Source organism: Neolamprologus multifasciatus, chromosome 11, assembly GCF_963576455.1.
Source record: "Neolamprologus multifasciatus chromosome 11, fNeoMul1.2, whole genome shotgun sequence".
Classification (NCBI taxonomy): Eukaryota; Metazoa; Chordata; class Actinopteri; order Cichliformes; family Cichlidae; genus Neolamprologus; species Neolamprologus multifasciatus.
The window spans coordinates 30,593,033-30,737,211 of NC_140449.1; the positions used below are offsets into that span (position 1 = coordinate 30,593,033).

The window sequence follows — 144,179 nt, forward strand, 5'->3', positions numbered from 1 at the left end:
TAGGAACAAGGGCTCCCTTACTCCCAGGTCTAATTATTATTACGTCTTTCTTTTATTCTTTGAAACCGAAACCAAAATTCAACTTCACCAATGACTAAAAATTAGACACTCAACCTCTAATTTGAAACGATGACAAAGCAATGCTTTTCTCTTTTCCCGAAATTGCAAATATCAATTTTAACAATAAAATAATACTGAAAATAAAAACTGCAAACTTAATGATTTTAATTCAAAGCAAGTAAAATCACAACTATTCAACCCAGCTGGTAATTAATTCAAAAACAAAAACACTGTATTAAACTAATAAAAGATGAGATCAACCATGCCAAAATTCAGCTTAGGAATTAACTCAAAAAGAATCTCTAACAAGACTTGATAAGAAATTAATCAAACATAATAAGATTTGATTTATCAATAAACTTAACAGTAATTATTTCAGAATCAAACAAAACAAATATGAGAATGAATTGAGGAATTGATTCACTCAGTTAACAACACATTAAACAGATAAGAGTCAATCAAAGAAAATTATACAGCATAAACAGAATAGCAGTTAATTTAGAACTGTTAACATTTATCAGTCTGACAAAAATCAAATATAAGATCAAATGTAAAAGCAAAAGCTAACCCCAAGACTATCAACTTGTCACCAACTGATAATAAAAATTAATCTCAAGATCAACTGCAAGGATCAGAAACAAATACCGGTAATTCTATAGCTTTCAGCTGATTACAGACTAATAACAATATCAAATTAGACTGATCAATATTCAAAAACAGACATGAAAACAAATGCCAAACTTTATAGCTGTTTCCTGATGTCAGAAATCAATTTAAGGGAGAATCAGATTAGAAACCCAATTAGCAGTTAGCTCTATAGCTGTAAATTGATCACAACTGATAACAAAATCAATTATAATGATCAAAGTGCAGAGGCAAATATGAACAAATACCAGTTAATTCCATGGCTGTTTAATTATATCAGAAATCAACTCAAAGGAAACTCAGAATAGAAACCCAATTAGCAGTTAACTCTATAGCTATTAATTGATAACAACAAATTGCAAATCAGTAGAAGGATCAAAAATTCAAAAAATAAACATAAAACAAATACCAGTTAATTATTTTAGCTACTGACTGACGATAACACACAAAAAGTAAGAGTCAATTTAATATTTATCTTCAGAAACACCAAATTCTTCATCAAACAAAACCAAGTCAGACATTTCACATTTAACAATATCAGATAAAAACAAAACCGAAGGTCAATTTAGTATTTAACCCTTTAAGACCTACCATAGAACCAAGTCTGCCAGAGCTTATATTATATTTTTACATGCTGTAGTGCCATTTTTGGGAGAATTTCAAGTTGCTATACATCAATACAACTATTATAGCCCAGATTTTAATAATATGTATGCATTAAGTGCATAATAATTACAATCTAAAAAAAATCAAAAAAAAAAAAAGTGCGATAAACTACAAAAAAATTGAAAATCGTTTTTGTTTTTTTAACATATATTTCTAGTTAGAGAAATTTAAGAGGCTTATCCCTCAAAACTGTAAATACAAAAAAGTTGCACAAAATAGTTTCCCACCACAGGAAATTTATTTTGAGTGTCTTCATAGTTTTATTTTTGAAATACACCAATTTTTATATACTGCAGGAAAAACGAAAATAAATATTATACTGCAAATTTGCAAAAAAGCAACATATGCATCAAAATAAACTATTTCCAGCAGTGCAATATGAGTCCTAAGCATCCCAGAAACGACACAGAAAGTCATAAAGTCAAAGATAATTTTTAAAAACACCAGTATAGGCTCATGAGGCCCTGATAGTAAAAAAAAACCCCTACATTTCCGCGAAAATGACGTCACTTCCGGTTTCGGCCAGGAAATGGCGGACATGGATAATTCGCGCTGACAATTCCAAGTAGGAAGTGTTATGAACAGCTGATTGGCTTGGCAAAGCGTGTTTCTGGAATATTATGTTTTTGTTGCTGCAAGCGCTTTTTATGCAGTTTTTGCAAAGCTACATGTGGAAGGAAACTGTGACCTAGGACAAGCTGATGGCATAAGATGTAAGTACAACTCCTCCGGTTTCATATGCAAAAAAAATTATTGCGCTAGCTTACGTGTTTGCAGTGCTACCGGGATTTAAAAATAGTTATGCAAAACAGAGCGTGCCTGCTCTGACCGGTTTTAAAGGGTTAAGGTTTCAAAATCATTAAACTGTTTATCAAACCATTTAGCCTAATGAGACGAAAGTTAAACTTTCTGGAGATTTTTACTGTGCTATGCAAAAAACAACCACACAGCATTTCATAAAAAGAATATCACATCAACAAAAGTAGTAGTGTAATGCTTTGGGGCTGCTTTTCTGCTTTGGTAACTGGGTGACTTGTCATAGTTTAACATAAGAAAAAAATAACAATAATTTTTTTTCTAAAACATTAGAAAATCCTTCAGGAGAATGTCTGGTCATCAATTTCTGCCCTGAATCTTTAGCATACTTGAGTTATAAGGCTGAGCAATGATCCAAAGCACCCCAAATCTCTCTAAGTTTCACTATTCTCCTCGTTCTCTTGTTTCTTGGGTTGAATGTTCCATTGCAGCTTGAAATCAGTCAATCCTTGGCTTGTTAGCTTGGCTCTTAGCTGTGATAGAACAGAAAGATAAGTAGGTGGTTTCATCATTTTCTTGAAGTCAGTATATTTATCCATTGCTCTTTCAGTTTTTGTTTGTTTGTTTGCTTTTTTTCCAGAAACAAAAACAAGGATTTTACCTGCTGGAGGATCTGGGCGTTAGTTGCAGAGTCACTTAAGTCAACATCAGTCACAAACTTCAGCTTCACTGTCGTCCTCAACTTTGCAACTTAGAAGGAAACATGTTGTTATAAAATAACAGTAAGTTTTGACAAATTGAGAAACTGGAGTTAGGGTTAGTCAGGACAAGTTTTCTTTATGTGTGTGTTTGTTTGCTTTGTGTGTGTGTTATTGAACATTTACCTTGATGGCAAATGAAAACATATTTTATTGTACATATGTCGTCATCCCACACGTGGACGTTATTCTCCACCACACAATGCTGGTTACCCGGAGGGTTATTTGGGCTGTAACTTCGCCAGTTTTTAAAGGAGCTCTGACTCATGTCAGACCAGGTCCATGGCACTCGGTACAGACCGATCCAAATGTCATCACTGTTTGGTTTTAATGAATTGACCTCAGCGTTCTCCTCACTGTTTTCGATCACTGCCAAGTTCATGCTTAGTTTTATGCAGTGTTCTCGAGCAGAGGTCCAATTTTTTGTAGTAGAGATGTACATGTAGTTTTTCTTGTTTTGCTGTGTAACTGCAGCAGATAGAAAATGAACCAGTGAAGGGGAAACGCATGAAGCAAGTGTTTAAGCATCCATGGCAGATGATATATGTTCAATTTATTAGGGATATTAATCAGTTAGCATTGCAGTGAATGATTACAAGTTTTGGATAATCAATTTAATGTTTTCCAATAAGTTCAAACTTTTTGAGCTAAGGTTTTTCTTATATTTTATACAGCAAATCTTCAGTGATGCTTTCTGTCAAATCTGCCAGTGAAAAATGCAGGTGAAGTCAGTAGGTAAAATCCATGAATGAAAATATTTTCTTACCATTGTAGCAAGCAAAAGTTTTGATTTCACCACAGTTTTTATCGTACCACTTTCCTCCAAGACCCATTATCACACAGGTTTCTTTTGCGAGATAATAATCGGGTTCAGTAGAGTCCCAGTTGTGGTAATCAATTTTGCTCGTTTCACCAGTTATTGCCCATCTCCAGGAGTTGGTGTCATTGCCTAACGTATTCTTCCAGGATTTAGGGTCATCCTGCAGTCCAATCCATGCCCAGTCGTAGGAAAAAGATGAACTTAGCCTGCTTATATCATCCATGCTTTCAATGGTGGCCAGGTCAGTGTACTTCTCTCTGCAGTATTGTTGAGCATCGTTCCAGCTCATTGTTTTGTCAATGTAGTAGTACTTACGAGGAGGGAACTTTGAGCAGGAGCAGAGACTAAATCCTTAACAATGATAATAGATAGTATAAGTAGTATTAGATTCCTCACAGTACACACAAGAAAAGGGTAAAACAAACATTAAAGATTTTTTTTGCCCTTACAATTTTTTAACTACATTGACAGGCTACACAGGGTACCAGTCTACTAATATAAAAACTGCTAAAGGAGGGCAGTAATGTTGCAGTAATGACCAAATGTTATATGATCAATATTGAATTCAGTGTTTGTCATTATATTTGGGATTTAAGTATCTGCATACAGTTTTTGTGATAGAAAACATTTTTATTTTTAAAGATATCCCAACAGCGTATTTTACTTTGTTGCTGGGGTCATGAATGGGTCATAACTACTCGATGATCTGAAGACGAAACAATAATTCAAGTTTATTTCAACCATGGCATTTACCTTTTTAGTCAGAGCTTAGACACAATGTTAGACTTTAGCAACTCAGCGCTGAGTTGCTCCTGCAGACTTGATTTTGGTCTCTTTTATGGATTCCAGTTCAAATAACAATGGCCAACACTGTAACACTGTGAGGAATCTTGAAATCGTTTTTCACCAGTATATGTCCCTCTGTGTGCATATTAAACAAATATATTTGGCTGCTTTTTTGCATTTACACAATATCTCTTCACAACCTTCAGCTGATCCAAAATACTGAAGCAAGAGTGACAAGGACTCAAAAGAGAGACAATATTTTTTCCCATATTGGCTTAAGTGACTTGTAAGCTAAATTGAAAAGTGTGTTGTTGTTTTTTAGTAGCATGAAAGCACTCCAACAGGCCACTTTTCTTGGTAGGTAGTGCCATAATTTTAATCACATTTACTGGCAGTAAACCTTTAATGTAAGTTCCTCATAAAAGTAGGTTACTCGTACTCAACACTTGTTTGTGTGTGCTCTGCAGCTCTCCATTGAAACAGACACATGGAGCAGAGCAGTTGCTCATAAAAGAGAGACGTGAAGTTCTTGTCCCTGAAAATTTATGAGTGAGAGTTGAGGAAGTGTCTGCATGGGAGTAGTTCATGTTATGCACAGTGTCAAAGGTATAGCTTTAGAAGATCATTTGTAGGGGTTTATATAATGCCTGGAAAAGGAGTTTCAGTATCAAGTTATTGTTTCACCTCTTTGCACCTCCTCAAAGTTTTAATAAAATGAAACATATAATTCTTTCTGACACATTGTTTCCATAATTGAATATGTTTTAAATGGCTTCCTTTTCAACTTTACAATTCAAATCACACATTTCCATTATACAAATTTGGGATCTTACCAAAGAAGAGGAGAGTCAGTGTTGGGAAACAGCCCATTTCTGATTTCACTGTAAAGAGAAGGAAATAGGTATAAATAACACACCAACTTTAGAGCTTTTGCATTACTTTGCATTTGTTTCCAGTTTTCTCTGATTGACGTGTTGATCAGTTAAAGAATGACATAACATGCTTTTGAGAATGAGAATAAGGTCAGAAAATAATGACTTTAAAAGTTTACTTTGGGGATATGTAAAAAAAAGAAGATTACTATTGTTGATAAATAAATATATATTCTTAGTGCTTATTTGCTGATTATATATTCTTTTATGTATTTTAATAAGAGAGGGCCAGCTCTGAGTGTAAACTAGGTCGCAGGCTGACAGGAAACTGCATGCTTTTGCAGAGCACAGAAGGTGCAGAGAGAAAGGGAAACTGAGCAGATTGTTTTGATCGAAACTATATGTGACGTAGCAGAACTATATATGCACATGTAGCTATAATGCTTTCAGAACTGTGGGTGCATGAGAGCGCCTAAAAGCTCTCCATTTCCGGAAATGTAAAATAAAGATAATTTTTTGAGTTTTGACCACCCTTAAGGTGCGATCTAATATGAGGCGGACAGGAGACCGGTCTAAAAAGATTTAAAGGTAAGCAAAGGTAAAAACAAGCCTGTTCAAAGAAAATGAATGAATAAATGGATGGATAAATTATCTGTTCGCCGAATGGAAGATCTCAACCGTTAAATTGGCTCAGGAGTGGTGAAATTAAAGTAAATTATAAAATCTGGTAAGTAGATTTCGGGTGACATGTCCATGGTAATTTTGGGTAAGTTGTGATAAATTAAATTAAAGTCTGGGGATATTTGATGAAAGCTTATTGTTGTTAATGCTGGGGTGAAGTTCAAAGTTGTTGTGACGTGTGTTTTGAAAATATACGACACTAGATACTTAAATTGTAAGAAATAAATGTATAGAAATTACAGTAAAAATTGTTCTAACAGTCTAATTGCCCAGATAAATTATTTGTTTACTTATTTTACTGTAGACACAAGAGAAAGAAACAGATTTTTTATACTACATTGTGAAAAAACAGGAACTTTTCTGTCATTTAATTGTTTATCTATTACTTCATCACTTTGTTTCACATTGTTTAAAAATGTCAATTGGGCCAGATTGGAGTTTTTATTGGGTGGCTTCTGGCCCCCAAGCCTTATGTTTGCCATGTCCGCCTTAGCATCACTGGCAGGTTTGTTAGGTTTTGCAGCCATTTCAACCATTATATCTGCCACACTCATTGTCTCCACAAAGAGCAAGATCATTCTGAATTATGTAACTTTTTACTAGTTTTAATGTTGTGACTGATCAGTGTATGTTCGTATTGAATGAGTTGTTTTTTCAATAAAATGACGGAAAATAGTGAAAATCTGAAAAAAGTTAGAATTCCCAAATAATGTCTACAAACCAGTACACACCCAAGATTTATTCACTTTACAGCTGTTATCTTTGTATTTTTAGGAGTTGATCTTTCATTTTCTTTTTCTGTGTTTATTTTTAGTCAATATTAAACTAAAAAGAGACAAACACTGTTCATTTATTGACATATAATATATGCAATAGAATGAATACATATTGTTCCATCTGTAATTTCTATGTAAAGAGACAATAAAAAAACATTAACAATAACAAAATCTAAATGTATTGTAACACTCAAATGGTGAAAATATAAAGATATACTTACAAGTCTGTTGAATATTGTTTTAAGGTTGAGATCTGAATGCTCCACATATGAATGCAGACGATGAATTGGCCACCCTTCAGTCAGTCAGTCAGTCAGTCTTCGACCTTATTTTCATATGTATATTTTCATATTTACACTGGCTGCCTGTCCGTCAGAGGATAAACTTTAAAGTTCTGATGCTGGTCTATAAAGCTCTGAATGGTTTAGGACCAAAATACATCAGTGACCTCCTGACCCAGTATGAACATTCCAGATCCCTCAGGTCATCTGGATCTGGTTTTTTATCAGTTCCCAGAGTCAGAACCAGACACGGAGAAGCGGCATTCAGCTTTTATGCTCCATATATCTGGAACAAACTCACAGAAAGCCTCAGATCAGCTGAAACACTCAGTTTATTTAAATCCAGGTTGAAGACTCACTTATTCTCAGCTGCATTTAAATAAAACACCAAATCCACACTTAAGCTTAAATTTCAAAACTTACATTTTAACTACTGATTTTATCTACTGTTCTGATTTTATCTGTTTTGATTTTATATACTGTTTTGTTTGTTTGTTTGTTTGTTTGTTTGCTTGTTTTAATCAATTTAAATCATGCTTTTTATTTGTCTTTGTTTCTAATGTCTCTGTAAAGCACTTTGAATCACCTTGTTGTTGAATTGTGCTATACAAATAAACTTGCCTTGCCTTATGTAAATCATAAGGAAAATTCTCTAGAGGTGGTAACACACATCCAATAAGTCACTGTGACATACTTAAATAAATAATAAATATTTTTTTATTTATATAGCACCTTTCAAGACAGAATCACAAAGTGCTGCACATAAGATTACAAGTCATAAAAAGATTTAAAAAGAGAAAATAAAACAGGCAAAAAATGTAACCAAAAGCAGTTGAAAAGTGAGTTTTGAGTTGTTTTTTAAAAACAGCTACTGAGTCCACAGTTCTTAATGTTTGGGGGAGAGCGTTCCACAGTCTCGGGGCCACAGTGGCAAAAGCTCTGTCACCCTTAGTCCTCCTCTTAGCATTTTTTAAAGCAAGTAAGCCCTGATCAGATGACCTCAAAGACCTGCTAGGGACATAGGGCTGTAGCAGATCAAAGATGTAGGCTGGTGCTGTAAGTCAAGACCAGGATCTTAAAATTGACTCTAAATTTAACAGGAAGCCAGTGTAACTGAGATAATAACGGTGTCACATGTGAGTACTTAGAGGATTTTGTCAAAAGCCTAGCTGCAGCGTTTTGCACAACCTGCAGACGATCCAGAGAACCTTTGCTTAGACACATAAAAAGTGAATTACAATAATCCAAGCGTGACGAAATAAATGCATGTATAGCAATCTCCAGTTTAGAGCGAGATAAAATCGGGCTTAGCTTAGCCACATTCCTTAAATGATAAAAACAAGACCGAACCAGAGATTTCACATGCCCATCCAATGTGAGACTAGAGTCAAAGGTGACACCTAAATTCCTGATACAGGATTTAAGATACACTGAAAGAGGACCAAGGGCTTTTACTATCTGTGATAAAAATCTATCAGGGGCGCATACGAGGACTTCGGTTTTCCCCTCGTTGAGTTGGAGGAAATTTGCAGCTGTCCAGTGTTTGATCAAATCTAAGCAATCATTCAGACTCTGAAGCTTAGATAAATCCTCGGGCATAAAAGAAACATACAACTGAAAATCATCAGCATAACAGTGATAAGAAATGTCCTCAAAAGAGCCCATTATATGCTGGAGGGGGAGAAGATATATTAAAAACAATAAAGGCCCCAAAACTGACCCTTGAGGGACACCATAAGTAAGGGAGGTAGAGGATGACCTAAAATCGGAGACTGCCACAGAAAAGGATCGGTGATGGAGATAAGAGGAGAACCACTCTAATGCAGTTCCAGACTTTGTTACCGCTGTCCTTTCATGATGGTTCCTCCTCTTCCTCCTTTTTCTTGAGTTTCTGCTGCCTGAGGTATTCACTGAGCACGTGGTGGGTTGGGGCCATCTTCCTGATGTATTTGTGGATGTTCGTTGCCACATCCTGGACTGTGGTACTGACACTAGTCCCCGGCCCCCTTCCTTCTGCTTAGCGTACAGCCTCAGGGTGCTGGACTTGGGGTGAAACCCTCCATGCATGGTAAGGAGCTTCCTTGTCTTGATGTCAGTGGCTTCTATTTCCTCCTTTGGCCAGTTTATAATCATAGCAGGGTACCTGATCATGGGCAGGGTATAGGTGTTGATAGCCCGGATCTTGTTCTTACTGTTCAGCTGACTCCTCAGGACTTGCCTGACCCTCTGCAGGTACTTGGTGGTTGCAGCTTTCCTAGCGGCCTCTTCATGGTTCCTATTTGCCGGTGTGATCCCCAGGTACTTGTAACTGTCCTCTATGTCTGCAATGATGCCTTCTGGTAGTTAGAACCCCTCAGTTCTGACTACCTTCGCTCTCTTTGTTATCATCCGAATTCTCCAATGCGAACAACATTCCGATGTCATTGCTGTATATCCTGGTGGTGTGGATCAGTGAATTGGTGTCTCGTTCACTCTTGGCATACAGCTTGATGTCATCCATGTACAGGAGGTGCCTAACAACTGCTCCTATTCTGTAGTCCGTATCCGTAGCCAGTCTTGGTAATGATGTAACTGAGGGTGTTCAGGCCGATGCAGAACAGCAGTGGGGAAAGAGCATCTCCTTGGTTGATCCTGCACTTGATGTTGACTTGTGCTCTCTAGTGTTGTCTGCCACATCCCCACTGAGTTCCTGATGAAGGCTCTTAGGGTCTTGTTGATCTTGTATCAACAGGACCCTCATTCCAGGATCCAGGTGTGGGGCATGGAGTCATAGGCCTTCTTGTAATTAATCCAGGCAGTGCACAGGTTGGTCAGCCTAGTCTTGCAGTCTCGGCTGACTGCTTGGTCCACCAGTAGCTGGTGTTTTGAGCCTCTGGTATTCTTGCCAATCCCTTTCTGTGCCCCACTCATGTATTGGCCCCTGTGCCTGTTCATCTTAGCCGCTATGATGCCTGACAGGAGCTTCCATGTGGTACTGAGGCAGGTAGTTGGATGGGGCCGGTCCTTTCTGGGGGTACTTGGGGATCACGACTGTCCAGCCTTCTGTTAGCCAGTTTGCACCCCAGATTTATTCACTTTACAGCTGTTATCTTTGTATTATTAGGAGTTTTAACCAAATGATCTTTCTTTTTCCTTTTTCAGTGTTTATTTTTGGTCAATATTAAACAAAAAAGAGACAAACACTGTTCATTTATTGACATATAATATATGCAATAGAATGAGTACATATTGTTCCATCTGTAATTTCTATGTAAAGAGACAATAAAAAAAAAACATTAACAATAACAAAATCTAAATGTATTGTAACACTCAAATGGTGAAAATATAAAGATATACTTACAAGTTTGTTGAATATTGTTTTACGGTTGAGATCTGAATTCTCCACATATGAATGCAGACGATGAATTGGCCACCCTTTTTGAATGGTCAGTCTTTGACCTTATTTTCATATGTAAATCATAAGACAAATTCTCTAGAGGTGGTAACACACATCCAATAAGTCACTGTGACATACTTGACTAGAAGACCAACAGTGATGCTGTGTAAAAGAAAGAGATGAGCAGACTCTACTTTCTGATGAAGCTCAGATCACTTTCTACACACAGCAAGATGTTAGAAAGCTTCAATCACTTCGCCGGTAGTTGGATGGGGCCGGTCCCTTCTGGGGGTCCTCAAGGATCAGGACTGCCTGGCCTTCTGTTGGCCAGAAGGTTCCACAGAGGCAAGCTCTGAGCACAAGATCCATAGAGGCTGGAGTGCATCACACCAGGCAAGATCCCATGTGCTGTGTAAAGATGCCCCTGAAACAATCCAGCACATAACAGCAGTGTGCAAGATGCTAGCAGGCAGGGCATACATGAAACGCCATAACTAAGCAACGTATGTTGTATGTACTTGTGCAAGTTTTTGGACCAGTACATACACTGTAGGCAAATGTGTGTTTATGTGCGCTTAACGTATAATGCAAACTTATAGATTACGATCCAGACACAAAAACATTTTTGTGTAGTTCATTTTGATGGGGTTGTAATTCCCATTACTGCCCCATGAAATCACCAGATTAATTACAGTTTTTAAAAAAAGATCCAAATGAGCAGAATCCCACAGAGCTGGAAACATCTGTTTCTTCTGTTGCAGATAGTGCTGATTTCTGTGGCTTCAAACATCTTAACTGATCTCACTTTAACCTCCAGCAGCTGTTAAAATCAAAACACTTACTGTGACATGACTGCTGAAAGGGATGTGGCCAGGCATTCAACTTGCTGCAAGGGTTGAAACCAAGGTAGGGATCACATAGGACACATTTCACACATTCTTGTACCTTTTACATTATAGTGGTACCCACAGAACTGTCATGCCTTGTGGTGTTTTCATCTCGCCAGCCTGCTTCACCTACTGAAAACATCATTTAACAACGTGTCAGGCAGTCTTAACTAAAATGAACTTTTGTTTTTTCCTCCTCCCCCACATTTGGATTGTGGGGGAGGAGGTACTTACAAACATCCAAGTAATATTCCTTTGTAGTTGCCTGGTGTTAAAACCTGCAATGCAGAGGCAGTGTTCTGCTCAATGTAATTTAAGGTTGTTTAACATTCCTTTTTTCTAACTTTAAACCTTAGTAAACAAAAATTATTAGATAAACAGCTAATTGCCTCCAACTCTCACAATGATAAAAGATTTTTGCAGACTACCCAAACACAAAATGCAGCAATTCTACTTCAACAATTCAAGCTTTTTTCAAGATCTATTGAGTCCAGAGTCCAACCTAATATTTCTGGCTTACAGTATTTCTGATGCATTAACTTAAACATACAGCAAATGTAAATGAAAAAGACAGAAAACCAAAGATGCCAGTCTCAGTTTCCTGAATGAATGTTGTGCGTATTCGTGCCTCTCAGTTGAGTCCTGGCAAAGTCTTCATAGCCTGTGTCCTGTTGTTGGGAAGGTTTACAGTAGTGGTGTTGACTTTAATAAATTACAAAATAACACAGGCAAAATAATAGAGAGTATTGAAATTACATATTGAAGTATTTGCATTATTTTGTGCAGGGGTTATAACATGAATGTCAGCTGATAATGCCTTCAATTTTTGAAGAAGTGCAAACAAGCTAAGTATAGCTCCATAACACTGGTGGCGAGGCCTGTGGAGGAGAATGATGCCTTTAGCTAAAGCTGTCACTCTGAGTGAAATTAAGGAACCTGATTATGTGATGGAGGGAATGCTACCAATATCAAATATGTAATGACATAAAGTCAATACACTGAGAGGTCGATTTAATGAGCTACCAACTCTCTGAACAATATCACAAACAAATGGAATGGAATAATTATTTGTACAAATTTTGTTTCTGAAAGTAGGGCTATAATGTAATGGATTACTTTTTTGATAGTAGTAATCTTGACGTGGAGTAAACAAAATTGTCTTTAAAAGTGATATTGCACAATGCTGCATGTGAATTTCTTTCTATGGTTGGAACAATCAATTTCTGACTAAGGCTGAGGACCTTTTTTTTTTGCTATTCTTTATATTATATCTAAGGTTTTGTTACTATTACAGTTATTTTTCAGTTATTTATTTATAGAGCTAGAGTTTTAAAAGTTATATTTAACTTTTATTTACCTTTTGTTGGAATTCCAATAGAAACTAATTAACATTAAACATGATAAAATTTGTACCTGCTGATGTAATGAACGGTAATAAAAACTATTATGGAAAACAAATGTGTTGCTGACACCTTCAAACTGTTTTTCAAAATCCCGACTGCTCCATGCTACAGAATGGATCAGTCATTGGGCAGTTAGTTTGCTTCCGGCTTGTGTTATGTTCAGTCTATTTTTACAAATCATTTCTCAGGGGGGGAAAAAACTAAACAGAAATGGTATGAAAAGAGTTTGTTTACAATTCTCTTTTCTACAACAATAAATATGGAACAATGGAAACATTTTAGGTATAGGTGTAAAATGTGTCATTTTACTAGAAATATAACAATGAATCTGTCAAGAGTCCTCCTCCTTTCAGCTGTGTTCTAATTCTCTTCAAAGGATGTATTGCTTATATATTTATCCACTGACAGAATGAGATGCTGGCATATTGAGCCCAGCGTGAATCAGCTTTCACCTTACTAAAGAGGTGTAAAGGGGATTCTGCCTAAAGCTTCAGTGAATAGATAGAGGAGGTGCTGCTCCAAATACTTGATCAATAAGACATCAATGAGAATTAGGTCTCTCTGGGCTTGTTGCAATGTAAAAGAGAACAAAAATAAACCAGGAATCATTTTGTCCTCCACAATGTAATTGCTGTTATTTACAATGATAACCTCTGAATTACTTTTGTGATCAATTCATTTGGTTAAGTTAAAAAAAATTGTTAGTAATGGTACAGGTACGAGTGATGGCTGTAAACTTCTAAAAAATGGAATATACAAAGGTCTTTCAGTGAAGTCACGGCTATTAATATCTGTGAGTCATACAACAGAGTTTTAACTCAAAGTTCAAAATCGATCATTCAACAGTTTTCATCTTTCCTCACCAGATTGTAGCTCTAAGTCTCGCCTACTGAAGAGATGCAGTAAATCATTTAACAGATCCATTGATTAGGTGCAAGTAACAAGCTAAAACTTCAGTATAATTGTGTGTATGTGTGTTTTATGTTTTAATTGCTATTTGTTAGAATCTTTACATTATTTTAACAAGTGTTAAATTTTCTATAACAGATGCAATGTAGACGTCTGTTTTAGAAAATGTTAGCAAATGTTATTTAAACAAGAGCAAATGGTATTTGAAGAGGCTATTTTCAGCCGTGGATTGTTACACATTTGTTGCCCCAGGGAAGTATTTACTGCAGCAAATATAGAACCTGAGTGCGAACATCCATCACAATAAAGGGAATCCATTGCTGTGATCTGTGACACAAAGGCTATATAACAGTTTAGATACAGGCAATATTAAATGAGTAAATTATGCATTTTGATCTTTTGAAATCACATGGTCTATTGAAATATAACATAAAAATATGTAATCCCTGAATGTACAAAACTGCCCAATAGGCAAACTATAAGATACTTTGGACCTGAAACTATCTGCCGGTGAGAGGAAGATGAATCCCCACTGATGGCTGCATCCATGACTTCCACTTAAAACATCCATTTACTCTGTTTGAAAGCAGTATTCTGAAAATGTATCCCTTCACAGTGATGCAGTAAATCAACCTCCTCTTGTTCTCTCTGCTGATGTACTCTCAGCAGTACAGTAAAAATTCTCATTCTACACTCCATAAAATAAAAAGCAAATTATTTTACAAGTAATAAGTTACTTTAATTTCGAGTAAAATTATGTGAACATACTCATTCTAGTCATTCTGAAACCAAACATTTGCAACCAAGAGATGAGATTAGAAAAAAAATCCTCCAGCACACCAGACTCATTACAACAATAATTGGAAATGCAAAAAAGCTCCATACTGGATTTTCCACAATCTGCAATGCTGCTTGATAAAATGTGTCGTTCATTTGGTTCATCTTAGCAGCCATAAAATGTACTGCAACACATGTCCACACTGTTGACATCTAAGATGATGACTTCTTTCACGCCTTCTGGCTATGTAGCCCATTTCAGGGTTTTTAGTCAGAGGTCATAGACACTTGGCTCCATCCTGAACTCCTCTCTGCTCATAAATTTCTGCTCTGAGCGAGCTCTCCACACTTCAAGTCAGATACTAGGCCTAGTTTGCAGTACGTGCTCTCGCTTCTTACAGTTTTTTGCAGAGTTGATTCCTCCTGCTTTGCACTCAGACAGTTTAATCAAATCAAGCACGTAAATTGATGGATCCTAAATGTATTACTGATCTTGTCATTTGAACTGCAAAAAAATAGAAAATTGTAAATGGAATGAAAATATGAGGTTGGAGAGACGGCGAAGAATGCAGCTCTTATTCTGCTCTCATGTGAATGAAGGTAGCGTCATGCCAGTTTGATAACATCGCAGCACTTGTTAGTGTAAGGATGTGTTCTGCTCACTGGGTCGAGGACGAATCACATCAGCAGTGGTCATGAAAACCTGAGATTGCCTGAATGCACCGGCGACTCCACCAACATCACCTCTGATGTGCTGATCACTGCTACAGTACCTGGAACAAACACACACCTGATCATCGTTAATATCGGTGCACAGTGCTGTATCTAAAACCTTTTGTTGCTTTTTGTTATTTTTTAAATCCACTTTTATTCAAATGAAGCATAAGATTTAGGAGCACACTTCTGAATTGTTGCCTTGAATTGTTTTTATTTACTACTCAGAAAGTCAGCAGCCATTAAATATTTTGATCCTGGTAAAATAAACATTTGGAAGCAATCCATCATGACCGCTATGGTACTGATTAATAGTATTCAGTCAACCTTTATTATAACCATTATAAATTAATTAATAATCTTAAATTAAACTAATGGAACTTTTAGTTAACTGATTACATTAATAACTGATACATAAAATAATTAAGTACTTCTTTACCTTGTTTAGCAAATAATAATTTTATGAATGTTAATATATTTAAAATGGACTCCATAGCTGATAAAATGACAGAATTACAGTAGCTTGCAAAGTATTCGGCCCCCTTGAACCACAAACATGAATCAATTTTATTGAAAGACCAACACAAAGTGGTGCACACGTGAGAAGTGGAACGAAAATCATACATGATTCCAAACATTTCTTACAAATAAATAACTGAAAAGTGGGGTGTGTGTAATTATTCAGCCCCCGGAGTCAATACTTTGTAGAACCACCTTTTGCTGCAATTACTGCTGCCAGTCTTTTAGGGTCTGTCTCTACCAGCTTTGCACATCTAGCCACTGAAATCCTTGCCCATTCTTCTTTGCAAAACAGCTCCAGCTCAGTCAGATTAGATGGACAGCGTTTGTGAACAGCAGTTTTCAGATCTTGCCACAGATTCTCGATTGGATTTAGACACCAGACAGGTCAGGGATAAAGTTATTGAGAAATTTAAAGCAGCCTTAGGCTACAAAAAGATTTCCCAAGCCTTGAACATCCCACGGAGCACTGTTCAAGTGACCATTCAGAAGTGGAAGGAGTATGGCACAACTGTAAACCTACCAAGACAAGGCCGTCAACCTAAACTCACAGCCCGAACAAGGCGAGCGCTGAGGAGGATTATATACAAAACAAGAGAAATTACTTTGTCTTGATTGTGTCCAAACGGTCGCTTTGGTCAAGGCTAGTTGACAGCAGCAACCTTGGAGAACAATGACGTCTCTGAGGCTAGAGTGTTAGTCCCATAAGTACATGGATAATAGAAATGTGTGTGCACTCCTCCACAGATGCACCACACAGGATAAGGGTTTGAGGGATGACTGCAAGGAGTTGTAAAACACAATAAAAGTAATGCACCATTAATGTTTTTTTTAAACAGTAAACGGTGTATGACTATTGATATAATTTTGGCTAGAAAGGCTAAATGTTTGGAAAAGATGTTTATTTTAATTTAGAGATTTGAAACTGTATCAATAGAAACATAAGCATAACCAAACCCTTTGATCTATGATCTATGAATTCATTTCTTTATTTATTTCACACATGGTTCAACAGTGTTTCTTTTCCTACATACAGAACCTCCTTCCCATTAATATAACACTGCACCCATGGGTGAAAAGGAGCAGGAATAATAATAATAATAATAATAATGAATTGTAGAGCAATGAAAAACACTGCAGTATTAGTCCCTATGACATTAAATAGACGTTTTATAGAAAATTAAGTTCTCTTTAACAAAAAACGTTTATTTAGTATTGCACACATGTTGTTTGTTTTATATAAATGCTGTATAAATAAATCGATGTGATTCATCAGTTACAATGTTATTTGTCTGTGTGGTTCCCTGTTTTTTCTCCCTTTCCCTCATTACATGGCAGATGGGAAGAGTGAACAAATGTGATTTGCTCCCTCTGAGCCAAGAATGTTCCAGTGACTCATCCTAAGTTAATAGTCTATAGTTCAGTGCTCTCCATGGGGACAGATAGAGATCCTACTACACAAACACTGGCATGAATTTGTAATTGTGGACACATGTAAACACCCCTTAAATTCATGCATGTACAGAGGCTCCAACATTTCATGGCTATGCTGTATTTCTGTATTTGCTCGGCGTGTAGTGGATTGCCGTGCCCTGCAGTCTCTACTGTCTGAGCCACAGACGGGCACGGGGTGATGGGCACAATAACCACAAATTTCTTAGATTTGTGTCATCTGATACCTGAAGAATCTTTTTGTTTTTGTTTCACTGGTGCTTTAAACCTATAAGCTTTGTTCACCCACAAATATTTTTCCACTGAAAAGATTTGCAAATTACACATGCATAGTTTGTCACAGCTGAACATCTGAAAGATGCTCTTGGCAAACACTGGTGCAAATACCATGACAACAGAAACAAAGATACAACCATGAAACAATGTGTCAGTGGTTATACAGTCTGAGTCCTACTATATTATTATCACCATCACTAATATTATCAGTATTTTACAAATACATTTGTATATGACATTTTAAAATGGCTAGTATTTGAAGCTTGATATTCCTAACTTATTTTTATATGTTTTCTACATTATGCTTAAATCTTCTGGATATATTTTAATTCCCATTCACCAAAGATCATCAAGAGATCATTGCTCACATATATAAATATGGTAAATAGACTGATTCTTACATAGTGCTGTTCTACTCTCTGAGTACTCAAATCACTTTTTATACAGCGTGCCTTATTCACCCATTCGCACAAGCACTTTCTCCTGCTCTAAAAATAAAATCCATCCATCCATCTCCAAAGAACTGATCAAGCATTTGTTAAGAAAGATAAAATTGTCATGGTCTGCAGTGGGTGGCTGGAATTTCCATAAGGCTCCTGAACCTACCTGGGATCCGCCCCTGGGCAGGGCCAACTCCTGCACACCTGGAGCTTATTGCAGGCAATCAAGCCAGAGGGATTTAAGCCACACGTTGATGTTTATTCACTGCCAATTCGTCATCAACACATGTTGGTAACAGGCCTTATACTTCAAATTCTTCCTGTGATTTATCTTGTTAACCAGACTCTCTTGTGCTGCAGTTTCTGTTTTCACCTTGGCTCACGCTCCACCTCCAGACTCAGGATACCAAGCAATCATTTTGAAAATCTCTCTGTGCCTCACCTGCCTGCCCTCCTGCCATCACACTCCATCTGAAGCCCCGGATCTCAGGTCAGCCTTTCCACGCCACTCAGCCCCCCCTGGATTCTCTCACCCCCCTCTCAACACTCCATGTCCCCCTAAAAAGTAAGAATTGCTACCCTTACAACTTGCCACTTCAGAGCTGCCTCCACTACCTCCCTAACTCCACTATCTTCTCTCTTCAGTGTGACTGTTCCCTGCTCAGCTCCACTCTGCATCTCAGGCCTCATTCCCTCGCCCTAGCCACGTTTCCCAGGCCACGCCTCGTCAAACTCCACGTCTTATTGTTTTTTGTCTTTGCTACGTTTTTTGCACTTACGCCTAATAAATTGTCACATCATCTGCTGTCTCTGCTCTGGGTTTCTGCACCTGAGTCCTGTTCAGTACAGGCCACTCGGCCCCGTGACAAAAATAGCCAGCGAGGAAGACAAAAATGTGGCATGTTTACATTTAAATTCGCCACATTGCTTTGATAGAAAGTATCTTCGGGGGGCAGGGATAGCTCAGTAGGTAGAGTGGTTGCCCCATGATCGGAAAGGTCGGCGGTTTGACTCCACTGAACAGCTACCCTGAGGTACCCCTGAGCAAGGTACCGTCCCTACACGCTGCTCCCCGGGCGCTGCATTGGTGGCTGCCCACTGCTTCACTGGGTGAATGGGTTAAATGCAGAGGAGTAATTTCCCTATGGGGACTAACACATACACATTATACATTATCTTATGTAAATATCAGATTGTATTAAGATTTTATCTCATATAAATGGTTGGAAGATCTTCAGCTGGAGTCATTTGCTGAACATTAAATCTGAAGAAATATTGCACTACAAGGCAGATTTTTTTTTTTTTAGATTTTTAGATTTAAAACTTAATGGATCTATTTGGACATGTTTCATTTGGTTATGCTTAAGTATTTGGATGTCTAATTGTTATAACAGAGGAGTTACATCTTCTCCAACATGTTCAAAACTGAAATTAGTTGTGCATCTCCCTTCCATAACTTCCTGTACACATGGACACACTTCCTCAAAATGACTGCTGCCTAGTGTTTACACATGAATGTTGCTCTACCTCGTAAAGCTCTTTGGCTTCTGCCTGGGGATGGATACATGGCAAATAAGCCCCAGCTGTCTGTGACCTAGCCAGCATCAATCTGACCAACTCCTCCGGGAAGAAAGACCAAGGGTCAGCCTGTGTAGATGCTCACGACTTATATAATGGTCCCTTTATGATTCTGTCTATCTTCCACATCCAGGCTGTTATTTATAGCACAAAGGAAGCGTGAAGTAGAACTGATATAGGCTTTGGACATTTGTTTGAGAAAGAGGTTTGAGTCATAGAACCTAAAATTGCTTTCATTGCAGTATTGTGTAGAACAAAGGGTGATTATAGTACTACTTTCTTCATCATTCAGTTAAATTTGGCTTTATAAAAACAAACAAAACAAAAAATGAATGGCTAAATGAATTAAACGTAACCAAAGAGATTTTTTTCCACCCCAGATCAGCTCCGATCCTGTCACTCAGGACAAGACGAAACTAACAGAAAGCTGAGTGTACTGTGTGTGTTTGTGTCTGCGTTTCACTCTATTTTTGGAGACAGAAGGGTGTCATTGATGCAGAGAGGCTAATTCAACCTGCCTCCATTGTGTCTGCCCCACATGTATATAATGATCTCATAACGATGCAGGTCTGTTGCTCCTGGAGCTCAGTGACATCTGAGGGCTATCTTTTGTGTCATCAGGATCCAGAATGTTCTGGAAAAAAAAATTCACAAATAATTAATTTTTTATAAAGAACTGAATTTGACTCGAGCTAAATTGGTGCCACTCTTTAAAATATTTAGGCTCTAAAAATAAAGTGGCTGTGCTGAATAATCTATATTTGGCATAATGGCAGTAGGCTACAGCTCAACTTGAATTATTTATATTATAAATATTTATTTTTTTACTGTTGCTAAAACAAGAATGCTAACACTATATTATGCACATATAAACATTTCCTGGAACAACAGTTCCAGGAGATGGGTTTTTGGGTCCCCAAAAACCCATCTCCATAGAGACTGTGTCTGCTTCCAAAAAGACAAAAAACAAACTAAAAACCAGCAACAAACAACTTAAACAATCACAAAGAAAGAACAATACAGTATCCACATCTGAACCAAAGAGTAAAACAGTGAAATGTGGATTATTAAATATTAGGTCTCTCTCCTCCAAGTCTCTGTTAGTACATGACTTAATAATTGATCAACAAATTGATTTACTCTGCCTTACAGAAACCTGGTTGCAGCAGGATGATTATGTTAGTTTAAATGAATCAACACCCCCGAGTCATTCTAACTACCAGAAATCTCGAAGCACAGGTCGAGGGGGTGGTGTGGCAGCAATTTTTCACACCAGTCTATTAATTAATGAAAGACCAAGACAGACTTTTAATTCATTTGAAAGCCTGATGCTTAGCATTGTCCACCCCAGCTGTGAAACTCAGAAACCAGTCTTACTTGTTATCATCTATCGTCCACCTGGGCCTTACACAGAGTTTCTGTCTGATTTCTCAGACTTTATATCTAATTTAGTTCTGAGCTCAGATAAAATAATTATTGTGGGTGATTTTAACATCCATGTAGATGCTAAAAATGACAGCCTCAACATGGCATTTAATCTGTTGTTAGACTCAATTGGTTTCTCTCAAAATGTAAAAGAACCCACCCACCACTTTAATCACACTCTAGATCTTGTTTTAACATATGGCATAGAAACTGAACATTTAACAGTGTTTCCTGAAAACCCTCTCCTGTCTGATCATTTCTTGATAACATTTACATTTACAATAATTGATTACGCAGCAGTGGAGAGTGGACTTTATCAAAGTAGATGTCTTTCTGAAAGCGCTGTAACTAAGTTTAAGAATATAATCCAGCCACTGTTATCATCGTCAATGCCCTGTACCAACACAGAGCAGAGCAGCTATCTGAACGCTACCCCAACAGAGGTCGATTATCTTGTTAATAATTTCACCTCCTCACTACGTACGACTCTGGATACTGTAGCTCCAGTGAAAACTAAGGTCTCTAATCAGAAGTACCTGACCCCGTGGTATAATTCTCAAACACGTACCCTAAAGCAGATGACTCGTAATCTGGAGAGGAAATGGCGTGTCACAAATTTAGAGGATCATCATTTAGCCTGGAGAAATAGTTTGTTGCTTTATAAGAAAGCCCTCCGCAAAGCCAGAACAGCTTACTACTCATCACTGATTGAAGAAAATAAGAACAACCCCAGGTTTCTCTTCAGCACTGTAGCCAGGCTGACAAAAAGTCAGAGCTCTGTTGAGCCAACCATCCCTTTAACGTTAACTAGTGATGACTTCATGAACTTCTTCACAAATAAAATTTTTATCATTAGAGAAAAAATTACCAATAATCATCCCACAGATCTAATATTATCTACAGCTACTCTTAGTTCCATTGATGTTAAGTTAGACTCTTTTTTTTTCCAATCGATCTTTCTGAGTTAACTTCAATAATTTCTTCCTCCAAACCATCAACGTGTCTTTTAGACCCCATTCCTACAAAACTGCTCAAAGAAGTCCTGCCATTGATTAATTCTTCGATCTTATATATGATCAACCTATCTCTAATAATCGGCTATGTACCACAGGCCTTCAAGGTGGCTGCAGTTAAACCTTTACTCAAAAAGCCATCTCTAGACCCAGCAGTCTTAGCTAATTATAGGCCAATCTCCAACCTTCCTTTCATATCAAAAATCCTTGAAAGAGTAGTTGTCAAACAGCTAACAGATCATCTGCAGAGGAATGGTTTATTTGAAGAGTTTCAGTCAGGTTTCAGAGTTCATCACAGCACAGAAACAGCTTTAGTGAAGGTTACAAATGATCTTCTTATGGCCTCTGACAGTGGACTCATCTCTGTGCTTGTCCTTCTTGACCTTAGTGCAGCATTCGATACTGTTGACCATAATATTCTATTAGAGCGATTAGAACATGCTGTAGGTATTACAGGTATTGCACTGCAGTGGTTTGTATCATATCTATCTAATAGACTCCAATTTGTGCATGTAAATGGAGAGTCCTCTTCACACACTGAGGTTAATTATGGAGTTCCACAGGGTAGGACCACAGGCTAGGACCAATTCTGTTTACATTATACATGCTTCCCCTAGGCAGCATCATTAGAAGACATAGCATACATTTTCACTGCTATGCAGATGACACCCAGCTCTATCTGTCCATGAAGCCAGATAACACACACCAATTAGTTAAACTGCAGGAATGTCTTAAAGACATAAAGACTTGGATGGCCACTAACTTTCTGCTTCTTAACTCAGATAAAACTGAGGTCATTGTACTCGGCGCTGAAAAGCTTAGAAATATGGTATCTAACCAGATTCTTACTCTGGATGGCATTACCTTGGCCTCCAGTAACACTGTGAGGAACCTTGGAGTCATTTTTGACCAGGATATGTCCTTCAACGCACATATTAAACAAATATGTAAGACTGCGTTCTTCCATTTGCGCAACATCTCTAAAATTAGAAATATCCTGTCTCAGAGTGACGCTGAAAAACTAGTTCATGCATTTATTACTTCCAGGCTAGACTACTGCAATTCATTATTATCAGGATGTCCAAAAAACTCACTGAAAAGCCTTCAGTTAATCCAAAATGCTGCAGCAAGAGTACTGACAGGGACTAGAAGGAGAGAGCATATTTCTCCTGTTTTGGCTTCCCTTCATTGGCTTCCTGTTAAATCCAGAATTGAATTCAAAATCCTGCTCCTCACATACAAGGTCTTAAATAATCAGGCCCCATCTTATCTTAATGACCTTGTAGTACCATATCACCCTATTAGAGCACTTCGCTCCCGCTCTGCAGGCCTACTTGTTGTTCCTAGAGTATTTAAAAGTAGAATGGGAGGGAGAGCCTTCAGTTTTCAGGCCCCTCTTCTGTGGAACCAGCTTCCAGTTTGGATTCAGGAGACAGACACTATCTCTACTTTTAAGATTAGGCTTAAAACCTTCCTTTTTGCTAAAGCATATAGTTAGGGCTGGACCAGGTGACCCTGAATCCTCCCTTAGTTATGCTGCAATAGATGTAGGCTGCCGGGGGATTCCCATGATGCATTGAGTTTTTCCTTTCCAGTCACCTTTCTCACTCACTATGTATTAACAGACCTCTCTGTATTGAATCGTATCTGTTATTAATCTCTGTCTCTCTTCCACAGCATGTCTTTATCCTGTCTTCCTTCTCTCACCCCAACCGGTTGCAGCAGATGGCCGCCCCTCCCTGAGCCTGGTTCTGCCGGAGGTTTCTTCCTGTTAAAAGGGAGTTTTTCCTTCCCACTGTCGCCAAAGTGCTTGCTCATAGGGGGTCATATGATTGTTGGGCTTTTCTCTGTATCTATGAAGCGCCTTGAGGCGACATTTGTTGTGATTTGGCGCTATATAAATAAAATTGAATTGAATTGAATTGAACAGTTGCAGTCTGTCACGTCCCTCCACTTCTTGATGATGCAAATATAATTCTGACAAGTCTGCACACATTCAACAAACCTGCCTACTTCCCTGCCTGGTTCATATAATCAAACATTATTAATCCAGTAGGTCATATTTAAAGCACATATACATTCATGCAGTGTATTAAATACAATAATTTTCCTCTCTCACACACAATACCTTGCAGTAGTCTGTTTTACATATTTATTTATTTAAAAAATATCTATTTTAGTTTGAACTACTTTGTAAAATATTTTACTTGGTTAGCCCAACTGGTGATGTTAGGGTAAACGAAACCACCTTCGTAGAGCAGGCCTCACTTGTATTTGTGTGTATTTGTGTTTGGATTCATTAATATTTTGCAGAATCAGTATGACTGGTTTGAGAACAGGCCTTTGTTCATAGATTTTTTTTCTTTTTAATGTTCTGTTTTGGTTCGGTCTCACACTTCCCACTCCCTATAGTCTAATTTGAAACTGCACTAAAAATTCTTTGATGAACCTGCCAAGCACCGCAGCAAACTTAGTAATCAGCTAGCTGGTAAACACAGCGGAACGTTTAGCATCTAAATAGCCAGACATTTCACTGAGGAGTTGTTGGATACCAAGCCGGAGGCTAAAGAACAGTAAGTACTGACATTTAAAAGCTTGTGTTTGCCTGATATGCAAAGAGGAAGCAGACGCAGCAATGTTGGCCAACATGTTCATCATTACAGCTTTACAAGCTGATAAGAGCAGTGTCTCCTTACAGCTCGCTGCTTAAAGTTTACTTTGTGTAAATAAACTTTAATAGTGACACTCATCTAATTATGTTTTTCCTATAATAGATTTCTTTGTTTTAGAATGAACTTAATTATACTCAAATTATACAGTAAAATCGGCCAGATCCTGGCTGCCCATCACTCTGAGAAGCAGATGTCTTGTAGTTAGTCACTGCTAGTCACATGTGAAGGACATGTCAATATTTCAACTGGCCCTGCCACTCTGACACAAATGTAAACGCCCACATGACCTACCCAGATAGCCTGGAGGCGCCACTGCCAATATCTGGGTCATTGTTCAGCAACCTTTTATGAAACTCAATTCATGCTGAGGCTTGTGGGTCGGATTAAATGCTGCTTCCAGTAGGTGGGAGGTTACATAAAAGGTTTCAATGTACAGGTTATCTAAAGGTGGGCTGGTAAGTGAATAGGATATATTAGGTTTGTTCCAAGAAGTGAAATGTTTATTACTCTCAAGTCTTTTTCTCTGCACAACATTGAGTGAAAAGCAGAACTGCAGGGCAAGAAGTGTTGCTGAGTCACCTTCATGTCTACTGCAGAAGTGTTTTGTTGTGAACATAGCACAAAACATTTCTGCTGCACACTTGTGTTTATGCGTTTGGGACTTATCTTTTAATCCAGGCCCCAAAATCAAAGTTGGATGACACCCTTCATCATCTGAAATATCATAAAAACGTCAGATCTTTATAACTACCACAATTTAAGCTATAGTGAAAAGCCAGCAGTCAGTTGAGCTCAGACTACAAAAGCGTTTAGTGTGGCTGAAAGGGTTAAATGTGACTCATTCTTACGATAGACATTTCCTGCATCAAACCAACACTGAAACTTGATTTCGGTTAAATTTGTGCCAATTTGTGTCATTCTGTGCCACTGGGGAGATTTCTTACATTTCATATGTTAGTGGTGTGGCTTTAACCCTCTGACTTCATTACTATTGACTGCTTCAACTGAGGCCAAATTGAGCTAATTTGTATGTGAGCACTCAGCATGCATCTCTTTGAATAGGAGTATCAGCTCAAATGTCTAAAATGTCAATGACTGTGTTTTGAATATTAATGAAGGATGAACACCCATCACCTCAGGAAGCTGTCCCTCTTTTTTAAATACAGCCACAAAAGGAAGCATTATTTTAATCTTAGAGATATGACTGTTTGAAAGCCAAAGCAGTTTATTCCCAGCGAGGCGAAACCTTTATTTTCTCAGGATAGTTTATCACTCTCAGGAAAATTCTCCTGTGTGCTGTTATAAGTTGGTATGACATCCTGTGATGCATCCAGTACACTATGTAGAAAAGTGGTAAAAATGGCTCACCAAATAGTTCCTAAGTGGCCAGGCAGGCAGGACTGATTGACCATGCAAGGTTTTCTGTGAATCTTCAAGATAGAAACTGCACCAGTGCTAACGGCAAAGTGTAAAACATCTACAGCTCCTCAAATGGCCACTTGACACTCCAAAAGCAAGTCAGTCCTAATAGACTCCCATGTTAAGGCATCTAGCTTGAGTAAAAATGAAGTTAAAATTTTTGTACAACTAGAAACAAAAGTATGTGGAGCCAATAGCTATTGGCTGTCAAGGCTTGAGTTACTGAACTGGACCTTCTAACTGTGTGGTGGCGTGTTGGTGACTTTTGGAGAGTTTCTTATATAACTGTTTCTGGATTACATCACTTTAAAAAAAAGTGATGTAATCCAGAAATCGAGAATTCGTGAATTTAAGGTAAAAATTTGCATTGCACTTTTTTAAGCTTTATTACCGCTTGGCAAGTAGTAAGTGAGTGTTTGCAGACAGGTTTTTGATACAGCAACGTCTTTGCAGACAATTTCAGCAACCTGCAGGAAATACTTGGCAATCGGTCAGGGATTACAGATTTTTCCCTAGCAACTAGTGATTATATCACATCCTGTTTGGCAGACAACTCTTGGGTTATTTGTTTATGACATCACATGAGTAACTTTTATAGGACCAGCAGTCTTTTTGTAAGTGCTTTCACCAACAGTTAAGCCTTCAGATAGATTGCTTTTTCTGAATACATTTTCAGACACAGATGCTGTTTGCTGTTTATAGCCAGAAACCAGGAGCCGATGTCATGGTGGTTACGACTTTTATACATATATGCAGCTTATACTGGTAACTCACCTGTCTACCTTATTTTAATGTTTAGCAGGGAGAGGTTCTTGCAGTCTGTGATTTCTTTGTTTCATCGATGCTCAGTGACAAATTGAGCTTTTACACCATCCTGGTTTAATCTCTGTAGGCTTTCTAATTCATATTTAAAGTTAGTCCCAGTGCTATTGTGACATATTCAGTTTTAATGATTGTTTTGTGTTCAGGCTGTGTGGGGAGAAGTGGGCTGCATTTGTATGTAGCCTTCCAGTAAATCTGACTGTGGTGGTGGTATGACAGGAAATCCTTGATTCACACAAATAGGAAGTTATTGAAACCACAAATATTGAAACCTATCAGCTAATGCAGAGCTTTAGTCAATACAAAGCATCCTCACATACTATGGCCTCTTCTGTTTAAGATAGGTCAGTGTGACATGGAGAGCCATGGTGATGGCATTCTCTGTGGATCTATAAGCTTTGTAGGCTTACGCCACACAGGGGTAGAGGAAGGGTGGATATGTTCTTTAATGCCAAGCACTTTGACATGATGGGTTTCTGAGCCACTAGTCAGTTAGACATCTGATGCTCCTAATGTACCTTATCTCATGTTGTTTTTGGTATTGTTGTTAATATTGTTGCTGTGCTTACTGTTGCAAATCAACATAACCTATACTGTTTTTTTCTATACATATATTAAAATTACACTGTGGTTGAAGCATCTCGTATCTCTCCATATATTTATAGATTAGCTACATTTAACAAGCTATTCTAAAAATCACAAATATTCTCATTATTGACTATACTCTTTTGATGGGTGCTGAAAACGAGCTTTCATATCTGTTTGATGTTATGTTTGTGTTTCCTCTGTGCAAAAACGGGAGAAGAGAATGGAAAACATTGCTCACAAAAAGCGTGCCGTCCTCCTCCACCACCTCCTCCACCTCCTGTGCATCATCTCTGTCATTTTCTATTTCCACTCTATTTGTCACCCTTTCTCATCTTTCATTCTCAACTTGTGCTTCACCCTTCACCCTCTCTCATGTCTCTGTCTTCATCTTTCTAGTTTTCCCACCTTTTTTCAGCCCTGGGGAGAACACGCTACAGGTTGCTGCACTTACTGCCTGCCGTTCGGAATGCTAATGTGGTCGGCTGATGCGTGACACAGTGACCAGAGTGAAGATAGCTTGAAAGGAGGAGAGAATTGGGGAGTAGTAGGGAGGGAAATGAGAAAGACAGAGCGAAAGCGAGAGAGCATAGGACCTCCGGGTTTTCAGCGGAGGGAGGGGAAGGTGAATAACAGAGCAGTAGAGGGGAGGGATGGAGGGATGTGACGTGAGCGAGCGGGAGTATGGAAACTGATCATTGCAGGCAGAGCAGCGCTGGATGATTTTACTCTCCCTCATCCTCTCTCTCTCTCTCTCTCACCACCCCACATCCCCTGTGATGCTGCTCTGACCAGACTCTGCCTCAGAGAAACACAAACACTAACCCATCAACATACTCATACACTGACAGGAAGCAGAGAGGGCTGCTGCTGCTCCTTCCTTCCTCTTTTTCTTACACAGATACACACTCTTCCACTACATCTAATAGCACAACACCCACCTTGCCTTGCAGCTAAGAGAAGATCAAGAGGAGGGCACGGCAGGAATGTGAGTGAGGATCTGCATCTGAAAACGCCTGTCCAAAAGGACTCCTCCCTCATCTGTCTTGGTGATTAACTCCAGATCTGCAGCAGGTGAGTGAGGCATGTTGAATTCTCATCTGAATCCCTGTGTTGCATGTCGCAGTGGCCACTGCCTACTGATTCTCTGTGTCAAAGCATTAGTGGTGTCTGAGCTAAGATCTTCTCCAAGTGGTGTGTAACACATGTTATCTCCTCACTGCACTACTAACGGACAATGAAGCTTATCTGATAACATTTGCAGAGCTGGGTTTTGTCCAGAGGATGCCAGCTGAGTGTTTTTGTGGGGATGCACTGCAGTCAGGCAACGCCGGAAAGGAGGATGATTACAGTGCAGTGCGAAGCAGGAACGTACTGCACACACCAGTACTATATTTGAGATTGTATCTCTGTGCTGGAATTAGACTCAGTGGAGCTCTGATATAAACAACAAGATTTCCCATAAGCTCCTTTTCTTTTTTTGCTGCCTGTGCAAAACATTAAGGAAGACAGTGCAGAGCGTTTCTAGTTTAAGCTCCAGAGGCAGATCAAAGTTTATGTGAGGGAGGCTGATTCCCACGCACGCAGCGTGTTAAGGCAGCAGGCTTCATATTGTGTTGCTTTATCTTGGCTACATAGTGTATATAATAATAAAGATGCTCAATTAAGTATATAGGCTTGATTTAGCCTATCACCTCTTCAGAGTAACTGTGGCACAAGCGGAACATTCATTCACATGCGTATTTACACACACACACACATGCTTCCATAATCTTAGATATGATTTCAAACTGAAGTACACAAATTCATGCCTCATACCAAGCACATTATTGTATATTAAATATACACAAGCGTACAAACACACACACGCAGTTATTCTCCACATGAATGAACACTTGTTGATCCAGATTGTCAGTTCCCAGTTATTGGGTCAAATGCTTCACAGGCAATGTGAAACACACGCGCATATACACACACCCACACAGATGCCTGAGTGACACCTACAGAAACATCCAACTGCATCCACATTCGTTCCACAAAAATAAAAGGGAAAGCAAGGTCGTGTGGATCTGAACAGCAGAGCTGTGATGTTGGCTGATGGTACGACTTCAGAGATGTGTTTGCATTGTGTGGCAATTCAGTATTTGCTTTAATTAAAGGGCAAAAATCAGCGAGGCATGTTATCCATTCTCTGATATGATATCTAATCCTTCTGAACCACGTTCTTAATACTCTCCTGTCAAACCTGAAATTAATGTTTGCACACCTTTGTTTTACATGTGATTGATGTTCTGTGTTTTGCTAAGTGCAGCACAATGCTTTACATCAGCCGCAGACTCTGACACCATTTGTTTGACATCATGCTTTAAAAGCTGTTATAATGCAGACAAAAGTACTGGTGAAGCACAAACATCGACGCCACTTAATTTACCTCCAGTGAAACCCTGGATGTTGGACTCTGCTCAAAAATGGAAGTACCTGCCTACAAAAACCCATTTAGCCTGAACTTGATCACGTTGTCTTCATAGCAACCGCTCAGGATGATGTTTTGAAGCAGCACCAAGGCGGATCTCTAATCGTTTAATGTCCAAATTAGGATTTTTTTAAAGAAATACAAGGATCCCTCCACTTGTTGCAGACATTTCGTGATGTAACCATTTAAGCAAAACAGATGAGCTGACTTTAGATTCAGGGCTTATTTTCTTTCCTGCAGTGCTGCACATGCATCACACCCATGGTCGAATTATGTATTTTTATAACTGGCTTTATTTTTGTACTCTCTTTATTGAAATGCATATTCCAAGTGCAAGGTCCAAAACCACCAAAGCAACGACAGGCAGGAATATACTGCAATATCCGAGTTGTAACATTATGTATAACACAAATATTACACTTCCTGGGTTGATAGTTTTTAATTTTCATAAATTTAAATTGTGAATACATGAGACTAGATATCACTTGTTTGTTTTTTAGTGTTGGGACTTGTTTCTATGAATAAAAAGATCAAATTTTTTAATGATAGTGTATTTTGTACCAACATGTCTTAAACTTTAAATTATTCATCCTGCTCTGGCTAACAAACACGAATCTCATTGCTTGAAACACCAAGATCTAGCAGAGGAAGAGGGACATTTTAGTTGAGATGGCAGCTGCAGAAGGAGGAATAGGCAGGAAGAAAAAAATGTGCTCTGATTATCAGAGGAAAATAATGTATCTATTTCTTTATTGCTTTAAAATGTGCCAGCTAATGTTTGCTTTCTCCAGCTAATTAGAAACTATATGTAATCCTATTGTGTCTCATTCAGCAACAAAGCTGTTGCGTCTTACCAGCTTTGCTTTTTGTACTGACATTATGTAAAGAAAAGATGTCTGTGGGGGTGAATCGGGCTGATTTTGATGTCTTGTTGTGTTCCAGTGTGAGACTCCCTGCTGTGTGTTGCTGCACGGGGAATGCACGGTGGATACAGAGACGTGGCCTGAACACAATGAGCAGCCAGGACAAATGGGTCACACTGACCCCAGCTGAATTCGCCTTGCTACAGGAATACACTCAGTGTGAGTAGAGGAGGTACTCTCAGTTTGCATCTGACTGTGTGAGCTGTGCTTTTTCTTCAGGGACAATAAGAGGTGACATTACACAGTCTGGTTGATATCTGTGTCCTTAAACTGCAGCCTAAAATGTAATATTGTATACAAAAGTTGGACTTGCAACTGGCATCTTCTAGTCTTACTGACCATTCAAAGTACTTTCGCAGCGCAAACCACTTTATCTGCCTTACATAAGTGGCCAATTTAGAGTCACCAATCAATCTAACATGCATGTATTTAGAATACCAGGAACAGGGAGAACTCAAAACTGCACACAGGATTGACCACAGCACAGGACTACAGCTTCAAGGTCTGAAAAGAGAAACCAGTGCCTTCAACCTGAAATCTTTCTAATGGCCAGCAGGAAGCTTGGTCATATGGAGTCTATAGGACAATGACTGTTTGTCATCCTCGATGACTCAGTAATTCTGATCTCAGTCATTAGTTTCATGTGTTAATAAATACAAAATGATTTTTGTAAATCCCAAAAACATGCAGAGCCCCTCTGTTTGTCAGTCAGATCAACCTTTTACTCACCACATCCAATTTCAACAGCAAAAATGCTCAGCCTTAATGTGTCACGACACGACAGTCTATGACCAGACCTCAGAACCATGGTAACCTCAGAAAATTTGCTTAGATTCTTCTGAAAGGATGAATTTTGTTTCATTATTTTTTTTCTTTTCATAATCACAGTCAGGTAGCTTGAGAGTCAATTATTACCAGAGATGGGCAGTAACGCGTTACTTGTAATCTGATTACTTTTTTCAAGTAACGAGTAAAGTAAGGGATTACTATTGCAAAAACGGTAATTGGATTACCGTTACTTTCCCGTAGGAACGCTGCGTTACTGCGTTACTAAAACTGTGATTTTTTGCAAGAATGTCTCATGACAGTGACGTAAGCAAGTGCGTTCGTGACAACAGCTGTGTGCAGATCAACAATGGATCATATATCGAGTGTGGGAGAGAGTATGAGCGTGCAGCGTTTAAAGCGTGGAAGTACTGACCTTACTTTGAGTTTGATTCCATAAAAAGTGACAAAAACATTAGTGTCCGTTGTGCGTGGGAAGAAAACTTCTTTTTACAGCGAAAAAAACCCCTAAACTTCCAAGCAAGCACCGAGTGCGCTACGACGTAATGGGATATTCACAGAGAAACTCGCGGATTCTTCCACTGACCGCTGCGGCACAGCTGCACCAGGGTAAACCTCCGCCTACTCTACTCCTGCTTTACAGGTGAAAATAGAGCAAAAGGACCGCTAGTCTGTGACTTTATTTATTTTCTGCTGTGTTTTACTTGCATCTATTTGAAAGAGTGAGTGTAAACACACAAAAAAAATTATTTTATGTGCTGGAATGTGCAGAAAATAGGTTTAAATATTAAACAAATTTCTTCCAGTCAGAGAATGTTGCATATAATAAAATTTTTGCTTGATGCATAAAGTTAAAAGATTAAAACTAATAAAACAAGTTTTAAAAAGGGACTTTTTTATTTGATTACATTTTGTATGATGGATTATGCAGAAAAAATAGAATTGGGCTGAAAGATCTATCGCTTTATTACCTATTCAGGTTGTAAATCGTGTTTTAAAAAAGTAACTAAGTAACTAAGTAATTAATTACTTAATATAAAATAAGAAATCAGTAAAGTAACGGGATTACTTTTTTGGGGGAGTAATCAGTAATTAGCTACTGACCATTTGACCTTAGAACTGAAGAAGCTTCTCGGATGAGAGGTGAAACGTCTTCAGGTAACTTAAAGAAGTCCAGACGCTTTTCTTTGCAAGCTCCTTTGACTAATTAGTTACTGATTACTTTTTTCAAGTAACTTGACCAACACTGATTATTACAAAGTATTTGTGATGATTTAACCTAAAGGTAGGAGACTGGAGCTTCAGTCTCTTGATCAAATGTTGGTAACTTGATATCTACTGTGTATTTTTTCCATGTTTTGTAGTAGAAATACACCAATATGCTTTCTTGGGAATGCTTAAAGCCAGTTTCATTGTCTGGTTTGTGTCTGGTTTATCTAGTTATTTGTCTAACCAGAGAGGGTTATGAGAATTAAACTAAGGGATAGGCAAAGGAGATGGACTTACGTGCAGTCTCACAAACACCGTGTCACCAAACAGTCATTATTATTCCCTCTCACCTTTTCTTCTGTTTTTCTTTAGCAAGAAGATTTGTTTACAGCATACTACTCCTTATTAATTTTTTGTGCTGAAGGTATAAAGTTTTGTCTACATTCTGAGTGCAGGATTTAAGGTGAAAATCTATTTGGTGACATCTTGATGAATTGTCACCAAATAGTTCAAAGACATGCAGCTTGTGGGGATAGGTTAATTGAAAAATCCAAATTGCCATTAGGTGTGAATGTGCGAGTGAATGTGAGTGCGAATGGTTGTCTGTCCCTGTGTGTTGGCCCTGCGACAGACTGGCGACCTGTCCAGGGTGTACCCCGCCTCTCGCCCTATGACAGCTGGGATAGGCTCCAGCGCCCCCCGCGACCCTGAAAAGGATAAGCGGAAGCAAATGGATGGATGGATGGATGGATCTTGATGAACTGTAGATCACCTACAGGTTTAAGTTATATACACAGATCCATCTTTTAAACTAGTTTGTGTTCAACTGTGTTTTCAGCCTACATTCGGACAGAAGTTAAATCAACAAGTTTCTTGATGTTCTGATCCAAACGATAAATAGTTGAAATGTTGAAGTCATGCACGGTGACTCCTCTGTGTGATACCGAGATCTACAGTTGCCATGAAAACACTTCTCTGTTCAGGTCAGCATGAAACATGGTTCTCTGTAGATACATCATGTATAATCAGAGGAGGATAGGAATATGAAAATGTTTCATTGTTTTGATTGAAGCTTAATGCTGACCTTGATCTTTGAGCAGATGAGTGAAAACATTTATTGTGAAGAAGCAGAAAACTGTAATTGACTTTTCATCAGCAGATTTTTTTTTAAAATAAAAGAGATACTTGGGATTAGATATGTAACTGAGCCGGTAAGTATACACGGACATTTCCTGTAATTTCTCATCCCAGCATTCTGGAGAATATTGTTCTCTTACTGGGATCTATACTAGGGATGCACCGATACCGATACTGGTATCAGGTATCGGGGCCGATACTGTAAAATGTGTGTGTACTCTTACTCGTAAAAGTTAACCGATACCATGAACCGATACTAACTTATTTCATTAATCAGAGGGTGGCTTGTCATTGTCTGTTGTAGTTTTGTAGATTGGCCATTAGGGAACCAATTATTATTTTATTTATTATTTATTTAATAATAATTCTTTTGTTTGTTTGTTTACAATATGGACACTCTGCAATAATTTAAAAGTTTATTTTATTCACAAACCTAATTTGTATTTATTTTATTCCAAACAGAAGTGTTTATTTATTATTCTGAAAGCTCGAGACAGTGCCAATAGTTCAGTGATATTTTGTTAAATTACAATGTGGAGACTCTGCAATAATTTAACAGAAGTGCTTATTTTTCACTTGAAATTTTTTTGTGGTCATTTTTATTAAGATTTTATTTTTTATCGACAGGGAATATAATAAAACCTGTCTTCCAATTAATTGTATTTGTGTGTGTGTGTGTGTGTGTGTGTGTGTGTGGTAGAAGTATCGTTTTTTGTACTCTGTATCGGCAAGTACTCAGATCCAAGTATCGGTATCGTATCGGTTTGAAAAAATTGGTATCGTTGCATCCCTAATCTATACAATAAGACTGGGCCTCATTCTGCACTTTATGCTTAGAAATGTTTTTCCTTACAGACAAAATAGATATGCATGCAAAATTACAGTTTCATGAAACACATGCACCTCCCAGTTTTGTTTTTACCACCATGTTTATCTTAGTGAACCAGAATCGCTTTAAATTGAAAAGCCTGCACTCTATATTTGGAATCAGCTGTTACTGCCACATTTCCTTTACCTCAGGGTGTATCATGGGGAGAGCACTGAAACTGAGAAAAGCCCAATCACTCACTAGGCCAGTTTTAGTTATGGGCAGGGTTAAGCTAATCCCACCCAAACCATCTTCCTGCACAGCCAATTAAAAGTTGAGAAAGTTGTTTTCAGCCAATTGAAAAAAAGCACAGAAAACACTTCTGATTGGAAAGACAGATTACAGCCCACATCCAAAGTCTCCTATTGCACAGCCTTTAAATGCAGTCAGTTAACGCACAGAGGTGCTCTTGTCCCTTAGTTAACCCACGCACTTTAACATAAGGGCAGATCATCACATCATGTTTTTTTTCTTTTTTTCTGCAGTTTGGAAAATGAGTATTTTGCTTCTGCTAAATCCATAGGAGACTTTTCCATTAGTGCTTCTTTGGCACTGAGACAGAGCCTACGACTGTGAGACTGCATTTACCTTTCCAGTAGATGTGTGTTGTGCATTTTATTCTTTTTATAAAATAATATTTTTACTTGTGTACTACCCTGGCAGTGAATGATTCATCATAACAACAAGAAAATGAAAATAAATAAATAAAACAATCCTGAGAGAGGAGAACCCACCAATTGAACAAGGACTCAAATCAGCATCTACAGGTTACATGTCAGCTGTTATAACATCAGGTCTTTGTGTTGCCCTCCTATTATTTATGACATGGCAGGCTGGAATTGAAAGCAAAGCTTAGACTGCAATAATAAGGCAATGAATGTTTTGTTTCCTGAGTGGTTGAGGCCTATAAAGATTTTTAAAAAAAAGAGAAGGAAACCTGTTCTTGAGGAATATTATATATAATACTATATCTTTTGTTGTTTAGAAATAAGGTTCTAATAATAATTTACTCTACATGCCTTTCATATTCAAGTAAATGTGTTTGTAATGAATTTAAGTCACTCTTAGTTAGTTTCTAATTGGCAACAGGTCGACATAGTTTTCCTTATATAAAAAGACAAGAATTTAATCTCTGCAACAACAGAAAATGGCTATCCTGTTTGCTAACAGGCTGAAACATTAAAGCTGTTAGGATAAACATATCCTAGACTGATCCCTCCACAAAAAAGGAAATAGATGACGTATTCTGCTCGAACTCTCTGCTACAAAAGCAAAACAAATATGTTTAAGTATCTCCTCAGTAACTCGTGTCACTGCTTTGTTTATTTAATTTCCTCCAATTCACACGTGAGTTTTGAGTTGAGGCAAGTTTTCACTTCGTCACTGGAAGTTCTTGGAAAGCTGGCAGGATTTCAGCATCACGCCTGCCGTAATCCTCCTCATAAATGGAAGCAAAACCCAGACGTTCCCGTGCACTACGCACAAACACATATTCTCTCCAGTAGCATCAAACCACCACGGTAACAACAACAGTGTGTCTGCTAATGTAAACTGCAGTGCAGTTAGATTCGCTGTGGTTAACATCAGTTGTTCTAATTATATAATCTCGACGTTGTAATTGCCCGCTCTAACTTGTCTTGCTGATGTAGAAAACTGAAGCTGCTGAAGCGTTTAATCTTCGTGGCGAGTTATGATTGATTCATTTGCAGCCCAACAGTTGGCTTCCCTGCTCACCAGGCTGCGCTCTGGATGCCTGGAGTTTATGTTACGCTCCAACATGTTGACACATTTCATCATTTGAAATGGTACCAGGAATGGAAAATATGATGATACCTGGCATGCTGACTGCAGGACGCCGTGCACCACCCACGCATAGTTTTGGACAGACGCTGGAGATACGAACACCAGTCGCAGTAAATCGTTTAAAGTGAGACAAATTATGGAACTAGCTGTGGAGAGGAATAGTTGTTACGTATTCAGTGTTTCTACAACCTAAGTGGTGTTTTTGTAGTGTCCTTGTGTAACGCCACAGTAGATGTTTCACATGTCAGTTATTTTCAGTCCCAAACAAGACATCTTTTAGTCATTTGAAACTATTTTTCATTTCATTTGCTCTTAGTTTGAATCTTAATAATTAATGCTTTCCATCTCTTGAGCTCTTGTTCCAGCTTCTCACTTGGTTTAAAACAACATTGTTCTTTATTCTGTGAAACGTTCCTCTTCTTTTTGGCACATAGTGCATTATGGTGGGTTTTTACGTGTTTTGCAAATATTTTGGGTTTTGAATCATTCAAAATAGAAGAAAGGGGAGAAGGGAAGAAGTATAATAAAAAAAGACACATAGTGGTCATAATGGGCAATTATCTACACATGTGTGGAGGCACATGCACGTGGATGTGTTTGTGTGGAAGACAATTTCTGGATAATTATGTTTCAATGAGCTTGGGGCCCTCTGCAGCTACAGGTTATTAAAATATCCCTTTATCTGAGCTATAACAATGGACATCACATCCCCTCGCCTTCCTTTTTAATCTCTACTTTTATCTCCCTCGTACTGCATCTCACCCTTCATTCTCATTAAAGTGAGGAGTTCACACTTTCATAACGATTTAATGGCCGTGTGCTGAGGCAGGCACCTAAAATCTGGCTCACAACAATTAAGCGCTTCTATCCATATAATAGATTTACTAATGCAAGTTATGTGGCAGCGAGCTGTTTAACAGAAGGGCAATTATTTACCAAAGAAGGTAAAAAAAAAAAAATCCTCAGAGTGTTTATGAGCCTCAAAAACATTACATTTCTGTTCTGTTGTTCCTCATTATTGTGTGGCACAGAATGGTTAAATCATTATCCTGATAGAGAAAACACACTGTAATTCAGCTGTGCCTGCTGAATGTAACAGGCAGTGGATACATAATCACTCTGCTCGGTAATGGTTTTGCGTAGTTGGTGTGCTCATAAAGATGGTCAATAATGATGACACACAGTCAGTTCAGTGTGGGTTGTTTATTTCTAGTCTGTATTGGTAAAATGCGTCCTGAGAAAATCAAAGATCCAAAGCTATTAGTGCAGGAGGTGACAAATTGCTGTCGAGAGGGGAAGAGAGCTCAAATGCAAATGCAAATAGAGACAGAATACCTGCTATTATTAGCAATAACACATAGATTTTTGGACATGTCTTTTCTTCAGAATTTGCAGTGTGGTAAATAAGGTCCAAGCTCTTGTATAGTAACTGGTGGCTCTACGGCAGACTACATCTATTTAAGGTCTGATTCTCTGAAATATGTTTTTTTTTTTTTCAGTTTTATACAGGTTTATTCTTATTTGCTTTATTTCCCTTCCTTAACTGCAAGGCTAACCTCTCAACAGATCAGATGATTATAAATCTGGGGCATGCTGTTCAGTTTCATAAACAGCAACATAACCTCAGCTTCCTGCTCGATTTACCTCATAGCAGGTTGGGATTTTAGTTCTAGAAACATTTCTTCAGCTCAAACGCACAAGCAGACAAACATATGTTCACCGGACACTTCAGTTATGCCCTGTTGGAACTGGATTGGAGACCATCTTACCTTGAGAACTGTTCTAATTATTCATGGTACAGATTCAACAAGGTGCTGGAAACATTCCTCAGACATTGGTGCATATCGGCATGATAACACCACACTACTGCTGCAAATCCTTGATGTAAATCTCCTGTTTCACCACACCCTGAGCTGCTCTAGTAGATTAAGATCTGCTGACAATGTAGTGAACTCACGGTCAGGTTCCAGAAACCAGATTTTCACTTTGCAACATAGAAATGGTCAGCGCCAATACTCAGGTGGCCTGTGATGTTAGTTGATGCTCCACTAGTACTAAGGGGCACAACGCGTTTTTACAGTATTATTACACAACCACATTATTACATCACTACCACCAGTAACCACTGGTACCATTCATGCTGTCTTGTTGTTTGCACCCAATTGTAACCCTCCCATTCCAGTGCTGCAACAGAAATCAAGACAAAAAGCTTTCATCCCTGTCTTCTGGTACCCAGTTTTGGAAACTTCAGCTTCATGTTTTTAGCTAACAGAAGTGGCACCCAGTGTGGTCCTCTGCTGCTGTGACCTGCTTCAGTTTTTTGATATGTTGTGCATCTAGAGATGGTCTTCTGCATTCCTTGGTTGTAACAAGTGGTTTTTTGAGTAAGGATTGCCTTGCTATAAGCTCGAAGCAGTCTGCTGATTCTCCTCTGACTTCTGACATCAACAAAGCATTTTTGCACAGAGGGCTGCTATTTACTGGATAATTTCTTCTTTTTGGGCTCTTTATTGTAAACTGTAGGGATGGTTGTGTTGAAAACTCCCAACAGATCAGCAGTTTCTAAAACACTCAGATCCACCACCTGATGCCAACGATCATGCTGTGCACAAAGTCCCTTAAATCATCTCTAGTCACCATTCTGATACTCAGTTTGAATTTCAGTAGGCCATCTTGACCAATGGCCAGTGCATATTTATCTGTTGGTGACGATGAAAAACAGTAATTAAACAGTAATTACTCATCAACATAAAAAATATCCCTCACAGGCCTTTTTCATTTGTATAAAGAGAGCAGAAAGATACCATACGTGAAGCACAAACTTAAACAAGCTTCTTAATGTAATTTGTAATGTGCACACACCAACTTATGCTTAGAGAGGAATGTGAGAAAATGAACTTCACTAACATTAGAACCTGGTATCTGTGGTGCAGCAAATTGATTCAGCAGTAGGGCTCATAAACTCTTTGTAGCATGCAGTAATTATCACAGCAAATCTCTGCCTGATGAAGTTATTTTTGTCCAGTGCTGAGTGCTTAAACAGAGAGTGAAAATAATGAGCCACTGTGGTGATTTCAGTCTGTGTTTTTTCAGTCACAGCAGTCTTCGGCATTTTGTCTCTTTCAGGGAAATGACAATAGTTATATCGTTTTTGTGTGGTTCAATTCAGATTTTTAACTTTACATAATGTTTACATTTAATATTCACCCATATCGGAAAGAGTTGTATTATCATGTAATACATGCTAGACCACAAGTGACTGTGACCACAGTAAAAGTGGGCACACCTTCAGCTGTGTGTGTACGACTGCTTTTAGAGAGATAACTAGAGCAGATATACTGGATTCATATTCACATTTACTACATTCACCCACCTTGTCCCCCAACTGTCTATGCTGAGTCTGACTGTCACACATTAGTCTGCACTGGATGTAACAATAGCTGCATGCAGTAGCAGTGGCACATCTGTCATAGAAATGCTGCAGGTTGAATTGTTAGTGGAATTAAAATTATCCAGCCGATAAAGAGCAACAGAAGGATGAAATCACAGCTGCAGCTGAGGTCCGAGCAACAAACGTCTGCATCTCAGCCAGTGGGTGTATAGAGATTGGTTATTAATAAGTAAAGAGCAGTAAATATTTGCTTAGTTTTTCCTTAACTTGAACGATACAGTAATTGGGCTGGTGACAAATACACCAGCTGTTCATATGGACTAGAAGGAATACAAAGGTTTTGGTATATTTAAATCCTGTACACTCTACCTCTAACAATAAAATTAGATCATACTGTATATAAAATATTCACACTAGCTGTTTCTAGCTGTTAATTTGCTACAACTATAAACGGAGTGTTCAGGATTTATTTTTCCATGTCACAACAAAATATAGCGCTTACATCATAAATGAGAATTTTTTTAAAAAATGCTAAAGATGTATCTACCAAAAAATAAATAAAAATGAAAATTATTTAGGGCTATTTTATTCTTCTGTCTGCCTTAGAAGTAGTACCTTATACAAGTTAAGTGTAGTATGTTTGTGTATTATTTTATTTGAAGTGAATAATTTTTCCCAGAACTCGTAATTTACCACATTTTTAACGTCTTAGGGGAATTAACCTGATGCATTTTCCTTTATCTAAGTACTAATTCACTTTGTAAGCAGCCTGCATATTTCATTAATGGTCCATCTCTTCCCTGCTGAAAATAGTTATTTGGTATTGTATTTGGTTTAGTATATTATTGTGACCTTTACATGTGTTCACAATTCTGTTTTATCTAGTTGTTATCCCCGGTTGGTGTTGTAGCACTCAGATGCGCAAACCACATTTCAACTCCTGCCCTGTATTTGAACTTGAGGCACTTTTACAAATGTCTGCCATGCCTGTTTACGTGTCCTGTTAAAGGCCATGGCTGGTTTGTAGTTGTACTAAATGTGGATGATATATTTTATGAAGCCCTGAATAATGGTTAATATAAAACATGATCTAAAAGATATTAAGTCAGGTTTCATTCATGGTCTGACCTTTACAGTTGGTAGAGCAGGATACATCTTCCCAGGTCTGACTCACATATGGAGGCGTGTCTCCCTGTAGGCATCAAAATGCTGCATCCAAGTTAAATCAGCAATACTGAGTGCATGACGTGCATGCCTCTATAGCACTTACAGGTGCATCCACACCTGCATGGGTACAGAAAAAATGACACCTACTGCAGATAGGGTAATTCCAAATTAAAAACCAGAAGATGCAAAGTACTTTGAACTATATAATATAACCGAATTATGTAGATATCAATCATATATAAAACATAACACAAATAAAGCATGTCTGAATGTTTTCTCATAGACTCAACCAAGAAGCTGAAGGATGTGCTGCAGGAGTTCCATGGAGATGGTGTGTTGGCTAAATACAATCCAGAAGAGGTATGTTCAGTTTATACTGGATTATATAACACATAGTTTATAGTCTATTGACTCAGGAAATGCCAACAGCAAGCATATATCACACTTCAGCATTTCTTTCTGAAAACATGAGTAAGTGATTTAGAGAGATTTTAAACATGCATACATTTTAAAGATAAAACAATAATCAAGAATGCATACTCAACTACTAATTGCTGCATCATAACAGTTCACAAATCTCTAATTCAATAACAGATAATCACAACTACATAACTGCATTTTCAAAATGTGTGTAAATATGTGATGTGCTTATTTTGTGCATTTTAAATGACATAAGCATGTGATACTTCCATGAATATGTCGCAATTCTTTCTTTCTTCAATGCTGCGGAGTGTAGAAGCAGGAAATTCTCAGCCAGGTATCTGCGGTCTCTTCCTCTTGATTTATTTTCATTTATTGTCTGTGTTTTTCTAGTTTCTCTAATCACTAAATAATTGAACTCTCTTAAGGATTGTAGAAACGTCTAGAGGCAATGCAGCCTATTGCAGGAAAATATTAAACCCTTAAAGTGTTTACCACAATCAGGTAATAACCATGTGCGTGAGAAAAATGACATTAAAAAAATAGGCTCACTGTTGTATCTGTCTGAACACAACTTGCAAATTGATACAGCTAGCAAAACACAACAAAACAAAAACAGTTGTCATCAAAGCTGCATAAAAAGGCATCTGTATGAAGGCCACACATAGTGCAGTAAATAAAAGAAGCTAAAACCCAGTCCAAACAACAATTCAGACATAGCTGAGTACAAAAATGTGCAACATTTTGCAAAATATTGAAAACATGATACTAAAAATCCTCGGCATTTCACTCAAACCTGAATTCAACAACTAGCGCTCTTATTTTTATTTTGTTTTAGGAGATTGACTTCCAGGGCTTTAAGGTCTTTATGCAAACATTCCTGGAGAGTGAACTCCCCGAAGAGTTCTGTCAACACCTTTTCATGTCGTTTAGCAACAAAGGACCCAAACCCAGTCCCTCATCTTCTGACAAACCTCGAGTCTCTGGTAAGTGTAGAAAAGAAATTCTTTCCCTAACATGCCCTCAGTTCATAAACACAGCATGTTGGTGTTTTATAGTCAGTGATGTGTATGAGAAAACATCCCCACTTGTGTTGCTAAGCTTCAGCCAATATGTCAGTTATTCTCGTCCTTCACGGCGCTTCTTTTGGGGATTGTTATTGTCATCGTAGAGAATGAATCACTTTACTCTTCCTTTGCTGTGTGAAAAAAAAAAAATGGCGCCATCACTGTTTCTGTTTTGTGCCATTGGACAATTTATTCAATTTAATGCCAAGTCCAGCCCGATGGCACTCAGTGTAAATTGTAGTGTAGAAGCTGCCAATTGTCTTGGCAATAGTTTTGTTTGTTTATAGTAATATACTAATGTCTCATTTGTGTGTGGTAATGACTAACTGTTATTAAAATAATACTTAACACTTCAGATCAGTCATCATTCAGACAGCATCTCCTGCACTGCCACTTGGCTTTGACACCTCCTTGACTGCCTACCAGCTCAGATAATTAATAATAAAGATCGTCTCGTGTCACTGAGTGCTAAAAAGCAACATGTGTTTTATCTTCAAGTGACCAGGCTCTCTAGCTCTCATTAGATAAGGTTTTTATGAAGTTTCATTGCCCACAGAGGAAGGAGGTGGGGTGGATGATTTGAATGTTTGAGACAATAAACTCAGAGTTGGGCAAAACAGTCCTGGTATTGTTTTTATTACACTTCTAATATTCGCTGCCTTTAATAAATCCTCAATAAAAATGTCAAAATACAAAATGTAATCTTAATTTATGGTTTTCATAAACTGAACAATAAACTTGTATAACCATAATGTTCAGTTTATTGTGGTAGATTTCTCCAGTGTGATATCATGACACACAAGGTGACTAAGCAGTGAGAACAGTGTGTATGTGAACTAGCTATTGACTATACTGCCAGAGCTCGAGTTGGCTAATCCCCTGCTTCAGCTTTACTTTATGTATAATAGGTCCAAAAGGAAAACTTAAGCAGATCACTCAAGGTTTAAAAATAAATAAAAGAAAATGGGGGAAAAAATATTTTCTCTTCCCATAATAAATAAAAAAGGTGTTTAAACATCAGTTTGTCTGCCTTATAAGAACAAATACATGAAACATATATAAACTTAATAGCAATGATAACAACAATATTAATAATGAACTGTGTGTGTGTATATATATATATATATATATATATATATATATATATATATATATATATATATATATATATATATATATATATTAGGGGTGCAACGTTACTTGTATCGATATTGAACCGTTTGATACAGTGCTTTCGGTTCAGTATGCATATGTATTAGGGGTGCAACGATACTCGTATCGATATTGAACCGTTCGATACAGTGCTTTCGGTTCGGTACGCATATGTATCGAACAATACAACATTTTTAATTTATTTTATCAACTTTCCTTCTGACGGTGCTGTCTGTGTTGAGCGCTCAGTGGATCTGCGCTCGACAGTGCAGCCTAGGCGGAGTAGTCGAACACAGATTCACTGAGCGCAGAACAAGCTAGCGAGACAGAAGTTAAGCTCGTTGCAACATGGCAAATTGAACCTCCCCCACCCTCATTCAGATGTGGCGTCTGGAACTATTTTGGTCTTCATGTGACGTATGACCCTGAAGGTAAGCAGTCATGGACTAAAGTAAAACAGTATGTCAGATGTGCCACGCAATGCTCAATTACATGAGTGGGAACTAGTGTGTTAGCGCAGTTAGCTCAGTTAGCTCGTTAATGTGTTGACGCTGTCCAGCCCCACACACGGGGCGATCCGCGGTAGCTCGTTAACGGAGATTTGCCGTGTTGTGGCGTTAACCTCATTTCAGATTAAGGCTGACAGCACTAGTGGGAACACAACGAATATGACTGCACATTTACCCGATAGCATCCTAGTGCAAAGACAAGTGGAAGCAGACAAAAACAACAAGCACGCATACAAACTTTACCGAGTCATTTAGACAGCCGTTAGCACATGATTCTCCTTATGGGGACCTGATATGTTTAATATGCTGCTGAGAATATAGCCCAGAAGAAGCGTATAGTGTAGCTTTTATTTTGGAAAGAGACATTTCTCTGTAATAAACTCTCTTTTCCAAAGATGAGTGATTCCTCAATCAGATACAGGGCTCGCAAAATCGCTAGCGATTTTTCCAGTCGGGCTGCCCTGCTCTGCTCGTCGGCCTATCGAAGGAAGGAAAAATATATGTCAATGCTTTTGCATTCTTTCGGAAATGTAGCTGGGTAATTATGTCATTGGCATCGGTGAGCCACTGTCAATATGTGACATATTGAAATCGCGTTTGAATTTGCGCTTGTTTTTTGCTTTCACTTTGCAATCGCGAGAACTGTGTATAGAGAGCGACAGCACTGATTGGTGAGTGATGATAATTTGCGCACCAATTCCTCTGCCATCGTCTTATCAATCGTTAGCTTACTATACAAACATGACAAGTGAAATCTCCCGCAGCTTAAACATGTGAGAGGTTGATCGCGCAGAGAATCGCTGAGCGTTACGTGAGTGTCTGTGTAAAAGCAGCAGGATATATATTTTAGTTCTGCTGAGCCAAATAAGACAGGTCAGGGTGAAGAAGTGACAGCCAAAGAAAAGCTTACCACAAAACGGAAAAGTTATGACAAATCAGACTATAAGGCAAAAAGAAAGTGCATCTTTATGGTTTCATGGACAAAAGAATTTCTGTGGCTGAAATATGACGAGCTAAATAACCAGGGCTGCACATAAGTGGTCCGCAGGTGCGCATTTGCTGTCAAAATAAAAAACAGGCACAAGATAAGAAGTTGCAACGCGTGTTTGCGTACATAAGATTTTCTGGAGGAGGACAGACATTTGTTTAGAACTCTTAAAGATGTCGAAGAAGCTCCTTTAAGCAATTACTTTGGTGTTCCTCCACCTCCAAAGAAATGTCAGAAGGAGTCTGAACCACAAAAGAAGCGCGTATTCTCGGAAAAGTGGTTGCAGGAGGTGAGCTGGCTTCAAACAAATGATGAACGCACAGAGAGGTGGTGCAGAATGTGCCGTGAAAATTTAATAAATGACAAATTAATAAAAAGGCATGAACATTTTTTTTGTATCGAAAAAATATCGAACCGTGACACCAAAGTATCGAACCGAACCGAACCGTAAATTTTGTGTATCGTTGCACCCCTAATATGTATGGAACAATACAAAATTTATTTGATCAACTTCTCTTCTGACGATGCTGTCTGTGTTGAGCGCTCAGTGGATCTGCGCTCGACAGTGCAGCCTAGGCGGAGTAGTCGAACACAGATTCACTGAGCACAGCGCAAGCTAGCGAGACAGAAGTTAAGCTCTCCTTGCAACGTGGCAAATTGAACCTCCCCCACCCTCATTCAGATCTGGCGTTTGGAACTATTTTGGTTTTCATGTGAAGCATGACCCTGAAGGTAAGCGTGTCATGGACTAAAGTAAAACAGTGTGTAGGATGTGCCAAGCAATGCTCAATTACATTGGTGGGAACTAGTGTGTTAGCGCAGTTAGCTCGTTAACGTGTTGGCCGTTCAGCCCCGTTAACGGAGAGTTGCCGTGTTGTGGCGTTAATGTCATTTTAACGAGATTAACGCTGACAGCACTAGTGGGAACACAACGAATATGACTGCACATTTACTCCGATAGCATCCTAGTGCAAAGACAAATGGAAGCAGACAAAAACAACAAGCACGCATGCTACAAACTTTACCGGAGTAATTTAGACAGCCGTTAGCACATGATTCTCCTTATGGGGACCTGATATGTTTAATATGCTGCTGAGAATATAGCCCAGAAGAAGGGTATAGTATAGCTTTTATTTTGGAAAGAGCCATTTCTCTGTAATAAACTCTCTTTTCCAAAGATGAGTGATTCCTCAATCAGATATATATATTTTTTATTATTTTTGTTGTTTCAGCAACATTAAATTTAAAAACTGTACTTTTGAGTTAAAATATATATTTATAATTTTAATAAATGACAAATTAAAAAGGCATGAACATTTTTTTTGTATCGAAAAAATATCAAACCGTGACACCAAAGTATCGAACCAAACCGTGAATTTTGTGTATCGTTGCACCCCTAATATATATATATATAGATAGATAGATGGATAGATAGATGTGTGTGTGTGTGTGTGTGTGTGTGTGTAAATGAGTAGATAAATAAATAAAAATAAATACAATAAAATAGATAAAGCTCAAACCAAGAGATTCAGTTAAAACATAACATAACATTTCCATATTGTGTGCATTCTTTCCTACTGGTGAAGCATTAACATCTGGTACCAAATATTCAGAATTTTTTTTTAATACATTCAACCATTTTTAAGATAAAGCTTCTTCTTTTCTTTTTACACGCAGTGAACAAATCTGTCATAAGCACTCTGTTTTTTGGAGGATACCTTTTCTGGCATAGTGCATAGATAGAAAATCATATCTAAGACGGTAGTTGTAAGTGTATATTGTTATTTAAGTGGAGAACTTTTTGGAATAATGGGTTGTCAAACATCAGCTTTGTTTTATGAAACAATACAGCTGCACCATCTGTGTGAAATGTCAGCTTCGGATAAAGTACAACTGGACCTCACTCTAAGTGCCCTAACAATAATTACAAAACAAACTCAGAAATGTCATGACTCCTAGCTTTGGGAAAGAGCTATTCACAAATTTCTGTTAAAACTATGTTAATAATGCGTAGCAAATGTTTGTGTAAGCTTGATTAAATGTAAAATGTTCATAACTAGGTTTCCCCCAAAAACATTGTATTGTTCCTAATTACTGTGAACTTAAATAACAATAACTAAAAATGATGTGTGTGGGCTTTAGTTGTTACATTTGATTTGAAGCACAGTTAAAATAATGGAATTGCCTCCCAGATTGAGACGTTTCTGCCATTGAACCACAGGAAAAAATTAGTTTATTATAGAAAGGTTATAAAAAAAATGTTCTCCAGTTACTAGTCTTATTCTGTGACTGGAAATTGAAAACTTTCCTTGTGGGGATTGAGGAGTACTGGAGTACATTTACAGTTTCTATAACTGCCATTCTATAAATTCATTTGTAGCCTTACATAGAGGCATTATTTTTTTTCTTGAAAGTAATACTTGGTTAGCTGGCAGTGCATTAGTAAGTAAATTAATAATCATAAAGAGTAAACATAATATCCTAATATAGTTTGAATACACAGCCTGGTAATTGGTTTGATTCAAAGGTTTAAAGAATCTTAACAGGTTACTGTATTTACTCATGTATTAAATGTAAGTTTAACTCAATCAGGATAAAAGCTGTCCACAGAACCAAAAAAACTTAACAAGAAAAAAAATAATAACAAGAAATATAGTTTACCTAAGGCCATTAACTTAGATTATTCATATCATGATCTTTTGTACATGCAGCGTTTGATCACATTGTTTGCCACAATTACGAGGCTGTGTGAAACTGGATCAGTGCAGCCTGTGCGAGTGTTTCCATTCGCCCTTATTGATCCAGCAAGCTAGCTATAAGCCCTCCCATCACCCTTTGTGTCCATCTAATGACACAGAATGAAGCAAGTGATACGTTTTAAAGAAGAAACTCAGACATTAATGAGAAACCAAACCCAAATTCCTGTTTTCAGGTCCAGTAAAATTAAAGCTTAGTCTACACAGTTCATTTGGTAGACGGTTGCCCTAATTTTCTCTTAAACAACAGAACTTCTCTATTTATGGTCACTTAAAAAACCCAGTATTCTCTTCAGTTCATTGTGTGTCATGACCTATGACATTTATCCACCCATGGGATGAATGTGAGGTCGTTATGGAATCATTATTGTTAAAGTTACCCAATCGTGCTACTGCTACTGCCGTCTGAGGAATTTTGCTAAGTATTAACTTTTAATGGCACTCATTTGTCATGATTGATTTTCCCTCTCAGTTAGGCCATTGTAACACTATTTAAACTGGTATCAATCAGAAATCAGTCAGTAAATTAAAAATGCAATAGAAAGACCCCTAAAAAATTGTTTTCAAATTGACATTAAGATTTTGTTTATTACTTTAAAGGCCCTTCATGGCCTGGGAGACAGTAGAATTGGAGAGACAGTAGAATTCATGTCTCAGCACAATCTGACATTTTGTCATTTTACTTCTTTAACTATTAGAATAGAATAGAACAGAATTCAACTTTATTGTCATTGCACATGCACAGGTACAGGGCAATGAAATGCAGTTTGCATCCATCCAGAAGTGCTTTAGTGATATAGATATATCACAATATATATTAGCAATAATATAGATATGTAAGTATATTACAGAAATGGGTCTATTATGGTCACTCCCGAGGCGTAACATGCCGACGTTTTGTCACGTCCCGGGGCGTTCCTGAGGAACGCAAAAGGAGACCTTCGGCGTTCTTATGGTACGCGGCGGGTTATGGCTGAAATCCAGTGCAATGACGCTCCCGCGGTAATAGACGTTCCAGCCCTGTATTCCAGCCCTAAACCTAACCTTATCCCTAGCCCTAACCATAACCTTTTTCCTGAGGTTAACCAGGACTTTAATGATGTTAAATAGCGTGTTTCTAAGTGATATGAAGAAAAAGAGCGAACATGTGTAGATTGAGTCCATATGGTTCTCATTTTTCCTCATTTTTCCGAGGTCGTCATTTAGGAACGTGGTGGGTAGCCGAAAACGTAATATGTTGACGATTTGTCACCTAGCGTAAAATGTTACGCTTTGGGAGTGAGAACGTGTTGGGTATGTTATAATGTACACGGTATGAAGTATGTTATGAATATTCTATAACTATAAGTATGTACAGGCTGTAGTGAGTACAAGCTATGAACAGGATATAAATATGAAAAACTATACAGAAATCTGAGATATACAGCTATACAGAAATGTGAACTATGCAAGTTATAAACAGTTGAAGAATTAAAAATTATCGTATGTACAGAATGATTATTTACACAGAGCTATACAGTAGTGCAGTTAAGATAAGTGAGATATGTGGATAATTTCTACAGAGGCTATATAAAGTGCTAGTGGTTGTGAGTCGTGGTTCAGTCCATGTTATTGACATGTTATTACATTTATTTTAGGTTATTAGGTTATTATTTTGTGCTGTTTTGACATTGCATTTGAGTCTTGCATGTCTTTATTGATGTGAAAATGGTTTCTAAGATTTAATCTTAGTGTTTACATTTTTTAGTTTTTTAATCTTTGATTTGATGTTGTGTGTTTTAATTTTGTAAAGCTGATTTTTATACATACTCCTACAGAGTAGAAGTACAGATGTTACTCACTCCTGTAGGCTTTATTTTGAGCTTCAGTTTTCCCATAACAAGAGAAACATTATTTATGTTTTCTGTTTGTTTTCTTTTATTTTATGTGAGCACAGTGAATTGATAATGTAGCTAACACTACTAAGTGTTTGCCTCTGCCCTACCCTCTCTGCTCACACTGCATTTTAACACTGACAAATTTCGAGTAAATCTGTTCTCATTTGCATATTTTTCTCTTTTTGTTGTCACACTGTGGTACAAACACGGAATATTGAATGAAACACAACCCATTAAGACTAATGTAAAACAGCTGCCCCTTTCAAAACATTTATAACCTGCTTCTCTGCACAGCTAAAATCCCAGTGTTACAGCTTAAAAACAACAACAAAGAAACAAACAAACAAAACAGCTGATTGGGTTTTTCTACATGTTGTACTTGTAATGTACGTGTTATGTACTATATTGTGACATTTACAGCATTTTCACTGAACAGCTTAGTTCTCCAATACTCACAAATGAGAGGCTGTCACAGTGGCATTAACCTTTATGTATATAACCACTATAGTCTCATCTTCAGTGGACCAGCTGACCTTTCAAAGGAGAGTGGGACCTTAAAAGGACAAAAGCTAAAACAGAGTAAACAGCAGAGTTGCAGTAATGTAGAGCATGAAAATATGTGTCAATTTGTTCATTTTATGCCAAATTATGAGGCTGTAAATAATAAGTATATTGATTTGGACCATTAAACACAATGTGATAGGGCTGAAGTATTGTCATCCCTAGACACCATACACATGCAGATTGTTCTGACTATATGACTGATATCAGACATCCAAACCCAGTAGCTTATTGGGCTAACATTATGTTTTGACCTTTCATGTGTTGGTCCTGCAGGACTAAAGCTGATCAAAGGCAACTCCACCCCTCTGAAGACCCCTACTCTGCCCAGGCCCCTAGATACAGTGCAGCTTAAGGACATTGTGTGTTACCTCTCCTTGCTAGAGGGTGGGCGTCCTGAGGACAAGCTTGAATGTGAGTATCATCCTATGTCACATGTCTGGGGCCTATGTTAATATGCAGTAAACATTAGCAATGCAGTAATGTGCAGATAGTGATTGTACTTGTCCTAACACTATGCAATATGCAATAAACACTGGGAACCTTGAATATACAAATAAAAAGATAACATGCAGATGCCAAACAACTGAGGTACCAGTAGGCCAAAGAAATGTCACTGGTTGTTAGAGCTCAGTGGGTGAAAAGCAGTTTTTCAGGCCAAATAAGGTCAAACTGAAGCCCAGTGAAAAAGACGAGAGGGAGCAAAGCAGTGACTCCTGGCAAAGCGATATCTCTTTGTCTGTGGATGCATAGTGTGTGCTTATTAGCAAAATAATAATAAACCACACATGCCTCATATGTACCAACCTTTCTGTTAAGAAACTGTGACTCTTTGGTCAAAAAATAACCAGTGTTAAGACACATCTCTGTGAACTGAATGAGATCTAGAAAAAGACTCGTAACAGTGTGAAGTGGTTCCTTCTGAATGTGCTTTTTAAGTGTGGGGACAACCTTAAAAAGAACCTTCAGTAAAGGTTTGAAAAATGTTGACCTTTGTTCTCAAGCTGTGATTGTGCTCTGAAAAGCTCTCGTCCTTGACTTGCCTATGGATGCTTAGCTCAGCCAGTTTTTCACATTTTCTTTTTCTGTTTGGGCTTCGATGAAAGATTTGTGGAATCCTTGATTCTAAAAATGTGTCAGTGGTAGACTTTTTTTAACGAATACCCAAAGAAGAATTTTTTTTTGATGTAATACATATCCTGTTGCAATAGTAAATGTTCATGTAGAGCCATTCATGTTTTGGTGAGGATTCAGTGCAGCTTTATTTTTTTAAATTTATTTTTGTATCCAGTAGGAGTTTGTCTGTATATAGTCCAATTTCTTTTAAACTACTTTAATTTGAGTGATAAAAACTCTTGGCATTCTCTTGTGAGCTTCATGAGGTAGTCAATTGAAATGGTTTTCCAACAAGATCTCAAATTTGGACTCATCAGACCAAAGCACAGATTTCCACTGGTCGAATGTCCATTCCTTGGGTTTCTTGGCCAAAACAAATCTCTTCAGTTTGTTGCATTTTCTTAGCAGTAGTTTAATAGCAGCTATTTGACAAAAGAGGCCTGATTCACGCAGTCTCCTTTGAACAATTGATGTAGAAACATGCCTGCTACAGGAACTCTGTCTTGCATTTACAGTGGCTTGCAAAAGTATTCGGCCCCCTTGAACTTTTCCACATTTGGTCACATTACAGCCACAAACATGAATCAATTTTATTGGAATTCCACGTGAAAGACCAATACAAAGTAGTGTACACGTGAGAAGTGGAACGAAAATCATACATGATTCCAAACATTTTTTTACAAATAAATAACTGAAAAGTGGGCTGTGCGTAATTATTCAGCCCCCTGAGTCAATACTTTGTAGAACCACCTTTTGCTGCAATTACAGCTGCCAGTCTTTTAGGGTATGTTTCTACCAGCTTTGCACATCTAGAGACTGAAATCCTTGCCCATTCTTCTTTGCAAAACAGCTCCAGCTCAGTCAGATTAGATGGACAGCGTTTGTGAACAGCAGTTTTCAGATCTTGCCACAGATTCTCAATTGGATTTAGATCTGGACTTTGACTGGGCCATTCTAACACATGGATATGTTTTGTTTTAAACCATCCCATTGTTGCCCTGGATTTATGTTTAGGGTCGTTGTCCTGCTGGAAGGTGAACCTCTGCTCCAGTCTCAAGTCTTTTGCAGACTCCAAGAGGTTTTCTTCCAAGATTGCCCTGTATTTGGCTCCATCCATCTTCCCATCAACTCTGACCAGCTTCCCTGTCCCTGCTGAAGAGAAGCACCCCCAGAGCACGATGCTGCCACCATCATATTTGACAGTGGAGATGGTGTGTTCAGAGTGATGTGCAGTGTTAGTTTTCCGCCACACTTAACGTTTTGCATTTTGGCCAAAAAGTTCCATTTTGGTCTCATCTGGCCAGAGCACCTTCTTCCACATGTTTGCTGTGTCCCCCACATGGCTTGTGGCAAACTGCAAACAGGACTTCTTATGGTTTTCTGTTAACAATGGCTTTCTTCTTGCCACTCTTCCATAAAGGCCAACTTTGTGCAGTGCACGACTAATAGTTGTCCTATGGACAGATTGCCCCACCTGAGCTGTAGATCTCTGCAGCTCGCCCACAGTCACCATGGGCCTCTTGGCTGCATTTCTGATCAGCGCTCTCCTTGTTCGGCCTGTGAGTTTAGGTGGACGGCCTAGTCTTGGTAGGTTTACAGTTGTGCCATACTCCTTCCATTTCTGAATGATGGCTTGAACAGTGCTCCGTGGGATGTTCAAGGCTTGGGAAATCTTTGTGTAGCCTAAGCCTGCTTTAAATTTCTCAATAACTTTATCCCTGACCTGTCTGGTGTGTTATTTGGACTTCATGGTGTTGTTGCTCACAATATTCTCTTAGACAACCTCTGAGGCCGTCACAGAGCAGCTGTACTTGTACTGACATTAGATTACACACAGGTGCACTCTATTTAGTCATTAGCACTCATCAGGCAACGTCTATGGGCAACTGACTGCACACAGACCAAAGGGGGCTGAATAATTACGCACACCCCACTTTGCAGTTATTTATTTGTAAAAAATGTTTGGAATCGTGTATGATTTTCGTTCCACTTCTCACGTGTACACCACTTTGTATTGGTCTTTCAAGTGGAATTCCAATAAAATTGATTCATGTTTGTGGCTGTAATGTGACAAAATGTGGGAAAGTTCAAGGGGGCCGAATACTTTTGCAAGCCACTGTATCTGGGCTCTAATCTGAGGTGCTGTTAACTTGCAATTTCTGGGGGTGGTGACTCGGATGAATTTATCCTCTGCAGCAGAGATGATTCTTGATCTTCCTTTCTGGGGGTGGTCCCCATGTGAGCCAGTTTCGTCTTAGCGCTTGATGGTTTTTACGACTCCACTTGGAGACACATTCAAATTTTTAGCAATTTTCCAGACTGACTGACCTTCAGCTCTTAAAGTAATGATGGACTGTCGTTTCTCTTTACTTAGCTGATTGGTTCTTGCCATAATATGAATTCTATCAGTTGTCAAATAGGGCTCTCAGCTGTGTACTAACCTGACTTCTGTACAACACAACTGATGTCAACAAAGCAAAGGGAGGCTACTTTGAGGAATCCAAAATATAAAACATATTTAGAGTTATTTATCAATTTTTTCTTTGCTACATAATTCCATATATCTTGCTTCATACATCTGATGTCTTCAGTATGTGTCTACAATGTATAAAGTAGTAAAAATAAAGAAAAAACATTAAATGAGAAGCTGTTTCTAAACTTTTTACTCTAATGTATATATAATCTACTAACAGAAACCCACCTGCTGTTCAAACTTTTTGTTTGGTTGGCCGATGACAAGAAAGTTGGGTCGGAAGAAGGAAGAAAGAAGCTAAAACTGGTTCTGTAAGAAATTGGATGGACCGACTCATCCAAAACTCCTTGATTATAGTCCAAGAATAAAATTATGGAATTGGAAATTAGCAGTTAGTTCCCTTTATTATAAATGATGCTCAACAATTAGTAAAATACTCAACTCAAACTCTGTTTTAATGTCTTGTTGCAGTCAAGTTTGCACCCAAACTGGGTGTGGGTCCCAATCAGCCAGAGTTTCGGGTGAGTTCATTGTGAAACCTGGCCCCACCTTATCATGCGAATTCCTGAGGTCAGATGGCCCAGGATGTGAGTGGGCGTTAAGGCGTCTGGGAAGGGATCTCAAAACTGGATTATAGATGGCAGAGAGTTGGTGTCGTAAACCACCGCCTCTGTTCAAAGATGGTCGCTCACAGTGGACATAGATGGCTTCTTTCACTCCTCTTTCAAACCTTCTGTTGTCTCTGTCCACTCTGAAAGAGTGTCCTTTATCCTTAAGATGCAGATGGACAGCTGAGTCCTGATTGGCTGATTGGGACCCACACCCAGTTTCACACCTTGGCTCAAGCGATTAGAGGATCATCAGGGGGTCCTTTTGTCCCTCTGTGGGGGGATACTCCCACTAGGTTTATATCTGGGACTCCCCACCATTTGACCTTAGAACTGAAGAAGCTTCTTGGATGAGAGGTGAAACGTCTTCAAGTAACTTAAAGAAGTCCAGACGCTTTTCTTTGCAAGCTCCTTTGACTACGATGACCTGGATGACTGAGAACCTTCACAGACATTTTGTACCTGCTGGTTTCTTTGTTTGGTTTGCTTTTTTTCTCAGCATTTTATCTGAGTGAGTCAGACTTTCCTGAGATGTTTTTGGTAATTAAGAAGTGCATTCAACCGAATTGTTTTTCTTATTGCATTATTCTTTACTTAAAACGAATTAAGGTAAAATGATTCCTCTTGCAGCCAGTCTTATCAGCCATTAACATTTGGGGTTTTCTAAACTCAAAGGTTCTAATCTGGCCACAGCCTAAATGCCTATTTTATTATAAATGTAAAAATCAATCGTTTTTTCTGCATCTCCACTTTCTGTCTTAATGCAGATCACCTTATTTTAAAGTGATCTTCTGAGCTCCCATAAAGCTTCACCAACAGGTGTTTGATACCTTATTTTGGCAGCCTATTGACACACCTCTTAATTGCAGTCATTGCATATATTATTCACAAAGTTTCCTCAATTGGACAGCAGACGTTTTTTTTTCTGTGTTGCTATAATGCTCATGCTTCTGCTAAATTATCGAGTAATGTTGCTCCCATTAAGCAAAGGGGATTATTAAATAATTCAGCAGATGGTACCTGTGACTGGGAACACATTATGGAATTAACTATGGGTGATGTGTCATTGCTGCACCCTGTCCCTGTAAACCGCTGTGGGCTTTCACATGTTATTTCGGTAGAGGATGGCTCCCTCTTCTGGACTGTTTGAAAATGCACAGCACAGATTTAAAGTGGTTCTTAGACACATATGTGCTGCTTTATTTACATCAGGATCATTAAAAATTAAAATAGCTTTAAAAAATACAGATTGCATGTAAACGTACAAATAAAAATGAGAAAGACAATAAAAATAAATTTAAAAATTCCCACTTTCAGGTATTTTTGCTACAGGCCATTAAAGACTTTATGAAAACACTTCTTATGATAACAAAATGATTAATTATTTCATATTTTTTTAAAATCTGAGAAATAACAAACTAAAAAGGTCAAAACTAACAAAAACTTACAATACAGTTTTTTCTTTTTATTGTTGATTTTTAAATGAAAGGTCGTTTATATCCTTAAATTATTTATGCCTAATATTTTTTTTCTGAAATAAAATGTGTAGTGAAGGGGTTTTTTTTGGTAACATTATTCCACTAATAAACAGGGGGCAGTAGTACACATATACAGCAATGCACCCACACTTTCTACTAAATGTGGATGCAAACTTAATCAAGTTGTGGCTTATTACAGCTGTTTCTGTGGGGGAAATTAATTTTGACAGTTTGTTAAAGGTGAGTAAGTTTTTTATTAATTAACTTTTTAAAAATTATTTATTTATTTTCAATGCAGACCTCCTGGGACACATATCAAGTTTCACTTTCAACTGTCACACTGCCGTTATTTATGTTTGATCCCTGTTTACAGTTTTAACTGGTCTCACCAAAGTCCATAAAATGTATTTCTCATTTTTCTTTTAGATGATAACAATGACCTGAATAGTAATCGGAAAACAGCTGGGTTTGAGTGGAGATACATTTGAACTTATTTGCAGTCACAATTATTTTAAAGATTTGTGTGTTTGAAAGAAATTTCTTTTCTTATTTCAGCCCATTTGTACTGCTGGTATCATGTCAACACCCTTTTCGCTCTCTTTACTGTTGGGTCCTCTTTGATCACTACAGTCACCCCCTTCTAACACCCTCAACCTCCACCCAACAGCAGACACCAGGATCAGCCACCACCATCACCTCTGTTTCCCTGGAAACTGGCAATTAGCTCCTCGTTAGTGGCCTGACAAGCTGCCATGTGACATCAACTCTTTAGTGATGATGTCAGTAGCCACGATGTGCTGCACCCAAGCCAGGCTGGAGGTGGGGCAGTGTTTTCTTTTTCTATTTATAGGCATTAGCCTGAAACAGTGTGCACAGCCATTTCCTGTTGATGTTGTTGTCACAGCTCAGCAGGACTTACAGTACTGTGCAAAACCCTCCATATCATTATATTTTGCAAGGAACATTAGAAATAGTTTTAGCGGGGAAAAAACTGCAAACACACAGAAATACATGGAAATACCATAATAAGGCAAAACCCGAGTTTGTGCAATTATAACTGGCTTGAAAATAGCCACCCTTGGCTTTGATGTTGGACAAGCTTTTAAGTAGTTCTTCAAACTTCTTGGAGGATATTACAAAAGTCTTTGGGTGATGCTGGCTTTTGTGCTGTTCCCTGTCAAGATGTTCCCCCACTGCTTCAATAAGCCACCAAAACACCAAAGACATCTAGCTAGTATTTTTCCTGGAAAATTAAAAGTAGAGAGGTGCTCTAAACTTTATATAACTCTGCAAGAGATGCACATATGCACATATGCTATGTGTAAGGTGTTTTTGCCTCAAGTTGTGAAACAAGTTTGCGGTTCCCACCTTTAGCTGGACGTTTTATTGCATATTTAGCAAAATACTGCACTTTGTTGCAGTTTGATGAAGCATTTTAGGTACTAAATCATCATTGAAGGTTTACATGCAGTTCTGACTCTGTTGCTATTGCAACAACATTGTGATATGACAGTTTTGCATCAGGTAAAAATTTCTAACAGGCAATATGATATACAGCAGGCCTAATTCCAACGTGAATCCTAATCTGCTGATACCTTTCTGTGTTCATAATTTCATTAATTTTGACAATATCCCCAACACCGCTGATTGAAATGCAGGCCCCAAACCATGACACAGCCTCCACCATGTTTTACACATGACTGTAGATATTCAAATTTGAATTCGTCCCTCCATTAGACCTGCTGCCACTAATTTTCAGTCCAGTTATATGAACAGATATATGAAGCAAGTTGTAATTTGACATACCCCAGACTTTTCTCACCATGTCCTTTCCTTCTCCCGGGTCCTGTGTCAGGTTTTCAGATACTGTTTATATGCTCATCTGCTGTAAATAGGATTTTAGGCCTGCTACTTTTCTGTCCTCAGTTTCCCTACGTTTTTTAAGGACACACTGCACATCGTCTCGAAATACGCATTCAACTCTTCGGGCACCTTGTTGGTGCAAAAACACTATTTTGCCTATCAGACTGTGCTATCTTTTAAACTTTTTAAATATTCAACTAAACAAATTGTAACAGTAGACAGGCTACTAGTAACAAAGTTGCTAAATTTTCTGTTATGTGCTCCCCTGGGGGAAGGGGGGGGGGGTCTTTTTATGCTTGAATGATCCACAGATCATGGTTCAACAAATAAAAGATTCCAATACATTCCCCTGTAAGATGCAAAGAACCAGACTGAAAATAAGAGAAAGACTAGCCAAAAAAATAAAGGTCAGAAATATTATTGGTCTAAAAAAGGCTTACTTTTTGACACAAAAATATAAAGAAGTGAGGAGCGATTCAAGATTTTGTCACAGCGCCATAAAATTACTAACGTTAAGAGATGATCAATCACATCTGTGATTTAGGAGCTGTCCGTTTCCATGGTGACACTTTTAAGTGGTAATTGGGGGACACTTAAAGTTGCAGCTTCAGAGGCTGATGAGACAGCTGCTGAGATAAAGACTTTGGTTTGCCTCTGTGTGCACTGACGTGATATTGGCACTGAAGAGAGTAGCCAAAGCTACAGTGGCACTAAATACTGACCTGAAACTTTGGAGAATCCATGATGTTACTACAATAAGCTGACATTTTCTTTTTGTCTCCATAGTCATGTTTCGACTCTACGACACCGATGGAAATGGCTCCTTGGACAGCTCGGTAAATATTTCCCTTTTGGAGTGTTTGTTTTGATTTACAAAATCAGGATCCTACCTCAGAATACTTTAGTTTTTAATGAGCAAAATGTTTTTGTTATTGGTTTTTTATGAGCTTTTATGGCATTGATAATATTATATATGCAAGATTATATAAGCTCAAGTTCCACTTGCCAATTACTATTCTTGACTGACAAATGGCTGACTGGCTACTGTGATTTACCCACATAAGCAGATGAGTTTATAGAGAAAACCCATATGAGAGAAACAGAAAAAATCCAGCAATTATATGGGGAGAAATGTCTTGTTGATGCCAGAGGTCAGTGGAGAATGGCCGGATTAGTTTGTTCTAATAGGAAGGCAGCACTAACTTGGCCAAGAACAGGAATCTGAGGCTGAAATTCACACGGGCTCATCAAAATTAGACCTATCTTCCCATGTGATGTCTGTGCTATGGATGTATGGTCGGAGGGGTCCTATTTCACTGCAGGTGTAAACTTTGCATGTGACAAATAAAAGTCTCCATCCATCTATCCATCCATCTATCCATCCATCCATCAAACCAAACACTGGGAAAATGTTACCTGGTTTCTTGAACATGTCAATGAGTTCACTGTACTTAAATGGCCTCCACAGTCACCAGATCCTATAGAACACCCTTGGAATGTGGTGGAATGGGAGATTCCTATCATGGATTTGCAGCAACTGTATGATACTATCATGTCAATATGCAGCAAAGTCTCTGAGGGATGTTTCCAGCCCCTTTGTTGGATTTATGACATGAAGAATAAAGTTAATTCTGGAAACAAAAAGTGGTCCAAACTAGTACTAACAAGGCATATCTGTCACAAAGTGGTCAGTGAGCATTTAAGCAATCCAGTGGCTTGTCCGATGACATAGATTTTCAGTTTTTCAGAGTTTCTGAGACTTTTTTTTTGTCAGGTAACAGATATCCAGCTCTGTTCACCACTTAGATAACTTTTTAAATAAAAAATTATAATATTTAACAGCTAAACTATCATCAGATGTTAGTCGATGGTTTAAAGGGTGGATTCATAATAATAGACTATATGATTTGCAAGCTGTCTTTTGTAAATGTAGGATAACGTTTTTTGCTGATTATCTTTCTAATATCTCTGTATTTTCTTCTTCAGTTCTTCTCCCTTGATCTTTTTTTCAAAATTTCACCAGTTAATCTCCATTTTTTAATAATTTCTGTCCATCAGTTTCTATTTCTCTGTATGTCTGTTTCTCCATCAACAAAATCATTTAAATAAATTAAGTAAATTAATGGATGAAATGGGAAGAGTAATGGAGAAAAACAAGGATGAGTAAAATCTGTGGCTTGGACATAGTTATGAATGAAAGAGCACTGCTCATTATCTGTGCAGAGTGTGTAGGAGGGAGTGGGGGTTTAAATTAAAGGGCTAAAAGGGAGATAGAGAAGGTGGAGTGGGTTTGGTAACGTATTCAATTATTAGTCATCTCTCACCCATTATTGGACGGCAGATAGAAAGCATAATAGAAAACAGAGGACTAATGAGAGGGCAGAGAGAATACAAATGTAGGCAGAGATAGCCATTCAGTGGGACCCAAATCATACTCAGAATTTAAGAGAAAATGAAAAAACAGTATGAACTCTTCATTTACACTCATACACTCTAGATTTTAAAGATATCCTAAGTGCATCATAGTGTTTCAGTGTGGTACTAGATAATAACATCACCCGCCTCTGCCCCCCAAAACCAACCATTGTAATTAAACCTTCAGCTTCAGAGTGCTTCCCACACTGCCTTTGTTTTTGCTGTGTGCAACTCTTCTCTGCGGAAGAATGACATTTCCAACCTGCTATTACGAGCTGTTCATCAGTCTATTCATGCCAAAGAAATTTAGTGACATTAACTTAAGGCTGCGACATACAGAAAGGTAAACACAGTGTTTTTGTGCCTATAATGACCGTCTGTGGTGTCGCCGCAGGAGTTAGAGCACATTGTCTCCCAGATGATGCATGTCGCAGAGTACCTGGAATGGGATGTGACTGAGCTGAAACCAGTAAGGAGTATATTCATACCCTATGTTGCTTGAGAAATAGAGTATGCATGAAAATATTGCTTACTAGCCTGAGACAATCATGTGTACTCAACTCAATATGGTTTTTTTTGTTGTTGTTGTTTTTACTGTAGATCCTTCAGGAAATGATGCAGGAGATTGACTACGATCACGATGGTACTGTATCACTGGAAGAGTGGATCCAGGGAGGGATGACCACCATCCCCCTGCTAGTCTTGCTGGGTCTGGAGACAGTGAGTCCACAGAGAGAGAGTCACATTTGGTGCTAATACTGAGAAGCCCAAAGCTTTCTTAGATGCACAGTGCTATGCTAGTACAGTACTATGCTAAAACTAAAATTCTCCAAGTCTGTAGACATTGGCTGCTTTTTCACTCATTTCTAGCCCAGACTTTGACTTGACCATTCTCAGAAGAACACTTTTTGTTTGATACACCAAGCTGTACAGTAAGGCACATAACTCAAGGGATGAAGCTAGGCACAGAACCAATTTAAAGTTGACTATTTAAGTTGTAAATGTAAAAACATAGCATAGTTTAATTCCCAAAGAGCTACAGCATTAGCTGGACTTTTCAGTTCACGCTTTTTCCACTAGGTGGAAGCATTTGACTACCTTTTAATAAAAACTTACCATGTATCCTTTTTTTATGAATGAATATTACTACAAAAGAGTAACAGAAAATCATGCCTTCTGTCCTTACTGAAGTTAGACTGCTTGACCTAGAATAATATACAAATAAAATCAAAATGCTTTGTCTTGATGAAATCCCTCAAAAGTTGATTCTGTTAATCTGAATTCAGTGTTCTCAGTGGGAGAAACGTTTCATCACTCATCCAAGTGACTGCTTCAGTCTCAGCTAACTGCATGTTTCCCAAATTTTATAAGCACTACAAATACATAATGACAGAATCTAGCACCATTTCCTAAGAATGAGCCATGGGGGTAGTTTCATGATCATTAATATGCAAATTGTCATCACCATTGATTTGTGGCCATGAGAACTGTTCACAGAGAGTTGGAGAATGGCTGCAATCAAAGCTGTAAGAGAGTGAACAGCATCCCAGCGGACTGGGAAGCAGAAGAACATCATATCAAAGAAGCCCTGAGTAAATGTGGTTATCCCAGCTGGGCATGGGAAGCTGGGAAGAGGCTTGGAGAACACTCCAGGCAATCCAGGAGAGAAGACGGAAAAATGCTGCCTAAGCAAAAACCATTGGCGATCCGTTATGCATCAGGAGTTTCGGAACAGCCGAGACACATTTTTTCAAAACAGTCTCAATGACTTTTAAAGACCAAAAAACTCCAAAGATTCAACCACCGCAAAGACCCAGTTTCCTACCTGAAACAGAGCGATATGGTGTACACGATGAAGTTCAAGAGGAAACCAAACACAGCGCAACATGGAAGAGCTACCCTGTCAGGCCACTCATTCAGTGATGAAGATGTGCACAGGGAGGAAGGCTGGTTTGAGCATGGAGTCAAGGAGGCCATTTATGTGAAAAGGAAACAACGGTGGCTGAACCGAGGAGGGGGCCTGAGATGGTGAAAGATGGACTCTTATCTCATCTCTTGATTGCAGCTGTTTCACAAATCAGCTGAGACTGAAGAAGTCACTTGGAGAAGTGATGTAATGTTTCTCCCACTGAAAACGCTGCATCCAGAAGAACAAAATCAACTACAAAGTGCTTTTGTACAGAATTCAACTTGCGATAAAAGGAACAAATTTAGTCAATCAGATGATTAACTGGTGATTGTCCAGCCTGAATATGAAGCCATGTGATACAGCAGTGGATTAGTGACTCGGTGACTGTTCCATCAGTTAATCGTTGCACCTGTTTCTGTTGCTGCAGAACGTAAAAGATGACGGGCAGCACGTGTGGAGACTGAAGCACTTCAATAAGCCAGCCTACTGTAACCTGTGTCTCAACATGCTAATTGGACTGGGGAAGCAGGGTCTCTGCTGCTCATGTGAGTAATTCAGTCAGTGTTACAGGTTTGACAGATGCACTTATCTGTTTAAAAAGATGAAATGTAACATTGTAAGATCTGTAAGATCTGCGTGGCCTTTCGTGCATGAAAGGTAGTGATAAGGATATTTACATAAAACAACAACATGTCTAATAATTTTGATTTAGTGCCACATGATTGTCTAAAACACAGGACAGGTGGAGATAAAGGAGAAGTAAACAGTTTAACGGAGACTTTTATTTTAAAAGGATAAGACCTGCATGTGTTTCAGCCTCCTACAGTGCACCCTATTAGTTATAAAAAGATGAACAAACGCATAACTCAAACCCTAGTGTGCATACTTTACAACAAAAGAGAAGTTCTTCTTTGTTCTTTTGCTCATTCAAAACAATGTTTTTGTGTTTTGTTGTTTTTTGCTCCAGTCTGCAAGTACACAGTCCACGAGCGCTGTGTGGCTCGCGCTCCGCTGTCTTGCATCAAAACCTATGTCAAGTCCAAGAAAAACACAGAGGTACGTCCAATTGGAGTGTTTACCAGTCGGCACGCTTGGATCAGCAGTGCTCCGTGGAGCTTAGGATAAGGGCTTCTCTTCCTCTCATGGAATTGCAACAACTCAATCTGCTACTAAGCATTTCTAATTACCAGGATAAACCTAGTTTAGAGACAGGGATGCAGACAGCACTGTTTGCTTTGCTTTCTCCTCCTCACTCTGTTTTTCCTTCTTGTTTCCTTCTTGTTCCTTCTTGCTTGTTTTTCCCTTCCTCCTTGCTTTCTTTAATTGTTGTGTCACTTGTGCTTTTGTATATATCTTGTTTTTCTGCACCACGGTTCTTTTCTCACTTTTTTCCCTCTCTGTGTGCGATCTCTCCTTTTCTCTGCAGGTAATGCATCATTTCTGGGTGGAAGGGAACTGCCCCACCAAGTGTGACAAGTGTCACAAAACCATTAAGTGTTACCAGGGTCTGACTGGGCTCCACTGTGTTTGGTGTCAAATCACGGTAAGCCGCCACCCGAGGAGAGGCAGCCACCTCCTTATTATATTCCCACTGCTTCTTGTTGTTTAGGGTTTCATTTTTGCACCTCTCCTACCTCACAAGTCATCCCACCAATTTACACTCCCAAAACACTTGTTTGCAGTTGCACGTTAATAGAAAATAAAATGGAGACAATGACACATGTAATGTAAATTAGTCTGGAGCATATACCTGAAATTGTACACTTAAAAATGCGCTCTTATTGACACGAGTTGGTTGTTAATAACGGTTGCCACCTCCTCCAGCTCCATAACAAGTGTGCCTCACATGTGAAACCTGAGTGTGACTGTGGACCCCTGAAGGATCACATCCTGCCCCCCAACTCAATCTGCCCCATCGTCCTGGTAAGACTTCACTTCTGATGGGTCAGCAGTCCCGAGGCTCGGTGAACCTGACCTCGTTTGGAACTTACCCGAGGATCCAATCATCAGCCTGTGTTCTCCCACTGAGCTCTGAAATGGCACCAAATTATTTTGTAGGAGTTTATTTCCAAAATTGTATGAGTGCGCTTCACGAGGAAGGACTCTTACTTACTCAATAAAAACTCCATTTAAACTTACGTGGGGAAAGTTTGCCAGAAAAGGTCAAAAGCCAACATAAAAAGTTACAGCATGAATTTATTATTAATAACCTCGTTGTTTTGTATCGTTGTTTGTAACTTTTTATTTGGTTATGGCAGATTTATAAGTTGCAATATGTAAAATAAGCTTTTCTTTCAGTGAAATTCTTCAACTAGCAACAGATTAAATGTGAACTTATAGGAAAACTACTCGGAAATTACAGATATATAATATTAAGATTGACAGTTTATATTCTGACTAAATGTTAGAGATTACTAAATCTGCAGTCTACACTAAGCTGTTCACGTCATTGTAGTCATAAAACGATAGCAGATCTCTAGAGACGACTTTACAGCAACAGATACGAGACACACAGTTCACTCCAATTCTGGCAGTAAACCATGTATTTACCTATGCACCATTCTATCCAATAATAATAATAATAATGTACTTTGGTGTCACAGTTCGATATTTTTTTCGATACAAAAAAATGTTCATGCCTTTTTAATTTGTCATTTATTAAAATTATAAATATATATTTTAACTCAACAGTACAGTTTTTAATTTAATGTTGCTGAAACAACAAAGTAATAATAAAAAATAAATCTGTCTGATCGAGAAATAACTCATCTTTGGAAAAGAGAGTTTATTACAGAGAAATGGCTCTTTCCAAAATAAAAGCTATACTATACGCTTCTTCTGGGCTATATTCTCAGCAGCATATTAAACATATCAGGTCCCCATAAGGAGAATCATGTGCTAACGGCTGTCTAAATGACTCGGGTAAAGTTTGTAGCATGCGTGCTTGTTGTTTTTGTCTGCTTCCACTTGTCTTTGGAAGGCGTCAACACGTTAACGAGCTAACTGCGCTAACGCACTAGTTCCCACCAATGCAATTGAGCATTGCGTGGCACATCCGACATACTGTTTTACTTTTGTCCATGACACGCTTACCTTCAGGGTCATGCTTCACATGAAAACCAAAATAGTCCCAAACGCCAGATCTGAATGAGGGTGGGGGAGGTTCAATTTCGGCTAGCATTGAGGCAGTTGCCATTTGCAATGAGCTTAACTTCTTGCTAGCTTGCGCTGCGCTCAGTGGATCTGCGCTCGACAGTGCAGCCTAGACGGAGTAGTCGAACGCAGATCCACTGAGCTCTCAACACAGACAGCATCGTCAGATGAGAAGTTGATAAAATAAATTTTAAAAATTTTAAATTTTGTATTGTTTGATACATATGCGTACCGAACCGAAAGCACTGTATCAATACGAGTATTGTTGCACCCCTAATATATATATATGTATATAATTGCAGAAAAAAAAACAATGCTCTTGTAATTGTGTGACCTTTGACCACAGGAAAGACAGTCTACACTGAGGAAGGACTCTCGGACAAGTCAGTCAGGCCGAGGAAAGATGCAGAGAGCCAATTCTGTCACAGTCGATGGCCAAGGACTGCAGGTTGTACTCGAGTCTGGCTTTTCTATTTATTTTTTCACATTTGACAGTTTTGTGCCTTAATATTTTTTATAGTTTTTATTTACTAATCACAATCCCATACTACAGTGAGTGCAGAATTCTTTGCTTTTTTTTGTATTTTATTTGTCTTTAGATATTTTATTGATAATAAGATTATGCTTCACAGTTTGAAAAGGCCCACAATGAGGAGAGGGGGTTTGAGAAATCCTTAATTTTCAGATTCATTAATTTATTTTTAAATTACAAAAGTTGAAAAATCCGTTAGTAGTTGTAAAAGATCTGTTTTAATCAAGTGAAAGCACAAGTCTTCACTTCACAAACAAGCGAACATACGACAGTCCGATTATTTGGGGTGCAGGTGCAGAATAAGTGGTTATATGACCTGAAACGTTTTGTGGATGCCAAGAAATAGGCTAATTTTGAAATAAATAAAAACAAAGAGTAACTCAGAGATAAACTGAAATACATGTTAAAAAGCTTGCTTGCTAAATTCTGCACAGTCAGATACAGTCGGATTATTTTAAGGTCCCATCCAGAAATCAAACCGTTTTTCATGAATACAGAGTTTTTAAAATGAAGCTCTGTACGATGGGACTCTGCAGGCCCTGCTGGTAATCAGTATCCCATGGCAGAGCCTTGTCCAGCCTGATGCTCTCTAATATCTGTCAGCCAGCATGTTGGCGATGGAAGCCTGCCGCCGTCTGTGGCGACTGCACGTCTACGCGTGGATGAGAGAGAAATATGATGAATCATATCCCAGGCACATCCATCTATGCTCCTCGCTGGCTAACCAGCGTAATAATCAAGATTATTATTTATAATTACAGGAAGTAATGGATCACTCTGAACTGGACAAGGAGCTCATTAATTCACCCTTGGCCTGCTGGGATAGCAGGCAGGGGGAGTTAAGTGCTTCATCTGTGTCAGGGAGAGCACTGGGCGAGTTGTTGCAGACTAACTGCAGGAAGGGTAATTCAAACAGGGGCCGCTGAGTCAGAGCTTGTTTATGTGGCGCTTTGTGAGATCGGCCTCTGACATCGCAGGCTCTGCCTGTCCACAGATTCACTACCACTCAGAGACACTGGAAAATCCGTTCTCACGTCACTCAAAGCAAACTGTCTGGCTAATTAGAAAGCAGTCGCAAATAAGTACTTGGTATCAGGTTGAGTACTGACTGACTGTAAGATAGAGGACGTCTTGTTTTTTTATGTCAGAGGTATTTACAGGGCTTTATGGGCTCTGAAGCCAGAAAAACAGCTTGCATTCAAAAGTTGAGTTTAATAGTCCCAAACTTTAAAAATAATATTTAAAAGTATTTAAGGATAATGTTGTTGTCAGCTTGACATTTTATTGGTGTCAACAAAACCCCCAAAATAAAACAAAACAAGACAAAAAATATCAAAAAGTGATGCTCAAACATCAAGCAGGATATGGCTTATTTGCAGTGTTGGTCAAGTTACTTGAAAAAAGTAATCGGTAACTAATTACTGATTACTTCCCCAAAAAAGTAATCCCGTTACTTTACTGATTACTTATTTTCAAAAGTAATTAATTACTTAGTTACTTTTTAAAAACACGATTTACAACCTGAATAGGTGATAAAGCAATAGATCTTTCAGCCCAATTCTACAATTTCTACATAATCCATCATACAAAATGTAATCAAATGGAAAAGTCTCTTTTTAAAACTTGTTTTATTAGTTTTAATCTTTTAACTTTATGCATCAAGCAAAAATTTATTATATGCAACATTCTCTGACTGGAAGAAATTTGTTTAATATTTAAATCTATTTTCTGCACATGTTTACACTCACTCTTTCAAATAGATGCAAGTAAAACACAGCAGAAAATAAATAACATCAAAGACTAGCGGTCCTTTGGCTCTATTTTCACCTGTAAAGCAGGAGTGGGGTAGGCGCTCTCGGTGCTTGCTTGGAAGTTTAGGGGTTTTTCTTCGCTGTAAAAAGAAGTTTTCTTCCCACGCACAACGGACACTAATGTTTTTATCACTTTTTATGGAATCAAACTCAAAGTAAGGTCAGTACTTCCACGCTTTAAACGCTGCTGATCTGCACACAGCTGTTGTCACAAACGTCACACTTGCTTAGGTCACTGTCATGAGACATTCTCGCAAAAAAAAGAAGCGGTTTAGTAACGCAGTAACGCAGCGTTCCTACGGGAAAGTAACGGTAATCTAATTACCGTTTTTGCAATAGTAATCCCTTACTTTACTCATTACTTGAAAAAAGTAATCGTAAAAGTAATAGTAAATATTTGTCTTTGTCTACATCAAAGACAAATAAGCCAATCTCTGCTTATTTGTCTTTGATGTAGAGGTCTGTTATTGTCCGAATGTTTAAAGAGAACATGAATTAGTTTCTGTAACGTAAGGTGACTTGTTTCCGTGAGTGATGTGTTTGTGACTTTAATTCACCAATCAGGAGTGGCACTGCCACACTTGTGTTTTGCGTAGTGTAACGACAATAAATACTTTCTATGTTATTCTATTTATTACTGCCAAAAACACAGATGCTGTAGTTCATTTTGAGGCAATCCTGATTAATTGTCCTGGACCTGGAGCTTCTAACCACTGTAGTTCACGTGTATTAATTACCTACAATGGTGGTGCAGTTGCCCACTGGTGGACAGTGAAGATACTGCAAGAAATTGTAATTAAAAATTTTGCAGTGGAATTTTACATTTTCATTCCAATTTCTACTTTAAAAAATGTGTAAAACAGAAAATTAGAACCTATGAAACAAACCTACTGAGATGTTATTCATCATTTTCTGACCAATTCTTGATCATCATCATTAGTGGGAAAGAATTCAAATGGAGCGGTTGTTATGAGGTCGTAGTAAAAGTATTAACAGAGATATTGTCTCATGAAGCAAAATGAGGAAAAGATATAAATGAACCAGGGGGAAAAATAATGAAGGACATCCTTTGTCATATGCTCATCTGCTGGTTGAATATCCAATGAAAGATCTGAGTGGGTCGGCGAAAAATTTCGCCTGCGGTGAAAAACGATATTTACTTGAATTATTTGAGTAAGAATGAATACATGATTTTTTTTGACAATAAAAAACCAAAACAAGGTTTCTTTGAAAAAATAAAGGTATCAGTTCCTCAAAAATCAAGGGACCTGTGATAGTGTATAATGTAGTTTCAGAGATACTGGCTAAAATCTCCATCACAGCTCTTCCTTTATAATTAGATATTATAATTAACCCAAGATTAAGTTTTTACTCGGGCGAAGAAACATGAAGCACACACAGACATTATCCCAGCCAGGTAACAGGAAAACTGCAGTATATAACGAATCAGATGACTGGCATGCCTTGAAAGTGCTGTATATACTTGGCAAAATTTCTGAGGGATATGGCTTGAAAGTGAATTCCTGTGAAGCATCCTGCAGTCTCCAAACACCAACAGTTTGTTTTGACATCTCCCATTCAGATCACAACAATAGAGGGCACTCATCCTCTGCTGGTGTTTGTCAATCCGAAGAGCGGGGGGAAGCAGGGAGAGAGGTAAGTACACAATCTGTCTCAACATGCTACATGAAGCCTCTAAAGCCCCGCTCCTCAGCCGCAGAGGGAAGGCAACAGCGTGGCCTCTGGCCGCCAAGTGCTTTAGGCTTGCTCAGTCAAATAAAAACAAAATAACATTTACCTAAAGCACTGGACGCCTCTGCCGTCAGCTCTCTTTTCTTTCTTTCTCACACACATACACACACACACTCTTGCTTCAGACAGCCTTCTCACTGTCATGTCACTGGCTGGTTCCCCTTCTTTAACCCAGGGCTAATTGGGTTATTACTGAAACATATTCATTCACTCCTTATTACTCCGGCCCTCATTTGTTTAAATTATGAGATCAAAATATGACTTCAGCCAGTTGATATAATGAAATTGAAATTAAAATGAATTAGTCTTTCTAATGGTTTCTCCTCAAGGGGACTTTGGGTATGTCCCACCCCACTGCCCAGTCCACTGCCTCGTTACATTGTGATTGGACCCTGGACTGCGTTTGCACTTAACAGGCTAAATTCCCTGAAGTGGAAACGAATGTGTGATATTTGAGAGCGACGTTTGCATTGCTGCTTAGTTTTTTCCGATGTTATTTTTTTTATTTATTTCTTCTGTAGGATTTACAGAAAGTTCCAGTATCTTCTGAACCCAAGACAAGTCTACAACCTGGCTAAAAATGGGCCCATGCCGGGGTACGTTGTTGACCAGATCATCTTTAGTGAAATCTCACACATCTGTAGTGTGAGATACCGTTTTAAAAATGTATTATTTCCACGAAAGAAGCTAAATGTCAATATAATATCTTTTTTCACAGGTTACTTTTTTTATGTTTAAAGCATCCAAATTTCACACTCATATGATGATTGGGGTTCCCTTTTTAAAGTGTTTCAGACACATAAATATGGCGAGAGGAAAAATTTGCAGACCTTTTATCAATCTAAGATCTAAACACTAAAAGCAGGTTGATATTTTCCAAAATGATTTGTGTTAAAAAAAAAAGATTATATTTAAAAATACTGCAGCTTATAACCACAGATAAGCACAGAAAGCACGTTAGCAGCCTTAACAGAAATGAAAAGGCTGTTTCAGTGTACTCATGAAAATCAAAGTATTGTTTTCTAATGTAATTAAAAAAGTGAACATGACTGCTCTTAGATTATTAAATCCCAAAACGACTGCCATGATATATCTAAAGAACTGAAAAAATAATAAATAGTAATAATAACGACTATAGTAAAAGGAAAAATAAAGATTCACAACTTCTTTATTGATACACTGTGCTCAGCATTAGTTTTATATTTTTTGTTTTATGTGTTAATTTTTCTTTATTAGCTTATAACTGGCAGCAGTATCTGTAGTAATTTACTTTGCATTAAAAAATTTGTCTTTTTATATAAATTATTGCGGAAAAATTGAAAGAACTGTTTATAAAAGGAGAAGCAAAGATAGGAAAAACACAAAATCTAAAAGCATCCCTTTGTTTGTTACCTCACTAATCAGATCAGCTAATGACCTTCTGTTTACACACCCAGTAGTGTTTTCGGTTGTTGCCCACATATAATAACCACCATCACATGCAAGAGAGGCCTGTAGCATTAAACCTCTCACTCGGCTCCCTCAGACAGAACAGACACAAATGAGGTGAGTTCACACATAACAAATCCTGGAGACGATAGCATCATGCTGACGAGCAGCGACTCCATATGCATAAGGCTGAACGCAGAGCTGGTGACACAAGTGACTGACGGATAGAGAGAGGTGAAACGCTCGCCATACCACATGTGATCGCGCATACAGACAAGCAGCTCACCGCAGGCTGGTGGTGTGGGCAGCTCCAGGTTTCCTATGGTTCACATTTGTGATTAAGAAAATGAATGGATGATTTACATGCACAACGCTCCTCCACTTTGCTGTTTGCGTCCAGCAGCGTTTAAACACACAGGAATGCCTCAGCGTCGTGCTGCCACGTTGTTTGGCTTTGATTAGATGTGAAAACAGAATCTTTGTGTCTTATAAAAAATAAATACACAGCAGCACTCACAGGGTAAAAAAAAAACCTCCACGAGGTTTTACTGGCACAGCTTTCACTGCGCCAACGCAACTCCCAAGTTTTACGGACTGACCTTGTGGCCACTGTTTGTTTCTCTGTTGATGTGCCTGAAACATCACCTGCCTCTCCTCTGCAGTCTGGGGTTGAATCCGTGGCTTCTTCCTAGAGTCGAGAACATTCCAGATGACCTTCTCCTACGCTAACCTTGTTAATATTTTGTCAAGTGTACTCACTGCAGCACACATTAGCAGGGTGAACGGTCACCGTCGGACACTGCAGGCCGAGGCAGCCGCACGCACTGCTGTCAATTAGCTGCCTCACTAATGCAATTACAGCAAATTAAGTGTTTGTTTCTTGGTATTTAAATATCCCCAAAGTTGCCTTTCATGTTTGCGGCCGTCTGTTTTGCGTCTAATATGGTTTGTGGTCCCAGTTGGAGAGTAATTGAGCGAATCATTTACCCGCCATACGAGGCTCGGAGGCTGGCTCATTCAGTTAGGGCTTTGTTATTGTGAAGGAACGGAAGAAGTTGGACTGAACACTGCCTGTCATGATCCAATTAGGCCTCGAACAGGCAGGCTAGCTCACTGAATGAATAATTATCAATGCGACATGTGTTATTTTGTGGGATTAGATGGGGGTTTGCAGTGAAGCAGTGTGCTGTTGCAGTAGGCTCAAAAATATGCTCATAATATGCACACCGTGTCTGTGTCATGTGAATTTTAAAACGCAAGAAAGACTGAAAAAAGAGACATTTTAGTGCACCTTAACTTTTAAAATCATTTTCAATTATTTTCAGGGAAAACTGAAGATAAAAGATATCTTCTGTAACCAGTGCAAGACATCTAAAAGTAAGACGTTTGTTACAGGTTGAATTTCTTCAGAGATGTTCCTGATTTCAGAGTGTTGGCCTGTGGAGGTGATGGCACTGTGGGCTGGATCCTGGACTTCATTGGTACAGAATATGCTACTTTTCAAATTTTGTTTTTTATTTTGTCACAACTTTGGTCCTCATGTTCATTCCAAAAAAAACAAAACAAAAAAAAACTGCAAGCCTTCTGAGGTGCTACAGTACATGTGCACATACTGCATTCAGTTACCTGTAAAGTAATAAACATAGTACTGTAGCACTTAAACACCCCATTTCCTTTTTTGGCAAAATTGCCTTTGTTTTTATTATTTTTCAAAGGCTGCAGCACTCTTGTTGTCCAGCCTGAAATGGTAAAGCGTAATAAATGGGTTGTATATGAACACTTTCATTACATCCAAGCCTGTGTATTCAGAGGTGGTAAAATGGGATGATTACGTGAGTTGGAAAACAACATATTAGTCATCATTTGAAGGGGATAAAAAACCCACCCGGCCTTCTCTGTTTGGTCTTGAAGATGTGTTACTTGTTTGGGCTCTCAAAAATTGCCTCAATTTTTTATCAATCAAAACAAAGAGAGGTAATAACTGTCAGGCAAAATGTGCCTCTTGAAATAGACTGTACAACTGGACATTCATGTTGACTTCTAGTATTACTAGTTGGGCTGGAAAAAGGGATTTGATGGTTTCTTTGCAAGTTCTTGCAGTGAGTTTGTTTTCTTGGTTTGGCCTTGTTTCACATCTTGTTGTGATATTTGTCCTGCTGCTCTAGATAAGGCCAACCTGGACAAGAACCCCCCTGTGTGTATACTTCCTCTTGGCACGGGCAACGACCTGGCAAGATGTCTGCGATGGGGAGGAGGTACTGACAGAAAACAGATACATAACAGTCAACAACATGGCCTCACATCCCTTTGCTGTAGTGAAAGGTAGAGGTATAAATGTCCCGCATTAGAAATCCAGTGTTAATATTGTTTGTAACGCTCTAATTATTCTGGAACATCAATGTGGCTAAAACTAATAATTACTTTATTTGGTGCTCTAACAATAATATGCAAATTAACTGATTAAATAGAGCAAACAGTGGAATGCCCAGAGTGATGTCTACATGTTTTGTACTTTCCAGGCAAATACATAAATATTCAATTATATAAAACAAAGAAAAAAAATGTTATTTATTTATTTTAAGAGACTGCTTTGAGTTATTGGGCAAGCACTTAGAGACATGCGGAAGGAAAAACTCCCTTTTAACAGGAAAAAAACCTCAAACAGAACCAGGCTCAGCCATCTGTCACGACCAGCTGAGGTGGATGTATTGGAGAATTGTACAGAGACCAATATCACCTAAATAAAGCACATTCAACAATAAATAAATAACCTTAGCCAAAGCTGCCCACACAGTGTGTTAGTCTGTTTAACTGCTCAGGAATTTATAGATTTGTATTCTATATTTCACAAGCATTAAAAAATGTTGTTTTGGCTGTTTTTATTCAAAGCCGCTACATCTCTAGAAATACTTATTTATATGGGGAGTTCACATTTGAAATGAATTTAGAAATTAAACTTTGAGACCAGAACTGGGTTTTTTTTTTTCCAACTAGGCTGTAGACATTTTTTTCTGCTGTAAGTGAGGCAATTTTTAACTCACTTTGGATCCAGCCTCAAAAGGAAATGCTGTTTTTGGCATTCATGAACTGACGTAATTTTTTCACAATAGGTCAAAATACCAAATAAAGAACAAACAAAAATGTCCAACACAATATAACCTAAGGACTTTATAATAACAAAATCATTTAGTATAAGTAACAAAATTGAGTAATACTGTAAGTAAATTGTCCAAATGCATGTATAAAAAAATATTTGGAAACTCATTTGTATTTTCGTGTATTTGCCCATGCACCTGTGTTTGCAAAGTGTCAGTCATGTGGCACGAGATATTCTAGACCCATTTTAACATCTCACTTGTCTCATCTTATTCTTCCTGAGGCTATGAGGGCGAAAGCCTCCTTAAGATCCTGCGGGACATTGAGAACAGTACAGAGGTGATGCTGGATCGCTGGAAGATTGATGTCACACCCACAGACAAGGAAGAGCGAGGGGACCCAGTGCCTTACAGCATTATAAACAACTACTTTTCCATTGGAGTGGTAAGTTGAGCACTGAGACAATAAGGTGCAAAGATACCTTTTGTTGGTATTTTATGTTATATGATTTTGATGTAATACCCTTTGTCAGATCTTCTCACTTTGAACAGTATTTAATAGTGTTTAGTGCTGAAGAAAAAAAACATGATGTCCACATTAAATACGTTTAGATGTAAATAGTCTTTGTATTTGATTTTATGTATAATTGTTTCTGCACACACACAAATGGCAGCTAATTGCATGTTGCTTAGCAATTGCATGATGCCTCTCACTACAAAAACACCTGCTTGTGAAGGGGATTGGGGTAAGTCTCACGTTCTAGGTGTCAGATGTGACTCTTGTGTTGAAACAAACAAAATAAACTGTTTAGCATCTGCATATTCTCAGGGATTTTGGTGTTATTTCTTCACACATTTTTAATAATCAAAATCAGCAACGTAAATATTTTGACTGTTTTTGATTGAAACAAAAAAAATCTATGAATAAGTGAACTTGCTAAGACTATAAAAACAAAGAACGATGTGTAAAAAAAAAAAAAGGCAATGTGCAAATTAAGATAAAATTAAAGATTTTATGGGTTTAAAAAGTACTTTAGCTTTAGCTGGAAAAAAACTACAAAAATTCAACCTTAGGCTCAATGTGTAAAGTGATGTGTTGAAATATAAATACTACTAATAATAAGATTACAATTTTAACTTATATAGATGCTGCATTCCCAGGTTGGGTGTAAAGGCTTTAACACGCTTATATCACAATGTAAGACATAATAATAAACAATAAAAACTACCACAATAAAGACTCTCAACGATGAACCAGTTGCAATAGAAATTTCCTTGTGGGGCTCGCATGCTGTCCACTAATCACAGGGTTGGTAGTTTGATCCTCACCTTTAGCAAGATACCGAACCTCAAGCTGTTTCTGCTGGGAGGTGTGTGTGAGCATGTGTAAACAGGTGAATGGGAAGCATTGAAAGTGTTGTGCTGAAATACTGTAAAAGCTCTCTGTAAGTGGAGACAATTTATCACTTGTGCACTGCTGAGAGAATGTGAATATGGCACCTTTTTACGCCTTACACAAGGTAGGTTCAGTCTTTGTAAGAAAGAGTCTCAGACAAAGAATGATACCAGTAGACAGGTTAACCTAGAAAAAAAAATAGAAATAGCTGCTAACGTGTGGACTCCTGTGCTTAAAGTTAATATTCCTCTCTCAATAATTCTTCTTTCTGACTGTTAGGGAAGGTTGAATACAGAAGGTAGAACAGCGAGTGGAGTACATGCAGTAACAGCCTAATCACTCAATTTATTTGTTGTGATCACATTGTGGTTAGGCCTTTATTGGGATGTGCTCAAACCTGTACCGTCTCTGATCGATAAACAGGGCCTGTTGTGTATTTGCATGAAGTTACGCATCCATTAGCACCTCCCCTGTCCATCAGCACCATAATGACACTGATTTCACGTAGCTCGTGTTAGCCATTACTGATAAATGTCAGGGGGAAATATGGTAATTGACATTTACAGGTGGTAGAGGAGGGAGTCGCTCGGGTTTGTCAGATTTGTAGAGACCATGGCAGGGACATAAGTGATGCATGGCCCTAGAAATGTTAGTTGAATAACACCTCCAGCCCTGGGCTCTTAATGACGATGTTTGAGGATATTAGAGGACGGGTCTTGTTAACATTGTGATAAAGGAGAACAATAGCTGTAATCTGTCTACAGTGATGAACATATGGTGATGTGTTCGGGGGGAAGTGGTAACAGTTTGAAATACATCCCAGAGCATTCATCCAAATGTGCAAATGCATTAATAGCCTAGCGTAAATGTCAGACACACAAGTTACTTCATCTGCTGCTTCATTTGGAGAACTTTCAAGTCAGATTTATTTGTGTAACATTTTCAGAAACAACAAGTAAGTGAACATTCAAAGATCAACTTCTGAAAAAGGCGATCACAAACAAGAAAATAAATGTATTGCTATCAAATTATATAATATCATTTATATATTAGCATTTTTCATCATTATGGTACATTTTTGTCTACTTGATTGTAATGGAGATTGTTGATGGTAAAAACAACATTCAGCCAAATGCAAATGGACCTTTTTAAAAAACACAGTATGTACAAAAGATTGTTGTTACTACTGTGAAGCCATCTTTTGTTTTGTGTCCCCTCATACTAGCTGCAACTGTGCACCATGATCTTTTTTCTTCAAAGTCAGAAGTGACTGTGTTTGAATGCGAGGGTACAGTACTAAGTCAACTAAAGTTAACACTTGCTATCTTTGTTAGCAAAGTGTATCAATACCCTATATGCATGCATCATGCAGACATAAGTAGCTGCTAATGTATCAGTAACACAATTTAGTAGCAGAATTCATGTAGCCAGGTGTCAACGCTGACCTGTTACCTAACAATGCATAACATTAACTCTTAATGCATTTTAAAAAGTGAGTTATACTGCACAAAAATTCACCCCCAAAGAGTTAAGATACAACAGTTTTTTCTTCTTTTTTCCCCAAACTGCCAGGCAGACATGTTTATTTCTTGCTTTGAATTTCGAAACTGATGTTTTTTGTGTCTTTTTGGTACCTAAAAGTGGTCATTCAAGAAATTTTTGATACTTCTGCACTGGCAAGACTGCGATTGTTTTAAAGGTACAACATATAGCTTTGAGCAGTCGTAGAGTTGGGTTTCATTCTTTTTCACTGAACATTTAACTTAAGTGATAGAGAAAACAGTGAAAATTGCAAAATAATTGCAATTGTGTGCAATAACTTTGTGATCTTGTTGCCTTTGAAATGGTTGCTTTGAAGGCAAGGACCAGGTCTGTTGCCACTCACAGCCAGTTGTCATCTTCAAAGCAACTTTGGTGTGTCAAACCAATAAAACAGAGTCACTCTACTATCAGTTTGACACTGAATGAGGGCAAGTTGGCAACTGCATCGAATGTGTTTATATAATCTGGTGACTAACAGTAATAAATTGGCAAAAATAACAAATGTATTGCAGACAATGATAGACTAGGTACAGGTTGGCAATTTAACTTCAGACTTTGGTGCTCTGCAACCTTGTTATTATATAGAACTATAACTAGAGTAAAACCATTTGATAACTAGTTGACTCAAGTCCCGTTTTGACTCACCAATTACTGGGAGTCAAGTTCCCTTCCAAATAATTGTGACCTGTGCAATCCAAAGTAGGGTCTCACACGCAACCTCTAGATCAGCAGTCCCCAACCTTTTTTGTGCCACGGACCGGTTTATGCCCGACAATATTTTCACGGACCGGCCTTTAAGGTGTTGCGGATAAATAAAACAAAATAAAACTAGTACCGGTACCAAAAAAACAGAAGATTTATTCATAACACACGTGAAAAGACCCAAGAAAACCAAGTTAACGATAAAAACGATAACAAAATAACGCTGAAAAACGATAAAAACCATGAAAACCATACATTTCACACCTGAGCCTCAACTCTCGCAGCCCGGTACCAAACATCTCACGGACCGGTACCGGTCCGAGGCCCGGGGGTTGGGGACCGCTGCTCTAGGTGTCCAGTTGGTCGCAGCAATTACTCGCAATTGATTGCCAAATGTGACAATGTTCAGTGTAGTCACCAGGTAACCATTGATTTTTCCTAGTTGCAAGGAGGCTGCATCCTGTTTTTACGCTTGTGTGACTGAAACATAAAGATGCATAATTTTGCTCAAAATGTGGTGGATTTTAATGTTAGTACGTGCAGTCAACCAAACATGCAGTACTCTAAAAAAAAACGTGAAGTTTTAATGCTTTAATAATTGCTTCTTGTTGAAGCAAACATTGAGAGAAAACGTCTTTGGCCTGACATCTTTGGTTCATAAACTCATTATAACCCCTATTGTCTTTGCTCTGTTGGTGGGATTAGTATACAGTGGGCGCGATGATGACAAATGAAGTTGTTTGTGGGGGATTAAGAAGACTTTGAGGTCTCTATGGATTTGAGTGTGATACAATATTTTGTTTGCATCAAATTTTTTGCTTTCCGTTGAATGAGAGAATTACATTAAAGATTATGCGACAAGTCAAGCTAATAATTACTTCAGAGATTATGCAGATGAAGAGTAGATTGTTTCTGTAATGACACTGTTGAAATCAAAAGATCAGCAATAGCAGCCAACTCGGACGATAACTGTCACTGGCAACATATTCTTGAAAGTCATTTCCATGAGTCCTTTTAAATTTGTATTCGTTTTAGGATCCATTTGGAGGATCCTAAAAGCAGAGTGGTTATGGCACATACCAGACAGATTTTGGCCATCATCTCTTTGTGCATTTCCTGTCTTTCTTTCTTTCTTTGTAATAAAGGCCAGAGGTGTTTAAACTTGGCTGACTGCTCTGATACTGGTCAGTCACCAATAATGCGTTATAGTAACCGAAGAACAAAAGAACAATACTTTATCTGATCTCATTCTTGTCCCACAGCACAGGTATTTCTTCTTCTAAAAAAAAAAAAAAAGAGGGCCCATCTTTTTCTCCTTTTCTTGAATTTTTCCGGCCTAACCTTCTGCCATGGCCCAGTTGGATTGAGAATTAATGACGCCATCCCTTTGGGAGGATGTGGAAGTGACGTGAAGTGTAATGATCTCAATCAGGGCCAGGGGTGAGAGACAGAACTAATCACTGAGCGCACTCCGCTACCATAATGCAGTCAGTCGCCCTAATGACCCTGGCACTCCTGTCAAAGCCATTACTCTCCACTGTAGTGAAAGGCACATCAAACCGCTGAAGCCCACTCATAATTGGACTAAACTTTGAGCTATGAGAGGACATTACACATGTCCTGTATTAATTTGGGTGCCAGATTTTTACATTGGTAATTATTTGAGGGCAGCTGGGGGTGATTGGGGGGGGGGGGGGGGGGTGAATGAGTGAGCTGACGGCGCATCAGACCTGTGAGGGGGTCAGTGCATAAGAATGTATCATACATGTATTCAAGGTTTGGCCCACTACTCCTGTCATATTGGTGTTTTATTGTGTTGTTTTTACACAAACAGTCAGGAAACTAGTCAAATGTATCCAGTTAGACAAACACAACAGCTTAACTAACTAACTAACATTTTTTTTCAACTCAATTTTGCAGAACAGCTAAAATTACACTCAACCAAGAAAGCTCTTTGTAACTTACAACAATTTTTAAAAGTTTTTAAAAAATCTGCTTAGATGAACATAATTAGATATTAATTAAACATTTGAAACCCATTGAAATGAAAATATATTTCTTGATAAGTCGTGTTTGGTGCAAAAAAGAAGCCTGAAACAATTTTGTCATTTTATACTACACACATTTTGAGCGTACCCTTGACCGAGATGTGGAGTGCATCCTGGTGTATTAGCATGGTGCATAGTGAATAATTTAAAAAAGAAAACAATGGGCAAGGAAGAAAAAAATAGCTGTTCACCTGCTGCTCACTTGTAATTTATTACAAGAATGGAAAGAAAATAGTTTTATATTCAGAATATTACAGTATTGTAATTCGCAAATTTCAATTTTATATTTTAGATTGGTCCAAATTGATTTTCACAAAATAATTTAGGAGGTAAAACAAAACATCAAAAGCACAAAGTGATTTTGTTTCAGAAGCTTTCCAGGTGGGGTTGTTTCTATTTGTTTTCTATTTTTATTTGTGTTTCTGAATGAAAAAAAATTAAATAAATTAAAGCTAATATAATAATATTTTTGTTTTTGTTTTGATAGAGGTTTTGCTTTTCTGTGTAAATTTGTATATGACTTTTTTCATGTTTTTATTAAACATTTGTACAGATAAAATTATATTTTGTTATATATACTATATGTGAATACTGTAAATGTTCTGTATTTTGGTTATAGGAGCATTAGAGTGTTTCTTTTTTAAGTTTTTTTAATTTAAAGCAAACAAACAGTACAGCAATGTAGAACGACAAAGTGCTTTATCCACTCTGGGTTGCTTGAAATCGCTGTTTACTGTTGCAAAGCCACAGCTCCACTTGTACAGATCTCAGATAATAGACCCAAACCAAAGGGGAGACAACCTCTCCTGGCTTTTGCTCTCTTGTTTGCAGCTATTGTCCTGTTTGTAAGAAAATCAAGTTACAATCTCTCAGATATATCCATCACCTCACCTTTCTTGCTCACGATGGAAGCGTGAGGCGAGTCTGCGGGGATCTTGAAGAAATCTTTTGGTCTTCTGCTTACAGCGTCTTGAAGAGACATCAAGAGAAACTCCATTGATTTTTTTCTTTTGGCTTCTTCTAAATTTCTGTACAGAGAGCTAGCAGGGGGTCCTCCCTGTAGGTGCTGTTTCAATAGTGCCACTCAAAATGGAGTGGGTCAAAACAGATTGCTTCAGCGGAGGGGGGCGAGGAACAAGCCCAGAAAGTTTACAGCAACTTTTCCCTCACTCTTTCTTGAGATGTCTTCAGAGCAAGATAAGTTTTCATCAGAGTTTTTCACAAAGGCCAGTACACGTTTTTCTGCTGACACGGACTTGGAAGTGTAAATTAAAGGAAATTTATGTTTTTCCTTCATTAGAGAGGTTTTGTGCCTACTTTACAACATATTTGAGTTCATATGTCATGTTCACCTGCTTACTGGTGTTCCGATTAAATACCCTGTTTAGCATTTTTGCACAAATGCTCTTCGATATTAAAATATCCAATATATTTCAACTCAAACTGCGGTGCTGTGCTCCAGTACATTTAAACAGTTAATGCCCAGGTTAATACAAAGAAGGTATACCACTGTGAAGGGAAATTTATTAGTAGGCAGTCTTTTTTTTTCCATTTTAAAAATGAGATTACAGGTAAACTAAAATGAAACACTTCATATACATTTAAATCGTTTATTTAAAAGTACCTTTGACTGCATTGTGATTTTATGAAAAATTGTGCAATATTCAAAATGTTATTGGTATTATGTGATTATAGGTATTTAGGTTTAGAAGTAGATTGGAGAAAATCTGAGCTGCAGAGAGACGAGTGGTGAGTGACATACAGAGAAAGAAAACAACTTGGTTGCTGAGGTTTCAGCAGCTTCCTGTAGGGTGGTTAGGAGCAGTATGTGTTTAATTAATTAGCCCGTATGGAAGCAGCATGTTTTCATCAGGGTCTCTGTCAACTTCATCCAAAGCTTAGCAACCTTCTGTGTACTACAGCTCCTGTAATCTTATAGCGATAAACACCATGGACGTCCAAGATGTGCCTGCAATGTTTGAGAAGTGTGGAGTAAATATCAGCTGACATGAATTTAAACTTTAACGTAATAAAATTTTGCATGCTATTAATTGTTGTAATGACACGAGTACAAAGGATTATTAGGGCCACATTAAAAAATATATTAAAGAGAAAAAACTTGAAATGTGGTGATTACAGTTGTTTTTTCAAGACTGTACCCTCTACAAAATGCCTTGTGTGGATGATTTAGTGAAACAAATTGATCTGCCGTTTTGTGATACAACATACATCCTCTTTATTGCACGAGGGTGTAACCACCAATAACCTCGCATCTGTCCATTACCAGTCATTTCATTTCGTACAAATCCACTCTTCCAACTTTGTGTGGTTTTTTCCATCTGACCATTTGCAGCTTTCTGCACCATCTTTTCAATGTCCTTACACTTTATCACCGCACTGTGTTTATGTGCTAAAAGGGAAATTGTTTCCTTCCTTCTTACTAAAACTGGCAGTTTGTCTTGAAAGAACAACTGTAAGCTCCACCTTTTGACTTTTTTCTCAAAATAGATTTTTGATTTTATTCTCAGAATTTTGACTTTAACCTAAAAATGCTAAATACATTTTTTTCTTAATGAGGTCCTAATACTTTGTCGTAGAGAAGAGCTTATTTATTAATTAATTAATAAAAGAGTTCCATACACTAAAGTGTCCAAAACTAGAGGTTGCAAGACTGTAATTCACTTATGATCTGTTGTTAAACTATTACACCAACTTGCTTCAATAAAACATACGATTTTATTGTGTCTTTCAGGATGCCTCAATCGCACATCGTTTCCATGTTATGAGAGAGAAGCACCCTGAGAAGTTTAACAGCAGGTATGTTTCTGTTTTGTTCTTTTGGGCCATTGGAGCTATTGCCATTGGGCGAGAGGCATTGCACATCTTGGACCAGTAAATGGCAGGGCTCACCCGGAGAGACAGCCAACCATTCCCCGTCACATCCACATCTATGGCTAAATTCAAATCACCAATCAACTTAACATGCAAAATCCTCAAAGAGGGGCCCTGCTTAAAATCAATATCTCTTAACATATTGATCAGTGGTTCCTCAGTTTTTCAGCTGGACCACTATTTTGTAGATGTACCCAAACAGGCATTGTTTGAAACGTCCTTTTGTTGCATTGTTTTTTTGAAAATATTGACTGTAGTTAATACATACAGTTTGTTTTGGACGTTACTATGAATGGTAGAGATCTATTGTCTGATTTGGGTTTACCCAGCACTCTCTTCACTAACTTGTCCATTCAATCCTAGCACTACGGAAGTTTCATGGCCTCACTGTGCTCCTCCTGTTTCACTATGTGCTCGATTGTCTGGTAATTTATTAAATAGAAATAGTTCTCTAGTCTTTCTAAAGGTCTTTAAAAGGTTTTTAGGGTTTTTGTTTTTAGGAGAGGGTTTTTTTGTTTGTTTGTTTGTTCATTTGTTTTGTTTTTGTTTGTTTGTTTTTTGGACATTGGCTGATTGTGTCTGACACCTTTTTTCTGCAAAATGAAAACTAGCATCCTCTGAAAGACAGCTTAACAAAGAAGCAATTTTTTAAATTGTATCTTTACACACTTTGCGGTCCTTGTTCCCATTTCTTAAGCTAAGATAAAACAGTTTGACATAATATTAGGCATAATTATTGCACCAATGGGGTGATTCTGAGAGAGTTACTACCTGAGAACTAAAGCATGGACATGCTGAGATATATATCTTGGCATGTGGTGTCCCCCAGCAGTGTCCTCAACTAGAAGGAAATGGAAATGGCAAATTTCAAGGGTAAAAACTATCCACGGTGCAGGAACAGTATCTGAAAGTCAGGACCACAGGACCTGAGATATACATCTATCCTTTCAATTGATCCACTTACTGTTGCATGACAGTAATCCCCAAAACACACAAAAAAGCATCATCAGTCATGGACTGGCCTCCCCAGAGCGCACACCATGTGGGGTCATCTTGACAAAATGGAATAAAAAGCAGCTGACATCCAAAGAAGACATTTGAATGTCCTTCAAGAAGCCTGGAAAATTGTTCCTGAAGGCTGCTTAAAGAAATTCCAAGAAAGTTTGTGTAAGAGAGTTCAGACAGTGAAGAATCAAGGTTTTCATACCAAATTGCTACACCCATTTCACATTTTCCTTTTAAATACCAAGAAAGGAAAGGTGACTTAAGACGTTTGCACAGTATTGTTGATCTGTAGCATTGTAATTTAGTGAAGGGAATCAAGGGAAAAATCTGTCTCGCCTATTTTTGGATGGTACACCATCATTTAATTAGTGCGGCAGTGATTGCAAAAGTACAGGGTTTGTGATTATCTAGTATCTTGTTTATTTCTTTCTTGGAATAAAAGCTATTATGTGACATTGCAAGGTTCAAATTTTTTCATCTACCACCCATGTCTAACAACAAACTCCTCCACCTTTATTCTTATATATGTTGTTACAAAAAAGAAGGACATTATGATAGATCATTTCTACCAACAAGCTCAACGTAATTAAATCTCAACTTCATAAAACATAAAAAGAAAATATCAGAGAAATCAAATCGTGCATTTTTCACAGTCTAAATAAACCTGCAGTGCATTTGCAGAACCTCTGTTTGACCCTTTTTATGACAGCACAACATCTTCTCAGCAGGATGAATGGACAGGCTACATGTTTAGCATTTGTGATTACCTTGAGGAGATGCGTTCACCTTTGGAGATGAAAAAATGTGGCATCTATGTTTCCATCAATATTTAACATCTCCAATACATCTCCACTAGCGCCAGGGAGTAATTGCAGGCCTAATTGAATTTGCTTGGCTAGTTTGACATCGTGGATCAGTCAGACTGATGACACACAGCCTCCTAATAATCCCATTTGTACTCATTATCATATTTTACTCTGGCCTTAGTACAACATTTAGCCAGCTATGCTTCTGCTGCACGAACATGCAGATAAGCCAGTGAAATGGTCCAAGCGGAAGTGAAGATGGGTTTCAAATAAACACGGGCCTGTTAGTCAATGCTGACAATGATTACGACAGATGTGGCACCATGTTGGAAAAGAGCCAGCAAGCAAGAAAGGACTATATCAACTCTGAATTTCCTCATTAAACAAAGAGGGTGTTATGTGGTCATCATCCACTCCAACATGGTGCCACATCCTTTGCAGATGCTGGTAAATTATTTTCCTGTTTATCACACTCCATCACATTGTGCGTCTACATTTTAGGCATACAGACTGCATCGCTGTTGTTTTACCCCATCTTAAGCCCTAGTGAAAAATGATTGAGATATTTTAAGAAAATTATTCTGTCTGTTATTTGAATTCAATTAATAATTCACACAGGGGAATGAGTTTAGGATCTCTCTATTACACACTATCCTTGCCAATTCAATAATGCATGATTATAGTTTTTCAAGGTAGCATAGATTTTGTTAGATTTGTCCAAAGGGCTTATGTCCATTGGAAGTATATTGCAACTTATCACTGAGTCATTTTCCTGCAGCTGGAAGCTCTTTTTCAGGAACTTCTATGACAACTGAAGCAAAGGGTTGCATGTCTTGAGGGGAAGATTTCATTCCACTGTTATTAAGTAGGCGTTGGTGCAAAGCGAGTTAAAGAAGACTGAGCAAGTACAATGTGTTTAACAGTATTCAAAAATCATGAAACTGATTTAATATATTAATTCACTTTAAGGTTTCACTTAAACATTTGTCACTATACAGAGATATGTAATGATACTTACAGTTTGCTTTAAAATAAAAAAGTAAAGTGAATATACCTTGTAAGCAATATTTCAATAAAAAGAAAATGGAAGCATTGTTACTACGAAATAAGTTTAGAAAGATCCAATTTTCTTTTTTTGTTGTTGTTGTTGGGTTTCATATAAAATATACACACAAGCTGCACATGATCTTTAGAGCTGAGACGATGCAACATATGGTTTTCATTTCTGTTATAACTGATTAACTCTTAACAGATGATGTTTAAATAAAATTGAAATATTCCTTTTTCGGTGTTTAATATGCATGCTACATTTTTTATAGTATAATTATAATTTTTGTGATTCTTAAATTAAAGGAGTTCTTAATTGTCACTAAAATAAGACAACAAATTAACAAGTTTCCCACATGTGGGACTAATAAAGGTTATCTTATCCTAAAAAAATGATTTATTGTCCTTTCTACCCATTTCATTTTAACCCCCTTGTTTTGCTTTAATTCTTCACAGCAAATATTCGACAAGGTGCTAGAAACCTTCTTAGAGATTTGGGTCCATATTGACATGAAAGTATCACATAGAAGCTGTACATTTGTTAGCTACACACCCTGTGAAGGTCCTCTATTGGACTACTATCTGGTGACTGTAGATCAGCGGTCCCCAACCTTTTTTGCGCCACGGACCGGTTTATGCCCGACAATATTTTCATGGACCGGCCTTTAAGGTGTCGCGGATAAATACAACAAAATAAAACTAGTACCGGTACCAAAAAAAAGAAAATTTATTCATAACACACGTGAAAAGACCAAGGAAAACCGAGTAAACGATAAAAACGATAACAAAATAACGCTGAAAACCGATAAAAACCCTGAAAACTATACATTTCACACCTGAGCCTCAACTCTCGCGGCCCGGTACCAAACGACTCACGGACCAGTACCGGTCCGAGGCCCGGGGATTGGGGACCGCTGCTGTAGAGGGCATTTGAGTTTAAACCAGTTTAAAATTATTTGAGCTTTGCTCTGACCTCTGATATCAGAAAGTGGTATTTTTACCCAGAGAACTATCACTCACTTCATAGTTTCTTCTTTCTGGACCATTCTCTGTAAACCCTAAACATGGTTGTGTGGGTAATTCCCAGTTGATCAGCAGTTAAATAAATGAAATAGTCAGACTAGCCCATCTGACATTGACATTTGAATCTTTTTTCTTTGCCGTTCTAATGCTTTGTTTAAGCTTCAGCAGGTTGTTTTGACCATGTCTACATACCTAAATCCTCTGAATTTATACCATGCTATTGGTTAATTAGATACTTCTGTTGATAAACAGATGGATGTACTTCTCTTTTGATATCACTTTAAGAATACAAGCAAAATCTGCAGTTTTATAAATCCCCGGTTAATAAACTTCAATGCAAACCTAAGAATGTCGTCTTAATACTAATATTTAAAATGTAGCCATTATTTATCTGTCATCCTTTTTGATGCTTTGCCTTTGCTGTAGATTTAGTTTCCAGGTCACGATATATAATAAAAAGTAACGTATGAGACATCAGTACAATGTGTGAAGAGAGAAATGTCAAAGCGTGACTGTTTTTATATGACAGCAGTAATAGGTGTTTTATGAACAAAAATCGATATATTTATGTCACCGCTGTGACCTTACAGAAACTACGTGTTTAACCAGCTTTAATTGCCAGAGAAATAACATAATTGATGAACAGCACTAATTATAAAATGAGGGGATTTTGTTGATGAAATGCTGGGGTCATATTCTCTCTCCTTCCATTTTTCTCATTCTTTCTATCTCTTGTATTTGCACCTTGGGGTGATTACCAGGGTGAAGGTGTGAAGATTTGACACTCGGCAGATAGATTCATTTACTGCCACTGCCGGACCTGGAGGTGATAATGAGGTCGAGGATTAAAAGCAGACAATCAGTCGGCCCGTGACGAGGGCCGCGCCACCTCCTCCCCCTCATGGCACTCCTCCTCGGCCGCCTTGTTAAAATATACTGGTCCCTTTCCCCCCCATTTTTTGCTGATCTCCCATGTAATTATACACTAATCTCTATCTCTGAGGGGAGAGATGGATGGTGAGAGAAACAAGGAAAGAGAGGTGGAGAAGCAGAGAGTTGAGAAATTAATAACTTTGATTTTTGTGGACAGTTTCATTCTTTTATGCTGTTAACTTTTTTCATGTTCTAACCAGTGCTCAGATTTGGCATAACCCTGGTACAGTTTACACTAATATCATTTTTTTACACAATGTAACTCATATGAAATAAAGTGACAGCAAATTGAGGCAAAATAACAGTCACAAGAAAGGTTTTTCTGTCTTCCCTTAAAAATGATTGGTAAAAATGTTCTGGCTTGATAGTTGTACATTTCCTAAACAATCATCTCAGCTTTTTTGTTTTCTTTGTTATCAATTTGTAATTATTTTTCCAGTGTTTAGCACATTTTACTTATAACAATACTTATTTGAATCTCCCTACAGCTTACAAATTCTTGTAGAAATTATCTACCCAAATTGATATAAGCTGCTCTAAGACTTAATTGCAATGTGTAACACCAGAAAAAACAGTGCACAATAGAACCCAGTGTAATCACATGCGGTGTGATAGTCTTGAACCATTGTTCTACCACAACTATATGAACAATGCACAGTGCTAAACAGAACAATGTATTTATTGTAGTCTTGTTTCAAGCCTCATTTTATATCGAATCCACACATTGTGGCTATAGCATGGTTACATCTAAGAAAAGATGGCCATATAAACTGTATGTAAACAATGGGCATGTTAAAGAGTCCCTGTATAAGATACTAAACGGGAATCAGAATGTCAGTTATCAAATAAACTTCTATATTAATGTACGTGTGGATGTTTGGATGAGGCTTGTTAAATAGAAGTGTTCTCAGTAAGCTCTTTTTCAGGAACTTGGATAAAAAGAGAATGGTTGGATGGATAAATGGCAGTTTGTTGTTCTCTAGCTTTCAGGTGTGTGTTAACTCAATGCTGCAGTCTTCCCAGGAGTAGGTATTTCATCAAAATTCAGCCCAGGGTTAGATCATGTAATGCTGAAAAAAAGACAGCTACGTCTCAGGCCCTCAGGCGGCGTGTTAAATGTTAAGGTTCATGACAGTACTATTAGAGAAAGGCTAATATGGCTAGGGAGAAAGCCTCTTCTCTATGAATAAAACTAACAAAAAAACATTGCAGTGCAGCTGCGACAAATGAGACCAAAGTAGAGCTTTCTGGTGATCATGCACAGTCCCACGTTTGCAGAAGATTTATCACAGCATATCGGCACAAACACTTCATGCTCATTGTCAGTTATTTGGGCTTGTTTTGCAACAACCTGCGCACTTGGCAGTCACCGAGTTGACCATGAACTCTTTAATATACCGAAGTATCCTAGAGCAGTGGTCCCCAACCCCCGGGCCTTGGACCGGTACCGGTCCGTGAGTCGTTTGGTACCGGGCCGCGAGGGTTGAGGCTCAGGTGTGAAATGTATAGTTTTCAAGGTTTTTATCGGTTTTCAGCGTTATTTTGTTATCATTTTTATCGTTTACTCGGTTTTCCTTGGTCTTTTCACGTGTGTTATGAATAAATTTTCTTTTTTTCGGTACCGGTACTAGTTTTATTTTGTTGTATTTATCCGCGACACCTTAAAGGCCGGTCCATGAAAATATTGTCGGGCATAAATCGGTCCGTGGTGCAAAAAAGGTTGGGGACCGCTGTCCTAGAGTCAGATTTTGAGATAATCTGTTCGAAAAACTAAAACCTGATGGAAATTGAGTCAGCAAATCTGTAACAGAATGGTTGAAAAGGAACAAGGTGTTGCAATGGTCCACTCAAGTCCAGATCTCAACCCAATTGAAATGCCATGGAGGGACTTTAAGGGAGCTGGAAATAAATAAATGCTGCAAACCTCGATGAACTGAAGCAATGTTGTAAAGAAGAATGGAAAAAAATACAGAAAGCAATTACTTCATGTTGTTGCTGCTAAAGGTAGTTCTTCACATTGCTGAATCATGGGGTGAAACCAAGATTGTTGTGAAAACGTTCTTATTCATATAACTGTTTGTTAAATATGATTTACTTTTTTTCCCATTGGCATCGCTTTTCACTAGAACAATGATAACATGATAAAAACAATGAAGTCTCTGTGCAGCATTTTCCACGTTAATCAGATGATTTTAGATCTGTGAGGGAAAACATCTGATTTGGGACCTTTCAGCGTGAAAACTGCTGTGGCTGCAATGTTTGTTTGTTCTGTGGCATCCGTCATGGCACCTTGATGTTCCGATGATATTTGCTCTGCTTACCCAGATCTATTTTCGGTCCTGAGACATCTAACACCGTCAGCACACTCCTCCAGAGCCTCTCTGCCCCTGTGTGCCCACAGGTTCTTGCTGTGCTGTGTAACCATCCTGAGTTAACCTTTCCTGAAGGCACAGGGAAGCCCAGGCATGAAGCACTCTTTAGCATAATGAGTATGTTCATCAAAGCACTTCGTTGTGCTGGATGGGGCTGCTGGATTCACCAACGCACACACACCAGACAGCCCGTGTTAATGTGTGTGTATGCATGTAGGTGTGTATGCGTTTCCTGCTGAGCTGGAAGCGGTGCCACAGGTGATGGCACTATTACACACACTCAATTACACACACACACAAGCATGGTGGACCTCAGCGGAGGCTGCCCTCATTTGAGGATGAAATCATTTCTGCGACCAAAGTGTCATCTATAATTAATGACCATTTGTGTGTAATTTAGAGGGATCTCACCTGTGGCCCTGTCCTCAGCTCAGTGGGAGCACAAACAGACCCACACGCAACAAAAAAGGTATAAACTGAAGTGAACGTGCAGGCAAAAATGTGCACATAGGTAGCAAGCTTTAGGGACGTAAAAAAATAAATAAACAATTAAGTGATGAAATTTTAACCTGTTCAAATTGATACTTATACATTAAACTAAATCACATGCCCACCTAACTGAAACAAACAGCTCCCTGCTGATGTGCTGCTGATGTGTAGACCGTAGATAAATGTGTTACTAAAGTGCCTGAAGTCATATAAATAATATAAAATCATTAATAACAGTATTGCTGTGTTAAGTTTATTTAAGGTGTATAAAAACCCTACAATGTATTTTATTTCATCTGTTAAATAGAGACATTTATTTACTCAACGATTTTTTTTTATTAATGCACAAAATAAAATATTTAACTCAACCTACGAACACAACATAACCCAAAGCACTACCGCTGTTAACTTTGCTCATCTAAGTAACGTTATCTCCATTTAATTAGGGTTTTACGGGTTGGAGCATGTAAACGTCTGGACAGAAAGTCAAAAAGATTCAGCATCCTCAACCGGCGGGAAAAATGCTAGTAGTACAAAATGGGCAGGTCCCGAGTTAAACTTTTCTCAACATTGAGGCAAGTGACTGAAGTGACTGCCAATAACCACAAACACCTGGACAAAAGTACTGGGCCACACCTGTGTGGGTGTTTTTAATACCGTTAGCCCAGGTGTATAGCATGACCTAGCCATGCAGACTGTCTTTACAAACATTTGTGACAGAATGGGCCATTCTAAAGAGTCCACTGAAGTTGAGTGTGCTATATTACTGCATGAAGCAAATCTGACAAATTTCTTCTTGATATTCTTCAATCAACTGTAAGTGGAAGCATTTGAAACCACCATGGCATACAGACCTTGAATGCTCTGCTGACTCTGCTGGCTTTACAATCAGCACAGCTGTACACCAGCAGCTATTTGGCTTGGATTTCCATGGCCCAACAGCTCCTGTATGTGTAATGTATAGGTGGCCAAATACTTTGGCTATATAGTATATAGGTTTCCTAAGCAACCAGTGCTCGTAAAGTCCACTCCAGCAGCCGGTAGTTACAAAGTGATGCATGATGAGCAATCACTTCCTGCATCACTTCCTGTGTGTACACATGAGTTTAATTTAACAATGAGAATTTTAAAGACATTGTGTTAGCGAGGCCTGTCTTTGGCACACAATTAATTTGCTTTTTTTATTAACTTGTTTGGTTTTTTGGATTCCAAGTGAAAATTTACATCTATATAACATCCATCCAGCTATCTAGCTATCTATCTATCTATCTATATATCTATATATCTAGCTAGCTAGCTAGCTAGCTATCTAGCTATTAGAGATATTTCTATATCTACATAGACTCAGGAGCGTATGTTAGCAAAATGACACCTATTGCTTCTTCTGCTTCAAGTGTAGTCAACAATTTCATTTAAAATAAGTTTATGTCAGTTATCAGTGAATGCTGACAATTGTAAAGTTAAGAACCACATCATGTGTACAGCTGCAACAACATAGCTTTATTGTTTCATATTCATGTGGCCACTGAAATGGTGAAGCGTGCAGTTCCGCTTGCGTAACTATTTTCTGTGTTAACCAAAGAGATTTAGGATGTCTGGCTTATCATTTCACTCACAGCAATGCAAGATTTTATACATCAGTTGTATCACTTGTTTTTTGTTAAGAAAAACACACACACACACCCTTGAATCCATTGCAGTACAGCAGAATACCTTTTTCAAGCTGCTTGCTACATCTCTGAAGGCAAGAAGATGCATGGGTCATTTCTCAAACTGCCATTCGGAGTTGGAGCACTCCAGGCAGTGTCATGTTAAACAAAACAGTGCATTGATGCAATGCACAAAGAGTTGGTTATGTCAATGTGATATTTATCACCTCTGATCAAGAAGAAATTAGTGTGAAAATAAGGTCGTAGATCATTGTGGGTTAGATTAAGTGTCAGAGGGGGGGGGCAAAAAAAAATCAATGACCATGAGCTTCATGTTCAGTGTGGCCAGTCAAAAGTGCATCTAAAGGTGCTGTGGCCTCAGGACAGCAACGCTACACTGAAGCTCATCACCTATGACATCCTTTATTTGTAACCAAGCGGCAGTTTTATAAACATTGTTCAGATTCAGGCTGTTTTGTTGCTTTCTCCTTTTTTTCCCCCTTTTAGCTTGTAATGTTTTTCTTAAGCTCTTTTCTTTTTTCCTCTTAGTCACACAGTTTGTATTTTCCCTCCCTCTTTCAGTTTGGTTTTGTGATTTGTCTGTGCAAATAAACCACACTTAAGTCACTCTGGAAACCTGAGCCACTGTTTTCTTTTGGCCTGCCAGCTGTACGTACTACAGCTGATCTGACATGTACACCGCTAAAGTTATTACTGCAGTGCACTTTGCATTGATACACTGCAGCTACAATCACAACAGAGGTGCTGCAGCTACTCGGAGAACTGCAAACCTGCTGCACATGTTATTATTGCTGATGTTTGGTGTTTTTTTTTTTCATCCTTAAAATGCAAATTGCTCTCACCAGCAATATAATTTACTCCAAAGATGCCTGCAAGGGTTCGACAGCATAACATCAGCCAACATTTAAGTAAATGGGTACTTTATGTTTGCTTTTATTACACTTAACATAGAGTGAGTCCTCCTAATCCTCCTTACAAGCATCGTCTTATTCAAACGGTCTCCCTACTCTGGTCTCTCTATTGAAGATGCTCCTCATAGTCAGTCTGTCAGATGAATCCAGCGTTTGGCATCGGGCAGCAGATAACAAATGACAGGACGATGTAGCCAATGAGATTCTCCTAATTATCTAATGACCAGGGACATGAGGTGATTTGTTGCCCCAATGAGCTTGTTAGGTTAAGTGGTGGGCATCGACAGGGCGGTCAGATGTTGTCTCTTGCTGTATCTCTTATTAGTGTGTTTTGCTTTCCTGCATTTGACTGTAGTTTTTCAGGGTCACTTGCTATGAAAACCAAGAAATATTTTCCCTTTCATCATACTCATGATACAATACTCTTGGGATGTGATCCATTACACATACGATATGTTCCAGAATGATCATCTATGGAAAATCCCAGTATTTGTGTAACTGAAGATGAAAAATTACCCCCGAATAGGACTCACGTGGTCTGCTTTCCAGCTATATTCTCTTATATAAGTTAATCAACTTTCAGTTACTTTAGGTTATGCAGCAGTACTTTTTGTTATGCTAATGTTATCATTTGTTTTTTCCATCTCCTGCTCACCTTATTTGCTTTTTTCAAACTGCCATAGAAGTCCATATCCATATCTCGTCATAGGCCATACCATACCAGAAGGAACATGAGATACTGTTTCCTCAACATTTTGCTCACGACGAAACTGTACAATAATAATGGATTGCATTTATATAGAGCTTTTCGGGGCCTTCAAAGCACTGTACAGGCTGCCATATCGCGCCATCGGCCCCTCTGGCCATCACCAGTAGGCGGTAGGTGAAGTGTCTTGACCAAGGACACAACGACCGAGACTGTCCGAGCCGGGGCTCAAACCGGCAACCTTCCAGTTACAAGACGAACTGCCAACTCTTTGAGCCACGATCGCCCCCCAATGCAGATTTCAGATTCTGTTCTTTTATACTACTACTAATTTTGCCCCTCCCCCTAAAAAAAATTATCCATTTTTTTATCTGTCAAAAATGAACCAAAGATATCATGTTTGTTTGTTTCCGCCTGTCTTACTGTGTGGGGTACAAGTTAGCTACAAGTAACTAATAGTTATGATAAGGAGTAGGATACAAAGCACTCTGAAAGCACTTTCTTAACCCTGAAACAATTAACACAATCACAGTGATTCATCAGATTTTACGCTGATCCCTCTGGAGCTAGAAACTTATTGTTACAACTTCTGTTTCATTACTTAGTGATTGTCCCCAGAAAGCAGATTTTGGTTTCTTGGTGCATCTTCTCATTACGATGTGTTCACATTGAATATTAACAAAGTTTGTTTATTTGGTTAGTTTTAAACTTTGAGTTTTTTTCCTTTACGTCACAATATTCATATTCAACACTTCTCTGTGTTACTATGTCACAACCAATCTGGTGAATTTAAATGAGGAGTGATGTGAGGAACAATGCTGTGTTTGACACAGCATAAGCAAAATGTAACAGTTGTATTTGTTATTGCACTTTGTTTTCTCACCGTTTTCGTCATGCCTCCATATGTTCTACATTTGCACATTTTGGAATAAGTGCAAGGTTCTATCTCCAAAAGTATACATTTATAGAAAATCTCCAGCTAAGTTTATGGCACTTTGACACAATCTGTGTCTGTTAACTCTGTCTTTTTGTCAGTGAATGCAGTTGTTGTCTTCAAAACTCTTAATTTGCATTACTTCTAAATATGCCTAAATATGCCTTCAGCTACATATCTCTCGCTCTCTCTCTCACTCATATATGTATTAGGGGTGCAACAATACACAAAATTTACGGTTCGGTTCGATACTTTGGTGTCACGATTCGATATTTTTTCGATACAAAAAAAATGTTCATGCCTTTTTAATCATTTATTAAAATTATAAATATATATATTTTAACTCAAAAGTACAGTTTTTAAACTTAATGTTGCTGAAACAACAAAATAAAAAAAATAAATCTATCTGATTGAGGAATCACTCATCTTTGGAAAAGAGAGTTTATTACAGAGAAATGGCTCTTTCCAAAATAAAAGCTATACTATACGCTTCTTCTGGGCTATATTCTCAGCAGCATATTAAACATATCAGGTCCCCATAAGGAGAATCATCTGCTAACGGCTGCACGCGTGCTTGTTGTTTTGTCTGCTTCCACTTGTCTTTGCACTAGGATGATGTCGAGTAAATGTGCAGTCATATTCGTTGTGTTCCCACTAGTGCTGTCAGCGTTAATCTCGTTAAAATGACATTAACGCCACAACACTGCAAATCTCCATTAACGAGCTACCGCGGATCGCCCCGTGTGTGGGGCTGGACGTCGTCAACACGTTAGTGAGCTAACTGCGCTAACACACTAGTTCCCACCAATGTAATTGAGCATTGCGTGGCACATCCGACATACTGTTTTACTTTTGTCCATGACGCGCTTACCTTCTGGGTCATGCTTCACATGAAACCCAAAATAGTTCCAAACGCCAGATCTGAATGAGGGTGGGGGAGGTTCAATTTGCCATGTTGCAAGGAGAGCTTAACTTCTGTCTCGCTAGTTTGCCCTGTGCTCAGTGAATTTGCGTTAGGATACTCCGCCTAGGCTGCACTGTTGAGCGCAGATCCACTGAGCGCTCAACACAGACAGCATCGTCAGAAGGAAAGTTGATAAAAGAAATTAAAAATTTTGTATTGTTCGATACATATGCGTACCGAACCGAAAGCACTGTATCAAACGGTTCAATATCGATACGAGTATCGTTGCACCCCTAATATATACATATATATATACATATATATATACATATATATATATATATATATATATATATATATATATATGTATATATATATACATATAACACAGCAAAACCAGTTTCAGTACAACAGCAGTAAGAATGGAAGGTCCAAAACATTGCATGTAGTGTATCTGGGTCCATTCTCTGCATTAACCACAAGATTTGATTACGCTTTTCAGAGTAGCCACCTTCATTTGTTTATTTGCAAATTTGCACAGGTTTTGTTTATGTGTTCTCCTGGGCTTTCCCTCTCATCCGCCCAGTTTACAGACTCATGATGACAATGTCGGTGTGGTGGTGGTGGAGGAGATGTAGGAATGTGTTATGTAAATTCTCCCAGCATGGCCCTGGTCGTCCTTATACCTCTTACCACCTTCCTCTGCTTTCTTCCCTCTGCTATTGACCATGTTGCACATTATAAATCAAGTGTACCTTGCTAGTACTCTAATGAAAGCTCATTTATAAAGTGGCTAAATGGTCCTGACAAAAGTCCTAATGAGGAAATCAATAATTCAGTGATTGTTGCTGTGCTTATACTAATACGTTCCTCTTGTAGTGCTTTGATCCCAGCTAGGAGAGTAACATTTGTTACTGTATTCAGTTCTGCTTGTCAGCATTGTTGTAGTTTTTTTTCCTTTCCTTGTATCTTTGAGATAAATGATGTCCCGTTAGAAACATCAAAAGCTGTCTCACGTGTTCTTCAATATCCAATAAACTTCTTTTTGATGAGGAAAGAGTGAAGAAATGTAAAAAATATTTTCACTTGAATTGTTAATATGAAACATTACTCTGGTATTTGCTTGGCACAAATCACCGTGATTAATGAGAGGTTTGATGTTTTTATTGAATTGCTTGCAATGACCATTTTTTCTCCACCATCTACTCCACTGAAGTACTTTTCACTGAAGTCGCCAGCAGGAGGTTTGGTTATTTGCCAAAAAAAAGGAGAAAGTTGAGAAGAAACATGTTGAGTAATTTACCTCATAGCATGGTGAAAAAAGTTAGTGTTGACTTATTGTAAAGCAGTAAACAGAGCTGAATGTAAAAAATCTATGACCTAATTCACTGTATTTGTTTCACAGTGTCATAACCTTACATTAGCAGTGCAGTGTTTTACTCCATCAACATTTCCCCATAAATACAGTCATTGTGAAGCTGATGACCTGATCTAACAAGTTTGGCTTAAAGTAAATAAGTTCAAAGATCCAGCCTCCTCTAATTGCATGAAACCGAGCTAGTGATCAGTAATAGTTCTTTCAAGTCTTGTTTAAAGCAAAGTTGATGAATTCTTCTTGTTCAGGGGTTTAAATTATTAAAGAAATAAAATAAATAATGCAGTATTCAAATTATCCTTGACATGCAGTTTTACTTTCACCTGTTTTACACAAAGATGCACATTTATTAATGAAAATCAAATTACAATTACAGTTTTATTTTATTTGTGTACCTGAGAGAAAATACAATGCAGTATAGCAGTGTTTGGACAGATGGTGACTCAACCCTGCAAGGTCATTGATCATCAGCCTTAGGGACTGGAGTGTACACTGTAGGAAGCCTGGGGAGCAGCACCCTAGTCCTCTGTTAATTGCCAGGGCAGGTAGATTACCCTCTCATGCCCCTCCCTGCTCCTTAATGTTGGGCACGGCCACCCGAAGTGCTCCCTCAGATGCCTCCTTAACTAGCTTTGAATTCAGTGATTAATGAAACACATTATACTTCTTTTGGATTAATGGCTGTGTGGTTTTAGCAAGCTGTAAATGGTAAAAGTACATTTCCTGTGTAGATTAAAAGATTCTTTTTCAAACATGATTCAAGCACAAACCCACCTTTATTGAGTGGTCTTCTATTTTTTTATATAATCCAGTATATAGGAGACTAAAGACAGAGAGCACAAGCTTCAGATTTTGATGTGGGGAAAGCACTCCTGTGTTTCCTTTTTTCTCGGTCCCTTTGCAGTTCCTGTTGTTTTGTTTTTTTCAGAACAAAGAATAAGCTGTGGTACTTTGAGTTCGGCACGTCGGAGACCTTTTCGGCCACGTGTAAGAAGCTCCACGACTTTCTGGAGGTTGAGGTAACTCAAACCATGTATTTTGTTTTTGGAGACTTTTCCAAGAAAAGAAGCAAAAGCAAAAGCATATATTTTGAAATTTGTTGCTTTGTAACTTATTCTTCTTTTGCTCAGCTCTTAGATACGAAGCAATCATGTATTCTTTATTATTAAGGGTATTTCACTAGCAGTCAGGTAAGAATATTGATGTCATTTAAGATATTCTCGTCTTCTGCTGCTCCATAAATAGCACTAATGTATACTAGTTTCAGATTCACCCAGACAAAGTGTGGATGTGTGAAGGCTATCTGTGCACCTCCCCACCCACTTCTCACATAACCTTAGTGTAACACACAGGTAATTAGCCCTACACGACCCTGCTGTGTGTGATATTGAGTGATAATGAAGATGGTGTCTATACAATTCATCTTCCCTCTTCTCAGAGCTATCCACACAGTGCAGAGGTCTTCATTAATTAGGGCTGAGTAGTGCTTACATTACTGAAGAAGGACAGGTAGGGAGATGATGAGACATCCTTGAGTGATAAAATGCACCATTTAGAGTAATATATAATACAATATTTCTGGGTTAACACAGAATAACTATGAGGACACTTGCCCCTTCATGCTGGGCTCTTTTAAGCATAATTAAAATGAGGGCAGGATGGGTCAAGCAGTTAGTACAAAGTGTACTTATGTTTTAAAGTTAAAACAACCAGGTGCTCTGGTGTTCTCCCATCTTTCTAAAATTCTGATTCCTAGATCTCTACTTAATAAGATTAAGTATATATTAGCTATGTGCCTAAATTAAACCAAAAAGTGGAGAGTAAGCAGAAACTAAAACTTGTCTTACCTTAAGAACACTTTAGAAATAAAGATTTGATTTTAGGTTATAAGAGTACTATTTGGACATCTGGGGTTAATTTTGTAATTGAGCTTATTTCAACTCTATTTTTCTAATAAAGTAGTTTTTATACTTTACTGAACAGTAACTGAAAACACAACTACACAAAGTGGACTTCCAGTTCTCTTTCAAAGATGACCTCCCTGTGCTTACTAATATTTTTAAGAGCCGTGTCACGTTATGGCACAACAGCAGTATTGACACTCTGGGGTGAGAACTGGTTAAGAATCAAAGGTTCGTCTCACTTAGACAAAGCAATATATTCTGGTTGGGGAAAAACACTGTTTAGGGTTCATCATCTTATAGACTATTTTAGTATCAAACTGTAGTACAAAGCTTGTGATGAAACGGCTTGTATCTGTCCTTCTCTTTCTGTGTTCTTTTAAAAGTGCGATGGTGTCACTCTGGACCTTAGCAGTATTTCCTTGGAAGGCATTGCCATTCTCAACATTCCCAGCATGCACGGTGGCTCCAACCTATGGGGTGAAAGCAAGAAGAGGAGGGGCAACCGCAAGGGAGGAAAGAAGGGTCAAGACAAAAGGACACCTGTGCTCGACCCCAAAGAACTCATGTTTGCGGTTCAAGGTAGCACCCGAATTTTACAGTTGTTTACATAAATGCTGAAGTCAGTGTGGTTAGAAAGCTTAATTACATTACGAATCTAAACTCACAGAGAAAATGTGTTATTGCTAAATAAAATGCTCCAATGACCTGTGTTATATTTGGCTATGTGGCTACAAAGCCATATTTAGCAACATAGCTTGAAGGAGCATGTTGTAGCGGCTACAACATGCTCAATAGGCTACAATGTAGCCTATTGATTTTTTGGTGAGTGGCCACTTTGGTGTAGTACATATTGCATTAACTGATGTGAAAGTTCAGGCTCTAGCTGCTGGGCTGGGGTCTGCATACGCTCAGCTTTAACATCACTCTGGGGGTTTTCATTAGCTTTGTGTTAGCATGTTTTCTGTGCACATGCTTCCAGAGTGCCAACGTAGTGTTAACAGAATAATGTGGCTGTGTCTGTCTGTGAGGCATATCGCATTTGCACTCAACCTTTCATTCAGTCAAAATAAAAGTAAGGTTCATATCCCTATTCCTCAAAAGCTGTAAACCAGCAGTCCCCAACCTTTTTTGCGTCACGGACTGGTTTATGCCCGACAATATTTTCACGGACCGGCCTTTAAGGTGTCGCGGATAAATACAACAAAATAAAACTAGTACCAGTACCGAAAAAAAGAAGATTTATTCATAACACACGTGAAAAGACCCAGGAAAACCAAGTTAACGATAAAAACGATAACAAAATAACGCTGAAAAATGATAAAAACCCTGAAAACTATACATTTCACACCTGAGCCTCAACTCTCGCGGCCCGGCACCAAACAACTCACGGACCGGTATCGGTACCAAACGTAAATCAGCTGACAGTTTTGGAGGGTTTTTTGTTGTCAACCTTGTGTCCAGATACATGAAGAAGATGTATGAAGTAACACGAGTAACAAAATAACTGACTGAAAAATGTAATGTGATTACTATAACACATTATTTTGGGAGCCGTTACGCCCACTATTTTTTCAATAGCTGAACATTTCTGGCTAAATCTGTCGGCATGTTGTAACGTAATTGGTGAGTCATCAACAGCAGTCACACCTCTGCATGCTACATACCACGGTTGGTTTGCTTTGTTAAACAATAATAGTGCAAGTTAAACAGCTTTGACAGTGTAGGAGGTTCTTCTCCCTGAAGCCCACATCAGACACTAACAGTCTGTGTCCTTGCTCCTATCAGACAGATCAAAGACTAAACTTTGGGCCAAACTTTTCCTGAGCACATTAATATTTCACTGATGACAAGGTGAATCACAGCCAGCAGGTTTTGTTTGCAAAGAAGAGGTACAATCATGTCACAGTTTGGAACTGTCACTTGTGTATTAATGGTCTGTGTGGGCACCAGTGGACAGGCTCTGTTAATAGGAGCTGACTGAGTGGGGTGTTGGGCATACCCCTGAATCCATTTACGTCAAAAACGAAGCCCATCAATGGGAATATATGAATGAACGAAACACAATGAGTCAGCTGCTCTGTGGTAACTGGTGAAATTGTGTGAGCTGCTTTAGGGAGTTAATAGCAAAGGGTAGAAAATATCCGGAAAGCAGAATGTTCTAGTACTGCAGTGAAAAATTACAGACAATATAATCTTTCTTTCAAATACATAGTAAGAACTATATATATATATATAAATATGGCTTAATATATCATCACTGCACAAGTGTTTTCAGTTATTGTAGTCCTGTTGAAAGGGAATACAATTTAGTTTTACTTTTTGTTAAGCTTTACTATCAATATGTCCCAATTTTATCCATGTTTACAACATAGCTTGAATGACAACGGGTTGCTAATCTGTTCTTTATTGAAATCATTTTATTACTAATCATTGCTGTTGAGGAGGAATTCTTTTGTAGACTCACAGCCGTGAATTCTGGATTTACTTGGCTTTTGTATTTTATTTCTATCATGTCTAACTGTGCCTGTTCAGGTGATGCACAGTATGTTTTTTAGGTTTCCTGCTGAGATGGTGTGTTTGTACCTGGGGATGAAGTGGATGTTACAATCAGTGTCTGGCTTTGAGACATGACGAGCCAGCAAGGATCTCCAGACATGGCTGCCAGTGATCCCTTATGAGACTTCCCTGGCCATAGCACAATTTCTGGAAAATAAAAAGCCCTCTGTGAAGCACACTATGGAGCATTCATTCTTTTTAGTTAGTGATTCAATTTTCTGTTTCCTTTGGTGCTGTTTTGCCTTTAAAGATGGTTAAAGGCGGCACATTTTAAATTGGACTCTTTTTCACAGTCACAGCATTTATTGTGCAAAATTAATCTGTTTTATGTTGTTTAAAAACTGAGAAAACAAGTGAGAGACAGAGAGGAAGTAGACAAGGAAACATAACGCAGTCCTACAATAAATAACTGATAAAAAAGTCATTCTCCAGCACATTAACATCACCTTTTTGATGCTTCGAGCTGAGCATTTTCATCAGTAGGCTTGCCCTGTAACATACTCTGCTGTGTCGTCTTGGATATCAAACATAACCATCATTTAGAAAAGAAATGAAGTGTTGTATTTAATAAGACTTCTAATTTGCAACCACGACCATAAAATGATCAAGGACATGTTCACCGATACAACCAGACTTCTTTTTTTGGACGACCCCCTGCTGACAGTTAGAAAAATCGAGGTTTAAGGATTTCAGTAGACTTCAGGTTAAACCAATGCAAAATCATAATAAAAAGGAACCATGTGGCACATGTGCACTGCGAGGGACACATTTGATCAATGCAAAGCCCAGCTTTGCTATGATGAACACTCCATTTATCCCTGAAAAAAAATCAATCACTTCTGTGTTTGTATTTTGAAAAAAAATAGAGGCCACAGTCTAAACCTGGAAAGGCACTTAGTGTGAGTGGGGAGTATTTCCCTTTGTTTATGTGTGTCCATACCCATTTGAGCCTGTGTATTGATGCGGGTGGGTGTGTTTGTGTTGTCCACCTGTACTGTATATCTTAGAATAGATGCCCTTGTGGAAGGTGCCCTCAAGGTGAGCAGCCAAACTTGTTAGATCAAGAGAACAGCGTATTTAGAGGTAAACACACAGGAGTGCATTAGCCCAGAGGGGGCAGAGGGTGACGCACAGGACTGTTGGCAGAGATCATTTTTTGTCAAGTTGTATGTGAAGTTGCATCTGTGTGTGGATGGGTGGGCTGGTGGGTGGCTAGGGGATGAAAAAAAAAAAAACCCTGACCTTTCGGGAGCTGTTAAATCGTCCCGCTGGTGACGCCAGGAGACAAGCCCCTCAGGTGGAAGGGAATGGCTGCAGAGTGAATTATTTAGAATAGGGCTTCATGTGTGGGTGGAGGGGTTGATGCTTGGGACTGATCCCCCGTGACAAGCCCCATGAAGCTTTCATTGGAGGATCGGCCTCCACATGCCCTCCCTCCTTGTTCCGCCATTCCTCTTTAGTTTTACTTTCAGCAGATCGGCTGCTGGTCCTGCTCTGCTCCGTCACTGTCTGTCTTTTATTCCTCTGCTCTCACCCTGTCGCTCCACATGTGTCAGTGCAGCCACTGGCCTGGACAGGTAGTTGTGTGACAGTGACAAGGACGTTGTTTCTAATCTCTCTCTCTGATGGGAAGATGTGGCTAAGATTAAAGTCGCAGTGTGCTGCTTTTTCATGTCCCATACGGACACTGGTTCATATCATTGTTTCATTCACTATCACTTGTAGTGTTTATCAGTTTGAAACCCTGATTTCTTGACCTACGTAAGAGACATTGATTTGAGATTAAATAAATAAGATGATTTGGTTTATATTTGGCCATAGACTGCTTATCATGACTTTTTATAATTTGGCCTCTTTCTAAACGGTTCAGTTTTTCTCCCAGTTTATCTCTGAGAACATGTTGGTTTTTTACTATATTTAGGCGAGTGTGCTTTGTATTGTAGATCCAGGTGAATCATTTGAACTTCCCATAAATGGAATAATTGAAGGTGATTCAAGAAGAAAAAATGGAAATTCACAAAAACAAAAACACTCGAGATAAAATATGATTTCAGTCCATTAAGACCCTTATTGAAGTCGTGTGTCCTCATTTCTTAGAAAGAGATGGAAATATGCCTAATTTTAAGTTTTGCCTGAAGGCCATTTCTCCTCCAAGACTAGTGCTGTTGTACTATTTTGCCATATTTCATGACATTTCATGGAGAAGTGGAACATGGACAGATTAGAAAAGATTCTGATCAGAATCAATTTCCTTACAATTCTGAGACAGAAGATAGCCTCTGTAGTTTCAATCATTTTTTTTTTATCATTTTGAAAACTATTTTTTTCAACTCTTAATTTGAAAGAACAATTTTTACCTGAAGGTTCATTTCAGGCTTTTGTAAAAATGAGACCGAATGCTCCTATCAGGAAATATAATACAATTTAATTCGTAAGGGTAAGAGTTTGTTGAGTTTTAAACAGTTTCATTATTCTGTTTAGTTGTGCTAATGCACATATTTTAATTTCTTTGGACTGTAGATCCAGGCAACGTATCAGCATCAGTGCAAATAAGTGTACACTGCAAGGCACTGGAGTGTAAGAAAGTCTGTAAACTCATTTTCAGAAAAGAAAAGAAACTTAAGTTACAGTATGTCAACTTGATACATAACTAACATTAATGATTTGTCACAACCTTAATATACTGCGTGAGCATCTTTACTTTTAAATTAAATATACTTGATATACTTTGGTGTAGCTGACTTTAGAGTAAGTAAACTTAGAAAATGTAATTTTGGAAACTTATTTGGACCTTTAAATAAAAGTATCCAATCCAATCCAATTTTATTTATAAAGCACTTTAAAATACCCAGCACAGGAACAAAGTGCTGTACAGAAAATAAGTTAAAACAATAGAATAACAGAAAACAGCAAAATAAATAAATAAAACACATAAAACATAAAATTAAAACAGCCCTATATTAAAACAAAAACAAGATAAAACAGCATCGAATCACCTAAAAACAACTAAAATAAAAAATAATAAGTATCGGCTCCAGGGAAAACAACATCAGAAGGACCCCAGCCTGAAGCAAAAAACACCGAAACTTTTCGTCTTTACCAACTGTTAGCATCTACGACACGTTCAGTTCAAAAGAACTTATATGGGAGACAGATGTTGTACAACATCAGAAATGTAGCTCAGCTCTAACCACACTACTCTTCTGGAGTACCGTGCAAAAGATTTGAGCCACATCTCATTTCTTTACATTTTACTAGGACACGCCCTCGGCTGTGTTTTACAGATGGCTGTAGACATTCACTATTGTACCACTCACCTTACCTCCTCCATACATTTGGATTCATCTCATTTCTAATGGGGAGTCAGTGAAGAGCAGATAGATTAACTGACGGCCTATATCAGGTCTTTATTGGCTTTCAGATGCTGTTCATCTGTAGATAGTTGGAGTGCTGCTTCTCCTTTTGTCCTCTATTTTACACACAAGAAGGCCTGAAAGCTCTAAAAACAAAAAAATATAAAGAAATGAGTGATATACAGTACTGTATGTCACTGCAGCAGCACGATTTACAACAAGAATTCACAAAATAATAGGCTCGTTTTTTTCATCAGGGTTAGTCTTTAATTCTTTGAGACATCGTAAAAGTTGTAACTAAAAACAAATTTGTGTCTGTGAGTGTGTTTCAGTGTGTGTGTGTGTTGGCTGCACAGGGTCCTCCTGCCCTTCTTAAACCAGCACAGCCTTTGCATTCTTTCCCAAGCTAAGAGCTCTAGAGTATAATAGATCTTTGTAGCTCGGGGCAAACAGGAATCCCTATCGCTTTGGTGATGCTGTCCATCATATATGTCACCATGGGCCTGCGTGAGCCGTTCACATCAACGTGAGAAGTCACGTGACGGGGGGAGCAACTTTAAAGCTCAGTGTCAGGGAGGTCAACCTGCTCTGGATTGTATGTGTACACACTCTTCCACTCCGACCCTGGAAAGTGCTGCACTCAAAGTCCAGCGCTGAGATAGGGGCAGACGCATGTCCATCACCATGGTGACAGCTGGACACCACAGCTCGGCGGCGGCAACAACATCTCACCGCAACAGCAACATCGCCCACGACACTCCTTCAGGAAACCAACGCGACTCACGTACGCACGGCATTGCGGGGCTAACACGCTCACACACACCGAGTGCCTAAAAATGGGTCTTAGTTTCAATTAGTGTCTGTATACTACCAACAGCGAGGCAGCAGCTTCTTAATTTGTGGAGGGATGAGTTGATGGAGAGTCGGAGGCAGAGCGGGCCTCCGAAACAGATGGGCCCTGCGTGACACTGGGCTTCCAGCAGGGGTAAAATCAATGCTCATAACTGAAAAACAGAAGAGAAATTAATAATTATATTATCACAAGATTGCTTTGCATTGCCGGTGCAATCTAATTAATAGCTGTTTTGTTTGTAGCTTGTTGCCTTTTTTCTATCTTTTTTTTTTAAACAGTGAATATTAAATATTTCAGCAACAGAAGGCAAACTCTGAAGTGAGGAACATCACATGTCATGTTCTTTTATTCTTCCTCACCTCCTTCTCACTTTCCTCTTCCCCTCCTCGCTTTTGTACTTTGTTTCATGTGTCTTCTCACTCCTAGTACAAGTTTTTTGCATTGTTTACCTCTCATGTGAATGGTAGCTACATTCAAAAGCAGCAGTGATACCATAACTAATGAGGACAAAACTTGGCTGGACTTTGCACGGTTAAAAAAGTGTTTTCTCTTTGCTTTGTTGCTTTTGTCTCAGACCTGTCTGACCAGCTCTTGGAGGTTGTGGGACTCGAAGGAGCCATGGAGATGGGTCAGATCTACACTGGCCTGAAGAGCGCTGGACGACGCTTGGCGCAGTGCTCCTCTGTGACTATCAGGTCAGTCTTTAACAATGGCTGGTGCCTGTTTCTTCCAATTATTATATTGTTTTTAGTTTATTAAGGTAGCAAATGCTATGGCATATAAGAAAAAGCATAAAAATGCTATGAGTATAAATTAAGGTGATGATTTTTAAGCATCCTGGTGCAGAATGCTTTTATTTGGTTTCATTGTGAAGATTTGTTACAGCATGTTTTCTCGTTCTTCACTTACAGAACCAGTAAATCCCTTCCAATGCAGATTGATGGTGAACCTTGGATGCAGACTCCATGCACTGTAAGTTGAACTGCATTTCCACAAATGGTTCATCCAAACTAAAGACATTTATATGCCAATATAGAGTAAACTGTAAGAGCAGTGAAAGAAGAATCGAGCAAAGTATTTTGTAATCTCCATTTACAAAAAAAAGATATGCAAATGAAAAAATATTAATACGTTTTACATATGGAATCTGCAGTCTGACAGTCAGCTTGAGAATTTTTCCAACATGTGGCAATGAGCATCCATGATTCATTCTGTAAATTCAAGTTTTCAAAAGGTTCTTTGTTGGTTTTTTATTCTGAGCTTAAAGAGTAACATCAGAATGTTTGAGGAACCTCTGAGGAAACACATTGTTACTGTTGTGTGGGAGATCTCGAGTTCCACTATGAAAATGCCCCACACGGGCATCGTGAAGATAAAAAACAAAAGTGAAAAGTTAAATGCTTGTTAGGTGAAAGACAATGGTTTTGAAACCACATCAGCTATTTAACTGTATGCTAACAAAGCCTGCTCGATTGCAACTGCATTATAAAACCAAAACAGAAATCTTGTCTACACATCTGCATATTCATAAGAAGGTTTTGGTTTATAGACATTATGGTCTAAGATGTTAAGATATCCAGGAGTCATTAATACGACCCACCTTAGTGACTGATTAAATCTTCTTTCAATGACTTCTTTTTCATACTAATTAATATGATTTCTGTGCAAATGGGGTAAAGTGGCTTTCTGACAAACAAACCAAAAGCTGATACATGTTTAAAAAAATATGAAATATATATGCTTTAATATTAAGATTAATATAACAATTCAGCTGTTGCTGCTTTATATTCTAGTGCATTAATTTATGATAACAAATTCTTAATGATTCAAGTCTTATTTCTTCTAATTTGCTCATCGTCTAGATCGCAAACGTGTACCTCGATAAGTGTTTTCTCTCTGCCCAAGTTGCTCGTTTTTTCAAAAGGAAACTCCTGAGTTTGCGTTGATTACGGTTGTGTTTAGCTTTAATTAGAACGCCACTGCAGATGAAGTGCCGCCGAGATTTACATATGGATTGCCCAGCCATGACAAAACAAGTGGTCTGCAAGTGCTCTTGTATCTGCTGGCACAACTACACAGAGCAAAGTTGGGCTCTGACGATACATAATTGTGCTGCAGTGATTTCCAAGGAAAGTTTTTCATGCTGTATGTCTGAACTGAATCTGAATCACTTAACGCGTTAAATGCCTACAAAAACATCACACTTCAAATTGGATGTTGTTCCACTAATTATTAACAACAGCAGCTATGCAAATGCATATCAGTCTTTGCATACATACCATGTTTAACACCATAACCATTTAAGATTTTAAGCTAAATGCAGCATGTGTCACTCTGATGAGTAGATCTAAAATAACTGGCACCATATTTGCAAATTTGATTCTGGTACAATGCACCTTCATTAGGGTCCAAGTAAAATCCCCCCTCGGTTTTCTTAATTTGGATGATTAATTGTGACCTGGTAGCTCATTACATCCATGCTTCATTTGAGCAAATTATTTTATTTTCTGTCTAAAAGCCATATTGTTCCATGGGCCCTGGAACCACATAAATACTTAATGCTGCATCTTAAAGAAACAGAGCTTGATTACCATCCAAATTTATTTCAGGTATCGCTTTAGATCGTTTTTTCTCTTTTTGGCCACTGTCTTGTCTATAAAGACTATCATGTTTATGGCAAAGTACTTGATAAACATTAACTTCAATCATGTTTAATGATGGCAGAAAGCCCACAAAAGCTAAGTAATTGCTCCAGCGTCAGAGTGCGAGCACAATAAATGGCAGCTTTCCTTTGAAGTGAATGTGGTCTTTTGAATGCAGATGGTAGCATTTCCCCTCCCCATTACTGCGTTTAGACTCTTAGTGCGACTCTATAATGATGTGCTTAATATGACAACCCTTGATGGTTGATATTTGGGGTTCCATCGATCTACAGTTGCAACTCCTAAAAGAAATTGCATCATTGCGGGCAAACAGGATATTGTCAGATAATATAAAATTCAGTCTTTACAGTAATCCACAATAATATGTTATCGGAGTCACTAACCCCAGGGATTCTCAGAGTTTGTTGTAGTCAGGACGTTCAAATATGCATTCATAAGCCACTTGACAAGAACCCATTTGGACGCAACATCCATATGGAGGATTTTTTTAAATTGTTAATGCATTGCTGAATTTGCTTCTGTGGGGATAAAGTGCTGGGTATAATGAACAGTGGATAGAGACCTTATTATTTCATGGGGATAACCTTCTGAGATTTAAAAGAAAGGTAAACATAATTCAAAAAAGCCATTTGTTGATTATGGAGGCGCTTTCATTTTATGGGTAAAAGTTTTCTGTAAATGAGCTGTGAAAACTAAATAATAGTTTAAATACCATTGTGTTTGTTGTGTTTGTGTTTATTGTTGTTGTTGATTGTGGCATCACATCAATATATATATGAAGTATATGTGCTGTAAAATTATCGCATTATGTTTATCTGGAAACAAGAAATGTCGTACAAAAAACTCACAAAAATAGACCAAACAAAAAAAACATAGTTTCACAGTAGGAGCTGTTTCAAAAACATGGTTTGTGCACTAAAACAATTAAATACAATAATAACAAAAATAATTTTAACAGAAAGAAATTTCAAATTTTTCATATTTTTCAAATTTTTCAAATTTTTCAAATTTTTCAAATTCAAATTTCATATTTGTGCTTAAATGTGCTTAAATCAAAAGATAAGTAGACTATATTATGTGTTAAGTGTTATGTGTCAGTATTTTAGCTTACAGTCACGTCTGGCATAGTTTCAGTGGTTTAAATCTAAATCAGTGGTGTCAAACATGAGGCCCGTGGGCCAGAATCGGCCCGTCAAAGACTTCAGTCTGGTCTGCTGGATGACTTTGGAAAAAGTCAAGGAGAACAGAATTTTTGTACTTTAATTGTTTTTTCATAGGTTTACAAAGGAGTCTAAACCTTTTCAGACTGACTGATCCTAAAGAGTTTCTTTCTCATCTGTTTTTTGTTTTATCTTTAGCCGACTGCACTTATATCATACACAGGTTCTATTTAAGTAATTTCTTGATTCAGCGTGTCATAGGGCCTGGGTGTGGTTAGTATTTTTTTGGTTAATAAATGAAGTCATCATTTTACAAACACAGTTTTGTGTTTACTTGGGTTGATTTTGTCAAATGTTAAAATTAGTTTGATAGTGTGATAGATGCAATTATGACACATATGCAGAAAACTAAGAAATAAGGAAGGGAGCAAATACTTTTTCACAGCACTGTACATAGCAGGCGTGCTGGAGTAAACAAATAATAAGAGTGGGTGAATATGGCTTACAACACTTGGCAAAGCAGAAAGACAAATTGACAAGACATCAGTTTTTTTCATCGTGGATTAAAGAGTGAATGCTCCCTATAAGCCAGGCAGCATTGGGAAAACTCCCTTTATAGTCTACTGTATAGTAAGCACTGAGTGATTTCATATAGCTACTGAAGAATGCTATGTGAAGATGTTAACAGACAGCTTAAAACACATTTCCTTTCTGAGCTAAATCTCAGCTCTCTCTTTTCTTATACCAGATTGAGATCGTTCACAAGAACCAAGCTCCCATGCTAATGGGAGCACCACAAGGTCGAAGCTTCTTCTCTTCACTGATCAGACGAACTCGCACTGAGAGCAAAGACTGAACCTTCAAGACCTCCGAGTGCTCACACACACCTGCAGGGCAGTAGTCACCGGTTGATCTTAGCTGGGCCTGTTTGTAAAGGAGCCCTTTGTCTGATTGATAGCCCAGCATACAGTAGCAAAGTGTAGGATCAGGATGGCCTGCAGCATGGAGATGTCACTGAGAAGCCCGCATTGAATCCAAAGCGAGGCGAGTTTAGGACTGACACTTTCTTCTACAGTCTGTGGTGTAATTTCGCTCCAAAAATATTGAAGCTATTTATGGAAGTTCACTTCTGTTCTTCTATTTTCTAAACTTCTGTTTTTATTTTTGCTGTTGTGCTCTGTGCCATGCGTAACAAACCCACCGCTGAATGTGTTTTGTGAGATGTATTTATTTATTTATTCATATTTAACTGCTATTGATGTTTTCTAATGTTTTATTTTTGTATTTGCATACCCCTGATGCATGATGGACAGTGAAAGCGGCTGGTGCTGTTGGAGCTGACATATCTGGAGTTTGCATCTGATTTTTCCCAAAGTGTCTAGTAAAAAGTGAAGTGTCTCTACCCGACATCTCTTCTACGCTTCAGTCATGAATGGCTTCAAATAGTGCAAAGACAGAGAATCTGCTTTCGTTTCATGTTTCCTGCAAGTCATCCTTGTCATGTTTTGATTGGCTGTTTTGCTTCTCCGTCAGTGGAAAGATTAGGAATGATTATTGATTGCTCATAAAAAATGCATGACACTCTTTGTTTTACGTTGCACGAGAGATTTCCAGACAGTTTTACCAGATCTGTGCACACTTTCTGTTGCATGAGTGACCATGATCTCTTTTGACACTTATGGAAATTGATTATTTTTGAATCTGCATCTACAGCACAGCTCTGTTTCAACCACATCATCATTTATCTGCATTTTTATGGGATCCTGTGCTTTCTTAACAGGTACTCAGGCATATTAGAATGAAAATCTTTGAAAAGCCACAGAAAACAACAATATTTATCTTGTATAGTACAAGCACTTGTATAGTTACGTTCACAAGAAGCAGCTTGACCTTCTATGGTAACTGATTTTTTTCTGATGTTTGTTGATGAGGGTTTACAGTCCGCTGCACAAGTAAGCGTCCATTAAACAGTGAAAGATCTACAAAATTACTACTGACATTCATGTATATACAGTGCTGTGCAAATTCCTCATTGCTTTATGTTTTGCTTCTAAGTATCCAGACTGTCTTTAATTTTATAGTGCTCCTGAGCAACAATTCTACAGGCTTTCAAAGTTTTTCTTTGGATATTGGCTGTTTTTACACTCATTTTCAGTCCAGTCCAATTTTCAGAGGATTTTTTGTTTGTTTGCTTCTTGAGCTACTTAACACTGATTTTTAAATTCTTCAGTGTTGTCTACGTAAGAGACAAGTTAGCAAAAAGACAGTTTTAATTTTTAACTTTAGCACCTTGTTAATAGCATAATCCCATTTCTTTAGTTGAATATCCCCCCAAAAAAGTTAATGTCAAAGACAACTTAGTTTACTGGCATAAAATAGTGTTTTGGACCAACAAGGGGATTATTAGCCAAAAATCTGGCTTATTTGAATTATGTCCTTAAAACAGCATATGGAAGTCGTGTCCTTCAGAAACGGCAAAAACACCTGAGTCAGGTCTCTTTGTCAATACAGACTTGACCCAGAGACCGGAAAGATGCATCTGGCCTTTCAATTGATCCATCTCCTTTCGGCAAAGCCCCATCATAAATGTTCTCAGTATGAAGGTGGCTATGAAGAAGCCATTCTTAAAGAAGGGAAACAGGGAAAGAAATCACAAAAAAAGACTATAAATCCAAATGTTACATTTTGAGTTAAAATATGTTTGGAGCAGGTCAGGAGAGAGCAACCACAGTGAGTGTCTACAGGCATCTGTAATACACAGCGGAGGCTCTGTCATGGTTTTGGGGCTGCATTTCAACCAGTGGTGTTGGGGATTTTGCCAAAATTGGAATTATGACCGCGCAAAACTACCAACTGATTTTAATCCATCATGATGTACCATCTGGAAAGCATTGGATTGGCAAAAGTTTAATTCTTCAGCGTGACAATGATCCCAAACTCACTGCCAATGCAGTAAAAGTATACATGGATAGAAAAACACAAAACAATACACTAAGTAATGGCTTGGCCTCCATAGAGCTCGAACCTTAACATAATTGCAGCACTGGGGGATCATCTCAACAGAGAAGAGACCAAAAGGAAGCCAACGTCCAAAGTAGAGCTTTGAATGTCATTCAAGAAGCCTGGAGAACTATTCCTAAAGAAATATCTAGAACGCTGCCCAAGAGAGTTCAGAAATTCAACATGTTGGTAACAACCTTTTAAAGAATCAATACTGAAAATCAGTCACATTTTATAACAGTCACTAACATATGCACAGTTCATATTCTGGGGACATTATGTTACAGACCTACCAGCGAGGCACACTTGATAAATGCATTTGTTTTTATAGAACTTCACATTTGCATGTTTTGGGAAGAATTTTAGGCTTGACTGTTTCGGTCTTTATAAGTGCCATATGCCAGCGGAGACGATAGCCAAGGAGTCTCCCATGTCTTTTCGCTTTGTATTGTGTAGCGTTTATACAGTGAGGTTGTATTTTTGTACATAGTATTATTTATTTTTCTGCTTTTTGCTTCACTCTAGAACTCACACCATTTTGTTGTTGCCTAAAAAGAATTTATGCCTGCCAGTGTTGACTGAGAAAAGTGATGGAAACAATAAAAAAGCTTGTTGTTTGGCATTGTGTTCAAGAATTTTTTTTAACCTTTTACTCCTCAATGATGCATAGTAGTCACATATTAGTCAAACGATTGTTGGTATAACAGATTCAAATTCTACAGGCGTCACAGTTCGCGCTGTTGCCTCAAAGAAAGAAGCTTTGAGGCAACAGCACGGTTTGACTCAGTGCAGTCTTTATGTCCTCTCTGGTCCTGTGTTTCCTCAGGTGCTCCATCCTCCTCCAGAGACATGCATGCTAGATTAATTGATAATTATAAGTATGACACAAATATGAGGTGGGCGCTTTAATTGCAATTATAATATTGTGTTTTCTGTATGAACAAAATTGACAAAAGGGCGACATAAATGCAAGGCTGTTATCGGTCAGGATATTGTCTCCATTGCTGTTTATCAAATTTAGCATAGCAGTGTATCAGCAACGGTCTACTGCTTGCTTTCACACTACTAGAAATGTTTAAGTAGAAGTTGATGATTAGAGTAGAATTAGCTAAATTACCAGCTCTGTTTCCACAGAGGCACAATGGGACATCGTGCAGTCTTTGTACTAGAAAAGTAGCACTTTATAGAACACTGATGGCCAGTGTGACAAAGTTGGGTAATTTCTTTGTCACATGCAGTACAACTCTTGGCAATACAGTTAGGTCTATAACTTTTGGGGCAGTTACACCACTTTTTGCAATGTGCCTCTGTACAAAACCACAGAGTTTGTGGCCCTATTTCCATTCAGTTTTGTATTTAATAATTAAAAAGCATGTTCTACTGGGAAATGAGGTAACTGCCTTGGCCATCAAAGAATAGGGTTAGGATCCCATCTCTTTGTCTTGAGAAACTCTTTTGCAATATGCTTTGGTTCATTATCCACTACACACTATAATAACACTGCCAACAGCCCAGTTCCACTGGCAGCTATACATGCCCAATGCCATAACATTGTCTCCAAAATGTTTGACAGATGATGTCGTATTAATTGAGTCATGAGCTGCCTCTTTCCTTCTAGATGCCTTTTTCTTTCCTATTATTTCAGTACCAGCTAATCTTGGTCATCATCTGTCCGAAGTCTAATCTTTCCTTCCTGTTCTTTGGTGTAACCTGTGGTTTGGACCTTGTTGCATCTTTAACATTCATAAAGGGGTTTCATGATTGCAGACCTTGACAATGATACTCCCCCCTCATTGAGTGTTCTTGACTGGGCTTTCTCTATCCAGTCTTCTGTGGTCTTTGGGGATGTTTGGTTTTGCTGAACTGGCCAATTCCTCCATGTTTTATAAGAATGTAACAGATTCCTGACTTGGACACCCCTAAAGTTTTTGCAATCTTTCTGATAGTTTTATTTTGGTCTTTTTTTCCCCAATCTAATGATTCTAAGGCGTCCTTAACTTGCAACAGTATCTCATGGGACTTCATACTATGCAATAAAAAGTACCAAATGCAAGTTTGACACAAGTCCAGATCTTTAATCTGCTTAATTTGTCATGGGACAATGAGGGAACAGCTCTCAATTGTCCAATGATTCTGTGCCTATGGAAATGGGGCACAGATATAAAACATCTGTAACAACATTTGTCAAACCCCTTGAATTAAAGCTGCAAGTCTATACTTCAATCTAATTATGATCATTTAAAGTCAAAGTTCAATGAGGTGGTTTACAGAGGCAAAATTACAAAACTTTTGCTGCTGGCCAAAAACCTATGGACCTAACTGATTCTCTGAGACAATGGCTTTAGTTTCATTTTTGTGCCACTAGTTTGCAGCCATTTGTTTCTAAGCAAACCCAGATAGTACATGGTTTTTCATCTCTTTTCACCAACAGGGAGATATTGACTTGGAATTTGAATCTACAGAACTCTGATCTCTGTATTATTGTAGAGTCTTTGCTTACAGCACCTGGAGACTGCTATACTATAGCAATCACTATTGCTATACTACATAAATAAAATCGAATTAAACTGAATAACTACTCATTAGTTAGTATAACTTGCCAAGATTAATGCTCATTCCCATTAAATATATTCTGTTCATGTTAGTTTAACGCCCTGTGAATTCCTGATCTTCAACATTTGTTCTTCATCTTGCATCCTAGAGGAGATAGCTCTATTTCTCTCCCTCTCTCACTCCCATGTGAGTGATAGTGAAATTACAAGAATGTAAAAATGTTTGGCAATAAGCTTTCACTTGCCACTAATTTTTCTTCTTTTTCTTTTTTAATAGGACAAAAGAATGCAAGAAATGTTTCAATAAATGCTCAAAGAGGATAAGCAGCAAATGAAGTGGTTAACTGTCTTCATAATGATTATTCTTGTCCCCTATTTTTAGTCACCTCAATTTTGGCTAAATAAGTACGAGTGAAACACAGTGTAGTAATCTGGAGTAACTTCAGTGTCTTGAGTTTAATTTTTGAAAATAAAACAGATGGGGAAAACCCCAATTATATTATTTTGGAGTGGCACTTGGTTTGGGGTATTGGCTGTCTCAGTGTCAGATGGGTAGACTCCTGCACTTGACCTGCGTTTCTCCATCCTCAGGGTGTTCAGCAGGAGTGACACAGTACTTCACTTCACATCCACTTCACCTGCCTGGTAATGGAACCCTGCCTGGATCCAAGATGGCACCAGCGTGACCACCACTGACTTCCGATATGCCCGTCTTTCAGTCAAGTGTTTGATGCACTGGTAAAGTTCTCTTTCAGGGTTTTATCCTAGATCTGTTCTGTATCCTGGCAAGCAAATCTATGTTGATTGTTATGCACCCAACACACATTTTTACAAATTACAACTTAGCTGCAACAGCGACAAAAAAGCATTCCTGACAGTGGTAATGATTATTTTTTTGCCCTTGACCTTTCAAAAATAACGCCTGTAAGCTTTAAATATAGGTGTGCAACCAGGAAACTGCAGACATCCTACAAAGGTCAGACCAAACAGAAAAAGAGATCTAAGGTGAGAAACTTATCAGATTCACAAAACAAATTAGTATTTTATTCTGAAAAGTCTGATTCTTTAAATCTCACAGAAATTATTTATTTCTTGTCATGTACAACACGTTCAGGTTTGTTTATTGTTGTGATGTACATGCTGTTCTATTTAACTCAAAGCCACGGTGTCAAACGTCTTTAGTTCATAGACCACATACAGCCAAATTTTCATCTTAAGACCAGTAAAATCATTTCATACACACTTAGAAAAAAATTCTAAGAATAAAGAAGTACATTCTGAAATTGTTCATCAGAGTTGTAGCCAAGATTTTTAAAAAGCTGAAACCATAAACCTAAGAAAGACATTCCTCATCCAAATCCCTTAAAAATGTGCCAGACAACAGAAGGCATTATTTTTTATTATTATTTTTTTTTCATGTAATGAGTGATCCATTTATAGAACAGATGAAAAACAGCCTGAGATGCATGAGGAAAAATTAGAAATTCCAAAACTATATCTCAATGTTATGATTCAAAGATTTTGTTAAAAAAAATATATAAAACCATGTAACTTTCCTAAAAAAACAAAAAGATTTTACTCTAGTTCTGTTACTGTATTGTTGTATTTATTGGTAGTTTTGGTCCTCAGGGCTGTATGTTTGACATCTCTGCCCTTAACTACTTTGGCATTGAAAATAATAGTTAAATTAAGATTTTGTTATGATGAATAACACTTGCTGGATGTCACATACTTAATATTTTTAGAGTTTATTCGGGCTCTGAGAAGAATTCATGGTAAATTGCGAAAGCGTGTTCATGCGAATAACAAATAAGTACCCATATGTCCAACACAAAATCTTGTTTTGAGTATTGACACCAGTGTCATCAGTTTAAGGCCTAAAAAGATAAACATAAGCACATCGATATTCTCCGAAATGCTGGTGTTTGGTTATTTCACATAACTAACATTGTCTATGTATTGTTTAAACTGAAGAAAAGAAATGCACAGATCAGATGTAACCTGTTATTAGTATACATTATCACAGTGGCTTTTTGAAGTCATGCCATATTTCTTTTCTATTGAAAGAATAAAGAGAATTTGCAACTTGCAATGTTTTAATATCGGTGTTAACTGCTAGTAACTGTACTGGCCGACCCTGGTACTGGTATTACATAATATTAAATGTAAAGCAAATGTTATGTTTTAGCTGTAAAACTGCACGATTAAAACTTTCCATGACATTCAGGTTTGGGATCTGGACTTCCCTCTTAATTTAAAATGGTTTGAGGAAGCGGGGTTCAGTGGGATTCTTTTTTTTTTGGGGGGGGGGGGGGGGGGGGGGGATTTTTTTTCTGCCCGCTGACCTGGGCTTTACTTCCAGGTCAGTGCCTTCTGCAGGTCTCAACAAAGTATCCCTTTACAGGAGAGGGAAGAGCTGGCGCTTCAGCAAGTCCCCCTGGAGGCTCTTCAAAACACCGTTACCATGGACACAAACTTGACCGGGAGAAGAGTGAGTGGTGTGTTTGTGTGTCTCACACTGTATGCGATTGCGAAAAAAACGAGAAGAAGAGGGGGTGAATACGTGCGCGCGAGGGCGGGGGTGTGCAGGTGCAGTTTGCATGTGTTTCGGTGTAAATACAAAATAGTGACAAGTTGTCATGAAGTTTGGTGCCTAGTTTCGGCTTAAAAACTCAAAAGTCCAAACTTAAACAAAGCGAGATGAGCGCGCGACAATGTTGTCATTGACTTCGCCCGCGCTTACCGCCTGCAGCCGTGCGTGATTGACTGCCAGCAATCTGATCCAGTGAAAGACATTGACAACCAATAGGAAACGGAGTGCGGCTTGTTTCCATGGGAGGCCCCGGGAGGCGATGCCAAGCCGCTAGAAAGCAACACAGTGAGCGGGGAGAGGCGCAGGCAGCAGCCGGGACTGTGGAGATCCTGCAGCCGCTCTGTAGCTCTCAGCAAATGAAAGCAGCGCGAAGTTGGTAGGTAAGTACATGCAGTTTTACACACTTCCTCTCATTTCTAAGTTTATTACAGAGCGAAAAACATTTTTGGTGCGCCCTCTAGCTCAGCGCGCTGCTCGTTTACGCACCAACTTAACTGTACCGCATGATCGCCGGAGGTGCCGTCGGTCATTCCGGGCTCAGAATAATATCAGAGGGTTCATATACTGAATAAAACAGAGATTTAAACCCGAAGTTCTTATCTTTCTTATTCCTGCTTCCTATTTATCTGCCTGTTTGAAGGGTGGCCGGACAGGAGACTGGAGACTTTGCAAATTGCTCGCCCGTTAAAGCCACAACAGTGCAGAATGGATGGATTTCACGATCAGCAAGTGCCTTACTATAACTCCAGAGTGAGTGATCACTGCCTCAAAAGAAGAAAAGTTGAAATGAAATCAGTTTCACTCATCCTTCTCTTCTTCCAGCTCCCACCCCATTAAGGAAAATACTTCATCTTGATTTTTTTCTGCCTTTTGTACTGTGGATGGCTGTTCTCTCTAATGCATTCTATTTGTTCTGATCTCACCGCTGTCTTTCTCTCTGCTGCTGCCAACACTCATTTCTCCCTCAGGGACCATTTAAGTTTCATCTAATCATCAAAGATAAACAGCCAAACAAGGTGCCCATTACTTTACCCTGTGTTATTGGTTATGCACCATGTAACAACTTGTTAATTATGCCTGATAAGTGAAGCACAGACCCCTTTGCATGGGTCAAGCTTTAGAAGTGTGTGAGGCATTAATCAGAGGCTCATTGAGGCTCTTTCATTTGCTATTTCAGTTGCACATGTGATGCAGCCAACAACAGAATTACTGCTCCAGCAAGAAGAAGAAAAATTGACGAGTGTGTGTGTGTGTGTGTTTTTCTTTCCCAAAAGCTGCAAGAAAAGACAACGAGCTGCGAGAGGCCAGCAAATGACAGAAAGAGAAAATTCATTAAGTCCGACCTGGCTCTGGACACTGAAGGTAGGACAGAGGGAGAAGTTAATTTCACGGCTTCTAAACATTTAGCAAAATTCAATTGGTTTGTGGCCACCTGTGCTGCTAACTACAGAATCTCAATTACAGCACAGCGGCCTGTGATGATTCTCACAAGCCTCTTTTCAGTGGTCAGAAACACAAATTGACTTGTTATTAGCTGCACACATGCCCAGTGAGCTCCAATGGCATATCAGCCAGTAATAGTGAATGCACTTGTTTCTGATACTTCTTTTGAGCTTCGGCTGTTTTTCAGCTGCCTTCAAACCTTGATCTCTGCCTCGGTTTCCCTTTCAGAGCTTTTCCAGGACCTCAGTCAGCTGCAGGAGACTTGGCTAGCAGAAGGTGAGTGTTTTAAATCTTGAGCAAAAAAAGGAGGAGAGATGGGTAAAAATGAATAGGTTGTGAGTGTTGGGGGGGTGGGTGGGTGGGGGGGGTGCTGCCTGGAGTTACATGCCTAGCGTCGCAGTCCAATTAAAAGCCTGTGTGGAAGAGGCACCTTGTGTGTCATGCATACATTAGAGACTGTGAGCGAGGGGTCTTGAGGGAGACCGAGGAGGCTCTACCCAGAGAGTGTCATCACAAATTACCAGGAGAAGGCTCTCCGACGCTCACTGTCTCTTCTGCTTTTGGCAGGAGCTAACGCGCTGCACGCCAGCCGCCACTACCTCCACCTCCACCAGAGCTCTGCTGTAGCCTACCAGCTCTCTTACTCTCACTCACTCTGTCATCTCCTCTCTCTCCCCCCTTTCTCTCTCTCTCTCTCTTTCCCTCTCTCTCTTTGCTTCCTCTCAGCACACCTCTCTATCTTGTACAGCTGTACCTTCACCTTGTCTTCTTCAATTTCATTTCTTGGTGGCAAAAAAAAAGAGAATGGATCTATGAGTAATTTTTTTTCCTCCGCAAACTTCCAAAACAGCAGCCAGCTCTCAAAGCGACAACTGATTTTTATTTTTTTTTAATATTACAATTTTCTTGCTTTTTAAATTTTTTTTCTCTAATGGCAAGACTCGCTCATTGTGGTCTAACTGAGACGTGATGCTTCAGGATTTAAGTGCGAGCGTCCTCTTTCCTCCGTGTCTGCAGCACCGAAGTTTTGGTTAGTGGTGAATATTGTTCACTTTTGCTGTATTTCTTTGTGCATGCATGTTGGACTTTTCTGTCAGAAAGATGTAACGTACCTTAATATTGCATGTAGTCTCAAAGTTTGTATCCAAGTAAAAAATAATTTTACAGTAAGAAGTATAATTTGAGATATACGTGAAGTGTTTGCTTTGCTTGCAAACAGATGGTGTAAAGTTGTACAGTGTGAGAGAACACAACTGTTTTGTAAAGTTGGATTTTGAAGTAGTTTTTGCAAATATATATAAACCTGAAAATTAAAACAAATTCTAGTGTTTTCTCTGCAAAATGTCCAAAGCACAGGGTTAAAATGAAGTTTGTAAGTCACTTGATTACAATTGTCCCTGTTATTGTGCTAGACTAATTCTAGACTTTGCTTTACTATAGCTCGTTGGCTAATGTATAAAGTGTTATATGTGTTAGAAACTCACTGATTTATGTGCATTTTTCATATAGTTTTAAATTAAGGTTTAATAATGAAATATTAAAATTGAACATTTCGTAGAATTGTATAAAACTGGAGTTGAAGTTATTATATTGTAATGCTAAAATGTTCTGCTTCATAATTTGGTTCATTTGAATACATTAACACCAAAAAGCATTTAGTCTAATGAGACGCTGATGTTAGTTTTACTGTACTGTCTTGTTTCATTTAAGTCAATCAAGTCATCTGCAGTTTGTGAATTTAGAATTTTTGTGTTCTGTTACCCGTTTGCAGCAATAAAATGCTGCCTTCTTTTTTTCTAACAGTTCACACGTCGTCAAGCAATAATTCTAGTTGTCGTAGAATAACGTGTGCAATATAATTAAATAAACTTTAATACTTTTTTTTTAACCATAGGATAGAGTCGTAAAACATTTACTGGAAGAGTGTCGAGATGAATTTTTCGCTTGCTCCCTTTACGCAGCCAAAGAAGACTCAATCATTTATTCGCTCCATCTATTCTTTAACACATGTGAAAACGCTCGCAGTGCAATCCAAAGCTTTTAAAAAATGAGAAGTATTCTTTAAAACAGATATTGGAAGAGTTGAGCCGACTCGGAGCGGCAGCGAGGTGAGACGAGGCGTCGCGGCTCGCACCGCGGGGTGTGTAAAAGAATAAGACACGATTTTAATATTTCAGTATCCAAAGTGGGAAAAGAGACAGCGGCTGATAAGAGGTATTACTGTTAAAGATTACAGTTCTGCCTGTCATGGATCAATGTGATGATGTGCGCCTCAAGATTGTAGATTTAATGAATGACTTCCTGTCCATTAAGATGAAAAGGAATACCTTCCCATTTGTGAGATTTATTAGTTCAGGTAATTGGAACGAGAGGAGAAATTATGAGCGACAGACTGAATTTCCGACTCCCGAGACCCAAGATGTTGAAGGTTGATCGTGACATGCGAATCTGTGACCTCCCCCCCAAAACGACATCTACCTTCTTTCTTCCGTACAGTATTTTAAACTCCTTTTAGTTCCTTTTTTGTCAAAACAAAACAACAACAAAAAAGTATTGTACTTCTCCGATTTTTTGCTTTAAGATTATTTTTCTTTTTTCCTTTGTTCACGCACTGGTGTCTCTGCAAAATTTTTGTGCTGACAGCGTCATTTGTCTTGGAAATCGTCACAGGCAGAGTGATAAATTTGTTTAAAACTCAGCCCTGCTTACTGCTGTTGCAGGTTTAGACAACCATTCAAATAGTCTCAGGCCTCGTGTTTACAACCTTCCTCTTCTTTACCCTCGCTCCCGTTTTCCTTCTGTCCCTCTCCCTCCTTTTTTTTGGTTTTGTGAATGGCGGCAGATTTCCAACTCTGCCGTTCTCCCCAGGAGTTTGTTGCAGAGATCAGCTGGCTCATTCACAGACTGAGGCCAGTGACTCATCCATCCTGTACTTCCTTTTGGTCACAGAGAGACTGCCACCTTCTTTGTGTTTAATTAATTAATTTATTTTTATTGTTTCTCCTCTGTGTCCGCTGAAGTTTCGAGAGATGTTGTGGTGCTTCAGCTGATTAAGAACTTGGTTTTTTATTAGGAAAAATTTGATTTGTTTATAAGGTTTGAGTAAGTGTTTTCCTAACTCTGTATCTGTTACATATTATTACATTTCCTTCAATTTATTACAAAAGTAGCCCTGTGTAAAATCTCCTGTTATGTCTTAATTGTTTCCCACCAACTTAATTCCAAAAGGCCAAAATAGAGAGCTGGTTGCTTCTACTACACAAACATATGGAGTGAAGTTGCTTGTGCATATTTATTTTCTGGCGTCTGCACCCACTTGACATTTTTAGAAAATAAGGAGCAATATCTCCTCTTCATCTGTTAATTGTTTACCCTCCTCAATTCTCACTTCTGGGAAGAGAAATAAACCCACGCTTGACCACATCAAGAGTGACAAAAAAGGAATATCAGTCATTTAAAAAAAAAATAGGATCTCCAGACATGTCAAGGCATGCTGCACATACTGTGATAATGAGGATCCACCTCATTTTGTTTATAAATAGATGTGCTAATGACACATTTAAATCTCTTTTTGCCCATCACCAGAGAGACTGAAACTTAAGGGACATGAAGAACTGTCACTGAGTGTAAATATGTGTTATATAAATATGTACATGCCTAATTGGAGCCCGAGTGGAGCAGGGCTTCATTATTTTAGCATTAGCCTGAGTGCAGGGGTGTTTGAAGCGCAGGTGAAGCTTTGGAGGGTTTGGAACAGACCTAACTCGGTAGGTACAGGTGGATTCACCAGTAGGGAAGAAGCCAATTAGATACTGTTAACAATGGGTGTTTGGCTGCTGGCAAGGAGCGAGAGCCGAGGCTGCAGAGCAGTCAATGGACAAGTCGACCTCAGGAAGTGAAAGTAGACGGTCAAAATATTATCTGTCAGGTACGAGTTTGTTGGAAAATATGACTCAACCGCTTTAGTAAATATCAGGGAATGTGTTAGTCACAGCAGTTCAAGGTTATTTAGTCTTTTGATTGCATCAGAGTTGTCGTCTTGGGGACTTTTTGTCCTTTTTCAAGCCGTGAAAGTCAGATTTTATTTTCAGAAAGAAAAAAAATTTAATTAAGCTCTTTTTCTACAACAAATCAAAAGTGTTTTTTTGCTGTTTTCTTTTCTCTCTCTCTTTTTTAAGGGAATGATATAGATATAAAATCGAAAAGAAGTGCATAGAAAATGGACATTTGAACAACTGGGCTGTAGCTGGATAACAAATGCGTAAAACGACTGAAAGTTTAAGAATGGATAAAAAAAAATCTATATTAAGATGTTTTTTTAATTCATTAATTGATTTTAATTTGCATGGTTATTTCTATGACTGAAGATTTACAGCATATTGAAATCTTCTGCACATTTAAAACGATAAACACATTAAAAACACTTTTTTAGGCTTCTTTTCTTTTTTTTTTTAACTGACAACAGAAGCAGGCAGTGCTGGGATTGGCCAAACTAACATCCCAGAGGACTGTTTGCCAGAGGACAAAGCTGTGATCAGTGCTGCGGTGTCCATCAACATCAGAAACAATCAATCCCTTTCTTCTTCTCTGCTCGTGTCTTTAGCTCAAGTTCCCGACAATGATGAGCAGTTCGTTCCAGATTTCCAGACTGAAAACTGTGAGTAAGAAACCATGTCGCTTTTCTCTGTCTCTTTGTCTGTGCATGTGTTATGTTTATGCGTGTGTGTGAACATCTGTGGCGTTTTTTTTTCACTCATCTTCACTGGTGTGTTTGTACTGGCGTAAAAAGCAAGTGACTGTGTGTGTTTTTCCATGTCTCTCAGTGCCCTCACCTTTGCTTGCACAAGTGCTCTCAGGAGAGCTGCAGCAATCTTGCAGGTCTACAGGTGCATGGTTTGGGTTGGGGGGTTATCTGTGTGTGCGTGTGTGTGCGTGTCTCTGTTTTCCCTTGTTGTTCTTGGGACCGCTACTGAGATATTATTGCACTGTGACTTATTTGCATAAGAAAACATCAAAATATTGTGGCTAACTTTTTTTTAGGTAGTTGAAGTGGTATTTTTAACTCCAGGTAGTCCAAACTGCTGTCAGTTGATGTCTGTTTTGAATTTTCTTTTTTAATAAAATCTTAAAAATATGCTCCTCCTTGACCTTTCCCCAAACTCCTTTTTTGTGCAAACCATTGAGTGTGGTTATATTTTCTAAATCAGGCGGTGTAATATTAAGTACTCCTGCATTTATCCTTCTTTACTTGGAGGTTTGCTGGCCTTCTTTTACACTCCCTATCCTTCACTGGAGATTTTAAAGCATGAAAGCAAGTATGATCTGTTTTTTTGTGCTTTTTTCCTCCTTGCTCTACATATTTTATCCAACGAAAGGACAAATTCTGTTTCTAAGAATACTTCCTAAAAGTTTTAAAACATTTTCCAATGTCTGACAAGAGTTCATTTTTCACTCACAGTGATGAGGATAAGCTAGTTGGTCGTACTTCACCTGGCTGTATACGGTGGTTGCACACGGTGACTGGTTACTTGGCACGGCCCATTTCTGGAGGAAGTAGTGCCAAGGTGGGGACAGAAATTGAGTGAGTGGAACTCAGTGGGACCCAGATAGAGCACATGTCTTTCATTTGAGCCAAAATGCACATTAAACTGTGAGAAAAAATACAAAACCTCCCGGTGTCCTCAACACCCTTTAACCTGCAAATGAAAGTTGAACAAAAGGCAGAAGTTAGAGTTTCGAAAAAGAACAAAGAGAGAAGATCACATCTGACATTTAGTTTGGTAACTTTTAATTGCATTTCAAGATTTAGCGGTCACAGATAACAGTTTGGTAAAATGAAGCTGTAAGAGATTTGGCATCAAGCGAGATCGCAGGCCTTTTAACTCCATGTGACTCAGATCACAGCCTGAGATTATCGAGAAGGTTCCCGTTGGTGGGCTGGATTAGAAACCCGAGAGGGGTTTTTCTTTTTTCTCACTTTATTTTGCCACGAGTACTCCTGCTCTCTGGAAATGACAAACCTGAGGGGATTAGCCTGGCTACAGGCACTTGACTTTAAATGTCCTAATCTGATTTGGCTTTTAATTTAACTTATGATTTAAGTTGCTCCAAAAGTGAATAAACACGCCTTAAATCTAAACACATAAAACTGCATTAAACTAGTTATGATAGTCTAAAAAATCCATTAAATGTCTGCACTTTATTTGATTCGTTTCATTAATTTTACTTTTTATAATTGTTCAGAACACTACAACACTAAAGACAACTGCTGTGTTAAAGGCAAAAACATTTAAACTATGGGTGTGACTTAGCCTTGCCTAAAACCCAACATGGACTAGTGTGGTGTACAGTAGATAACCAGAGGTCACCAAGACTGTCCTGATGTCCTTCAGAGGTAGCCAGGGTGGGTGGCCATAGTGGCAGGAGACTGCTGACCATCTGAATTGTCCTGTTGGCAAACCTGCAGCAGGCTGGAGAGGCACTAACAGATGGCAGGAGGGTGAGGGCACCGTGGTTGGGCGCATGAGCAGGCATCCCAGCCGGCAGCTCTCCCATATGGGTTTTCACCAAGCCGAGAGGCGAACGGTGAGACAGGGAGAAAGAAAGGTGAAGGTGAGGAGAGATAAAGCTGGAAGTTAACCCTAAAGAAAAGGCAGTGAGAGGATAGGGGCTGTTATGAAAATGGCAATATTAAATACTTTTAATGTCACCAAATCTAGTGAGAAATCCAAAGCTAACAGACAACTGATCCCACACAAATCAGTTACAGCAGCTTTTTCGTCTGTGAGCTCCATTGTTGCTCCAAAAACACTGAAGTGACTCACACTGTTGCACTGGGTAACATCTCCCTTTGTTACGATCAACGTGGGCACTCTCTGTTTTGTGTAAATCCCACATACTACCTCCTGGCTCCAAAAATACTCAGTACTGCCCATGTATGTGTTGTATATGTGTGTTAATCTGCATTTGAAAATAGTTGAGTCTGAAAAAGTGTTTGAGCCAAATTTGTAAAGGTTACAGTGCTTAGCCCTTTAAATAATTTTCATCCTATCCTCAATAGCGTGGTGAAAATAGAAAAACATTATTTACTCCGATTTAAAAAAACTCAATATTGAATTTTACAACATTAAAATAATTCACAACAGACATTAATATGTCAGTTGTGAATTATTAATGGACTTATCAAATTTCATTTAAATCAAACGTAAAACAAGCTAACAGTTAGCACAGTTAGCATTAGCCAAGATGTCCTATTTAGTTTGCTATCGATGTAAGCTAACTGCTACAATTAACAAGAAACATCTTATTTTATTGAGATGAATGTTTTCAAAGAAAATAAATGTTATCCCTCAATTTTTGTTCCTGTACTGCTGAAATAAAATTGGCAACAATAGTGAAATAACTGTGATTTTATATTCCTAACGGAATAATAATAAAAAATCTGAAAAGAATAAGAAAGACATCTATTTTGAAGGCTTAAATATTGCAGCATAAAAGCTGGTGTATTCTGTATTTTCATGGCCAGACTCATCTTTCCTCACGAGAAGCTGTTGCAGCTTCTCTCAATGTCAACTTTGCACTCTGCGTCTATGCGACACAGAACCAGCATGTGAGCGGCCTCGAAGCGAAAGTGTCCTCAGGCTGAAGGAGGAGAAGGAGAAATTTCTTTGTCTCAAACTCCAACACAGATGCTTACCATTAGCATAACTTAGCAGGGAATGGAGGAGTAGAGGAGGTGTAAAATGAGGCCACACGTTACCAGCAGATCTGAGCCTCCATCATTTAACAGCAAAGGCGAGCACCTACAGTAGGTGAAAATGGAATGGAAGGTTTTTCGCTGTTGCCAAAAGACCTGTATTTTTTTATGAATGGACTAGAGAAATATCTGCCAAACGTAGGCTCCCGTTCTGCCAAAACGCACAATTTGTACCTTCAAAGTTGACAACAGCCGGAGCCAACAGTTATCTGATAGTGTACTGAAAGGACTGGCAAACAAACGGCTGCTAAAATAAAAATATTCGAATTAAGTGTTGTTGGAAAATGCAAAAAAATGTTTTTTTTATTTGCACGTGCCACAATGTTTAAAGGAAAGATTTCTGTTTAATCTGTACTGCAAAGGCTAAAGCAAATTGCCCAATGTTTAAGTCAGTGGTACAACGAAGAAAAGAACATTTTCATTCAAAATAGACCCAGTAATTGTTCTAACTGCCTCTTCTTTAAAACTGCCTACCATCTTAGTTAATCAATATGTAGATAATGAGAGCAATCAAGCAGTGATGGGCATGACATTCTGGACTAAAAAGGAAGTGTCTGTTTTAGTCAGAGGCAATGCCCTCGCTATTGATTTGTGTACCTTGGCACCCCGCTGACAAAATCTATTGTGACATTTCCATTTCTAATTTAACGCCCGGTGCTGCAGCACACGTGAAGCCATTGTTTAGTGCCGATGTGGCGCTTACGTTTAACGGCAGCATTTTTATAGACGTTGTTTTAATGTCATTCATTGTTAAATAAAGAAAGGAATTATGGTTCAGCTTCAGGTGAGCTGTAAACAAGAAGCCGGTGGAGTCGGCTCTTAAACTAAACAAATTCACGTGTGTTTAATGTAAACTGTAATTAGCCTGACACTGATTGTGATCTTGACAGCCAAAGCTGAGGTATTGTTTTGAGTCCATAATCTCTTAACAAGGCTTTGCGATGCCAGCGTCAACAAAGGTCTCCCCTCAGGAAATGTCTCTTTGACCTCCGATCGATGACCCAGAAAAGGTCAGGCCCCCAGCGAGGGCTGCAAACAACCCCTGAGCTTTGTCATGCCGGGCCCGTGTGGCCCATCACCCAGGGGGCTCGACTGTGCGTCAGATGGGGTGTTGGCAGATCGACCCCTGCTCGTACAGCAGCTGTCTGTCAGCCGTGAGAAAACTCCTCAAAACATCCTTCTCTCTCAACTCCTCGTAGCCTCAGAGACCTTCTTGTATTTAAAAGAAAAACAGTCCTTAGCCACATATTTAAGTTTCTCTAGTACTCAAATATCTAAATGTTTGCACTTGAGTTGGACCAAGAGTTGATGGACTTTCTCCATTCATAATTCCTGGTTATAAAAGGAGAGGGCCATCTCTCAGTCTAAAACATCAATCAAAAACGATCGTCTTCAACCGCGGCTGGCCCTCTGTTGTGTTTGATAGAGCGCTGTGGGATGGCTTCGCTGTTGCTCTGTGAGCCGTCGCGGTGAGACGGCGATTGGCGATGCAACCTGAGCCTGACTTCATTCTGACTGACTGGCTTTTTCTTCAGAAGCGCAGTCAATTGGATTAGCGTTGATCATGACTCTAGATGATGGGATGTTAATCAGGACTGATCAGGCACTTAACAGCCTCTCAGATGCACCGGGCTCACTGTGGGGCCATAGGTAGAGATCGCAGGCCCCCATTCAGATCAATGAGACTTGTTGTTGTCGTCTGGAACTTATTGACAGCCAGCTGAAAGCAGATAAAGCATTTATCGGAGCTCACCGCACACCCTGTTTTATGATTGTCATATTTCACTACCAGAGTCCCCGTCAGGAAAGGCTGAATAAATGGGATTTGAAGTGAGTTGTTTGTGTAAGTGATGGCCTCAGATGTCATATCCTTTGGCAGATGGATGCTTAGAAAAGCAAGTGTTTTTAATATATCCATCACAAGTTCTCTTAATTAGTGATGGCTTGGCACATTGATGCCTGCTTGTATCTGCACTGTAACATGACATTGTGGGTAAATCTGTTGTGTGCAGTTCTGAAATTTAATTGTATTTTAAGTTTTGAAATCGAATCTGCTGTACTTAAATAAAACAAGCAGTATTTTTTTTCCAGAATGTGATCATCTCATTTAATTTTTGTGAATGATCTGTCAGATGTAAATGAAGACAGCGGTTTTAGTTTTTATTCATTTATTTTTTTCCGTCCTGTGATTGTACGAATTCTGTCTCAGGTGCTTACAAGCAAATCCAGAAACAGTCTGCTGCTAAATGAACAAAAAAAATAGAAAAATGTTACAGTTTCAGTGTAAATGTTAATTGTTCCTCCTCCTTCCCATCGTAGTGGCGTTCCACGGACTGCAGCTGAAGATCAAGAGGGAGCTGCACAGCCCGTGTTCAGAGCTGAGCTCCAACTGTAGCCAGGAGCGGCCCTTCAAACTCCAGTATGGAGAGAAGTGCCCGTACAGCATCAGGTGGGCTCCCCCCCCCACAGACACATAAAACATCTTTTACAAATTATTAAAATGATTTTGTACATGACACCTTTTTCAGATTTGTAAAGAAAACACAGAAAACACAAAAAAATCCTCACTTTAACAGAGGAATAAATGCAGGTGTGAAGGCTTATTGTAGGACAGCGATGACTAAATACTCACTTTAGCTTATCGTCAGTTTACTCTTGGTGAAGAATCTTTATGCTTTCTATACATTTGACATTTTTTTGGCTTTTTCATTCTGCATTGTAATTTTTTATTTAACTGGAAACGACTTGCTAATCGTTCCAAACTGCAAATCAAAGGACATCGAGATACGTACAGCTTTGGGTGGTGACTCTGAAGACATTAACGAGATATTTCCAATCAGAGGTATTTATGTGAGATTATGGCAGTCATGTTCGTTTTAATTGTCTGTTATAACTGAACTGAATCAGAGGGTTTCTGGAACCGCTGATTATGGAGTGGCTTAAAATGCCATTGATTCTAACTGCAGTCTGACATAAATGCCCTGAGGTAGTTTGTGATGCATTTCTTCACTTTTTGACATCTGCTCAGAGTCTTTACATCCAAATCCTGCACAAGGCTTCATAATTTATACAGTAAATCAAATTGGTTTAGAAAACAGTGAAAGGATAGTTGAGTGGGTAGGGCATTTGTTCCAAACTACCCTAAGTACAGACATCTTAAGACGAAGCTACCAGTTAAATAATCCTTAATTAAAAAGAGCTTAAATCGTGTAACGTGCACTGGCAGTAACACAGGCATCTTTGACTCTTGCCATTACCCCAGTGCCTATGAGCAGAAGCAGCCCACAGGAATGAAGCCCTCCAGCCCAGTGACACCCCCCTGTAGCACCCCTGTGTCCCCACTTCATCATGGCTCACCCACGGCGGCCCCAACGCCCAAACCAGACAGGACCTACACCCACATACCGCCCTCGCAGCCTCTCCCTGATAACGCCTACACTATGGACCACAGGTACTGCAGCCTCTTACATTTACATCACATTTACATCTGGTGATCGTAGCTGGCAGCTGTACCAAGGATAGATTACAATAAGGTCACAGCAGCAGATGCACATTTGAGTTTCTGTTTTTGATTGAGTGAATCCTCAGTGGGCGGGGCCTGCAAACGACAACTTTCCCAACCATCGAATGCCATGTGGTCATCACTTGACTTTAGTGCTTTGAAATAGAGCTCATTCAATAAATCAATAGCAGAATGGAAAAAACAAAACAACAAAAAAACCTACTAAGTTAATTATTTCAAGCAAAAGATTTTTTTTAGGTGTGAATTTTCCAGTTTAGGAGTAAAAATGTCAAATTTCTCTTATAATGTAATATAATGGATTTAAATGACACTTTCCTTGTGATTCTCAAATAATTAAAGGAGAATAGAGCTAGCTAACATTAACATCCCTCTGCACAGTAACACAGTTGGCGGATGTGCACTGTATAAAGAAAATACTTTGTACATGAAACTTTTCAAAACAAGTTTTGTGGATTTTTAGAGTAATCGGGACACAAGAGGCATTTTACTTGTGAGTTACTCCCATGAGCACCACAAGCCAAGTGCCATAGGATAAATATGTGTATTTGATTTTGGTTTGAGAGTCTTTAATTCAATTTTCAGACAAATATTCCAAACCTTTCCTTTATTTTTTGCTTTTTTTGGTCACCTGTAGGCATAAACATAGGGGAAACAAAAAGGCAAGCACTTGAAAACATCATTACGGATTTCAGAATTTTCACTGATACTCTATTATTGATTCATTGATTAGTAAATTAGTAAAACAAAATGTACATGTTCTTGATTTATCTCCTTTTGTCTCATCAAGTCTTTCACAATCAGGAGTCAGTGTCATGAATCCACTGAATTTGTCGTCTGTCTCAGATTTCGACGTCAGCTCTCAGAGCCTTGCCACTCGTTTCCCTCCCCGCCGACAATGGCTCGGGACGGCCGGCCCATCTACCACAGGCAGATGTCGGAGCCCAACATCCCTTTCCCTCCTCAAGGCTTCAAACAGGAGTACCCCGACCCCCTCTTCGAACACCCGGCCATGATGGGGGCCCCTATTCCTCACACATACCCAGCCGGCATGATGATCAAGCAGGAGCCGAGGGACTTCACCTATGACTCAGGTGAGCGATTTGAAAAGGTTTCTGTTGCTTGTGCTCCTTCAAACTCCTCTGGTAAGCGAAAGAGCAGAGAAGTGATAGCTGCCAGAGCATTATCATTTCAGGAATGAGAGAAGACATGGCGGGAGGGGGCGGTTTTATTGAGTTTGCCCATTATTAGGGCAGGGGATCTGGTTGGGCTGGGTGTCTGTGCTGTTCGCCATTTCCTGTGGTGCTCTAATAGAAAAAAAGGAGGGGGCTGAGCCTGGTCACAATCCAGAATCTGCCCTCCCACGCTTGTCCGCTCCCTTCGGTTAGAGAGTAAAGGGACCTAATCATCAGCCAGCGGCTCTGTGGAGCCTCTGTGGAGCCTGAGGCTACCTCAGGACATGAATGAACATTCGCCGGACTGCCGGGTTCATTCAGAAGGCGACAGAGTGGACCCAGGAGAGGAAGAGCTGGAGGAGAGTGTGTGTGACCAGTCAGGGGGGAAAAGCAACCTCCAAACACCAAAACATTTGGTGCCTCATTCACATCTCTTTAAGTTACACCTGGTTTTCCTAACAGCAGCTCTGCAGTTTTTGTCATTGAGGAGTCAGGCAGCTGTGATTTTTGGTGTTTTCTCGCTTTTCCAGTGGCAACGTTACTTTGCAATAGATGTGTTTACCGAGTTTCACAACTATGTGGCTTCTAAATGCCAATTAGCACAACTGAAAAATGTATCAAAAAGAGGAAAAAAAAATAGAAAAGAAAAGAAAAACAAGATTCGGTCCAAAAATAACCCTGTTCTTTAACAGTTTCTTGGGTTTCTTCTGGCCTATTTGCAGCAATGTTATTTGCATCAACCATTATTCTCTTGTTTTATTCGGGGGGTTTTTGTTTGCAAATTTGGCCAAATACAGGCAAAAATTACAGAGCCCAAAATGACACTGGCAGCTTGATTTTCTCTTTAGTAATAACAGTCAATTCTTACATTTCACCGGGTGAAGCAAGGTGTCTTTTCATAGATAAATGAAATGGCTTTAACAATTAGAAGAATTGTTATTGATACAAGTAAACTATCTACAAAGAATTGCGTGCAATCATAAAGCAAAAGTGGTGAAATATATTCAACTGTTAAAATACCAAAAGGTCTTCCTTGTGTTGTGTCCACTACTTGGACCAAGTTGTCCAAGATGGAGCATCAGAGTGAATTTATTAGCAGCCACAGTGGGGCATGTTGACTGGAGCTGGACTGTTGAAAAGGATGGGAGGGGATCTGGTAATTTCATTAGCAGCAATTTCCTCTACAAGTCCATTACTTTGATGAAGCTCAGAGAAATGTTTATGGGTCTAAATGAAGGGCTTCAGTCTGTTTATTGAACATTCACTTTGCAGCCCATTTGGCTGTTTTTTTGATCGCAGCATCTCATCTGTGATGTGGGAGGTTTGGACATATACAGTAAATGGAAGAGTCGATTGGACAATGTAGTAAAGCCAACCGGTAAATGAAGGAAGAGAATTATGTAGTGGGGCATTTCTATCTTAACCATTTAAACCTACGATTTAAAAAACTGCTTATGTCTATATGAAATTACATTTGTGGTTTAAGAATTATTCAAACCACAAGTCTTTATTTGATCTCTTGTTATAGCCATGATATTGATAAACCACGAGCGAGAACTTTTAAAGGTGCAGTTCATTCAAAAATCTATTTTAGTTTGCTGGTAGATCTTATTCAATTCAATTCAATTTTATTTATATAGCGCCAAATCACAACAAATGTCGCCTCAAGGCGCTTCATAGATACAGAGAAAAGCCCAACAATCATATGACCCCCTATGAGCAAGCACTTTGGCGACAGTGGGAAGGAAAAACTCCCTTTTAACAGGAAGAAACCTCCGGCAGAACCAGGCTCAGGGAGGGGCGGCCATCTGCTGCGACCGGTTGGGGTGAGAGAAGGAAGACAGGATAAAGACATGCTGTGGAAGAGAGACAGAGATTAATAACAGATACGATTCAATACAGAGAGGTCTGTTAATACATAGTGAGTGAGAAAGGTGACTGGAAAGGAAAAACTCAATGCATCATGGGAATCCCCCGGCAGCCTACATCTATTGCAGCATAACTAAGGGAGGATTCAGGGTCACCTGGTCCAGCCCTAACTATATGCTTTAGCAAAAAGGAAGGTTTTAAGCCTAATCTTAAAAGTAGAGATAGTGTCTGTCTCCTGAATCCAAACTGGAAGCTGGTTCCACAGAAGAGGGGCCTGAAAACTGAAGGCTCTCCCTCCCATTCTACTTTTAAATACTCTAGGAACAACAAGTAGGCCTGCAGAGCGGGAGCGAAGTGCTCTAATAGGGTGATATGGTACTACAAGGTCATTAAGATAAGATGGGGCCTGATTATTTAAGACCTTGTATGTGAGGAGCAGGATTTTGAATTCAATTCTGGATTTAACAGGAAGCCAATGAAGGGAAGCCAAAACAGGAGAAATATGCTCTCTCCTTCTAGTCCCTGTCAGTACTCTTGCTGCAGCATTTTGGATTAACTGAAGGCTTTTCAGTGAGTTTTTTGGACATCCTGATAATAATGAATTGCAGTAGTCCAGCCTGGAAGTAATAAATGCATGAACTAGTTTTTCAGCGTCACTCTGAGACAGGATATTTCTAATTTTAGAGATGTTGCGCAAATGGAAGAACGCAGTCTTACATATTTGTTTAATATGTGCGTTGAAGGACATATCCTGGTCAAAAATGACTCCAAGGTTCCTCACAGTGTTACTGGAGGCCAAGGTAATGCCATCCAGAGTAAGAATCTGGTTAGATACCATACCATCTTATGAGGAAAAGAGGTGCTTTGAAATCAACAAGGTGGGTGCAATTTAGGAAAAGGCAGATATTTCTAGAGCTGATATCTTTAAAGCTGGAAAATTTCCATTAAAACGATCTAAACTTGGAAAAAAACAGAACCAGAGGAAGTGTGTTGGGGGGGTGAATTGTTCCTTTTTACCTAAAAATTGACCTCAGAAAAGTGACCGTCTGCATTTTGCACAGTTTATTTTAACATCAGCTGAAATGTTGCTCAAACATCAGGACTCAATGTTAAATATGTATAAAGTATAGAATCAGCGAGTATTTATCACCACTGGAAGAACTGAGCTGATCCGTCTCCTCAGGCCAGTGTGGGCGTGGTCTGATGGACGGCGAAAAGCATCATAAACAACATCAAAAAGTGTTTGTTCACGTTTTGAATGTATTGTTAGTATATCTCGACTGTTTCACAAAAGCACGTGTTCGTTTCAAACTAGTGAAGAACTCGTGAAGAAAAATGGAAAAACACGTGAAACAAAGCAAACAGCTTTGGCAGAAAACTGTAAACTCACACTGGATGCAGTCAGTCATAATAAGAAGCTGATTGAGAAGATACACGTCAACCGTTTCAGCTAAACGTGCTGCAGCTGCACAGCGAAAACGTCAAAGAAACTAACACCTGCAGGTCCGTTTAGTTTTGATCTCAGAGCGTGCGTAAAATAATCATCATGAGCCCTCGTATTATGAAAAAACTTACATGGCGTCAGCTCGTGTTTTCACACGAGCGCTGTGTTTTATTCAGTTGTAAATCTTCCTCTGAGTGGAGATGCTTGGGGCGCGTATCGGCAGCGTGATATAGTGAGCTCGCCCGTGGCTGGAAGCCATCGCAGCGCTGATGCTGAAGGGCATTTTCTTTAATCAGAGCCAGTGGTGCATTGAGTGAACAGGCTTTGACTGCTCTCAGATAACTGAGATAGTGTTCTTAATGCTGCCTTCGGGCCCTTTAACACCCACTCTCATTCTTGCCTGGGTTTCAGCAGAAGTGCCTAGCTGCCATTCTGTCTACTTACGGCAAGACGGCTATCTGGCTCACACTAACAGGACTGAAGGTACCAACGATGATACGTGTGGATGTTGTGGTGGTGCACGTATGGGTTTTTGCTTCATGTGATATCAAACTTTTTTTCCCGATCTTGTTTTCCAGGTTGTATGTTTGACAAAGTGGCGAGGCACTTCTACGACGATACCTGCGTGGTGCCTGAAAAGGTGGAAGGTGAGTCCTGCAGCGACTCTTAAAATGAAAAGTATGCCACGTGCCAACGATTCTGCCCATCATACAATAACCGTTTTGCCCCGTTTTCTGTAGGCGACATCAAACAGGAGTCGGGCTTGTACCGTGAGGGCCCGTCGTACCAGCGCAGAGGCTCGCTGCAGCTCTGGCAGTTTCTGGTGGCTTTACTGGACGACCCGTCCAACTCCCACTTCATTGCCTGGACCGGCCGTGGCATGGAGTTTAAACTCATTGAGCCAGAAGAGGTAAGAGACACACAAAGGCACTGTCACAAAAAATCTTATTTTTCTATGTTGTAATCCTGAATTTTACTCCTTTAAAAAAATCAGTTTTTATTTTTCATGGCTTTTATACTTAGGTAAATGTTGCATTTTATTTCACTACATATATTGTTCAATAAAATCGTTAAAAGAGGTTTACCTGCTTTCAGCTACTCAGAAGTAAATATTTGCTGCTTTGGACCGTTTTATGTAATTACAACTTAAATATATTTGGGTCGTAGGCTTTTGGTTAAAAAAAATGAAGTGATTAAGCAGTGAAAGAAGGTAAGAAGGTAAGGTAAATCACTGCAAAACCAGATAAGGTCAGAGGTCAACATGTGAATGAGTAATATTTTCTGCTCTTAAAAAGCGGTAGACTTAAAAAATTGTTCTTACCGATCAGAAGACAAAGAGAGGAGTCATTCTAACTGACAGGGAGCAAAATCTTCTTACATTTAAAAAAATATATATATTATTGCTTTTCTTTAACACACAGGTTGGGGTAAGGGTTTGGAGTTAGGATTGGGATCGTCACAGATGATGACTTGGACCTCAGAGGGTTATATATTCTACAGTCCGCACTAAAGCCAACCAAGTGACCCTGATGACCTGCTCCTGTTAAATATTTCACAGGACATATTCCTAAAAATATAACCCATGTTGGCGGTTGGGCCTTTTGAAATGGAAACAGAGGCAGGGTTTGTGTATGGCCACATCACACACAGTGGGGCTCAGTCACTGCTGGAGGATGAAGGAGGATGCAGGGTGCAGGCAGGGGGTGAAAGTGTAGAATGGAGGAGATAGATGAGTACCGGGCAGTGGTCCACGCAGCCCGATGGTGTCTAGAAGCGCGAGCCAGCTGCACCTAACAGGGGGCCCCATTCATGCCATCAGGTGACCAAACGCATTTGCTTTGAGGCGCCGCAGACAAACGTTAGGTAGCGGTTTCTGCGTTTGCAGCATGTCAGCGGTTGCAGGGACAAGAAAAAATGTGAAAAAGCAGAAAAAACAGAGTTGCATTGATCGGGGAAGGTATTATAGGAGATAAACTTTGAGAAACAAACAAAAATGAAAGTAAAAAGCAGAGTTTAAAAAAAAGCGAGCAGCTAAGAGAATGCCGTGGGGCTGTGGGTTTGGACCGTGAGGCCGGGTGGCGGGTGGTCTGGTAGACAGGTGCTGTAACATCTGCTGCCTCCTCCGCTGGGTGTGTGACAAGCTCCTAATGAACACATCCCTGGTCAGGTCTGCACAAGCTGGACGCGCTCTAATTACTGTTATTAGGAAAATATGGATCGCTAAGTTTGTTTAACATTTTAGCTGCTGCAGCGTTCCTGTCTGGAAATCAGGGCAACCGCGCTCGTTTGTGTTAGATAAGTTTGCTTTCTGATAACGCTCTGTTTACTGACCGTCTTTATTGTCTTCATGTTCGCGTGTGTGATAAAGGTGGCACGTCGGTGGGGGATACAGAAGAACCGGCCGGCGATGAATTACGACAAACTCAGCAGATCATTGCGCTACTACTACGAGAAGGGAATCATGCAGAAGGTACAAAAAATTTTTAAAAATTGTATCAACCAATTATAGTTCATCTGTTACACTGAAAGGGATCCAAAACTGTTCACCTTTTTTCTAAGAGATTTTTTGGATGTAAACATAGTATGAAAACAACTCATTTGGCTGCTATACCTGGCCTTGTTAAAGGCGCTCCCATTCCCCCAAGTGCTTTATATAAGGAAAAGAGTGTCTCAAAAATGGTGAAACAGCTAAAAAAGTTCATTTACACTTTATAGCTAAGAAATTGTAAAGCTTTTTTCTGTATTGTGTGCAAAAATCAGTTTTTGCCAGGCTTGCGGCTCGTGTCCGCTTTAACATTAATGTTAATTTATCAAGTTATTCTTTGAATTAATCTTCATTATAGTGCATGTAGTATTTATGTAGTAATGCCAAAAACAGATGTTTATAAACAGCAAACAAATGAGTAATAAACACATATATGTCTTCTTCTTTGCAAGATACATATTCATTATATAAGGGAAAGTAATCAGTTACATCATCACCATCAAACATCACTGTTTGATGAACCAGCTACGTCAAAGTGTCCCTGCACTAAAACAATTGTTCAGCAAAATATTTACAAAAACAATAGATGTGCAAATAATGACCATTCTTTTTGAGATCAGCTACCACGCATGTCTAATTTGCAAGGATTTGAGTGTTATACAAATAATTTCCATAAGCGTTATAGATGTTGATTAACTTGGTACTGGACTAAGTTTCTTTCAGATCAATTAGTGCGTTTAGAGTTAGGACCTACAGTGCATATGCTGTGATCATTGTCATAAGATTATTTATGCAAAAATACTTCAGATCAAGAGTAATGTTTTTTTTTTAACAGAACACTGGATAAACACACTTTTCTGTCAGGCTTTTTGTTTCCTGAGGTATTAGTTTGACAGTTAGAAGCATCTCCAGAAAGCATTCATTAATAGGCAGGTCAGAGGTTGAGCACTTTTAGGTGGAATTATACTTTGCTGGTTGGAGGTCAAGAACTGCTGGGCAAGTTTAAATAAAATAAGGAAGAAACAGCAAAGAAAACATAAATCTGCTCCTGAGATCACTTTTACCTCTGAGAAGCGATGAACAGTTTATAGCTCCTTTATTTTCTACCAAATCCACGTGTGACATAAGACGTTTAAAAAAGCAATCAGTGTCTCAAAGATAATTTTAGAAAACTTAGTAAAACCACTCTATATAATTTATTCTGGTGTTTTAAAATAACTCTTTTAAGGGATAAGCTGTTTTCGCTTAGGTTGGGGATAGTTCATTTGTTTGAAGTGGGTTTGTATAAAACACTGATCCACAAAAAAAAACAAAAAAACAATACATGGTGGTTAGGATGCCCCAAAGCAACAAAGGGTACCAGCACAGAAGCTAAAGCCACGTGCTGCTGTGCTCTAGATCAGGAGCATGAAGCATTTTAGTCACCTAAAAGTAGTTTTTGTGCACTTTTTAAAATATTTGACTGTTTTACGATTGCAGAATTGTCAAGTCATTGTATCCACATCAAAGCCAGCAGATACTACAAAAACAGAGTTACTGGACTATTGTTGCCTCGTTTGGTTGGTTGGTATGTGTTAATGTGTGATGCTGGTGTTTTAATGGCTTAATTTAGATCAGACTCGATGTGTGAAAACGCAAAAGTCACACGGCATTAGAACGGCCATTTTTTATTTTTATTGTGAGTGGGGGCGGGGCTCCATGAGTCAGAGAGTATAATGAGAGAGCAGAGATGCAAATACTGCGAATTTTAATGAAGCTTTTTGTAAACAAACATCAAACGATATGGATACAAATGCTATTAAGTAATCCTGTATCTTGTTTGAAAACACTTAAAGCTCAATGCACCTCTTCTTTAGTGCAGTGTGGAAGCCAAAGCAGAATTGTTGATGACATTTGGAGATCAGCTTTAAAAGTTTAAAAAATGTTTTTTTTATTAATTTATTTTAAAGACATTTAATCTTTTTTTTCCATCTGGTGGATAAAAGTGAAAGATTACACTCAGTCACTGTAGAATACGCTGTGGAAAAATGGTTTAAAAACAAGACCTCTCCGTCTTTCTCCAGGTGGCCGGCGAGAGATATGTCTACAAGTTCGTGTGTGACCCCGAGGCCTTGTTCTCCATGGCGTTTCCTGACAATCAGCGGCCGGTGCTGAAAACTGACATGGAGCGGCAGATCAACGAGGAGGACACGGTGCCGCTGTCGCACTTTGACGAAAACATGGCATACGTACAGGAGGGACCCTACTGCCAGCCGCACCCCTACAGCGAGGGCTACGTTTATTAACGTCAGCCCCACAAAACCCACACCTCCACCCGACCCTCCTCCCACCTGCCTCCATCCGTACACATGAGACTGTCGTGTCCTCTAACTCGCAGCCGCTCGGGGAATTAGACTGAACACACACATGCAGCGGCGCTTCCCTTCCCCTCTGTCTCAAACACGTACACGTCCTTTTGCTCTTGTCTTTCTGACCGCACAGCAAGATGGAGAGTGCACTTTATGGACCGGAACGGCGCGATGTTAGCCTGCCGGGGGCTAGCTATGTGATTGGCTTTTTACTCATTTATGTTTGTACATTAATGTGGGAATCATTCCGTTTGTTCGGTTGGTTTTTTTGAAGTCCTTATGATTTTGAGCATGTGCCGCCCTAACGAGACTGGACTAATTTACGGTCACTTTGATCTCCTGCTAAAGAAACCGTCTCATCTACACTCGCAAAAGATGGCCATTTGTTTGACTGTCTTTCTTTTTGTCTTCATCCTGTACTGGAAACGTGTTAACGATACTTTTATGGTGAAGTGACATGATTATAGACTTGAAAAAGTAATGTGATTATAAAAGAGACATTTAGCTATCAGTGAGAACTGCCTCGCCACCGGTTTGAACGCCGCACCTCTGTCCGTCAACGCCCGTCGTCCAATCAGACTGTAGATTTCATCATGTAGGTGTTGTAATGACATAAACTCCACTGGATCCTCAGCAGCTCAACAACCTTGTGGGTCAGTAAAGATGAGACTTTCACTTACAAGGACGCACACCGGGGGAAAAAAATGTCTGGATGACAAAAAAAAATACTTTCTCTGCGTCACGTGTGAATGGCCTGCGTTTCGGATCGAAGACAAAGCTGCAGGCTGCTGTAAAATAAGTCATTCACTGTAAACAGCGGTGTAATGCGTCAGAGCAGGAGTCACTCATTCGTCCTTCAGGTGTTCAGTTTTTCAATGGATAACAGGTGAAAAGTGTATGTACAGTCAAAGTGGTTGCAGCAGCCAGTCAGTTCATATTCAGGATAATGTTTGCATCCCCAGCTAAAAAACAAAAAACATCTGATTTCATTGGCACAGACAATAAAAAGGAAAAAAAAAGATATAAAATCAAATTTCTCCCTTGAATTGTTTTCGGTTTTGTTCCAGGTGAACGAGAGGTGTATATTTTGCTTAAAAACTGTTGCTTTGCCATTAATAGGTTGCTTTTTGGTTAAAAAACAAAAAAAAACAACGTAAAAGAAATATTTAGAGTTTTATAATGTGATGAATAAAAATCATGGTATATTAAATTGTTCCATTGTATAATCAGGTAAATGCACATTTTGTTGCTGCTTCAAATTGTAAGTGTATTTTCTAGTCTCGAGAAAACGACAACAGGGGGAAAAAAAGAAGAAAAAAAACAGCGCAGCAGCTATGGCCTGCTATTCGGGATTTCTCTTTATTTTTTGTCTCTTTTTTTTTTCGTCAATTTCAGCATTAAAAAAAATTACTCTGAATTTTGTTCTCAAGATTCACGTGTGTGGGGTGGGATTGGCAATAGGAAAAATTCTGTAATAAAATAGTTCTGAAAAACAAAGTGATGAGCACTTCTCAAATGTTTTAATTGATCATAATATAAAGAAAAGTTTAAGAGCTTCAGTGTTTCTTCTCTTGGCAGTTTTATGTATTCCTTACTTACGATAAATCTCTTTTTTTTTCAATCAAGCTGAATATTTATCATGTCTGTCTCGACAAGGTCATAAATTTACAAAGTGGAAGTGGGAAAAGAAAACACCATAGCAGGTGTGTGTGTGTGTATGTGTAGACTAACAGATTATAGACTCTTGTCAATTTCCAAGTTGGAAAGAAAACTCCCAATCACAAAGCATTTAACCAAAGTGACACCTGAGGAAAAATCAATGGCTAATTTAAGACCTCGCTTTTTCATGTAGGTGAATTGTTTCTGTCCTTTTGTGTCTGGTGCTGGCAGTAATGAAAAAGAAAAACAGCAACAAAAAAGCAGCAACACTCCCTTAAAGTTATCATTTCCTTTTGTAAGGTGTCACTATTGCTAAAAATCAATGACTAATTTAAGGAAGCATTGTTTAATTGGTTCCACTGATTTGAAAAATGAAAACGGATGTGTAAGTAATGAAAAAACACCACTTGCCTTAATTTGTCAGAGCAGGTTACAAGCCGAGCCTATTACAGTCCCCACGCTTAGGTTTTGCTTTTTTATTGATTGTCTGTAGGGAAGGGAATTGCCCTTAACTTTAAACACCTGATTGCTTCCCCGAGGATATTTAACAACATCTAATCCGACATATACAAAAGTAAAAACAGCAGTGCGGCTTTTAATATGATGAATGACGCTTCTATTTTGGGTTTTCCTCTTAAAATGGCACTAAACTGGAGTAAAGAGTGCTCGTTCAGTATTGAAAAAGTAGGTCAATGAGGTGAAGACGGGGCTACCTTTTTAGATAATTAGTTATATCCTGTGTGTATTTACTGTCTGAGCACTATAATCAAATGTAAATATTTTTATCAAAAATATTTTCCAGCACCACACTTCTGTTCTTAAGAAGAAAATGCACATAAGAAAATATAATCCAGCAGATTATTGGAACATGTAGACATTATCATTGGTGGTGGAGGAAAGAAATTAAGAGCATTTATTCAAGTATAATTCTTTGTACTTTGTATTTATACTTTACCTTCTACATGTATTTACAGTCCTATCTATATTTAAAGATAACAGATTCCAAGTTGTTTATGCCTTATAGATGTAAAACACTATATACTATCCAGTGGTTTACAGTAACATATAAAACCCAGCAGTTTATCGAATGCCAAAATGTGCAGGCCTGCTACTTTAACAGCAGGACTTTAACCGAGTACATTTCACTAATTCAAAGATGGGTTTAAAGTATCTTGACATTATGGTACTCTTTCACTTAAAGGATTTCCAAGAGGTAAGATTCCTTCTGTAAAGTGCCGGACTACATAGGCGGACTATCCCTAAGCAGCTCTGTGCAAGGAGAACCAGTTTTTGCGTCAGAGGCTGTATGTGGTTTGACTGTTCAAATGAACTTCACGGTTACAGACCGAACACAAATGACTGTGGTTTATTCAAAGTCCCATCATTGAAATCCAATGCAAACACTTTGGTGCTTTAAATATGTGGTGTGTTTTCCATGTGAGCGGTGAGCTGCTGGTGGGACAACAGCACTGCAGCATTTTCCACCTGTATGTCGTGAATAGTGTGAAGGTCACTTGCAGGATTAGTTGTCTTACACCTTTTAAAGGCATTCTGTCGCTGAGGCTGAAAATCGCCATGCAAATCCTGTTATCTGGCCCCAACTCAGGGAATCAGGGCCTCAGCTATCAACATATTTACCATTTATGGACATATGCTTTACATCCTGTGCCACCAGCCAAATCCTCCCCTCCTCTGCTGCACTACCGGCTAATATTCTGTGTATCTGAACTGTGAATTGTGGTCCTCCCCCACTGTAACAAACAGATGGCCGCTCGATCTTGAGTCATCACAAACCCATTACCAGAGTGACTTGTCCTCAGCCAGGCTGCCTTGATTCGTGCCCGATGGCTCTCGCCAGTGTTTGCTCAGGCTCTTAAGTCATCCTCAGGCTTCACGGCGCACCGTGTTTGCTCAGGTTAAATGGCTTGTGCTGCCCCTGGAGTCTCCTGATTGGCTGTGACACTGCAGTGTTTGACAAGTGAAATGACACCGAGTGGCCCCCGTCGCAGCAAATGTGTTTGGCTGTTTGAAACAAGTTGGCTTTTAATACAGCGTGTTTACACACCAAAAAGCCCTAAGTGTGTTTCTATCTGTGTTGCCAGGGTCTATCAGTGGCCAGACCAGTGAGCATAAATCATTCAGAGGTAATTCAGAGGAACAACAGAGGCTCTAAGAGGAAAAAGCAGGGAAATTATAAAGCCTCTATAATGGAGGCCCCTATTACAGCTGCTGGTCCAGTTTAAGACGGCCTCATAAATGGTTTTATTATCTAGGAGGCTCTATTTTGGCTACATCTGTTCAGAATCACCATTTCTGAGTACAATTCTGAGCAGTAATCAAAAAGTTTTTGAAACACCCTCATTTTCTTCAGAGGTCGTGATTCCTAAATTCAAAGTACAGTTAACTCTTTACTCTTCCATTTCTTTCTTTTTTATCAATTAGAGAGCACCCTGCAGTGTGCTGCAGGACACAAACACACACACACAAACCTGGGTCATAATTTCTTTCAGTCACCGGGGCCGGCGTGCGGATCAAAGGTCTCGGAGAAGCTGCTGACTGCTGAAACAAGCGTGGTTGTTGTCTAATTTAACAAGGATCCTGTGTTTTCGGGAGGTTTCAGGCAACACCACAGGTCCCTCACTCATTACGCTTCTCTCTCTCTTGTTGATCATCTTCCTGCTTCGAAACAGATGAAACACAAAAGCTAACTTCCCACCCCTTCCACCCCCCCAACACAAAGACTGTGACAGTAATAAATAGCCTGTGTGATCCAGGTTTAGAAAGCTGTGAAATTGGATATTGAGATGCTCTCCGGAGCTGCGGGTCGGGAGTAGTTTCAGACTAGACTGTGGGAATCGTCTAATCCGATCACCCGGAATGTAAGACGGGCTAATCGCCTAACAGGCCGGGCCTCTTGTGCCACGGGGCATTGGTGGTGGGGAATTGATGCCTTTCTCTTTTTCAAATGGGATTTATCAACTCTTTCGTTTCACTGAGAATCGT

General features: G+C 38.7%; 3 protein-coding genes across 17 annotated transcripts; 2 read left to right on the plus strand and 1 right to left on the minus strand.

Moving 5' to 3' along the window:
• Positions 1–1,469: 1,469 nt before the first annotated feature.
• LOC146508816 (macrophage mannose receptor 1-like) lies at positions 1,470–6,258 on the minus strand. The gene is made up of 5 exons (XM_085176076.1): positions 5,325–6,258; positions 3,652–4,056; positions 3,012–3,353; positions 2,789–2,877; positions 1,470–2,660 (listed from the first exon to the last, which is right to left on the minus strand). The coding sequence occupies exons 1-5, from the start codon at positions 5,359–5,361 to the stop codon at positions 2,562–2,564; spliced, it is 972 nt and encodes a 323-aa protein (XP_085032202.1). The 5' UTR covers positions 5,362–6,258; the 3' UTR covers positions 1,470–2,561.
• Positions 6,259–27,650: 21,392 nt separating this feature from the next.
• dgkb (diacylglycerol kinase, beta) lies at positions 27,651–112,952 on the plus strand. 2 transcript variants are annotated; one of them, XM_085176951.1, is made up of 25 exons: positions 27,653–28,442; positions 30,784–30,923; positions 41,409–41,485; positions 41,862–41,882; positions 42,384–42,531; positions 50,732–50,869; positions 58,780–58,829; positions 60,803–60,877; positions 61,009–61,128; positions 62,745–62,862; positions 63,285–63,373; positions 63,744–63,860; positions 64,142–64,240; positions 65,817–65,918; positions 69,396–69,469; positions 70,087–70,161; positions 72,389–72,474; positions 73,159–73,248; positions 74,373–74,533; positions 82,529–82,593; positions 97,772–97,862; positions 99,131–99,326; positions 106,084–106,204; positions 106,421–106,481; positions 110,081–112,952. In XM_085176951.1, the coding sequence occupies exons 2-25, from the start codon at positions 30,854–30,856 to the stop codon at positions 110,186–110,188; spliced, it is 2,352 nt and encodes a 783-aa protein (XP_085033077.1). In that variant the 5' UTR covers positions 27,653–28,442; positions 30,784–30,853; the 3' UTR covers positions 110,189–112,952. The 2 variants fall into 2 exon arrangements, with proteins under 2 accessions (XP_085033078.1, XP_085033077.1); XM_085176952.1 differs by lacking the exon at positions 41,862–41,882 and having other exon boundaries at positions 27,651–28,442.
• A 4,790-nt stretch (positions 112,953–117,742) lies between these two features.
• Positions 117,743–141,070, plus strand: etv1 (ETS variant transcription factor 1). Of its 14 annotated transcripts, none has more exons than XM_085177781.1 (13): positions 117,743–117,857; positions 118,118–118,227; positions 118,752–118,839; positions 119,149–119,196; positions 123,386–123,577; positions 128,996–129,125; positions 129,939–130,127; positions 131,043–131,290; positions 135,096–135,167; positions 135,263–135,331; positions 135,425–135,594; positions 137,053–137,154; positions 139,233–141,070. In XM_085177781.1, the coding sequence occupies exons 2-13, from the start codon at positions 118,183–118,185 to the stop codon at positions 139,452–139,454; spliced, it is 1,575 nt and encodes a 524-aa protein (XP_085033907.1). In that variant the 5' UTR covers positions 117,743–117,857; positions 118,118–118,182; the 3' UTR covers positions 139,455–141,070. The 14 variants fall into 14 exon arrangements, with proteins under 14 accessions (XP_085033907.1, XP_085033909.1, XP_085033913.1 ...); XM_085177783.1 differs by having other exon boundaries at positions 135,099–135,167; XM_085177787.1 differs by having other exon boundaries at positions 123,524–123,577.
• Positions 141,071–144,179: the final 3,109 nt, after the last annotated feature.

Excerpts from the sequence above, each read along its gene's own strand:
- LOC146508816 (XM_085176076.1), bottom strand. The coding sequence starts at position 5,361 with ATGGGCTGTTTCCCAACACTGACTCTCCTCTTCTTTG. Across the intron at positions 2,878-3,011 it reads TGTTTTCATTTGCCATCAAG|TTGCAAAGTTGAGGACGACA; the intron begins GTAAATGTTCAA and ends TTTCCTTCTAAG. Across the intron at positions 2,661-2,788 it reads ACGCCCAGATCCTCCAGCAG|CTAAGAGCCAAGCTAACAAG; the intron begins GTAAAATCCTTG and ends GTTCTATCACAG.
- dgkb (XM_085176951.1), top strand. The coding sequence starts at position 30,854 with ATGAGCAGCCAGGACAAATGGGTCACACTGACCCCAGCTGAATTCGCC. Across the intron at positions 41,486-41,861 it reads CTAAATACAATCCAGAAGAG|AAGCAGGAAATTCTCAGCCA; the intron begins GTATGTTCAGTT and ends TGCGGAGTGTAG. Across the intron at positions 97,863-99,130 it reads ACGACTTTCTGGAGGTTGAG|TGCGATGGTGTCACTCTGGA; the intron begins GTAACTCAAACC and ends TTCTTTTAAAAG.
- etv1 (XM_085177781.1), top strand. The coding sequence starts at position 118,183 with ATGGATGGATTTCACGATCAGCAAGTGCCTTACTATAACTCCAGA. Across the intron at positions 130,128-131,042 it reads GCCTACACTATGGACCACAG|ATTTCGACGTCAGCTCTCAG; the intron begins GTACTGCAGCCT and ends CGTCTGTCTCAG. Across the intron at positions 131,291-135,095 it reads GGACTTCACCTATGACTCAG|CAGAAGTGCCTAGCTGCCAT; the intron begins GTGAGCGATTTG and ends CCTGGGTTTCAG.